The sequence below is a fragment of the Strix aluco genome, chromosome Z, assembly GCF_031877795.1.
Source record: "Strix aluco isolate bStrAlu1 chromosome Z, bStrAlu1.hap1, whole genome shotgun sequence".
Classification (NCBI taxonomy): domain Eukaryota; kingdom Metazoa; phylum Chordata; class Aves; order Strigiformes; family Strigidae; genus Strix; species Strix aluco.
Window position 1 is genome coordinate 4,692,842 of NC_133971.1, and position 144,179 is coordinate 4,837,020.

General features: G+C 39.4%; 2 protein-coding genes across 13 annotated transcripts; one reads left to right on the forward strand and one right to left on the reverse strand.

The window, feature by feature from the left end:
* Nucleotides 1-25,020: 25,020 nt before the first annotated feature.
* On the forward strand, nucleotides 25,021-46,164 carry CCNH (cyclin H). 12 transcript variants are annotated; one of them, XR_012621702.1, is made up of 11 exons: nucleotides 25,021-25,182; nucleotides 25,274-25,396; nucleotides 26,722-26,795; nucleotides 27,066-27,276; nucleotides 27,582-27,745; nucleotides 29,922-29,992; nucleotides 32,565-32,676; nucleotides 33,232-33,292; nucleotides 35,067-36,475; nucleotides 40,303-45,194; nucleotides 45,545-46,164. XR_012621702.1 is itself a non-coding variant. In XM_074813133.1 (10 exons), the coding sequence occupies exons 1-9, from the start codon at nucleotides 25,066-25,068 to the stop codon at nucleotides 45,182-45,184; spliced, it is 1,014 nt and encodes a 337-aa protein (XP_074669234.1). In that variant the 5' UTR covers nucleotides 25,021-25,065; the 3' UTR covers nucleotides 45,185-45,194; nucleotides 45,545-46,164. The 12 variants fall into 12 exon arrangements, 5 of the variants coding, with proteins under 5 accessions (XP_074669234.1, XP_074669236.1, XP_074669233.1 ...); XR_012621701.1 differs by having other exon boundaries at nucleotides 40,303-46,164; XR_012621706.1 differs by having other exon boundaries at nucleotides 35,663-36,475; nucleotides 40,303-46,164.
* Nucleotides 37,980-108,679, reverse strand: RASA1 (RAS p21 protein activator 1). The gene is made up of 25 exons (XM_074813131.1): nucleotides 108,216-108,679; nucleotides 92,165-92,314; nucleotides 88,449-88,584; nucleotides 87,565-87,635; nucleotides 84,457-84,574; nucleotides 83,420-83,451; nucleotides 81,797-81,849; nucleotides 80,945-81,095; nucleotides 73,906-73,984; nucleotides 70,855-70,975; nucleotides 68,415-68,571; nucleotides 66,403-66,490; nucleotides 63,936-64,013; nucleotides 62,488-62,645; nucleotides 62,123-62,199; nucleotides 57,557-57,729; nucleotides 57,188-57,347; nucleotides 56,857-56,999; nucleotides 56,002-56,117; nucleotides 54,738-54,824; nucleotides 51,866-51,933; nucleotides 48,955-49,043; nucleotides 47,240-47,317; nucleotides 39,825-39,959; nucleotides 37,980-38,848 (listed from the first exon to the last, which is right to left on the reverse strand). Exons 1-25 carry the CDS (start codon nucleotides 108,662-108,664, stop codon nucleotides 38,765-38,767), a joined length of 3,051 nt encoding a protein of 1,016 aa, XP_074669232.1. The 5' UTR covers nucleotides 108,665-108,679; the 3' UTR covers nucleotides 37,980-38,764.
* Nucleotides 108,680-144,179: the final 35,500 nt, after the last annotated feature.

Genomic DNA, 144,179 nt, shown 5'->3' on the forward strand with positions numbered 1-144,179 from the left:
GCAGCAAGTATATAAATACAAAACAAAGTATGTGAACCTTTCAGTCATTCAGAAAGGCACTGGGGAGATTTGGTAGCGCTACCTTTAGTCAAGTTATACATTTAAAACTACGGGAGAGATATTTGCTGGAGCAGTCACCTGAAAACTTACAAAAACAGAAAAAAATCTTAAACTTACTCTATCCAACAAAACCAGAACATTTCTAGGTCAAGGCTCCTCTTTCCACCTATTTACACTAGGTATTATCAAGGCACATATACTGTTTTCCAAAAGGAAGAATTTTAGAGAAGATCACATTCATTACACAAACACAGGCAAGGGTTACAGTGTTAATTTCATTCAGGCTTTAGGAGTGACAAGGAGGAGGAGGAGGAGGAGGAGCATTTATGTAAAAGAATTTTCTACCTCGAGGTCAACTCTGCAGCCCTCTACAGTTGAGTAGTACGCATAGCACAAATATACTGATTGTCCTTGGATTCATATATTTGCATACAAAAGTTACTAACTTCCTTCTAATGTGTTTAAATTTTGTGTTATATTACTTCAAAACATATTTATCATACATATATGCTGTATATTATACATGTTATACAATATTAATGCATATAACACATATTACATGAATGTTACATTGTGTGAAATCATTCTACTTTTCATTCTTTAAATAAAACTGCTGCTTGACCCTAAGCTCAAATCATAATTTATTGAGTGACAATGGCTGCATAATTACACTTTTAGTGTGACCAGGAACCTGTTTTCCTGTTCTGTATTGCAATTTTCCCGTAATGCATTATAACAAAACCAACACCTTTTGGAATACTGCAGATTTACAACTTGTACCTCAAATAAGCCATGCTCCTTTAGAAAATATGGGTATTTTGAGTAAATTCTGAGGTGTAGCATACAAACCAGAGGTAGAAACAAAGGGAACATAGGGTCAAGGTGGTTGATAGAAAATAAGGGTTTTGAAAGACATTTTTCCACTCTGTCACAGCACTGATTTTTGAGCAATTAACACCAGGATTGTAACATGAAAATATCTCAGAAACTCCATTGTTGAGCTGGTTTTAGGGTGTAGAAAATACTGTGGGGGCAGTTGGACCCATATTTCTACATGAACAAGCAACACACAATGAATAACTGACTTCTGACACCAAACGTTTCCCTCCAGAACACTGGCCCATACCTTATTTTTCCTACATGTACTTACAGATCAAGTACCTCTCCACCACTGTCTTCCTACATGTGTAGTACAGAGATCATTTTAGAATGTCCTTAATGAAACATGTAGGCAAGGGTTTGGGTTGTTGTATCTAAACAACGTTGCCGTGAATGTCAAAAATCCCTCAAGGCAAGGAGCTGAGGACCTATATTACTATGTCAATTCTCATCTCTCAGCAGTGAGAAATGTTCAATGTCATGAATTCTGAGAATAGAGCACTGTAATTAGTTTATGCTAGTACCCCAATGATAAGCAGGATACACTTGAAAGACTCTTCCAGAGAAAAACATTCTGCATTTAGACCCCTGAAAAAACTTTGTGTCTTTGAGGAATGTGTTGTACCAAACAAGTCTGGCAATCTCAGACACCAACTGTTTGATACAGGCATCTTACTATATTTCAGTGATATAGCACTCAACATTTCTGATACCATGGAATGGAATGTTTTGTTACAGATTTTTATCTGACATTTCCTGCACATATATATATATACACACACATATCAAATCTGTATCAGATAAATGTGTATTATCAGAAAGATTAACATATATACGTTTCTGATAATATTGTGACTGTGAAAGGACTGAGATACTATTATGTAGGGAGACCAAAATAACATTATGCAATTTTAGGAAGCAACATAGATATTTAATTCCCTGCTGAGGCTGAACTAAGGAAAAGAAGCACAGCAGAAGTTCTGTTTTGACTAGAGTGAGCATGGATTTTTTGAGAAAAACTATCCCTTAAGAGTTTTATAATCCAGGCTGATATCCTAGAGTCTTTCAGTATGTTTTTTTTCTCACTCAAGTGATTTAGTTGATGTCTGTGTTTCTTGTATGTTTCTGAAAATAATCCCTTGACCAGTAAATTTAGCATACTCGTTGTGGTTCAAGAAGGGCAGCTCTTGGTCTTCAAACATAACGCCTTTCCTAGTTCTGAATGTCACAGCTGAAAAGTAGCATGACCTGCCAAATTAGAAAGAGAAGTTCTGTTCTTTCAGAAAGGTGTCATTGGTATCCAATGTGTGGCTCTGGAAGGCTGCAATAGTAGACTACAAAGTCGGAACATTTAAACTAATGAGATTTAGTACACAAATACTTTAACACGTACTCTGCAATGGTCCTCTTTCAGCTGATGGTGAACAGAGTTACAGTGATACACTTCAGAGGCAGACATCTGACAGGATGGTTATTAGTACCAGGCAGACTCTGTGGGGCTGTATGGGGCTCAACAATTCTCCAATAAAATTACCTCTACCCTCACTAGGGAGTGATGTGATCTAAAAGTATCTGGGCAGGTAATATATGCACAATTTCACACCCTCATTTGCAAAAAGTCTGTAGAAGTACCAATCTTGGAGATTTTATTTAGACAACTCAAAGATATGCCTTCAGTGCAGAATGACTGTGGGGTCTCTAATGCTGCTCTTTCAGGAGTCCTGATGAGGTGGCAAAACAACATGCTGAAGATATACAAGTGCTAGACAACGGGAGAGCACTTGGTAGCTGTCACCTAAGACTCTCGACAACCCAGCCAGCTCAGGCGGAAAGGATTGCCACCTCTGAGAATCTTCTGTGTACAGACATAATCTGAATTAAGCACAAACCTTGCGTTATAACTTGAGCTAAAGTTGTGGTCAGTGAACACTTGGTGAGACAGCAGATGAAGAATGGATTTGGGTTCACATTCCAAGCCCTTCCATAAGACTTGGGAGGGTTAGATCCAAGTACTGTAGCTTAGCCAAAACTGGAGGATGTAGGTAGGTCAAACCACATGGGCAACGGCATTACAACAATGCATTCCACCTGCTACACGGTCATTGACTGAACAAACCTATGGAAAGGCATTTCTAAACATGAAGAAAGACAAAAATACCAAAAACTATCAGGGTGATTACAGAATATTTGTGGGATTTTTGTTTATGAAAACCTCTTTCTCAAATGTATACTAAGCTGTAACGTAAAATTGGAATCATTGCAAAATGCCAGCAATTATTCTGCAAATTGTGCTTCTTGCTGGCGTGAAGCTGCAGCTGATTTACATGCAGCATAGCTGGCAATGAAGCAATGTGACACATAGGACTTCACAAACATCAGACATTTCTGCTACGATTTCTACCAGCTCCAACAAATAAATACTGCCACTTATAGATCAAAGGCAGCGTTGCAACTGCTACATGTTCACTGTAAAATTCTAAAAATACTTGGTTTTCTTTAATAAGATAGGACTAGGAACTTCAAGATCACACCCTTTAAAGTTTATTATGGGAAGAAATCTATATTTTCAATCAGACTGCCAGAATTTTATGGAATGAGAAATGGTGCAGTGGAAGAATAAAAGTCTTCAGGGACTTGATACACTGAGCAAATAACACACACATGAAGCTTATTTTGTTATTTAAAAAACATTAACACAATAACAGCCTCTGCCTTCACCAAAACACTGTGAAGAAATTATTTCCATGTCTTTGTATAGAAATGTCCTGTTTGAAACGTGCCAACATTTTTATACAAAACACTGGCTATTTCAAATCATGTTTTAGGAAAGTGGTCAAATATCCTTGGATGCTGTAACACTGATGATGTATCAACAATAAAATTTACATCTTAAAGTATCAGAGTAAATCCATGGTAGATGCAAAAGTTACTCTATGATTTCTAAGAGGTAATTTCCAGGCACATAAACTAAATAAATGAAATGGGAGCGTGATCCTGGATTCCACGGCCACAGAAACCAGAGTTGCAATGTGTTATCTTGGCACTGGATGCTAGATGATATTTGTTGCTCTGTATTTGATAGCAAACAAGTGGTAACATGATTTCTTGTTTCATTAGCATATATAACTGAGACTACAGAGATCACTAATTCTGCTTCTAGCAATAGTCAAGAAGGATGGGAAAACTATGATTACAAAATAAATTTAAAACTTACTTCTAGATTTTGACAGTGCCAAATCTTCCTAATTTCCCAAGTAAATGAGCCAGGTCCACACTACTACTAAATCTTCACTGCCTCATGATGTATCAGGAGGCACAAAAGCAGTAAGGATGGAGTGAGAATAGTGCTTGTGGTCCTCTGAGAAGGAAGGACAAATGTGGCAAGCACGACCAAGCCCTTCTGGCTGCCACCACCATTGCTGCTGCTGCTGCTGAAAGAGGCAGTAATTTAGGCAATGGTGTAAGGTAGGAACATAGCAGAAATTAGGGAACACAGCCATTTTCAGCCTGAGGATCCCAACAGCACTTCAGGGACACTTGCTTCTTCCTCCAGGATAAATTCAACATAATTCTGATGGCTAAAGTTTATTCCTCCTCGATTATCCAGTGTACTACCTGCTTTGGCAATGAGTCTTCCCAGTTTCATGTTTCAAGGATTAATTTTGAATACAGAGATGGAAATGTGCAGCATCTATCACAGCTCTCTAACAAAGAATGCTATTCCCTACAGTATTACAGAATATTACTAACTGATTAACACACACTTAACTCTGCATTGAGGAGGGATGACCAATAACACTGGAGTCCTGTCTTTCAACATGTGAAAAGTAACCCTGTGCTTTCATTTCATGTAAGTCTGTTTTAATTTGGGGATAAAGAACAGTAGCTACATAAAAGCAGCCTCTAATGCCATAAATACAGTTCAGACACTGTCACTTCTATCCGAGGGGAAATAAGCTCTTCCTTTTTCTTGTTTTATGGATTTTGAAGGATGTTTTGTTTGTTTGATTTCAAACAGCATCTTAATAGAGGTGTGATCCTGATTAACAATATCAATACTCCTGACTCCAACCACTCCAAATGATGGCACCAGCATGGACTGGTGGGAGTGAAAGGAAGCCAGCGCATGTTAAAATTATGCAACCATGAAAGAATTGACAACAAAGACGGGATTCAGTTGAACTCTGCTGCACGTTGGTGTACAGTGCCGTTTAAGATGCTGCATGTTATCCCAGCTGGCTTCGGTTTGATGATCTGAAGCAGTGAATGTCTCCCATAGGTGCTATGTCCCATCCGCTAGTCTCGTCTGGAGGTATCGGCCAGCCAACACCACCCCAAATGTGGCCGGAGACCAACACAACTGTTGGTTCAGGGACCCGATCCAGAAGACTGGAATTGGTGGCAGGTGCTGGGGAAGCCCATTGCATCCCTCTTGTCTCTGGATGGGACGAAGGTGCTTCTGAGATCTCCTCCCCGGGGTGGGGACAGGGATAAAATCCGGTGATGTATAGCAAATCTGTACAGTTTTGGGAGTCTGGGATTAATTATTGCAGCCTGTGGTGTTGTAGAAATGCTCCTGGAAAGGGTTTCAGGCATGGCTAAACTGAGTTCATTGTATCAAAAGAAAGTGTAGCATACTTAATTACCAGAATGTTTACATCAGCAGTTGTATCAATCACTTAAAAATACAGAATGATAGCATGACAGCAGAAATCACAGCTTTTATTTGATTTGAAGTAGATTTGTATCAGGCTTAAAGTTTTGTTATACAGAACTTGAATTCCATTAAGTTATGCTTTACTCACAGGACCAGTAAAATATAAATTCCATAATAAAACCATTGCAAAACACAGCTTTTTAAAATCCTCTGTGTGACAGATACCTATATGTAAGGAACAGACTAGCTCGTTCACATTTTTCTTTTGAAAAGTTCATAAAAAGAGTGGAAGACAGTAGAATTTTAATCAAATGAGAAAACATGAAATTTTCTGAGTATCTGTGAATGGGCTACACCATATTTTGTAAAGTAACTGCCTCCTAACCTCGTTCTGTGGATTTTCAATAACATGCAGAGACTGAAATCTCCTCAGGTCTCTAACAGCTCAGATTTCTGCAGCAAGTCTATTTTGGAAAGTCAATTCAGTCTTTGAGAAAATCTTATCTCAGTGTTCTCTGGATGCACCAAAAGCTTTGCAGCAAGGACAGAAGATAGAAAGATTACTCCTAAGGCCATAGAATAATAGAATCATCTAGGTTGGAAAAGACCTCTAAGATCATCGAGTCCAACCATAAACCTAACACTGCCAAGTCCACCACTAAGTCTAAATCAATCAATCTAAAGTCCTTTTCCAAGACAATAAAAGGAGTGCACAACTTATGAAATTCCAGTGAAGAAAAAACTCACTCGTGTGCCAGTTTACCAATAACCCATACCCCAAATCACAGATATCTTCCCATATCATGGGTTTTGCAAGATGATATAACTTGATTAAAAGCAGAAAAAATAAACAGTTTTATGACTTCAGTCCCAGGTCTCTACATTTTTTTCTATTTTCTTTCTGCCTTTGTAATGAAGACAGCTGCCAAATAACTTTTATTACTTCAGCTGCCTAAAAATAGTGTGGCTGATTTTCAGTTACAACATGATGCTGTCATAAGAGTGAGTGGTGGCGTGGTAGCCGTGGCACATCTTGTGTTACAAGAAGACTGGCCTTATGGTTTTCTCCTTTTCCAGTAAAGACACATTTTGAGACTGTAAATCAATGTCCATGCAGAACCAAGAGAATGAATTATGCCCGTTTTAAGATCACATACAATAAGAGTGTTGTAAAGTAATTCTGATGGAAACCAGAAATCCAGAATTAATCTAAAGGAAGGGGAGACATGAGACATCTCCTCATACCTGGGAGAAAGATATGCAAATTTAATTTATATCTAAGCCTCCCAAAAGCTTCACATATCTTTTCAGGTAACAGTGTGGACAAGCAGTTGTGAGTTAGTGGTCTTTTTAAGGACTGCTGTTTCTACAGATTACATATTATTTCTGTAGATCTTTCACTAATTAAGTAAAGAGGGCACATGAGGCAGAAGACTGTATATATAGCAGTATACAATAGAAGACTAGATAAATCTGACAGAATAATATACTTGTAAAGCAATTTTATTCGTTTTTATGCATTTAAAAATTGCATAAGAAATATCACATTCTTAACAAGTACTATATGCTATCACATGCTAAGTATTTGAAGGGGAAATCCATGTTCCCAGGGCAAACAGGTAGAATCAAAAATGCGCTTGGAAAAGAGAATGTCAAATAGATGCTGATTATGGAGAAAGAAAATGAAATCCAAACAATCTTCTTCCCAGAATCAGGATATCATGCAAAGGCAAGCAAAACAAGTCCACCACCCCCTTCATACAGAACACTCACATAAAAAACCCAAAACCCAAAACAAAGTAAAAAAATAATAGTAGTATCTTTCCGCTTTCAAAATCTCATCTTAAAAGGTAGGTATGATACCAACAGAACCCTTACTGATTTTCATTTCTTTCTAAAAATCCTGTTTTGAAGAAAAAAGCTCTCTTTGAACAGTATCCTGTAAATTTTTGTCACTACATTTTGTCTGCTTCTCTTTTTCTCTGAAATTTAGTAGTTCACCCACAATTTTTCTGTCCAACTGACACAGTAAACAACAACAAAAAAAATACTCCATGTTGAAGTAATCAAAAGTAAATTTCAGCCAGAAAATAGTTTCCCTTCCTGCCACTACTTTCAGATTTTCTTTTCCCCCCAACCCTGTGACAAACCAGCCGGGCAGATGAACTCAGGGTTATAATGGAAACTATTAAACAGCTTTGGTTATGAAATCCCTCTCATGGCTCCAGAATACAATACTAAACCTTGGCTTCACCAATCTGCGTGCACCAGCAGCACATGTATCTGTAGCTAGTGCACCCTCCATAGAGTAGAGACCTCACAGCAACAGGCACTGACAGTCTTTTAAGTCCTTACAAAAAGTACTTTTCAGAAGACAGGGTGTGACAGTGATGAAATCCCATTTGGCTTCTATGGGGTCTTAACAGATTACACTTACATGTCCTTACAGACACAGAAATTTTCCAGAAGAAACATCTGGGAAGTAAGGTAAGTGGGATAAAGATTTAGGTAAGAAACCTTAATGTCAAACAAAATTACTTTAAAGCACTCTACTTCATTCTTCTTAACTTTCTTTGTATTGCCAATATTGCTGTATCTTAAATGAAGTTTTTCAGAGATCACACTTGCAGAAGGAGGTTCCTAAGACACGAGTGATGAGTGCCACCTATCTACATACAGTACCATCACCTTTCTCTCTATTCAAAGGCAAAAACCACTAGTGGTTGCTTTTAATTTTTTCTGCCCACTGACTTGTAGAGTGTAAAATAGAGAGTAGTCGTAGGACATTCAATAAAATAAAAAGGAATAAAATACTTGTGGAACTTACAAGGTTGCAGAGAGTTTTATATTACATACTGGTATTAACCTCTGTAGAATAAAACTGTCACCTAAGTTTTCAAGGGGAAAATACTCTTTTATTTGTCAAATAGTCTTCTATTTGTGAAATCTGCACACAGTTCGTAACAATCTGTCTTTCAAATATTCATTTGTAAACAATAGGCAAAGAGAAATACATTGAACAGTAGAAGGTTTTGCTACAATTATTCTTGAATTGGTGTCTTAATGTCCATGCATTAAAGGAGAAAATGTGATTTACGTCCTTGACCATCCAGAGGTTCCTGCATTGCCAGGGATGAGGTGTTGGGCAGACCTGCACCTAAGGAGTGTGGTGTGTCACTCTCCTGAGCAGAAAAGCATAAAGAATAATTCAGTGTTGGGAAGAGTTGGGTGTCCCCTGCTTCGGCATAGTTTGCATGTCCTCTGGTTAGCCTAGATACTGTCTGCATGGTTCCTGACAACTACACGAAGGGAAATAAACCCACCTGGATGAAATGTAAAAATTCAGTTGGCCAAAAACCAGCAGAAAGCACAAGAATGAAGTTGCAGCTTCAAATCTGCCTGCCTAGCTGCCAGGCCTGGGTTTTGGAGAGATCCTAATGTCACCATTCCACAGCGATTCCCTCGGGTAGGATTTGTGCTCAAGGCAACAAGAAATGTGCCAACAGAGGCATACTAATTCTTCATTGCTATCTAATACTAAAGAAACATAAGTGACTTTAGGAAAACATGTGAAAATGGTAAAAAGCACTGCTGTAAAATCTTAGGAAAATAAAAAATACAGTACTATCACTAAAGCTTTTCCTCCGTCTCAATGAATACCTCTTTCTCACTAGAATTTTGCGACCTGTTTACAGAAATGTTGTTAGTATCCTTAAGAAGCATTATTTCATCCAGCAATTGTTGTTTCCTTCCAACACCCTTGGTAATGAAGATTATTACCAAGAAAATCATAATCACCAAAAAAAAAAATTAACCATATCACAATGTATATACCTACACATTGGTCAGGAGATCTGCTGTGCCCAGAATGTTCTTAGTGTCTAAGAGGTCAGCCACAAGGACCAGTTAGTTGCCTGTTTGAAAGACAGAAATTGTGCAGCTGGTGGTTTGTTTTTGAGAACAGAAAAAACATTATCCTCTATATGAAAATATAGAGGATGTTATGGGAAACTAAAGTGGGAAAGGCATGCTATTTTTGAAGATGGAAAGGATGGATTTTGAAATAACTAGAGAGTACAGTGTTTTGAGTAATCCATTCTTTTACATACCATTTTTTTCCTAGCTATATAATGTCCCTCAAGGCCAGATGCAGTCTTTATCTAAATGATGGGGATATACATCTGCATTTCCACATGATGTGACTGGATGGGATTAGCCTTGCCTTCCTTACCTAGCTCTCCTGCCCCCACAACACATGGACGCTTTATCAGATAGTCTGTAAAACTCCTGAGACACAAACCCCTACTTTCTTACTGTATTTTTTCCTGTTGAAGTATTGTCCTTGTACAGCTGCACCATCCTATTTTTATGCCCCTTATGTAGAGACTTGGCCTTCAGAAAAGAAAAATTGTCAGACACAAAGCTGGATTTCAAAGTGAGTTATTTGTGGCCCTAGGTTTTAGCAATGGGAGTCCCAGTGATGTAGTGATGCAAACCTTTTTAGAATGAGAGTGCTCAGTACCAAGTGCAACTATGGCCTTTATTTAAAATTATTAATAACTGTTACTAAAACACAGTTCAGAGCAAGCTGAATAGCTCACCACCTCTCATTGTTTCTATAGATTGCTGCACTTGAATTATCATAGCTCAGTGTATTGTGTATGCTGGCAGTACTCTACTGAAATGTGTATTACTACAGAATAGTAATACCTGACTTACAAACATTATAATACACACTTTTAGTTGCTTGGTCCTAATTTTAAGCATCAATTGAAAATCAGCTCTGACAAACAGACATAAACAAAAATGTAGGAAATTGTGCTGGGTCTGTGTGGCGGGGTTTTTGGCAGCAGGGGAGGGGGCTACAGCGGTGGCCCCTGTGAGAAGCTTCTCGAAGCTCCCCCGGCTCCGAGTCGGAGCCGCCTCTGGCCAAGGCCGAGCCAATTAGTGATGGTGGCTGCACCTCCGGGATAACGTATTTAAGAAGGGGAACCTGGGAGGAGGGGTTGGAGCTGTGAGGGAGACACCTCTGTGAACACCGAGGTCAGTGGAAGAAAGGAGCAGGAGGAAAGGGGGGGAGGTTTTCCAGAGCAGAGACCCCCCTGTATCCCGTGGTGAGAGGGCTGGACCCCCCTGCCCCCATGGAGGTCACCGGTGGAGCAGATGCCGCCCTGCAGCCCGTGGAGGAGCCCACACCAGAGCAGGGGGCTGCGCCCGAAGGAGGCCGGGACTGTGAGGGGAGAAGCAGCCCCCACTGTTGTAGTTCAGCGCTGGGAGAGCTGCAGTGTGTGGGGGTGACCCACGTCAGAGCAGCTCGGGGAGAGCTGCAGCCTGTAGGAAGGACTCAGGTCAGAGAAGTTCATGGAGGACTGTCTGCTGTGAGAGGGGAATCACGCTGGAGCAGAAGAGAATGTGAGGAGTCCTCCCCCTCCTCGAGGAGGAAGAAGCAGCAGGACTGACTGCAGCCCCCATCCCCTGCCCCCTGCACTCCTGGAGGGAGGAGGAGGTAGAGAGATCAGGGGCAAAGCTGAGCCTGGGAAGAAGGGAGGGGTGGGGGAAGGTGGTAGTGGGGATAGATGTGGTAATGCTTCTCACTGCCCCACTCTGTTTGTTAAAGTGTTGTTGTTGTTAGTGTTTGAATTAAACTGATGTTCTTTTTCTTCCCCTAACAAGTCTGTCTTTTGCCCATGACCATAATGGGTGAATCATCCCTCTCTGTCCTTATCTTGATTCCCGAGCCTTTTGCTTTATATTCTCCTTCCCAGTTCTGAGGGAGAAGAGGTGAGTGAATATCTGTGTGGTGCTCAGTTGCTCTCTGGGCTCAAACCACATCAGAAATATGAGGTTACTCATTATCACTGTTGTCATATACATTAAAACATGTACATCTGTCAATAATAGTTTATTGTTAAGACCTCTGCCATGAGATTCAAACTCTCATTTAGCTCTGCCTGCTAAGAAAATACCGTAGAATGAAACTCATGTAAAACCTCAAGACAAATATATCAGCCAGAAACTGATCAAATGCTGCTGTAGAAATTGTAATGCTTCCTTGTTGCCTTGGTCAGTAGTTTTCAGATGGCACATGTTTTGCAGTCACTGACTACCTATTAAAAAACACCAGATCCATTTGTATAAGCTAGAAAAATACCATGGAATATTTATATTATTATACTTAATCATTCTTCTCAGACAAGTTTTTATCTGGTGCCACTTTGTAGGAGAAACAAAGAATAAGAATTTCTGCTTTCCCATACGTCCCCTCACCAAAGGGGGGAAATACCCCAAAATATTTATACAAACAATCAGAGTAGAATTGCATTTTACCATTTGTACACTTAGTCTATCTAAAGTCATGCCATCATTGGTTAGTTTTTAGAGGTTTATATTGTTTTTTGCTCTTTATCTATAACATCTTTAACACCTTTATTTCCCTATCATTTATGTAACTTTTTTTTAAATTTAGCAAATGCTGAAATGTCTGTGTCATTCCTTCTTATTCTATTTGTTTACTTACATTATGGAGCAAGTATTATCTATTGGTTAAAGCACTGGACTGTTTAAGGTCAATTCTTGAAACACCTATAGATTTTTACATGACCTTGGATAAGCCATTCAATGACCATTTTTTACTGCTTTAGTTCCTATCTTGAATACAGGAAGATGTAACGGATCCCAATTTTATTGCAATGTTCTGAAGATAAATTAATAAATACTTGTGAGTTTCTCAACTGTTGTTTGATCTGGGCATCCATAGAGACAGTCACTGCAAATTCCAAATGCAACTGCAAATGAAATAGCAAATGACCTGGCAATTACCTTCTTGACATTATCATTGCTAGCGATGCCATGCACTTCTGAAAAATAAAATTCTTAGGGATATAGTTCAATTCGTGGCACTATCTTCTCTAAGTAATTGCTAAACCTGTACTATAACATAGTTTTAGAAAGACATCACTCTACAGAAAGTTTTCTCTTATCAGGGAAGTAAACCAGATCTCGACAACCTAGATCTCGTGACTAGCATGATCTCATGCAGATCTATGTCCACCATTTTTCCTGTCCACTGAAATTTCTTAAAACTTCCTCTTTCTACATGAAGGTAAATACAAGTTTGAGATGGGAAACGAAACTGAAGGCAGTAAGTATGGCCCCAAACCTAAACGACCCTTGAGTTTTCAGTAAGATTGATGAGGTCTAGCATGAGAACAAAGACAGGAAAGTGGCTACTACGTATAGGGTAGACATAAAACTAAAATATCTTTACATGCTAAAATATGCATCCATCTCTTTCCCAAAATAACTGGTATATAAAACTTAAAGTTCAGTTGCAGGGATTTTTTTCAATGAGTCTATTGAGACAAGGACAGAAACCTGAAACTTCCTGAGAAGAGGAGAGAAAGGCTAGCACAAATACTTATGAAAATACATGTTGATTTATTATATCCTCAAGAAGTTAAGGGCCATATAGGATAAAATGCAACATAAGATTATTTAATATGTATTATGGTGAACTAACCTCTTTCCTTACTAATCAGTTACTCAGACAAAGGAATTGCAGTGGATCTCATTTCAGTATGGATCCCAGTGAAGCAACTCTTTCTTAGGAAAGCATTTGATATGATATCAAATGGAAGCTTAAAATGAAAAGGATGATGTTAAATACCAAGATAGTTAAGGAACAATAGATTAGTAACAAAAGGCTGTCAGAAAGGAATTTATTAGCAGACTTCATTTGGACTAATCTTTTCTAATATTTCCATTAGTGATTTAAAATCACAGCATGTCAAGGACACTTGCTAAGGACACGGGTTTAGAGCATGAAGAGGAATATTCACATCATTCGGCATAGGAATCACAATCACTTAACATCCCTTCATAGTCAATGGAGGGAATCAGAGAGGATTTTAAAAAAGATGGTCCAGAGTGGGATTACACCTTACATGTTCTTTAACATCTCTTGGAGAACATGATTTGTCTGAGGAAATGAAGCTTCTTAACCTAGCACCTAAGCTGGATGATGCTGCATCGTTGAGGCTGAAGAGGGTCAGAACATCATACAGGAATAACCAGGTGACCCTGGGAGAGACAATAAGAGAGGAAGGATGACATTTAATAGCTTGAAATACAAAATCATGTGTTCAGCTGTTAATCAGAATTTGCACTAGGCATTTTGAGTCAACACTGAAAATGGTAAGAAGCAAAAGCAGAGTCCAAAACCAGCACTTGAGCCCTTTGTTGATCATAGGATGACTGTGATATAATGAAGCCATGACAAAAAAAAACCCAACAAACAAACACCACCACCACAACCAAGAAGAACAGCAAAATCTAAATATGTATCAGGAAAACTTCCATCACAGACACAAAGTGTTAATGCCATTACCAGGGCAATGATAAGATGTTTACCAGGACATGCAGTTCCAATCAAAGGAAATTTGAACTGGACTCAGTGAAGAGAAAGTATATTTGCATGACCTGAGAAATAGAAAGTATGTCTAACAGGACATTAAAAATGTCGAGCCTGATAAACTGTGGGCTAAGGGTGAGGGAGAAGATATGCTTAAGCTAATGAACTGTGCTGCTACAAAACCCAACGTGCTTAACGTGGCCATGAATACATGTAGACTGAAAAGTATATTAATGACTTCTAGCACAATATATGCTATGACAACTTTCTATGCAGAATACTGGGTCCAAACAATCTACCAATTTTGAGATGGAGAAACTTATGAATGAGCTTTATGAAAGGTAACCATAAAGCTCCCAGGATATGGCTCAGGGCTGCAATGGAACCATAAATAATTTTTTGAGAGGCATTCTGAAATCATCAGATAAAAGCTGTTGCATAATGTGTAAAATACTCTTTATAAAAAAATATATCTATTCTTTCTTTATTAAAAAAAAATGCCAAGCAACCCTTACAGCTTAAGAGGAAAAATTAATATAGCATGACACTGTAAGAATCGGAATTGCTGTATGGATGGATACACACGGGTAGTAGAAGTCAGTTATAATCAGAGATTTTGGGTAGTCTCTGTAACAATATTCCATAGGATCTACATTACAGAAGTCTTAATTCTCTAACCTCCACAGTGGCACAGGAAGATGCCTGCCAGGCTACATTTAGACATTTTGTCACTGGGTGCTTTCAGTATGCACTGCACACAAACTGCACAGTATTTCAGTTAATAAAATAACTGTTCTTGATGGGATGTTGTGAGCAGTAAATGACAGCTATGGACAGAGAAGATGTTCCCGGCACTCAGAGACTAAGTATTTTTGTGGCATAATTGTATAGTCACCCCTGATAACAAGGTCCTGTTCTGCTTGCCAATGCTGTTTTACGTATGTGCAATGGCTGAGCAGCATTTTAAAAGGAAGAATTAGGATGGACTGGTTAGGGTTCCTGCCTCCCTGTTTGCTTTTCTTGATCTGTCTAATCCTTCTACACCATGGTCATTTAGAAAATACCTGAGTAACTAAACTACTCTACCTTGACTGGTTTGTATAGCTAACAGAAAGGTCCACATATTGCAGCCTTGGTCACAATTTTGTCACCATTTTGAATTTACAGATTTAAATCAGGAAGATGTGAGAGAAGGAAAATTAGTTAGTTGCCATTTCTCTGCTTTAATTATTGAATTCACTGTGTGATGGGAGGAAAAATAAACTGAAACATATCCCTGGACACACCCCAGAATAGCAAAGCATTTTTTTTCTTAAAAGAAAAAAAACTTGAAGAGGTATAACTTGGAGACCTGTATTTGCTCTGTGCTTGTAATTTCTAGTTGAGTCAACTTACAGCTGGTTTAATTGAAACACAGTACATAATAAGCTGAAAAGTATTTCTGAAAGATGAATCTTGAAGATAAGATCCAAAAGCAGTCAAGGAATAATGGGTTCAGAGGGGCTTCTCCAAGCATAAACTGATCTCCAAATCTTTTCTTATTGGATTTGATGACATTGCTCACCTCTCAGAAGTATTTATTACTTTAAAAGTAATACAGAAGGAGAATAAATTCAATAGGGTTTTATATTTAATTTATCAAAAATAATATACCTATCAGCAGATTGATAAATGATGGAATCTTGTGAATTATAAGATTTGTTTTCCTTCAGAGAAAAGAGCAACACATTGTGAGAATAAAAAGGTCTTCAACTGTGCAAGTTCTCTGTCATCATCATCTTCCTTTTACAGATGACTATATCACACTCCCACAAACCCGCCAAGGCAAGCACCATGTGCTTACAATGGTGGAAGCAACCCCCCATGGCTGGAAACATACCCCATGCCCCATGCCACCACCCGGCACATGACTCTGGGCCTTGAAAAGCAAGTCTTGTGGTGACATGGCACCCCAGTGTCATGGTTTGAGCCCAGAGGGCAGCACGCAGCCATTCACCGACCCCTTCTCCCTCAGGAATGGGAAGGACAATATAAAGCAAAAGGCTTGGGAATGAAGATAAGGGCAGTGAGGGATGACTCACCCATTATGGACAAAAGACAGACTCGTTAGGGGAATAAAAAGAACATCAAACACTAACAAAACACTTAACAGACAGAGTGGGACAGTGAGAAGCATTACATCTTAAAAACACCATGTCCTGCTGGTCCCTTCTTTCTGGGCTCAGCTTTGCTCCCAATATCTCTACCTCTTCCCTCTGGGCATAAACCATGACACCCAGAAAGAACTAAGTCAGAGAACGGGACTCATTTCTGAAACAACCTCATAGATACCTGGGCCAAGGGCACTGAGTGGGTGTATCACACCCCTTAACAAGCACCAGCCTCTGGGAAAAATCAAACAATACAATGGAGTGCTAAAGACTACAGAGAGCAATGGGGGGTGGGACCTTCAAACATTGGGATACACATTTAGACAGAGCCACCTGGTTAGTCAACACCAGAGGACCTGTCAGCCAAGCTGGCCCTGCCCAGTCAGAACTTTTACATATTGTAGAACGGAGTAAAGTTCCTGCAGTGCACATTAAAAATATGCTGGGGAAGACAGCCTGGGTTATTCCTGCCTCAGGCAAAGGCAAAGCCATTCATGGGATGGCTTTTGCTCTAGGACCCAGGTGCACTTGGTAGGTGATGTGGAAGGATGGGGAAGTCCGACGCGTGCCTCTGATTTTAGGTGAGAATAGCCAATGAATTAAACTGTGTGATGTTAATTGCTATATATAAACCTGCCACTCTATGTCATCATTAATATAACTGTCATATGCTCTATCAATGATATTACAAGAATCACCCAGATTAATGAAGGATGAACTCTGATAAACCCAAGCGAAGTGCAGCAGTGATGGAACCAGAACTGACTTCAGCATGCAACGATCCAACACTAGACACCATTCTCCTGCTGCGCCCAATATCCCCCACCCGCCGCACCGCACCAAAGCCCCAGACTACTCTGCTGACTTAGCGACTTTGCACCACCCCTCCTGCCCGGAATTGCTGTTGTGACAGATGGAGCCCAAAGGCATGGACTGAATGAACTCAATAGGGATGGCCCACGCGGGAATATCTGTGTGTATATATTAGGAAACAAGACAGGCAGTGGTAATTAATTGGGTTGTACTAAAAAGTGTGGGACCTGGGCATGACATAAATAGTATAGAATAAGGGGTGGATATTGTCCTGGTTTCAGCTGGGATAGAGTTAATTTTCTTCCTAGTAGCTGTACAGTGCTGTGTTTTAGATTTAGTGCGAGAATAATGTTGATACATGCTGATGTCTTAGTTTGGCTAAGTAGTGCTTATCCTAAGCATCAGTTTCCCATGCTCCACCAGAGAGGAGGTGCACAAGAAGCTGGGAGGAAGCATGGCCAGGACAGCTGACCCGAACTAGCCAAAGGGATATTCCATACCATAAGACATCATACCCAGTATAGAAACTGGGGGGAGTTGGCCAGGAGGGGCTGATCATGGCTCAGGAACTAGCCAGGCATTGGTCAGCAGGTGGTGAGCAATTGCACTGTCTTTTCTTGGGTTTTATTTCTCTCTCTCTCTTTTCACTACGTTAATTTTCATTACTATTACTATTATTTTATTTTATTTTAGTCATTAAACTGTTCTCATCTCAACCCACAAGTTTTCCTTTTTTTCCCCAGTTCTTCTTCTCATCCTACTGTGGGGGAGGAGTGAGTGAGCGGCTGCATGGTGCTTAGCTGCTGGCTGGGGTTAAACCACAACACAAGCACACTTGGTTCCAAAGAGATCTGTGACACATGCTACAACAGCGCTTTCTGAATACGAAGACAGTTGCAATGAATGACTCAGAGGTCCACATCCTCAGTTTCTTCTTAACTTCAGAGTACCGTCAGTCCAGAAATCCAGCAATGACTTTTCAGCATCAGTATCAATAATTTAAATATATTCATTTGAGATGACATATTGGGAGTGAACTGGGTTGGAAGAATGGACTTGTGAAGAAATTAAAAAAAACGGTCAAGAATATCAAGGCCAGGTCTGGAAAGGGAAGGGAGAAGTAGAGAAGGAAATGTAGGAAGGAAGGCATGGAAGCAACAGAACTTCCTCCATGAATGATTCAGGACATGTCAGTGAAGAATGGCAAACATAACCACTCTCCTCCATAAAAGTCAGTTTTGGCTCTTGGTCTTTAGGCAAATCTTCCACTGACTTCCACAGATATCCTGCACGGTATCAAAAGGAGCATACAATTCTGATTACCCAGAAGTAATTCTGCCCTCACTGCTGAATGAGTGTGATCCCGTAATTTAAGAATAAACAAACATGTCTGCCTCAGCATATTTAAGTTTTGCTCCCATGATCTGTGGTTTCTTTGAGATGGCACAGTTAATGTGCTTTTGAAGTTGTATATTACAAAATGCAAAGGTCAGGAATTCCAAACTGTTGTTTCTGGTCCTTTTTCTTATTTAAAGTCTGTGTTTATGCTGAGAATCCTGATGTTTATGTCTCTGTATTGCATAATCTATGTAAATGAATTATAGCTATATACATACAGATTTTTGTACTGGTTTGAATGACTAGTACATTTTGCTAATGCAGAATGATGCTCCTTTGACAAAATAATCTCACTGATATCAGTGAGACCAAATAAAAAAATAGAATACTACTTAGCAAAAGCAAGAAAGTTAAGAATCTCATTTTAACTGGTTTCAGTGTTAGGACAACTGGTAGTCAAACACTGCAAAGTCAAGTAGAAGTCCCTGTGATGTTATATTCATGTATTCAACAAAGTGAGGGCTAAAACATAGGATTTCAAACATTAAATTTAAGACTACCAACAAATTCTCAGTGGCATTAAATATACCAAATATTAAAATCATGTGGTAATAAATTGATGTGTTTTCCTCTCTAAGGCTTTTAATCTCCAGGATGATCAACAAGGTTAACTCTCTCTCTAAATGTATCAGAAGCATGTTCTTAGGTTAGCTAGTACCTGCAGTTAGGCATCATCATCATCATCATCATCATCATTATCATTAATAGGAAAATAATTATACTCAGTTGAATTATGGGAAAAATGAATTATATCTTTCTAAAATTACTAGGATTTTGGCCATTGATTTGAATGAAAACAGAAAGCCCCTTGGATTCAAAAAAACTGAGGCACCTGTAAAGAACCTGAGATGAGGAAAACACACATAGAATCATAGAATGGTTTGGGTAGGATCTTAAAGATCACCCAGTTCGAACCCCCATGCCACAGGCAGGGACATCTTCCACTAGACCAGGTTGCTCAAAGCTGTGGTGGTGCAATTCCTCCCCTCATCCCGGGCCACTCAGTGATTAGGGTGATTCTACGCCACTCCTGGGCCACATACCAGCCTGAGGAAATAAGCACTGATAATGACAGTAAACCAGAGCCTCAAGGCACCCCTTTGATGAGCCTGGCTCCTGTTCTCCCTATCAATTGAGGACAATAACAGAATTGCACACCTATCAAGTTCTTGTGCAACTGGTGGAAGACACCAGAATCATTGTTCCAGCTGGGCCAGAGTGAAAATTACCTGACAATTATCTTGGACGCTGGAAATAGGGACCCAAGTTAGACCCTTTGAGCTCTCCTGGACCTCACTGGGCCTGTGATCATCATCACCCTGGGCTGGGACACCTCTCAGGTATCAACTCCTCGAGGTGCAGTCTGCTGTCAGAGCTGACGGGAGGCCAGGGTGAAGTTGACTCAATTATCGCCCATTGAGGAATGCCGATGCATTGTGAGTATTTGAACTCCAGAAGAGAGAAATTTTTAACTTTGAGCTAGCTTCTCTTTCACCCACTCTCTCCCCACCTACTGATGTGTTTGGGTATACACAGTTATTTTCACGTGTGTGGGTGCATACTTATTCCACTGGATCCAAATACTTTTATCTGTGTGTTTGTACGTTTTGTGTTTGTGAGGGCACATGTATATATGTATTGATTTAAGGTACCATACAGTAAGTTAGTGTGAATGTTGTCATTTTCGAACCTGTAGTTAAGTCACTATAATTATATTTTACTGAATTGTGTTGTAAATCTTTAAATTAATGATTAAGAGCTGTTACACATTAATAAATCTTGATTTGCTGCTAAATCACTACTGTGTTAATATTTTCATCTATGGTAAAAACCCCGTCCAACCTGGCCTTGAACCCTTCCAGGGAGGGGGCAGCCACAGCTTCTCTGGGCAACCTGTGCCAGGGCCTCACCACCCTCATGGGGAAGAATTTCTGCCTTAGATCTAATCTAAATCCACCCTCTTTCAGTTTAAAACCGTTCCCCCTCATCCTATCCTTACACCCCCTGTTCAAGAGTCCCTCCCCCATTTCCTGTAGCCCCTTTAAATCCTGGGAGGCCACTCTAAGGTCTCCCCAGAGCCTTCTCTTCTCCAGCTGAACCCCCCCAACTCTCTCAGCCTGTCCTCACAGGGGGGTGCTCCAGCCCCCAAGCATCTTCGTGGCCTCCTCTGGACCCACTCGAGCAGGTCCGTGTCCTTCTGATGTTGGTGCCGCCAGAGCTGGACCCAGGACTGCAGGGGGGGTCTCACGAGAGCAGAGCAGAGGGGAAGAATCCCCTCCCTCAACCTGTTGCCCACAATTCTCTGGATGCACCCCAGGAGACAGCTGGCTTTCTGGGCTGTGAGTGCACATTGCTGGCTCACAGTCACTTTTCCATCAATTCACACACCCAAGTCCTTCTCTATCCACTCATCGCCCAGCCTGTATTTGTGCTTGGGATTGCCTCGACCCACGTGCAGGACCTTGCACTTGGCCTTGTTGAACTCCATGAGGTTTGTGTGGGCCCCCGTCTCCAGCCTGTCCAGGTCCCTCTGGTATAGTAAGTACTGTTTGTATGTCCCCTAATGTACCAGCATAATTATTTAATGTTCAGAGGCCACTGCAGAAGACATTTCATTTATAGTTGCTAAAAAAACCCCCACAAGGTTAATTAGCATTAACATTACAGGAATATGGGAAAACTGAAGATAAATGGTGTTTTCCATGTAAGATGGTGGGTCAGCAATACAGGTCCTTACTCCTAATTCCAGGTCTATCTGATAGTACTTCAGGAAATTTTAATTATTCCTTCATGGAAGCTGACAGGAACAAAATTCTGGGTAATTTTCAGGTTTAACTTCTACCTCTTCTTGTGCTGTTGCATATATGGTATGCTTTGAACAGATAAACTAAATTTTTAGGCAAATAAACTGAGATCAAAGTTACAGTTAATGAATTGCTACTTCAGAACTTTTCCCACAGTCACATTTACAAAGGACAGGCTCCACTTAGCAGGCAATTAGTTTCTATGATGGAGGTTAATGGGCAAGCCTCCACACACCCACTGGTCAGGGCTAAATTAATCCTATTGCAATGGGCCGACACTCTGCCTGACACCTACTTCTAGGTCCCCACAATATATTGGAAACCTTCTGTTGAAGGCTCAGTCATGGGGGGATTTGTGGGGAAAACAGGATAGGTATCACTTTACAGAGAACTGCAGCATCCCGTGGCTTCTGGATATCAGAGTGTGGTGAGTTGATCCTGGCTGGACACCAGGTGCCCACCAAAGCCACTCCACCATTCACCTCCACATTGGACAGGGGAGAGAAAATACAATAAAAGGCTCCTGGGTCGAGATAAGGACAGGGAGAGATCACTCACCAATTATCATCATGGGCAAAACAGACTCAACTTCGAGAAATTAATTTAATTTATTGTTAATCAAAATCAGACTGGATAATGAGAAATATAATCAAATTTTAAAACACCTCCCCCCACCGTTTCCTTCTTCCTGGTCTCAGCTTCACTCCTAATTTTCTCCACTTGCATAATTCTGAACAAATATCCCTGCACATGTCATATTGTCCTGGTTTGAGCCCAGAGGGAAACTGAGCACCACAGAACTTCACTCACCCCTTCCCCCTCAGGAATGGGGGGGTGAAAATAAAGCAAAAGGCTCAGAAATTGTGATAAGGACAGGGAGGGGTGGCTAACCCATGGGCAAAAGACAGGCTCAAGACTCATTAGGGGAAGAAAAAGAACATCAATTTAATTCAGACACTAACAACAACACTTAGCAGACAGAGTAGGATAGTGAGAAGCATTACCACATGGGGAAGCAAGACAGTATTGAATGGGGGGAGCAAGACACTACTAAAGAAATCAAGGGGAGTACTATGAACCTGCAGGTTTACATGGATAAAACTGAAACAGAGAGTGTTGCTATTTCACAAAAGTTTATCACATGCTTTTTGCCAGGGTTGTTATTATTCCTTGAGGAACTTTTCAGACAGACTTGAATTTTTTAACTTCTAATCTTGGCTCGAGATCATCCTACCTGCACGTACTGGGTCTGGCTGGGATGAAGTTAACTTTCTTCATGGCAGACCGCATGGCGCTGTGTTTTGCATTTGTGACTAAAACGGTGTTCATAAGTGTTTTGGCTCATGCTGGGCAGAGCATGCACAGCGTCTGGGCTTTCCTCCTTCCCCTCAGCCCTGTCCTCCCCCTCGACTCCGTTCTGCACCTGAGGGGAAGGAGGACAGAGAGAGACAGTGCAGGGTTCTTTCTGCATCTCCATAGGAAAGGCACAACAATGAACAGCTTAATAAAAGAGTTATTTTAATAAGATAGAATAAAAAGTATGTAAATAGTGATTAAATCTTAACGTCCCTTCAGCCACGGGGAACCCCGAGTCTGCGCAGCACTGGACAGACCCCAGATGGATTCTCCTGCAGCACACTGTTCCTCCTCCCTCCCACACCCTGGTGCCTTTCATTTTGTGTAGCAAACTCACATATCTTCTGCTGACAGGCTGGGATGTTATCTCTGTCATCATCTTCCGCAAGGCTCCCAGTACACACTCCCCCACCAGTAGGCTGCCAATGGGAAGAGTGAATAAATTAATTTTTTTGCTTCGCTGATATGTGCAGCTTTTGCTTTCGTTATTAATTCGTCACTATCTAAATCCATGAGCCTTCTCGCTTCCCTTCTTTTTCCTCTCCATCCCACAAGAAAGGGTAGTGAGGGAATTTGGCTGTTAGCTGGAGTCAACCCACACTGTAGCAGGAGCAGAATGTGTGGCCAGAACCATGGGAATTTTGTAACTCATTTTCTAACTCTTTTAAACAATAGTGAAAAAAAAATGTGAGAAATACGAATGGCAAAAGGCCAGTGTAAAGAAAGTTCTGACAACTGTGTATATGCTGTCTAGAGAAAGAGATTGAAAAGAAACTCAAGTGTCTGTATCTAAATGTCGATGCTATTGGCCTGTCTATATAAAAGAAGCTGGTTAATTATTAAAAATGACAGCAGCAACAGAGAAAACATGCAATATACTGGAGAGAACCATACAATTGATGAAGCGATGGGACAACCTACCGTGATGAGTTGTTAAATCACCTTCATAGTGATATTTATGGAAACAATACATCAATTTATGGGATAACAATAGCAAAATCAACCCTGACATGAGATAGGACTACAGACTAGAAGAACTGCTAGAGGACTGTTTCTTCTCACGTATTTCTTTGAAAACTCACCAAGATTGATTTCATTTTGTACATATGGATTTGTACATAAAGGACTCCCTGTTTTCTTTTTTTCCTAACAGTGTTATTATTGTTGATAAATTACAGGGTTTCATAGCTACATGGATGGAAACCGACCAGTGAATTTCTTTTTTGATGTCAGCATGCTACACGGTATTTTTAAAAAGCCTGAAAAAACATGAAGCTGCATTTTATTGCCATGCTTTATGGCAACCTGATGTAAGTAGGATCGCTGTTAGCTCAAACCCCTGCACCATCCATGGACACACCAGGCCGTGGCACACCCTGTAAGATTTTTAAGGATGTTGAGAAATTCTTTCCTCAAACAATGTTTAACTTTGTATTTAACAAGACCTGAGTGATTAAAGTGTACAGAGAAGGTATCCTAACCTTGAGAATAGATACATCCTGGCAGAATTGCTCAAACAAGGCAGAGAAGAAAGAACAGCTTGGCCAGACAAGAGTTGGGAAGCATGCAAGGAGAAGAAATTGTCCTCAAAAGACTCGTGACCATAAAAGGGAAAAAGGGGTAGGGGGGTAACTCCTCAAACAACCATCCCTGTGCGTTCCTGCGTTCGTAGTGTAGTTTTGCCACGCCAGCATTATGTAAATGTAGTAGATAGGTAGAAAGGCGGAGGCTTCTTGGAAAATGTATTAATATTTATGTCTTTAAGGTATATAAAGGGTGAACTTTTCAATGTACACACGTTAGGTGGAGTGATCCCCTGAGCATCCAGCGCTGCAATAGAGAACGCCTGCTTCTTAGTGCTAGATTGGTGTGAAGAGGTTTATTCCCTATGTCGGTGAGAAGACTGTCTAAGTGGAGCAGACGTTTTGCTGGCACCATAGTGCTATGGCTTCAGGCTCTCCACGCCACGTGTAGCTTTCATGCTGGGCAACGTGTCGGCTTGCTATACCATTTTCACAAGAAAAAAGAAAAAAAAAAAAAGAGTATTGCTCATTTTCAGGATTTTCTACACACACCATGGGCTCCCTCTGGGCCCGATCCCAGTCTCCTCACCCGTACAAACTAGTTTTTTATTCCATGAAAAGCCCCAGTGACAGATTGGGGGTGGTTTTGTGTGGTGGTTATCAGCTAAGCGCAGCTTCCCTGCTCCAAGGAGAAGTAGCTCAGTCTGACCTACACCAGACCCCGCTGCCCGCGGGGCCTTTCCCGCGCCCTCCCGCCGGGCTCGTTACCTCCCGCCGACCCCCACAAGCTGTCTGCAGCCCCCCAGCTCCCTCAGCCCAAGGCTGCCGGCCCGTAGAGCGGACACCCCCCACCTCCGCCATCGCCGCTGACCCCCCGCCCCGCGGCAGCGCCCTTCCCGCCAAACTACACCTCCCGGCATGCCCCGCGCCCGCTGTAAAGTACGCCGCCGTAAAGCGCGCCCGGCGGGGAGCGTGTGCCGCTGCCGCCGCCGCCATCACCGCCCGTCCCGGCAGCATGTACTACAGCAGCACGCAGTGGCGGCACTGGACCTTCCGCAGCGAGGAGGAGCTGGCGCGGCGACGGGCCGAGGCCAACCGCAAGTTTCTCGGGAAGGCGGTGGCGAGCGGGAAGGTGCGGGGGGGGGGGCGGTGGGGAAAGGCAGCAGCGGGCGGGTGTGCTGGAACGCAGTCCCTGAGCCAGTCTCGTCTTTGTTCCCCTCAAGGTTCAGCAGAGCGACCAAGTCCTCCTGGAGCCCCACGAGGAGCTGGCGATATGCAAGTACTACGAAAAGCGGCTGCTGGACTTCTGCGCTGTCTTCAAGCCTGCCATGCCGAGATCTGTGGTGGTAAGCCGTAGTGCCAGCTCGGGGTGGCTTGGGCGGCGTTCTGAGGGCTAGCGGCAGGCTTTGCCCTCTCCCTGCCTCTTGTTCCCTCGCTTTTTTGGCTTGTTCTGGAGAGCACGGATGTCTTTTTGAGTTTTTTGTCCTCCGATGGTGCAGTCTGTGCTTCAGACCGCTTTTTATCTTTTCCTTTTTTTCTGGACAGCGCAGCCATTTCAAAAAAAAAAGAGAGTTATTTCTCAACTGCATCCGTTTCTTGCGGCCGTTACGCATGCATGGATGACTTAACTGCTTTCTTTCCTCTCCCTTAAGCAAAGTAAAGCAAGTAAGCAAGTAGAAACAAACCTAGCGATATGGATTGATAATACAATAAAATGACCCCACTAGCTAAAGGAGGCAGTCCCAAAGTTGAGCTGTCATCCAGTTGTTTCTCAAGCACTGATGCATGTCTGACCACAAAGCAAGCTGGTTTAAGCATCCATACTGGCAGTAAACTAACCTACAAAGAAAAAAATAAAATTGTACTTGAATTGACTTATCTTGAACGAAGAAGAGTGCATTTCAGAAGAGAGTGAGGACTTACAGCTGAAGCAGGGAATGAAATTGCGCTTTTTTGTCACCTAGCCATTAAGATGTATAACCTGTATTGTCCCCTGTCAGTCCTCTCTGTCTCTGGCAGGTGTGGTGAGTAACAAAGATGAAGAGTGTCTTGTCTGAAGATGTGTTTGAAACGTAGCAGTAGGCAGCCGTTACATGCTCTCTGGAGCCAGACCTTATATTTCAGAAGTGGGCCCTGTACAGTGTGTGTGCTGGATCAGACTCACCAGGTAGTGGATTTGGAAAAATGGCGTTCAGATCAGCTTGGAAATCTGGCATTGTCAGCAGTACTTCCAGACACACAGAGAAGCATCAGTGTTAAATGTGTTGGGAAACTGACTGATCCCAGAAGTCAGATGTCGTGGCTGGGATTACTCACAATTTTCAGGCTAATTTTTTCAGTCTTTGGTTTTTAAACTTCATTTAAATGTCATATTTTTCTCACAAAGATATTGTAGGCTTTTTGAGCCTTGTCTTGCTAAATATGTCTCAAAATGGAGGAAAAGATAACCAAGCTGCCATTTTGTAAGGCTCCTGCAGGCATAAATGTATTAGACTTGGAAATATTTAGTGACATGGCATTGTGTGCGTCTTGGTGCTGTAGTGTATCCTTTATGTCTAGTATATATTCAAACTTGCCTGTTCTGTTTTGTGATTTGGTTATTTATTTTTCTTCTTTTGTAATCAATTTTTGCTCTGTACTTAGTTTTCCTTCCCCTTTTATTTTATTTTAGGGAACAGCTTGCATGTATTTCAAACGCTTTTACCTCAATAACTCGGTGATGGAGTATCATCCTCGGATAATAATGTGAGTTATCAATGCGTCTTGAGTTATTCTATCAAGCAGAACATTGGAGGAACAATCTTTGTATCTGTGACGACCTGAAAAAATGAGAAGGGAAATCTGAGAGCTTAAATATGGGTAAAGACAAAAGTACAGTCGCTTTCAGTTTCCATTTGGAAAAGTATGCTGTGTTCAGAACGTGGTGTTTTGAAGATTATAAATTTTCTGAATAGAACTCTTGATAAAAGATGGATGCTGCATATGTTAATTTTTTGCTTTTTTCCCCTCCTCAAGGCTAACATGTGCATTTTTGGCCTGTAAAGTAGATGAATTTAATGTGTCCAGTACACAGTTTGTTGGTAATCTTCGAGAAAGTCCCCTTGGACAGGAAAAAGCTCTTGAACAAATACTGGAATATGAACTGCTCCTTATTCAGCAACTGAACTTCCATCTTATCGTCCACAACCCATACAGGCCGTTTGAGGGTTTTCTAATCGATTTGAAGGTAGTATTGTTTTATATGCTACGTACTCTCTATACTAACATAATACAAATCTGTAGTGGGTTATATTAGAAAATTTTATTTCTTTTTGCGCCAGTGATCTCGTTTCTAGTTTCTAAAGTGATAGGCAAATATCTGCAGGAAGTTGTTTTAGTTGTGGTCTTTAAGCACCTTTGATTATTTTCGGAATAAGAAGATGGCCTGCTACTTTTTAGCTTTACAAAATATTGTTGAATTGTGTGTTCTGAGCTCATGAGCCAGAAGACGAGGAACAGCTACTTACTTTATCCTAAATACTTACTTTTTAGACTCGCTATCCAAGGCTGGAGAATCCTGAAGTTTTGAGGAAAACAGCTGATGACTTCCTCAATCGAGTGGCTCTGACAGATGCGTATCTTCTCTTTACTCCCTCACAGATAGCTCTCACTGCCATATTATCTAGTGGTTCAAGAGCAGGAATTAGTATGGAAAGGTAGTGTTTTATTTTTTGTTATGGGTATGATTTAAACAGTTATTTTGCTTCTTGTATACATTTTTTTTTGCTCCGGACATTCTTAACTAGTAGAAATGTATATTACTGATTAACACTGATACGTTCTTTATGTTTCAAAACTGAAGTGGTACTTTTTTTTTTTTAATTTCCGTTTTCAAAAAGTAGTCGATAAATGCAATTAGTTGGTGTCAGGTTTTTATATTTCTTTGGAAGAAGGAAAAAAAAAATTCAAACTGATGACTGTCCTAATTAGAACAGCACAGGATTTTCAGACTTATCTTGAAGATTAGAGTGAAAAAAGTGGAAATGCTGTAGAAACTGAGAGTATGAAACACATAAAGAATCACTTAAAGTAAGATTTTTAAGATTTTTTCAGATTCAAATGAAATAACATTGAACTGACAGCTACTAGTCATGTGGAAACTAGGTGCTGTATTTGGCTGGTACGACTTCAGTTTCCATGGAAACGGACTAACGGTGAGGTGCTGTTTTAAGTCAGTCTCTTCTTTCCTTTTTGTGGTTTATCCCCTGGTGTTTGCAAAGGCATTATCAAACACTTTGGTATCATTACTGAAATGCATGGTTTGTTTGAGTTCGTTTAAAGGACAAAACATACTCTTTTCTCCAGAAAAAAGGAAGTAGTTGCTGTCAGTAGCTGTATCTGGAGCATTTTAATCACGTGTGAGCGTTTTGCATCTGGAGTGTAATGCCTGCAGGCACAAGGGGTGATGCTAAATGCAAGCAGTTCTTTTTAAAGCTTTCCTTCCGCCTGCTCAGAATGAAGCTCCTATCTCGAGACAGTGAAGGGGTATCCTCTACGGAGTTCACTGTCCTCACAAAAGAGGGTAAAAACATTCAGGTGCTTACTATAACTTGAAACTTGTTGATCTCATTCCCAGATCTGCATTCTGTACTGCTTGTGCCAAAATTTGGAAAAGCATGCTTACAAAAAGAAATACGAAAAGGTTTGCAGGTGGCATGTGAAAGAAGGGATATGAACTTTATCTTTGCATATTCATCAAGAATGCAAGTCTTTGTCACCTGTCTGCACCATAGAGTTGCTATAACCTTATAACTTAATTGTTTTACGTGAGTTTGAGCTGCTGGATGTGGGAGAAGCAACTGTTGCAGCTCAGGTCTTGTGGACCTGTGAGTAGGTCTGACTGCAGAGGTGGGACAGAACATGGAAGGTTTGAAAACCTGTCACTCCCACGATATCAGTGTATAGGTCAGTCTTGAAAAAATCAGAGCTTCAGGAAGAAACAGGTGCCACTGTGCTCTGGCTAATAGGTGGCTCCAAATTAATCTTCAGTTTTGGTATCAGCATGAGGTTAAATAATGCTCTTAAATTTGAGCTGAACAAGTGCAGCGATGCTACCAGTCAGCTTGTAGTAACTACCATCATCATCATGGTGGCTGTGCCTCAGCCTGGCAGCTGCAGCTGATAGAGCTGTGTATGTCTGTGAGTTCAGTGTGACACTAACGCAACCTGGACAGATAGAAACACTTTGGAGTCTTTGGACTTTTGTAATTTATCCAGAAGCGCACTTCCTGGGAAGGGGTGATAGTTGTGGGTCTTGGTGAGGGTTGTTGCTCACAGGTGTTCAGGTTTTACCCAGGTAGTAGGTGTATGTGTTAATGTTCTTACTGGAAGGAGGTCTGAATCACTGAGGGAAGAGGAAGGGACCCACAGACTCGTACAGTATTTAGGATTTGCTTTCAGCTGCCAAAAAAAAGCAGTCCTGTCTTGCAAGCTTTGCTGCCTGTTGGCCTCTCTGACAACTGCTCTTCTGTAGTAGTTGCTTTTCCTGCAGTGATACTGTGTGATGTTAATGTGATACTTCACAGAACCTTAAATGTAAGATGACTTAAGTCAGTGAGGGTCACTTAGAAATGTTTAATTCTGCAGTGTTGGAACTTTGGTTCTTTATGTGGCCAGGGGATACTTATGTCATGTTCTTCCAGAAGAAGAATGTTGCAAGTGACAGATTAGGTTTTTTATCACTTTATAGCATTTATGTAGTCAAAGTGTTTCTGCTAAGTCTAATCATAAAGCTGTAGCAGATGTAAATAATAAATAACACACATTTTATTAACTAATGGTAATTAAATAATTACGACACTTAAGAACTTACTTTTCCGTATCTCTTTGCAGTTATTTATCAGAAAATCTTACACTGAAAGAAAACAGAACATCCTTAGCCAAGCTACTGGATGACTTGAAATGTAAGTAAACACTGGAAAAATATGATAAACAGTATCTCTAAAGGAGGAAAACAATCTTTTTACAAACAACAAAAACTTGAAGCAGAGAAGGTGTGCTTCAGGTGGTTTTCTTCATCTCGGGGCGTGCACAAGGCAAGTAGAATGATGTGGATGCAAAGGTTGTAAACACTGAGCCTTTCCAGTGAGATTAAAAGGCAAAGGGCCTGATGCTTCTCAGAACATTAGGTGCTATAGTCAGTTTAGTGCTAGCAGCTGACTCCAAAGTGGGAAATATATTTTGGGAACTAAATAATGTTTTTTGTAAGTCAGGATGAAATGACTCTTCAGTCACTGGGTCTTAAAAATTGCAGCTTCGGGCAAAAGCCTGCACATAACTACTTTTACCACCAGAGGGTACATTTTCTAAGCTAAATGTTTAACGTTAAGTTACGTGACAGGATTTATACTACACTTCTGTTTTGCATCCATAAAGATGTTTCAAAAGTTGTTTGATATAAAATATCAAGAATGCTATCGTAGTTTAGCTAAGGGGAATGTATTACACTGATTATTACTGTTTTTTAGTTAATTGAAAAGGCTGGGATATGCAATTTCCAGCAAGTAATCAGTTGTTTAATGCTTTAAGCTAATGCATGCATTTAAAATGGCAGAGTGGTAGCATTAAAAATGCAGTCCTTTGACTAAGCTGACCTTAGTGGTGAATGCACCATACAAGTCATTGGGGTCTACAAATTCAATTTAAATTGGATTTATAAAACTTGGGATGCTCTTCCCTTTCTCTCCCTGCGAACAAATCTAGTCTTCAGATTTCCATTGATGAGATGCGGAGGGAATGCTGGGATCCCTTATTCTTCGCTTGCATTATTCTGGAAGGTAGCTTTAGCCCAGAGGTGGTAGCTCTGTGAACATATGATGGCTGGGAGGAAATTTTGAAGCATCTGTAAATGACTGGTTATGTAGAACTGATGGTACAGGAAAAAAATCTTGATTCTTGCAGGGTAGCTGTAAATTTAATTTGCATTCTTAACAAGACTGCAATCAGTCTTCTTGGGTTTTTTAAGACTGAGGTACAATGCTGAATGTAAAAAATACTTGTATATTTTGAAGCTTGTTAGGAGAGTAATGTGAACTCTACATTATTATAATTTACTTTGAGGAAATCCAGAACTGGTGATGCTGACAGCCTGTTTCAGTGTAGTTCTTTGTGCTCAGCTTTGGCTGTACCTTGATATTATTCAGAATTAATCCTTGGATGGAAGATAACAGTTAAGTCTTACATACGTAATCTTTGATCCTCTGAAGTTTGAGTGCTATGTGGGACAGGAAGTTTTGTAAGCAAGCAGTTTGGGAGGAGTTCATACTTTGAATGTCTAATACTTGCTTTAAGTAGACACAAATACAAGGATTTTATTCAGTAAGCTTTCTGTCTGAACTGTTAACAATATGTTGTGTGTTGCCTTGTAGTGTCTTTTGAGTCTGAAAACTAGATATGATGCTTTCAAAACCTTAGAGGTGTGGACTTCTTAGATTCTGTTTTTTCCTCTGTGTACCATTCTGATTTTTTTTGGTGTAGGTTTTTTTTCGCTGGTAGAAGCTGCTTGAAAATGTACCCTGTGCTCATGTTAGAGGGAGGGGAGGGCAAACTGTTGGCTCAAGATTAACTGCGAGGGATAAGCAGTAAAAGTAGCCATACTACTGATCGATAAGCTTGTGGAATTCATGAGGGTGGTGGGCTGACCCTGGCTGGATGCCAGGTGCTCCCCAGAACTGCTCCATCAATCCCCTCCTCAGCTGGACAGGGCACAGAAAATAGTAGGAAAGGCTCATGGGTCGAGATCAGGACAGGGAGGGATCGCTCACCAGTAACTGTCACAGGCAAAACAGACTCAACTTTGGGGAAATTAGTTTAATTTATTATCAGTTAAATCAGAGTAGGGTAATGAGAAATGCAACCAAATCTTAAAACACCTTCCCCCCTCCCTCCCTTCTTCCCAGGTTTAGCTTTGCTCCCTATTTCTCTACCTCCTCCTCCTTGTCCTCCTCAGCAGTGCAGTCTACACGTCCTGCCAGGACCCTGCTCCAGCGTGGGCTTCCCATGGGGTCACAGCCTCCTTCGGGCACATCCCCTTGCTCCTGCGTGGGGTCCTCCCCGGGCTGCAGGTGGATTCTGCTCCCCTGTGGACCTCCCTGGGTGCAGGGCACATCTGTCTCTCCATGGGCTGCAGGGAATGGAGCACCTCCCCCCGCTTCTGCTTCACTGCCCTTGGGGTCTGCAGGGTTGTTTCTCTCACATGTTCTCACTCCTCTCTTCAGCTGCACTTGTGCATGTTTTTTCCTCCCTTCTTAAATACGTTATCCCAGAGGTGCTACCACTGTCACCTTGGCCAGTGGCGGGTCTCTCTTGCATCCAGCTGGTGTTGACTCTGTCGGACATAGGGGAAGCTTCTGGCAGCTTCTCACAGGAGCCACCCCTGTAGCCCCTTCCCGCTAACAAAACCTTGCCACACAAACCCAATACAAGGTAGAGAAGAAATTACATAATGTGCTTAGACCTGTGTTGTTGCCACTGTAGGCATGAAAAATCTCATAAAGAAGTATGAACTGCCAAGGCCTGAAGAGGTTGCTGCTCTAAAACAGAAATTAGAGAAGTGTCACAGCTTGGAGCTTTCACTTAATGCAAACTTGTAAGTAGATACTTAGTCTTTGATGTGTTAAACTTCTGCCTTTTTGCTATAGAAACAATTTGTGTGAGTGATTGAAAATGGAAACATTTAAACATACACAAAAGGATTTCTGTTCATGTGCTTACTATTATGAGTGTCTGCTGGAAGCTGAGAACCAAGAGTCGGAGTAGTGCTTTCAGTAATATGTAAATACATTCTTTTGTGCTGATTTGCAGTGCAAGCTGTAAGACTGATTATTTTGTAACAGAACTGGAATCTGGGGTAGCTCCTAAGGTCTTGCCCATGTAATGAGAATCAAAGGCTTTAAAATCACATGATTAGAATTGTGTAAAGGGTTAATGTTTTCTTAAGAGTCATGTGGATGACAAAGGACTTCCTGATTTTTCTTTTTTGCTATTTTCACTTTTGTACCCACTGTGAACTTCCAGCAAACTGCTAGCTTAAAGTCTTCGGTAGTTTTTTATGTGACAAGCAGTCTAATCTTGTGGTCAAATAAGGAGACTCTGACTTATAAAAATACCTAAACATTTCACTTTTTTCCCTGGGTGGGGTTAGGAAGAAGAGGAAAGGTTATGAAGATGATGATTATCTCACAAAGAAATCTAAAGTGGATGAGGTCAGTAAACCTATTGTACAAGTACTTCCACTCTAACTGCCGAGACAAAAGTGACACAGCTACTGAGACAAACTTCTGCATCTGTTAATATTCTTTTATGTGTTGCTCAGACAGAATCTTTTTCAACTTTTTTTGAAAAATGAGCCAGAGTTCATACTAGCTGGTGCTTGGGAGTGTTCTTAAATACTCCAGTCTTTTGTGGGGAGGAGGAAGAACACACAGGCCATCCTTTCCTTGGGAAGTCTTTTGACAAACCATAGAACAACCATAGAACAACATCAAGTTTAGTACTTCCAGCACGTGAAACTTCATGATGCCAGTGAGGGGAAGTAGCTGTGAAACTGAGATTTGGAATATTGTCATGAAAGGAGGTTTTGGAAGTCCAGGAACTGAACACTTCAGGAGAAATCCTGGCTCTACAGGTGGAATCTCAGGCCTCAGAATGCGGATGAAATAAATGAGTATATGCTGAAATATATACTCAAGCAGGCTTTTTTCACAGAAGTTTTATGTGGCGATTTTTCTGCTGACCAGTGTTTCTGAAACTGTTTACGTTTACTTTATTTGGCTTCTTGAACAAAGCAGAAGTCAGCTGCTGGACTAAATTTCTCCGTCAGCCGATTTGCTCGCCAGGCTTGCATAAACTACAGATGGGTAGCAAGGACCTCAGGTTATAAGACCAAGTATAAATAAGGTGGAGATAGACTGAGAAGGGCGACTGAACAAGTGAAAACAGAATTAAGGTCTAATCTGAACACCTTTCAGAGCTTTCATTTGTAACATTGACTGGAAGTTGCAGAGAATACATTCTGGTGGAGGAGTAGCTTTGTGAAGAACCCTTTTTAACTGGACTTCTCTTGATACTGAAGATATTGTACATCCTGATAGCCTAAGACAACTTCAGTATGATGTTTAGAAAGACTTGCTAACAGCTGAAGAGGGTCATCTGTCAGAATCTTAAGATAAAAAAAACACACATCCTGCATTTTGTAATTCAATGAGTCTTGCTATCAAGTAGGTTGATAATATGATGTTGAACTAGAATCTAAAAAATTATTTGAACGATATTGTAATACAGTCAGCACTGAAAGTATGTTTTAACAAAATGTGCAACCTCAGGCATATTTTATGATAATGATTTAATGCTGTAAAAACTTTGACTAGTGTTTACTCCAAATGCCACTTTTAAAAAGCATATTGGAACTGGCAGCTCCATAAAACTAGCACTTTCATAACTTTGAGAACATGACTTAGAGAACAGCTCCAGCTAAACTCTGGAGACTCACTTCTTCCTGGCCCTGGTTTAATTTCAAGGGGATCTTATTTTAGTTATGGTGCTGTGGTTTGAGGTAGTTCTGATTTTTGGGTTTCTTATTAATTTATATTCACAGTTCTTCCAGAGCAATAAATGGATTGGATAAATTTACATAGTGTGCAGCGTTTCATGATAAGCTCTTGCACTGATTTAACAGCTCCTGAAATACAGGATTTTAAAATATTGAGTATCTGAAGTGCCAAGGGTTTGTGTTTGTGTAGTTTAATTTCTGAGTTAATTACCACATGCAAAAGCAGATCTGAGCTGGGCAGGACATAAAGGAGACTGCTTAGCTTTTTGAAAGCTTATAGCCTGTGTGTACTGCTCAAACCTTGAGACTTCTCTAACCCTGTAGTTAGTTACCTGCTGTTATCGGTGTTTGTTAGTAAGTAGGCTGAAGTATACAAGTGCAAAATCAGTTCTAATCTATTTGTAACATTTTGTTTCATGATTTAATAGTTTACAGCTGAAGTTAATAGCAAGGCCGTAACTGATATGGAGAGCTCATCAATTTGAAATAATAGAAGAAACACACAGAGTACTGTTTGAGCACAGATGACTCGGCTGCCAAAGCGATGAAGCCATAAAAAGCACAAGATATTAGTAAAAGGTTGCAATATGAGCTTTTGTGGAAATTTCTACATAGTTGTCCATAATGAAGAAGCATGAGCTAAACCTCAAACAGGTGCTGAAAAGGGGCTGCTAAAATGACCATGTCTCCGTGACTTCCAAGAGTAGGCATGGATAACCAGCTTTAAGGTTAAACGGCTTAGTCACCACTAGTTAAAATATTTCTTAGTCTTCCTTCTGTTCACGGAATACTTCTGTTAGGTAGTAAATGCTGCCTGTCAAGAGTGTAGCTGGTTTTGGCGGGGGAGGATGGTACTGGTTTTGATAACCACTGGGGCTTGCTGGCAGAAGCAATAGGGCTTAGTCCGAGGAGCCTGTCAAGCCTGTATTCTGGGATTAGCCACTCTTGGCTAAAATAAATATAAAAAATAAAATCTTCCCTTTGATACTTCCCAAGTTTTTTTTCTGTTTTATTCCCTGCACAGGAGCACACTGAGTAATACTGCTTGAGAGGGGTGTGCAAGAAACATTTCCAAGGAACCCTGGAATCAAAACTTAATTTGGGAGTTTTGCAATAGATTAGGGCATACTTGAAACTCCCTTAACTGTGCTTATGTTTAGTGGGAGTAAGTCTGAGCAGAAATGCAGGTGGTGGGGACTCTAAGGAAAGGAAATACCCTTTTAAGTTGTTGAGTGGTTCTTGGCCATGAACTTAGGTCAGGCATGTCATGAGAATGTGAAGGGAAACAAAAACCAGGCATATTGTTAAGTAACTTCTGTGTAGGCCTTGCCTGAATTCTTTCCAGTTGGAGCTGGCCTTGTTAAGTTAACCAGGACTGAGAGATTGCTGCCTGGTTGTCAGAAATGGAGCGTGCAAGATAAGAACAGTCAAGCGTCCTGGCAGAAACGCTCATCTGACAAGTGCTGTGTTTAAAAATCAGTTTAAACTTGCTATTTAAGTGAGTCTGTTCCCGATAGCAGGCAGCAGAGTTCAGAGATGTGAAAAGTTAGGTGTTATTCTCTGTAACGTGTAGTGGAAGTTACTGTGACAGCACGTGCAGTAGTACCACGTACCTACAAGTTGGGTGTGGCCTGGCCCACCTGACTGTAAAACCCACCCAATTAACACCTTGCTCAAGGCGTTGCTTTCTCCCCTTCCATTAGGAAGAGTGGACTGATGATGATGTTGTGGACTTAGTGTAACCTTGAAGGAAGATGGAATCCTACCACTGCAGAAACTACTGTGTGGTGTCACGTGTGAACCTGTCTGCCACAGGTTCCTTACACTGTGCCATGAGGTATTTATTCTGTCACTAATATCTTTGCAATAAAGCATATCACTTTGCTAAAATAATTGTAGTGCCGTTAAACGCTCCCCTCCTCCTGAGCTTGTCACTGGAGCAGCTAAAAGAATACAGCCGAGCCCCTAACACTTGGCACTTTTGGAAGGTTCTTCTCAAACGTACCAAGGAGGCTGCAGCAACACATTTTACAATATGGAAAGTAATAATCACACTGTTGTGACATGCTCTGCAGCTGCAATCTCCTATTAGGTTGTTGTGACTGACTTAACCTGGGGGCAACTGAGAAGAGTGTTTTTTAAATCTTCCTAAGTAGTCTGATGTCTTCCAAACCTAGAGCAAAGTCTGTTTCCTTTTCATCTGCTGTTTTAGAACATAAGCAGCTCTACAATACACGCACCTAAATGTCACTTGGGGAGTTTCCTAGTTCTGTTCTCATCACTGCATGGAGTTGGTAAATAGCCAGCCAAATCTGTCCTAAAGTTCATATTTTTACCATGTTACGCTACCTACACCCAGCCACCTAAATCTACAGAATAAACCACTTTATGCACTGTTTCTGACAAGTCCTATACCAGGGTCATCAGCTGACTAGTTGGGGAAGAAAATCAGCTATTGCCATTTCAGTGCAGAAAGCCTGGCACCATTTACACACACCCCCTTCCTAATCGGAGTGAAGGGAGCGTGACTAAACACTTTAAGTCGTGTGCTTGGGTTCTGAACTGGTTGGAAGCTGCAAGCTGAGCATTCACACAAAAAAAATGTTGCCAGCTAGGACTGTGACTTGTGTGACCTTAGGACTGTGACTTGTGTGACCTAACGGTACGCAGAGAGAGAACTAAGCAGGGCAGGAAAAAAGATTCTTAATTACCTTTTTCCTCCGAGACGCAGTTGGACAGTGGTTTGGCAATAGAGGCTTGACCGTGGCAGGTCAAGCAGTGGTTTTATGGGACCATCTAAAAATAATTCAGCAGTCCCAAGGTCTAGCAACCAGGTGTGTCTTCCCTAGGCTGCGTTAAGAGCGTGACCCTGGTCTGCCAAGCGCAGAACCACTGTGCTGCGCACCCGCCGTCAAGAAAGTCATTTATGACATGATCTCATTAGCCCTGTCAGTGAGTCTCCGCATCCTGTTACTCCTCATTAGATCACTGCCTAGAAAAGTTACAGCTGGCAATGCTGAAATACCCTCTGAATCAACTACGTGTTTTTAATTCTTTTTAACAGTTTTAACATCTACTTTCTCACCCCATGACATACGTACAGATTAAGGCAAGCGGACAAGGTAATGCTCTTCTGAGGATTCATGCTAAAAAAGGGACACTGCATGGACATTTTGAAGTACATCATGTGTGCAGACACTGTAAAAGACTTCCACAGCAGCCAGTTAGCCAGTTTCCATAATGAGTTGATCTGCAGCTTGATTTATTTTAAAAACTTACTTTTCACTTATAAAAATAATATTTATGCTAGACTTACAGTGCACAAAAGACCAACCAATACATATTTTATAAAATGGTTTAATGAATGCATGCATGTCTGATACAATGATCAATAAATTTACTGAATTCAAATTATTTGCCATTGTAAACATTTTACAAAAGCATTGTGATTTATCTGGATATACAGTTTTGATGGACGAACTATTCAGACTGAATCAGTGGCACATCAAAAAATAAAGCTGACAAGACCCATTCTGCATATTCTCTTTCAACATGATTCCAGCAAGAGAAACAGCATGGTATAAAAAGTGTACAGTAAAGATTGTTCCTACCATAACATCAAATTCTGGAAACTGTAAATACAAGTTAAAAGTGGTTGAAACAGTCAAAAGTCATAATTATTGTAACCAGTCAGAAATTACAGTAAGAAATGTTATCCAGTTATATGTGGCTGTCAAAACAACACATTTCTTCTCATGTCAGTTGATAATTCTTTTCCAACAAGATAGCAAAACTTTGGCAATCAGAGGTGCTGAAAATAATTTTCAAAGTTCAAGACACAGTCACAGCATTTTCTTTGCGGAAGGTGGACTGTACACCAAGGCTCAGAGGTTGTGAAAACTGTTTCCAAGTGGAAAAAAAGTGCAAGTGTCCTGCACAGATAGCTTAAAAAGCTGCTGGTACAATCATTCACCAACAGAATCTTTGTTTTCTTTTTGCATAGTTCACACATCACTGGGAATGTGACAGGGTGTGCTATTTTTGGCAAGAGCAAGAAGAAAGTGATACTGGTGTGAGTTGCCATGTTGGGCATGCTGGATCCATGCAGAATTCAGGTACAGGGCTGCTACCTGATGTTATTAGACACTGAATACTGATTTTGTTTTTGTTGGAGCAGTTCAGTAATAGCCAAAAGCTTCTTCAGAACATGCTGCAGAAAGAGAGCCAGTAAAACCACACGTTAGTTGGAAACAGAAGAGTCTTGCCTGAGAAGCAGTTTCAGCATTAGCCTATCAGACCTGCTACGAGGTAGTTTAGAATCACAGAATCATCTAGGTTGGAAAGGACCTTGAAGATCATCTAGTCCAACCGTTAACCTGGCACTGACAGTTCTCAACTCCACCAGATCCCTCAGCGCTGGGTCAACCGGTCTCTTCAACCCCTCCAGGGATGGGGACTCCACCACCTCCCTGGGCAGCCCATTCCAACGCCCAACAACCCCTTCTGCAAAGAAATACTTCCTAATATCTAGTCTAAACCTTCCCTGGCGCAAGTTGAGGCCATTACCTCTTGTCCTATCACTTGTTACTTGGTTGTAATGTATTAAAAAAAAGGGAAACAGCTGATTTCCTTGTCAATAAGACATTACCTTCGAAAGGAAGTCTAAAACAGTGTTACGAACTTTGCCTCTCCGCCCATGGATCTTTTTGCTGCTTTGTGGTTTAACAGGGAGGTTTAACAGAAAGTCTACAGCTAACACACTGTTGGGGTTTGCTAGAAGTCTGCCATGTTTGTTTACAAATGTACTGGCAAAGTAGGAAGCAGAAATGAGGCATTGATAGAAAGCTAAGGAAAGTAAATTTAGTTTTCAACTGAAAAAAACCAAGATCCTAAAACTAATGACCCAGAGAGCCTGGCAGGAGACAGTAATTTTGTGGGTTTAGGCTTCCTCTAGAAACTAAAACTTCCTCTGGAAACTTTAAAAAAACCTCTCTGGTTTTGTTGCACAAAGAAACAAAACTACGGACTAAGTATTTACAGCTAATAACCTCCTGGTGAAATGCACCTATTTTAAAACATTTATCAGTTATTCTGCTAGCCAGAAATATGAAAGAATCCTGATAATAAGGAGTAACTGAAGACACACACTGTCTGTGCCTGTGATTTGTTTAACCCTTCTCGCTTACCTGCATTACACCTCGCTCGTTACTGAGCGTCCGGAGTTCAGCTGAGTGTGCCACACAGATCTCGTGTAAGGCCGCCAGATCACGAGACAGGTCAGTTCTAGAGTGCTCTGTAGTGTCTGGAAGCTCAGGAACATTCTTCAACAACAACAAAAAAAAAAAAAAGCAGATTTAGGATGCTGAATACGGGGGCATACAGGGAGATAAATTGCAGCTCCACAGCTCTGCCGACACGATTGTTTTATACCACAAGCAAGTTCTGCAGTGTTTGTCTTCCCACCCAAGTCTCCAATCCATCTTTCTTTTATGAATTAGGGATTTCCTCCTCTCCACAAGCATGCGTTTTGTGAGTATACTGCAATTTCCACACCTGCTAGAAGGGCTCTGGTGTTGCTACTGTGGCAGGTGCACCCACCCGACGACAGTGGGGCTTCTTGGCTGCTGAAATATAGTGGCCATTGATGTTTTTTTTTTTTCTCAGCTTTCTTCTCAGGGTTTTACAGTGATTGGGGGCCTCGGTCAATAAAGACTGATGCTGACCACAGATCACATCCAGCTCGGGTACAAACGGAGTCCCCTGGGGGAGCCATTTTGAGCCAGTCCCCTCTGGAGCAGCACACACGGCTGCAGTCGAGGACTCATCCCTTGGCTCGGGACATCGCCCAAGGAAACTCCTTGAGGTTCCCCCCTTGGGTTGGGACACTGCCCAAAGAAATTCCTTGAGGTTGAGCACCCTCACTTTTGAGGTGAATGACTGAGCATTATGGATTGTTGTTAATCCTAGGAGTTTGTGCAGTAATAGTTTTCTCCTCTCAGGGACATTCAGATCAGTCATTTGTGAATGATTGCGGGAGTGCCAATTGATTGTATTAAAATAAATGTAATTTTAACTATTGTCTGTTTATCTTGAGAGCCTCCACAACATTTTAACTGGTGTAGTTAGCAGGATGTCGACAGAACTATTACGGAGGCACAGTTGTGTCCCTTCTCCCCCAGATGTACAATGGGTGAAGGAGAAGTGGTTTGACCCGGTGGCAGTTGTGGAAAAGTTGGAACAGAGCCATGGAAGTTTTTGGGATGGCAGAGGTATAGGGAATATGTGCGCCATCTTAGGCCTGTTTGATTCAGGTGCAAGATTACTTTGGAATAGTGGAGAAAGGTTATTTAAAGAAACTACCAGAAATTGATTGTTTAATGAAAGAAGTGTTATGAGAGTGAGCGTGGTTATTGGAACAAAAAATTGAAATTATGTTGGCACAGGCAAAAAAAACCCCCTAGTATTGTCCAGATCCAAAAGTTAATTATGAATGTGGACCTTGAGGAGTGGGATGGGGACATATGGGGAGAGTCTGATGAAAGAAATTTGAAGGAAATGGAGGAACTGAAGGAAAGTAATGTGCGACCTCTCAACAAAACAGAAAGGCACACGGGTCTGCAGGGTGGGAACCCCTGAACCACCATCCATGTGACCCCCTGGGCAGGATCTGAGCTTAGTGAACTCCTAAGTTTTCATGTAAACCAGGCAAAACTGAAACCAACTGTCTGTGGACAAGGCAGGGGATCAAATCCTGTCAAGTGATGATGAGGCAGGAGGGTTCTTGGTTCCTGGAGTGTTTTTAAGTGCCAGGCTGGCAGGTAACCAGTCAATAACATCTCGACTGGCTTACTGGGCTGGGGGTGTGGACCCCAAGGAGAGGGGGAACCTGTTACTATCCAGGTGAAGAGATTATTGGAACTGGCAGGAGTACAAAAGGCAGCTTCCCTTCAGGTGGTGTATGAGAAAGGGCTCATACAGCCCCTTTTGACAAGATCTGGGGCTGATGGGAGCGAGATGGGATGGACTGACCCGAGCGGTGGCGTGGACAGAAATCGGAAGGTCGGGAAAGTCAGCCAAAAACTGCACCCTGAGCAGCCTCCTTGCTGGGAATTCGAATTGCCCCAGGGCAGGCCAGATCAACCTTAGGATCCAGGAAGGAGCGATCTTTGGATCTTTGTTGGCATTTCGGGTACCCCAAGTAATGTTACATGCGCAAGACACCCACCGACCACATCCCTATCCACATCCTGAAGTTGGTGGAACTGCTGGAGGGGAAGACCCCAGAGCAAAGGGAAATGCAGGCAACCGCACTCCCTCAGGCAGGGGAATTTAACCCTTCTGCGACATTGAGAAGGGAATTGAGAGTCAAAACACTAGAAGCTGTTGTTTGGGGGCTGGCCTGCCCACTCCACATGGTGAATTCCTACCAATAGTCTGCTGACAAGGAGCCCTATATACATATCCCTGTGGGTCCTAGGCAGATAAATCCAGAATTTTTGATTGATACAGGGGCCCAAATTAGTGTCTTAGACAACAAACCCATGAGTTAGGACTTAGGCCATCAAGAAAGATTATAAACATAATAGGTGTGACAGAGGTGGTAGAAAAAGGTCCTATAGGCCAAACGCAATTTGGTTACCAGGGAAAAAGAGGATGTAGAGGTGATTTTGAGGCCTTATAAGGGAAATATATTGGGGTTTGATCTGCTGGCAGGTAAGCAATGGTATTTACTAGATGGCAGAGCGTGGAGTTTTGGAGGTAGAGGGACAATGTAAGAATTTTGCAGGTTGCTCCTTTACTGCTGCAATTTAGAGTAACCTGTGTCTCTCAGTATTCATTGCTGACTGCTGCCAAACAGGGTATTTTACAAGTAGTTAACGATCTTGAGAAAAGAGAGGTTCTAAGTCACACATATTCCCCTTATAATTCTCCGGTTTGGTCAGTCCATAAATCAGATGGGTGGTGGCTATGGTCAGCTAATGACTACTATCAGAGATAGAATAATAACACCCCACGTTTAGCAGTTTCTGTCCCAAATGTATCATCAATAGTAACAGCAACACTGCTCACCCATGGATGGCTGCTTTAGATGTTAAAGAGATGTTTTTTATGATTCCCCTAAGGGTCGAGGATAAGCCTCAGTTTGCCTGGGCTTGGGAAAGGATGCAGTACACCTTTAAGTGACTCCCACAAGGACATAAATATCTCACTGTTGCTCATAATGCTTTGGCCAAACTTCTCAGCACAGCAGAGGTGCCGTCAGGTGTCCATAGATATTAGCATATGGATGGTATTTTGGTTGGTGCAGATACTAGAGAAGAGGTAGGGCAAGTGGCTGAAACCGTTTGGGACACGTTAACTAAGAATGGGCAAGACATTCCGCCCTCTAAATGTCAAGGTCCTGGGCAAGAAATGACATTTTTAGGAGCTTGGTGGGTGGCTGGAGCAGTTGCAGTACCTGATGATACTCTATCAGTTATTGAAAGGGGGCAAATTCCAGGTAATAAGGCAGAAGTACAGCACCTGCTAGGTACATGGGGTTACTGGAGGAAGCATTACCAGGGTTTTTGGTGATTGCTCATCCTTTATATGATCTGCTTTGAAACAATAGGGAGTGGGACTGGACTTTACAGCATAGAGAGGCCCTGAATATTCTAAAGGATGAACTTAAGACCTATCAGAGGTTGGGGCCCTTACACCCACAGGACCTGCAGAGGGTAGAGCGGGGATTTGCAAAACATGGCTCCTATTCTGGTGTGCTTCAGATTGGACAGGGGGGGACCAGCTAGATCTTTCCTGTTTTCTTCCACTTCATTTAAGGAAACTCAACAGCGGTATTCAGAGTGGAAGGGGCTTCTCTCACTTACTAGGGCAGTTAAGGAAGCAGAGAGGTTATATACCATACAGAATAGCGTACTGCAAGGCCGTTTTCTTCTTTCAAATTTGATTCTTCAGGGGTCACTTCCCCCTGAAGGGGTAGTCCAGAAGGCCATGGTATCTAAGTGGTATGCTTATTTAGAGGGAGTTAGTCAAAATCTCCAAGCTCCAACTGCCTGTAAATCCAGATCTGGTTTTCTCAGGCCAACCCTATAAACCTTCCCCAGTCAAGGAGGCACCCGAATTGACAGGTTCAGACACGAGGAGTGTGGTTTACTGATGCATCCACTGGCCGAGTAGGATTAAAATGCCAATATAAAGCAGCAGCCTTGGAAACTGGTAACAGTAAAATGATTATAGGGGAGGAAGAAGGTAGCGCACAGATGGGAGAGTTGCATGCCCCCTTGTTGCAGCAGAGAAGGGCATCACTGACTTACACTGGCTTATAAGGGTGCTAGAGTGGATACGCCAGTGGGCATCTGATCAGTGGGAAGTGGGCCATACAAAGGCTTGGAGAGCTGAGGACTGGCAACAATTGTTAGAAATAGGTAGATCACAACCCCTGAAGGTGGGGGTGGGTAAAGGGCCATGCAAGAGACAGGACCCCTGCTGCGAGATGGAGTCAGCAAGTAGATCCCCTGGCCCAAATTAGGGTAGTTGACAGTGATGAAGAAGATGGCGATCGGTTGGCTGAGTGGCTACACATGAAGTAAGGCCACTGAGGGAAAACAGATCTCTATTACGAGTGTTGGTCCTGGGGATAGCCCATGTCTATGAAAACATCTGAAGCAGTTCTTACGGCTTGTCCACAGTGTTGAATGAGGCTTAAGGTTAACCATCCAATTCAAGCCCGAGCCCAGCATATCAAACAAGGTAAAGCTCTCTGGAGCACCTGGAAGTTGATTATATTGGTCCCTGGAAGCCATTCTCATGGGAGGAGATACATTATGGTAGGAGCAGAGGTGGTGTCAGGATTAACTACAGCTACAGCTGTTAAAACAGCTACTGGAGACCAAACAGTCTGAGTTCTGCAAGGATGGTTTAGTACCTTCTCCATCCCTGAAAGTGTTCAAGGTGACAATGGATCACATTTCACGGTCACAGTGGTGCAAAATGGCACAAGGAGAAGGTATGAAGTGGGTGTTTCATACACTGTACTATCCTCAGGCCAATGGCATAATAGAGCAGACCACTGGTTTCATTAAGAGACAAGTCAAGGTCTCACAACACAACTGTGACATACGGTTATCACAAGTGTTTTTTATTGTTAATAACCACAGGGGAAATTATGGGAACATGCAGATAGCAGCATTTTACCCTAAGGTTTATTGGCTGGTGACACTCCTATATTTAACAATAATAAGGGCCAGTTCCCCTCGAAAATATATGTGGGCCAACCTGTCATGATAAAGTTGCCTTTGACTGGCATTGTGCCTATGACCTTAGTAAAACCTTGGGGGTTTACATGCCTGGGAGGCATTAGATAAAGGTGGAAAAACTCACCTTTATCTAAGGCTGAATGGATAATTCCTGACTTTTAACTTGATGCTCGGGCTTTAATCCGAGGCCTAGTTCTGTTTTCTTTCAGGATCCTGGAAAAACAGGTGGCTTCGGCACCCCTACTGGCAATGGTGATGGTGACTCTCACGGACAATCAAGACTTGGATGACAACATGGTGGTGAATGAATTTTTTTTGAACTTGGCATCTTTTAGAAGAATGTGATTGAAATTGGTGTTATTAAGGAAGGTGTTTCTATGTCCCAGATGTGTTAATGCTACTTCATGAATCTTTCTTCACAAATGAAGAAAGTGGCAAGAGACTCAAAGGCAATTGTTCCTGTATTAACTGGTTGGCTGGATATGTCTGAATTTTCCTTGTCAGAACGCTTAGTTTCCTTCAATTTTGATAATGATTGTAGTTGTGTTTATTATGGTTTGTATTATATTATGTTATAATAGTGTATAGGTTGTGAAGTCCATGTTAACAGTAGAGTATGTCTTCTAAAATTTTTTTGTGTAATTATCTAGGAATGACAATCCACAACAAGCATTAAAGCTCACTGGGACTGCGCTCCCTTTTAACCTTGGAGGCAAGAGGTGACCGTGCCACCACTCCAAGGAGACCAGCTGAATCGTGACTGTGGTCACGGGGTGGACTGTGGGGTAGGTGCACCCACCCCGACAGAGATGGGGCTTCCTGGCTGTTGAGACACAGCAGCTGCTGATTCTTTCTTTTGCATCCTTGTTCTCAGGGTTTAACAGTAATTGGGGCCCTCAGCCAACAAGGCTGATGCTGACCACAGATCACATCCAGCTCGGGTACAAATGGAGTCCCCTGGGGGAGCCATTTTGAGCCAGTCCCCTCTGGAGCACCACACACGGCTGCAGTCGAGGACTCATCCCTTGGCTCGGGACATCGCCCAAGGAAACTCCTTGAGGTTCCCCCCTTGGGTTGGGACACTGCCCAAAGAAATTCCTTGAGGTTGAGCACCCTCACTTTTTAGGTGACTGAGCATTTTAGCTTGTTGTTAAATCCTAGGAGTTTGTGCAGCAATAGTTTTCTCCTCTCAGGGACATTCAGATCAGTCATTTGTGAATGATTGCGGGAGTGCCAATTGATTGTATTAAAATAAATGTAATTTTAACTATTGTCTGTTTATCTTGAGAGCCTCCACAACAGCTAGACTACCACTGAGCTGACCAGAACGCTGAATATAGAGACTCATAACCTTCCCCTAAATGAGGGGGAATCCATCCATTACGTGTTTTTTTTTTTTTTTTTTCCCCCCCAATCTGGATGATAGAACAGCATCACAAAAATGCAGCAAAATCTGTAACTATTAAGTAACTCATTAAACTAGTCATAAAACAATAATGTAATTAAACCCGTAGATTAATCCAACAGCTATTTCCAAGCCAACAGTTTTCAGAGACCTCATGCAAAATCTGTCATTTAAAGAAAAGTGACATATTATATGCAGAAGTTGTAATTTAAGCAGAAAAAGATGACATATGGCAACCTACCTGAATGCCATACTCATTTTTACATCTTATCAAAATATTCTGAGATGTCTTCTAGGTCACTTTTAAGGGATCAGTTGTGGAAGCTTGGCACATTTTTTTAATCTCATTTTTTAAAATGAATTCTTGGTTTAAAAATACATGTATATAACATGAGGACCTAACTCCTGTTACTGCTATCATACACAAAACAGTAACAGTTTAATATACAGTTCAACATGCAGTTATACAGTAACTGCCATTCACTTTAAAACTACAATATCTAGAATGAATGCAGTGACACGTTTGGTAAAGCATAACTGAAATTCAACCTAATGTTTTTTAAAGCAAAAAATAATTTCAATCTCTGGTCAAAACCATATGACAAGTTATATATATGAATTTTTGTTTTATAATATATTTTTAAAGATTTGTATTTTTGGCCAAGATTTCTAATCCCCATAACTATAAAAATCTATTTGAGCTTCTTATATCTACAGAGGCATTAAATGCATAAAGCTTAAGGTGACATTTGGTGGTTTGAATTCTGTATGACAGGCCAGCAATGTTCAGTTTCTAAACATGCGTAAGAAAAATTTATTCAGTTACAAGCATTCAAAACTGCGTGGGAGCTGATGCCTTTTTCAGTTAGTTCATCATGTAAAGAATTTTCATTTACAATGTTGCTATGTAACTTCCAGTAAAGATTTTTTTACCACTTACCCCCAGTTCATCCAAGAACATGATCATGCGATGTTTGTTGCTCTTGATGAATGGATTTACCCCTTCCATATATGGCTCCTGGTAATTTTAAAAAGTTAGAAAAGTTACTAATTTAAAAATTTACTAATTCTAATTTAAAAATTAGAACAAATCAGTGCCAAGATAACTGTCATACCTGAAGTGAACACAGTACAGCCAGACAAATGACATTGAAAAGTATGTCATCTGGAGTGATTTTATTTTTTCAAGTGAATTTCTGATGTTCTGAAGACAGTCAGAAGACTATCTTCTTGTATTCAGAAGATTCAGAATCTCTGATTCAAAAATTTTCTTATGCATGCGTAAGACATGAATTTGCATTAAGATGAATGTCTCTCGATACCTAGCTGCAATGAACAAATTTTCCTTCTTGTTCTTCCATTAACACTTACATTCCAAGTTACGTGCGTCAGAGAAATAACTTTATAATGCCAGCCTGCAGTCACTTTCATTATGCTTAAGTCAACAGACTTATTTTTCCACCATGTTTTGGCCTGGGAACCAAGACAGACCAGTTGTTGCTGGCATTCCCTTAGTGTTATAATAGAAACTTTATTGAAATCTGGGGTTTTTTAGTGCAATATGTACAGCTGATTAACAACATTAATTACGCCCCGCAGTAGGAAAGTGAGTACAAATAGAGGGGGTGCTCTGAAGTGCTCCAACACAGAAAACACCAGTCTAAGGAGTAATGCATGGTGAAGGTAGGGGAGGGGGAAGAGTCAGAGGCTGGCAGTTCTTCATTTCTTTCAAAATTGGATAATCTGTACCAAGCTGAGAATTTAGGCCTGATTAGCCTCACTCTGAACGTTAATTACTATATACAGATAGAAGATGTGTGCACAATGTATTTCAAGGTTGTGTACAAAAGCACGCCAATGTTACTGGAAGATGTCTCCCCTTTGCCATCAAATAATCAATGGAACTGCAGAAAAAGTTCCCATCACCTATTTAAGGCAGAATATTTATCCTCCAGATTCTTTCCCATCACAGATTCCTGCCCTAGCAATTTTTAGTTGTCTTTTTTGATATGGATATTCCAAAAGAAGATGTGGCCGTTTTAGCATCATGGACGCTCCTGTTGCGGTGGGATGGCTGCCTGCCTTTCCTCTCCCACTTCTCCCCTCTAATGCAGGAACTACTGGAGCATGACTACTACCCTTCCTGTTCCAAACGGAAAAAAAAAAAACATTCCACATACTTCCACTGCTGTCTTTTGATCAAAAGCCTGCTGAGTTTATCTGTCTTCTCACAGCATCAATATATGGTTGCATCACACTCTGGTAACACCTACTGATATGGCCATTCATTCACCAGTTATTTTCACAGACCAGTGCTGGTGTTCCTACCACCAGGTTCAAAGTCTTCATGGGATGTACCAAGTCATCAGTGTGAGTTTCTAGCTCACTTCCTCTCAAATGGTTAGGGTTCCTCTTCCCAATTCGACCAGGCTTTATGCTACTGCTCTAGTTCAGATCAAAACCCTGTTTAGTTCTAAATGAAGAGGACAGAGAAAGTGCAGTAACGAGGCCTCCTTGCTGATGAGGACAAAGCAGCCATGTGTCAGGCTTCGTATGAGAAAATGGCAACAGATTTTTGCATGTATTACAGAGGAACATTGAAACGTACTGAAAACACAGTTCTAGTCTGTTCTGTGTGCATAAAATTATATTCACCTTAGCTCCAAATTCAACCAGATTTGCTAAATTCTGCACAGACTTGGCGACCAGCGTCAGTGTTCTTGCAGCAGTGGGGGAAGGAGAATCTGGCAGGAATACAAAGTAGAGAGTTACTGGCCATTCCATTTAAAACTAACAGCAGTCACTTGAAAGTAAAGCTCTTCCCCAATTCACATTTTTTCACGGAACAAAGTATTTTTAATATTATAACAGAACTGCATGTGGAAGATGTCACTTGGCAAAGTAAAACTTCTGTTGCTTTAGTGATGTCCACAGAAATATATTAATATGAACATCTGATTTTCTCTAATAGTTGTATACAGAACAACTATGCAAAATAAAGTGGTGTTAAGAGTCAGGTGAAGTAGAGAACCATTTTCACATGAATGAAACAGTTCTGTTGAAAGGAAGATTATGTGTTGTTAGAATAAAAAAAAATTTACCTATAGAATTAAAAAAAAGCAAGTTTACCTTTTTCCTTATTTGTGTATACCCACATAAGTGGGCTCTGACAGGTTATACAAAGTATACTTTAAGTTACTGGCATCAGGAAAGCAGAGCAAACATTACATGCAATTGTGGCTTCTGTTTCCATGAAATCATAGTCACTTGCTGTATTTAACATTACATTTAACACTCTACATTAACTACTTAGTTAAAAACCCCTTTTCCAATTAAGTGATATTATCCAGTAGTATCACACAAAATTATTTTCCCCTCCAGTTACAGTAAATGGCCTGGTTGAAAGCCAGGTTTGAAGTGTTCCAAAATTGACCCAGTTATTATATAAGCTCTAAATTTTATAATTCTTCATAAGAATGCTATATGCTCTTCATTGTGTACCTGCATCTTTTGTTGTTCTTTCTTCCCTTCCCCTTTCAAAATCCATTGAGAAATAAGTTGTAATTTTTCTTGCATAGCTGGAGCTATGCAACTAATGTCAGTTCTTCATTGTGTTCTTCATCTAGTGCTTGGTACAATACAAGCCTTTGAAACAGCAATGCTGGAAAACACTACTAGCCTTGGAATCTAGAACTTCGGCTTAGGGGAACTGATTTAAGGAAGTGAATTACTTTAAAAAACTCAAAAAGATGCTTGAAACAAAGGATTTAACTTTTAATATTTTTGTTCAAGCACAGTTGTCAAGGTGATAGGACTGCTACTGATACTGAGCTGTACCTAGACACCCTGACTTCAGAATACTTTTTCCCTGCTATGGGAAGAAGGTATGTTGGAAGCTTTGCTCCAAAAGGACTGCCTCATCCCTTTTCTCAGCAGCTCTGAATGCCCTACACGGAGTCTGTAAGTTTACCTTAGCAGTAGTCAAGAATATTAGCTGGATGTACATGAGAGCAGGACTTTAGCAGACAAGCTTAAAAGGGATTACTCAAATTTACAGGTAACTTTTTACACCTGCAGACACAGTGCAACCCAAGTTAAGAGGCACCCAACTTGCAAATTACCTGAAGATAATAAAATCCTAAAGAAAGGATCACTGTGTACCAGGCCATGTTTCTCCACTGCCTTCTCCAAAGCATGTATGGAAATGATTAGTGGGTGAAAGGAACTTTCTGTTCAACACAGCCCTTCTCATTTAGTATAGCTTAAAGAGAGATGATAGAAAACATGCTACATTGTCCTAAAAACTGTCTCTGAATAAAGAAAAAAAGCTTTTCTGAATCAGATTTCTGATTTCCTCCTATTTCCAAATCAGCATTTTACTGGTGAAATTCAAGAAACTGCTAGGGAGGGAAGGAGGAAGAACAAAGGCTAGTGCTAACTAAATGCCCTCTAGCTTGCGTTGATCTTTGCCAAGGAAAAAATCCAGAAAAAAAAAAGATGCAATATAACATATGCAAAATTTACAACTAAGCAACTCAGATGTACAACCATAATAGAGTTTTCAGTAGTTTATGCCTTTCCTTTTTTCCTCCCACAGAAGTTAAAAATGCCCACAAGCATTTCCAGGTGCTTAAGGCAACTGCTGTGGGATAATCCATGTCCTCACCATTAGAGCTTCACAACAGGAAAGCCCCCTGCCAACAGCATGTCAGAGGTGGTCCCTGATGTGTGCCACCATCCCAGTCGCCCCTACCAGCTGTTGGGGAGAATAATACCTGATACTGGCCCGTGCTGTGCCACAGGCCAGAACAGCAGTTCTCCAACACTGGTCTTGCAAACAGGAATGTTCCCTGCTGCTGTTTTAGTTAACTATGAGAGATGCACTCTACCAAGAGAGCATCAAAAAACAGGGTAAGATTTTATGTGGTGAGAACATTCACTTAGGCAAGCCCATGGGAACCCTCCTACATATGGCCTGTAAGTCCATGAAGATGACATCTCAAGTCTGCACAACCTACCCTTTCTATAGGCCACTGCCCCCCATCTTTAAGATTCCATATTTGAGATTGACTGTACTTAATGAGTCAAAGACAAGACTTCTCCAATGGCTGGAAGTTAAGCAGGAAGTTCAAAAACAAGTTACTCAAGCATAATTTTCTAGGTGCACAAACGTATTCCAAGCTCTGCAGTCTTGTTCATATAAGAGATACCATTGAATTTCAGCCATTAACTTTGGCACTGCATTATATTCAAAGTGACATTTGAAGATCACACACATTTTTCACACTGCTAGAATATATTCCACATTGCTAGACTTTAAATCAAAACTGTTATTAAACGACTCATGTTTTTCTGGACTTTAAAATGGCATTGGGATAACCACAATCTAACATTTAAGGGTGAAAAGCATACGCTGGCTGCCTTATGAAGTCAGTCAAGTGACGTGGATAACATGACTTTGGACACAGCATTCAAAAAAATTTCCTATTTTGCTATGTTAGACACTATAGTAATTTCATGTCTACTACCGTATGAAGTATGAGTTCAATCGAAAGCATATAGTCACCTGAGATGATATTAAACATCCTTGGGTTCAGGATAGCAGGACAAATCAGTCGAAGAAAAACAAAGCCACTGAAATGGGAAGAAAATTGTATTTTGTTCAATTAAGTTAGAGAATTAACGTAAAATTGTGTATGTAGTTTTTAAGGATTCAAGTTAGCGTAGAATCTTTGAGACACACCAACCAACCAGACTGCACTCTGAATACATTAACAAATTATCATGCTATGACTTCAACTATGATAAAAGCTGAAAGAATAGGCAAACTGATTTCCCAATTAAGGTGAACTGTTGAAACCACGTGGTAAAGTCATACTGAAGCCAATCTCAGACCACGCCAGCTTCAAAAAGGAGAAGCCCCTTGTCTCTGACCTCCCAAAGGTTTTCCATTGTCCGCTACTGCAAGGCACCCATCCTTGCAGCCACCCACTCCCCCAGGCCAAAGTAAGGAGGAGTGCAGGAGTGGGTGGGCAAAGGGAATCCGTCTTTTGGCGGCGAGAAAGCCTTAGCTCAGCTTAAGCTGGTCCATATCCTGGTAACAGTACGCTACAGTAGAAAAATAATAAGGGATCTGCTGCTTTCCTCCACAAAGTAATTCTTGCCACCTAGAAAGCTGGGAGAAAAGCGCTCTGTTTTGATCATATAATTAGGAACTCATTCAACAGAAACCCAGGATAGCCTCCAGTAGCATGAGAAAAATGTAACTTTCTGTTAACAGCAGAAATAAAAGCATCCACCTCAGGTTAACCTCAATTCCGGCTAATTGCTATACAGTGAAGTGACATATAGACCAACCAAAGCAATCTAAATCATCTTTTAATTTTTTTTTGAGTGCTTGGACACTACCAGCAGACTGGTTTTCACTACAACAATACCAAAGCCTGACCACTTATAAAAGAAGAAGAGGACCTTACACTACCTTGCCTGTTGACAAGTGCACAGTGACGGTAATGTCCGTATTACTTGAAAATGACACACAAAGTAGAGAGGTTCACACACCTTCCATATGACCAGGACACCTAATATATACTGTTAGAGAAGCTTCTTACTTCTCTAAGAACCATGAATTATGGGCTGGTAAGACAACAGTTCTTGGCTATATGTGAAGCTATAATATTTTCTATGGTTGAATTTAAAGCTATGAGGAAGTGATTTATTTTGAAGTCATGGCACATACACCAATTCCTCTTTTAAAAGTGCACAAAGTTGAAAGCCAATGAGGTACGAATCTAGCATGGACCTTGCTGATAGTGAAGATGTAGAGCTTCTTACTCTGGTCAACCTGCCTAAATTAAGAATAAGTCAGTATCTACATGGGGGCTTTACAATCAGAGAGAAATGGCAGCATCTTCTGACTGATATAGTAGGGAAGATACCCAGACATCTAAAAACCGTCCACCTGCCGCTGAATATTCAATCCTTCTTGGATCAAAAATAGTGCAATAAAAGATAATCATCATCACTCAAGGCTGCGAAACCGTACTCTACAGACAAATCACTAGTGTTCACTTGTGAAGACCAACATCACAAGAGCAAGGGATCCGGTATTTATAGCATCCAAGGGAGACCTCTAGAAAACCCTGAATGCGAGCTGTGTCCACTAAGGAAAACCACCTGGTTCTCTCTGGAGCTGGGTGGGAACAGAGAGAGAGATGGTACTCGCTGCTGAGCTCTACAGCCTTCCAGTAGGTTAGCCCCTCAAACTAAGAGGAGCTCTCACAGTAAGAGCAGCCTCCATTTGAAGACAACACCCCTGCATGGTACCCGGGATGACATAAGGCTTCTTGGTGTCAAAATGATAAATGCAAGCCAAAGACAAATCCTCTGAAAGACTCCCTCCACGGGAGATTAACCTCAGCAAATCCTATGACCGCCAGACACCACAAAAAAGGGAAGATGTGGCTCTGAGACCATTAAAACCTCCAGTAGTTGGAAAAACAGTGTGAAAAGGATATCTTTGTCGAAATTTTTTGTTTGATATGTAGTGGCAACAGGCAGCGTTTAGAGGAAGAACTTGTGTATTACATTGGTTTATGAATGTACACTGGAGTTTCTGTGGCTGGTGCTAGTTCAGAGCAGTTCAGTTCAGTAACATGCAACATTTCTGAAGGAGCTCTGGAATGTTTGAACACGATTGGGCTGGAGCAGACAAATGAAACAAAACTGGGACAGCATGGAATTATGGGTTTTTGGAAACCAACAAAGAGCGTTGGTTCAGAGCGATGAAAACCAGCAGCCCAAAACCAGCAACTGTGAGCCTTCTCTGATGCAGAAAACTATATATCCCAACACAGACAGTACATTGGAGAAATCTAACATTGGACATAAATTGGACAATTGGAGAAGTCCAATTATCTTTATGAGAAGGTATTAAACTCCTTACAGGGCTGGGTCTGCATTTTGAGGGGCATGGATCTTAAACCATGTAAGATTTCTCCAGCAATTAACAGACACTACGTGTAAGGCACAGTCCTCCCAGATGACGTATGACAGGAACATGATCTTCGGAGGTCACTGCTCTCTACAGGTATCACAAAGGTTAACTATTGCTTTGAAAGTAGTTTTTCTTTCCCAGCATGAAAAATGAAATTGCCGTTTTAGATTACTTTGTAAAACTTGACAAAACACAAGTAAATTTGAAGTTAAAACTGTCAAGTGAAGCTATACTGCCCTCTATACTACACTGTCTTATTCTGGCAAGGCTCTAAGAACATGACTAAGACTTTAGTAAGCTCATAATCCTTAATTGGGATATCATGCCTCAGCATTGTAAATATCTTAAATACTGCTATATGGAAGAAACATAAACACACTGAGGCATGTCTTTAACAAGACATGAAAAGATTATTTTCAGAATGAAGCGACAAGTAACTTACCTAACAACTCTTGTTCTCATGGTGGTATTAGCTGGCCACTTGTTTTGAACAGACTTCTGTAGGCACCCATAAATATACCTCAGTGTCCTGCAGAAACAATAGCGAATCACTCATTCCATTAAACACAACATCAAAAAAGCTGGTCAGAAGGGATCTAGACCAACCTCCTACTTGATGCAGAACTATTACGAATTTACACATAACCTTTAAATTAACTTTAACTAAGAGTTAATTTATAAGTTAATAAATTTATAAATTTATATTAAAAAGTAAATTTATAAATGGCAAGGAAAAACCTTCATTAATACTCAGTTCTATATGCAATTCAGTGATTATTAATGATGTGCACTAAATGTTTTGTAACTGTTTCCTGTTACTTAAGTAGTATTTCCTAAAACACAATTTTTTTAAAAAAAATTTTTCTGTTCTTAACTAAACAGCTATTCTTTCCATAAATGAGGGTCAGGTAGTTAAGCAACCACAGCAATAGTCCTCTCCCATAAAAAATGGGAAATTGTGGTGCATTTCAGAAAATGTTGAGAGCTGCATCATATACTTAAAAGGAGTGCAACTTTTAATGCTGAGCTTGCCAACACTAACACAAAAGAAACACTTCTGTGCTACTCTGTCATCTCAAAATTGAGGACTTTGTATACTTTAAAAGTTAATGACACAGTGAAAGAAAACTGATAGTACTATCCACTTTTTATTTCATGGTTCAAATCTGAACTATGAAAACAAGTTATTTTAGCAATTAAAGGTAAAAAAAAAAACCACCTCTGCATTTCCCTAGCAGACAGAAGCAATCATAGCACAGTATCATTCTACTGCTACCTGACTGTATTTTTAATATGCTGTTAATAATTCCACATCTTTCTCAGGAGGAGGAGGACTGGAAAGAATTTGTAATCACTTAAATACATGTAATTGTCTGCTCATTACTACTGTCTTCTACCTTTTTGTGGAAGTATGAGATTGATTATTTTTATTATTCTTCTCTCCCTGACCTCCTGGACCTAGTAGCTTCTCCTTCAAAGAAAAGCATGTGTGCTAGCCAGAGACTTTCCCAAAAAGCACTATTAATTGCTAAAAGTGTTATTTTTTCCCCATCTATTTTCTTCTGTGTGCATACAGCAACCCTAAAGACATTAGTCTTATGAGTGATTAGCAAATGAACCAGTAATAACATCATTTTAAGGTGCAATGTAATTCACACAAATAGGAATTTTGAAATACAAATCTGAACAGAAATGTACAAACTTACGGAGGCAGTATCTCTGCAGCCATGAATATTTTCTCCACCAATTCTGAAAGTATACTGAGTAGATGTGCCAAATTAGTGTTGACATCTTCATTTTTTTCTAACTTTGAGGGATTTAACTAAAACAGAAGAAGAAAAAGATTATATTTCTTCTTCTAACTAGAAACTACATATACAGTTTCATAATATTCCACACTGAATACCAGTTCAAAGTAAATTAAATGTTCTGCTGCTGTACAAGTTTCTTACAGAACTTCCAAGTCTGTTTCAACGGCTAGTCAGGAAATGTGAAGAAGCAATGGTTTTAAGTTCCAATACACTAGGCTTTTAACACCTCAGATATTCACCACTGTGTACACAACCTTTTTGTCTCTCTCAATCCAAATTTCTGAGGACTCCCATCCTTTCCACAAGTAAGGTAAAGTGAAACACAGAAGTTAGGAGGGTCATTTTAAAAACAGTTTCAGGATTAATAACATCAGGAAGTGTTAAATTAAAACTAAAGTCCAGACATTGACTTCTATGATATCTTGAATTTACTAGTAGTTACTTAGGTCAGGACATTCAGTAACTGCTATGTAACAGCTTACAATTGCTAAAAAATAAATAGATAATTTAAAGAAATTTTAATTAAAAACCTTAAAAAGTTCTACTATGTATATTATTCAAAGCCAAAATCTAGGAAAATAAAAATCTCTTAATGAATTCAGTTCTTGTATTTCTCATGTAAACAAATTTTAGTTGTGAGAGATTGATAAATGTCTCTGAAGCTAATACTTAATGCAAACATAAAACCTAACAACCAATAGGTAGTTGTGTCAAACCAAAAATGTTTAAAAACATAGTTCAAGGTATCACCTCACAGGACTGCTTGCTCTCCATTATCTTTAATATAGAGTCTTTCAGTGCGTGGTGAACAAAACTTGTTGCTGTGGCTTTCATATACTGCTCCATCAGTGTACTTGCTAAAGTGGTGGCACGAAACAAGGTAGTAGCTTCATCTGAAAAAAAGACAGCAAAGTGAAAAGTTGAGAAAAGGAGACAACAAAAAGCAGAAGGAAAGTGTGCTGTGTAAACACTTTAATATATGTTGTAACTAAAGGAGAAGGAAAAAAAAGGAATGTGACAGAGCCCTTCCCTCCCCACCCGCCCAGAGTTCCAGTAAACTTTAGCACAGTTTGGTCAGTACCTTCCATGCTTATCTCCCTGTCATTTAGTGTTCGTAGCAACAAGGACTCAAGCTTTTCATGAAGAAAAATCTTCAGTAAAATGCCAGCCAACAGTGTTCTATCCTGTCCACAAACGTGTGACAAGGCATAGACTACATGAAGTTCTTTCTGGAGTATAAGCTGAAAGAAAAACAGAATTTTAAAATATTCAGAAGCTTCTCCTAACATACAACAGCTTTGGAAAAACTGCTGTCACACATCTGTATTGATATATATAGATCTCACTATAAATATTATTGAGTGATGTCAAGCACTGTTATTGAGATCTCAAACCACACAAAAAAAAAAACTTTGACAGACAAGCCAAGGGAAGTTAAACAACTTCATACCTCTTTAAACTCATTGTACTCCTCTTCTGGCATGATCTTCTCCATAGAGTAACGTGCTCGAACACGCAAAGATCCTGGCTCAATACCCTTTAATGGTACATTGGAGCTGAGCTGAAACCACTCATCTGTTGCATGTCCTTTCTGTAACCGGCTTAACTGGCAACGCATAAACACTTAAGGAAAAAAAGCATTGTTCAAGTAAGTTATCTCCAGCAAAACAAGGCTACTATTGAATAAAAAACCAGTTTATTTTCAGCACATTATCTTGTTTCAGCAAAAGAGCACTAATAAGAGTAATCAAGATTTTTGCCATCAATATATTAACAGATTCTCTCTTCAATAGTTTAAGACTCTTGCAAACTGAAGAAGAAATATAAAGCATTCTGTAAAGAATGTATTCATATACATTCAAAAACACTGCATGGATATTGACAGAGTTTTCTTTGTAACACCCAAGTACTGAATAAAAAAGTGCTACACTGTAAATCCAGTCAAAAACTAAAAACAGATGAAGTGTTCAGAATTCACTGTCAACTTTCCAGCCTTGGGCAGATACCACCATCAGGTGTGCTCCCTGACCACTTTGTTACTTCTTACTATCTATTATTACAGTTACTTCTTACTATTTATTAAGTATACAAAAGCTATGGCTTTTCCAAACACTGGCATATCTATTTCTTTTATACTCACTCCCAGGTTAAGGCTGTAACAGTTTATGCAGATCACATAAAAAAGTATTCTCAAGCAACTTGCTGCCTAAATAATGACGAAAGTGAACTCAAGAACAGCCAAATCATTAAGTAACCTTTCAGTGGTGTTGGTACCTTGAAACTGCCAAGTAATGACCTAGACTACCCCTCAAGTCTGGCCTAGCAGCTGCCTAGCAGGCTGCAGCAGCGAGAGCACAGACCCATCTGGTGCAGGCACAGGCACTCCTAAACAGAATTATTTCACACAGAAAGGGCCCAGGCACTTGCAGAAGCAACACTGTGCCTGTGAAACACCCACCGTGCTTCAAGAGGGGTCCACAGTTCAAGTTTCATGTTGAGCTTGTCAGTCAAATCTTTCAAGCAAACATCCTCTCTTTCCATGCCTCTCCATGAGATCTGCTTTTAAGACCCTCACATTAAAAAAAAAAAAAAAACCAACAAACCAACAACAAACCAGGAGCTTTGGTTTGTTTTTTTTCCCACATTTCTGCAAAGCTCATACACCACACTGCCTTGCAGAAATTGTCAACAGTTCCAGTAGACCTCCCATTGCCCCTGTGTTGCAATACATAGCAGGATATTATTTTGATACTGCAATAGAAAAACATCACGTTTACAATGCTCACTTCAGGACATTCCCATTGCCTAGTTCCTATTTTTTGGAGTTGATACTGACAAAAGTGAATGCTTTCAAATCAGTCAAGTAGTGTGAAAAACAATTCATTATCACCTGCTACTTATCACCAGCATGGATGGGAGACTATGTCTTTAGACCAGATAAACAATTGACTCTCCTAGAACATTTCTCCCCAGCATCAAAGCTCCTGTACCCACAACTAAGCAATGTGGTTTTCTTATTATTTTGCTTGCATGTGTAAGGCACCTATATCTCAGCGAGATGAATGGTCAATGAAATACAGGATCTAGAATAAACTCATGATTTAATTTTGCCCTGTGGTTATAGTAGCAGTTCATAGCTATTATATAAATAATATAATCTTGTTTTGATTTAAAAAAAAATGGTCAGAAGAGAAATATCTGTACAAGGACTGCAGAACAGTTGCTATCATAATTTATATTCAATAACTTTAAAGGAACAAGACTTCTTCCCATTTAGCAACTTACACTGAATAGGATACCTTCAGTACGAGACTGCTATTAGTTGAAAAATTCAGGGTAATTACACTTTGCAGTCTAGCACATTTTAAACAGAAACAAATATACAGAGAATCATCAACGCAAACAACAGTTGATCTCTCTCCAAACATAGGTAAGAATTCTCTCAACAATGATCTTGATTCAAAAAGAATCACAATATTTTAAAGACATTGGCTCATTCTCTATGGACTTGCCTGCATGAGGTGACTGCCTCCATTATAAAAATGTTTCTTTTCCAACAAGAATTAATTTGAAATGAACCAACTATTATGGTGCAAAACCAACCCAAAACTTCTACTCCAGTTCAACACTGAGTGGTACTGCCCTGAGATATTTACTAGTTCAACTATCTAATCACACCTGAGCATCCCAGCTTGCAGTAGCAGCAGTTGAAGTCTACTAATACATTCTAGGGCTCTATTTTTTCCAAGACATATTATATTTATTTGAATAAATCCTCATGCAGTTTACAGTTGGATAAACAAAGAAAAATTTAAATAGAATTGCTACTGAACTGTTCAGTATCATTTCTGACTATTTGTATTTGAAATACTTCTTAAGAACAAAAATACTAAAATAATTATGGAATACACATAATAGGCAAACTTCAGGCAAAGACTTGAAAACTCAGGAAATATTTTAAAATATTGAAAAAAGAGCCTTCATGCTGGTATCATTTTGGTATTTAACTCCTGTGTGTTATGATGAAAGATATAAAGCAGTGAGACCATTAACAGTTTGGGACTTCAATCTACATTAGATGGTGGGAAAAGCAAGCAGAAAGGCTGACTTAACTCAATTAACTGTGAAGTTGAATAGTACCACCTTCACATGACTCCCACTTCATAGCAGTTCACATTTAACAGTTGTGGCTGAAAAAGGGAATATTCAGGAAAGGAACAAATTCTCTTGCTTTTGAAGAGTTCAACACAGCACATAGATATGTTAGATAAGGTCTGGTTTAGCTCATGTTTTCCCCCTGCACTTTACACACTTAATAGGGCTGGGGATGTAAGCAGAAATATGTGTTCATTCAAGCTGACTTAGTCTAATCCTTACCCCAGAATGAAAGGACTGTTGGGTTATGCTGTAAGAGTGTACCTAACTGTAATCAAGAAACTCAGCCAATCCTGCTCCTGACCTAGATGAAGAAACCTTCTACCACTTCCCATCAGCTGGATGCATTCAAAGCCAACACAACCTCCTTAACCTTGGACAGAGAGGAGGAAACTACAAAAACACTTTTAAAGAAGTTACTGAAGTATCCCATTCAAGAATTATCCTTGCAGATTCTTTTGCTAACCAGAACTCTCACGCAGATAAATAATGAGTTTTCCAGCTCAAATGAATAAAAACACTGCAAGAACATGGTCACAACTGCAATTACAGCTGTTTTGTCTTTCAGAAGGAATGTACCTTTTTTCCTCTTACTATGCAGAAAGTTTTCTAGTCAAAGGAAGGAGAAAGAGGTTTGAAATTGAAGTAGGTTCTGCAAGAGCATTCAAAATGAGTAGTAAGTCTACTTTGGTCAAGGTTTCCGTACAAATCTCAAAAAAAAAAAAGATTATCAAGAAATTAGCACTGAGGCATATATAACAAGCCAGTAACAGAATATATGCAAACTGAAAATAACTGCAATGGACAGGCTTTGGAACAGACAGCTCTGAACACAATGGAAAACAAATCTTGGAAAAGAAACAAATCTTGGAAAAGAAACAAATCTTGGAAAAGAAACAAATCTTGGAAAAAAATTGAAGGGGGCAGGGAGAGTGTCCTGCCCTGCAGGCAGCAAAGAGAAGGAGGGGGCTGAAGCTGCTCCAGAACAAGCATGGTGGGAAACAAGATACCTTCAGTAAGGGGAAAAAACCCCTAAAACACACTGGTGGGAAGAGAACTAAATAAAAGAAATTCTCTTTTTCTATTTAAAAGCTCAGAAGCCATGTTTTTCAAACCTTTTATTTTCTAGAAAGCTGATAGATCTTACCAGCCTGCTATTTGATGGAACACAAACAAAACCACAGCTGAAGAAGCAGCTGTCTGGGTAACACGAGAAAAATAATTTCTTGGGAACTGCTGTAAAAGGCAGCAGAAAATATGAATCCTTTCCCGTTCAAAGTCATACTTTGGATACAAAGGTACCCAAAAGTGGTGCAAGAAAAGTAGACAGATGAGGTAAAATGAAAAGAAAACAAGGTAAATTTTGTTCAGAGACTGCTATGATTTTTTTTTTTTTTTTTTTTTAAAAAATGATGGAAGTACTACACCTTTCTTCCCTTTCTCTTTCTCACTGGAAGCAACAAAAAACCTGAAAAGGAATTCCATGCAATCAGTCTTAAAATTCCGTGGAACTTGGCATTTTATGGAGCAGACTAATACTGACAACTTCTCTTTCCTCTTGCTTTTTGGTAAGTGCAGCCATTGTATAACACAATGGGTACGCTAGAGTAGAGCTAGGAAAACCATCAGATACACAGGACTGGATTACTGTGTGTTTTACTACTAAAAAACATGCAGGTTCTCATTGTAAAAACATTAATGGAAAGCCAGTACCAGACATCCAATACATACAAACACAGCAGTATGGTGAGCACAAAAATATACTTATTTCTCTTGTGACAAAGTTTGGCAAGAGTAACGAAAACCACACAAAGTATTCATTGCTGCAATATATATTCATCTTTTACAGAAAAATACTTACATATATCTGGATCTTTACTTTTCTTTGTTTTGTTACTAAGACTTATCTCAAATCTATTAATATCAGATGAAAGATCACTAGGAGAAAAGACAGAAAGCCTCAATTAATACTATACTTGGCTGGCATTTAAGCTTATTCTAAACTCATTTCAATCCTGAGTTCTCATTATCAGCCAAAGACACTTCTATTAACAAAGATACGTAGGTGCTTCTGCCCATGCAGAATTTGGCTGAAAGGTTCCTGCTGCATAAACACACATACAGTATTTTTAGAAAGCATATGCAAAACAGTACACAGTGTTAAGAATCTTAAATGCAATGCAACTTATGAGTGAAATTCAGTAATTCAAGAAGATTAAGACTTACTCAAAGACAAATTCTTCTGACCACACAGGGTTCTGGCCTTCCCTGATGTGTGTTTTTGCTACCTGGACACTGTTCAGGTAGATGTTACAATACGGATTAGTAAAATGCTTTACTGGGAGCGTATGAGCTTCTTCTACATGCAAAATAAGACTGCTGACCTAAAAAGAAGAAATACACAAAATTTACTTTTTGTTGCTAAAAGAGAAATACAAAACCACACGAATTAATTATTTTTTATCCTCTGTGCAGAAGCTTAATGTTAATACATGCATACTGAATACAAACTAAAATTTCCTGATAAGAAGAGCAAGGAACAGAAGTAATGGAACAACATTTTAAGAGGCACCAGTGGCAAAGTAAGAGTAACTCAAATAATTACTGAAAACGAACCTCCAGCCCCATGTTTTTAAGACATCTTGTTTTCTTCTTTTAAAATTACCTTTGAGGCATTAGGATTCGCAAATACAAACTTTTCTATGCACAGAAAATTTTACTGAAATCAAAGACTGGCACCTTGAATAAGAGCCATGGACAATTCCAAACACAACGGCTTATTTGGTGTTTTCCTAACAGATTCCATAAAATTCCCTTGTGCAACAAGTTACATTCTATTCCTTTATGTAGACGAGCATTTTCTTCACTTTTTGAAGAATTATTTCAGATTGCCACTCTTTTTGCTTTATTTTTGCAGATTGAAGCCCCCAATTCCACCTGCCACTTTATCTGTGAATTCACCTAATTTAGTTCATTTATTCAGAAGTATCCAAACATCTTTAATGTTAACTACAGAACAGTTTCAGTGTCCTGAAAAACATCCAATTTTATTCCTTTCTCCACTGTCTGCTAAAACAACTGCAGTCAAAGTTCCTAACATTCAAAAATATCAGGGATTCTTGAAGTATTTTCCTGTTATTCTCCAATCATTAGAAACTTACCCATTTACGACTATCTGTCCTCTATCTCTGAGGAAATTCTGGCAAACACAGCACTTTCAAGAGGCCAAGAGAAATTAAGCCACAAGCATGGTTCAGCACACATTTGTTAGTGAAAATGAATAATATTAAATGCATATTTTGTTCACATGTCACACAAGTCTGTCAAATTTTTGAAGTTTCCCATATGTGGTAAATTTTAAAAGTTAGGATGATACAAACACTGACTTCTTTAAACTTTTACTCAAACGTAGCCAAAAAATAATACCTAGCAAAGCACGTGCAGATTGCCTAAAGCCATTTTGCTTTTAATGTATGTAGACATGTATAATAAAGTGTAAGTCATTCTGGTTGGTTTCACAAGGGTCCTGTGTGACTCCAAAAAAGAAGGTAAGTATATGCATGATTTACTATTGTTGAAAGGAAAATTCTGAGATTTATCAGTATCATTTTCATGCAATGAAAAAACAAATCATTCCTTCACATGCGCCGCCAACCCCATAATATCAGCTTCACCTGACGTAGACGTTTATTTGATGTTCCTGGACTGGTTTTTCTTAAACTGCAAAACATCTGCAGTGCTTTCATCCAGTCCTAAGAGAGAAGGATGCAGAACAGTGTAATAAAACAGCCAGACACAGCTTCTTGCAGTGGAACAGGCATATCTAAAAAGAGTATCTGAAGTTCTCCCTTTAGTTTGGCAAAAAAGTTTTCTGTAATTACGAAGTATGCAAGTTTGAGTATTAAAACAAAATTCTTATCTTTACTGAGCAAAACCTAATAAAGAATTTGCAAATCTGAACAATTTTGTCTTTTAGAAACACCAAGCATTACTAATGAATATATGGTGTGAACTTTACCAATTTTCCAGTCTAGTAATATTAAATGAAATTACAAATAGTATATAAAATGAAGCAAAACTTGTTTGCTTCTGAGAAAATTACAGTTAACAAGCCAAACTGTCCTGATTTTTCTTTCCAGTACTTCTGTATGGCAGCTGTAATATTGTGTACAAATCAAACAAAAACTAAAACAGCATTAACAGCAAAACACAGAGCATATATCTATCATTCCCCATTTTGTCTGCTCAAAAACGCATACAGCAGAGTGGATGGTGGATTCCTTTTTGATCAAGGAAATAAACAGGTTGTCTAACACCAAAATGACTGTAGAACCTTTGTGTGTATTTTTTTTTTTAAACAAATAAGCTAAGAGGCACTGCCAACTTGCCAGACCACCTCTGAAAAAATCACTGCAGCGTGAGAAAGTTGCGAATAGAGGAGCTTTGCAAGGGGCCTTTGGAAGGTGAAAGATGTGTTATAACCTCATTCCCAACCACTGAATTTCGTATAGCTCTTGCAAAGCACAAAAATTAGGTTTTGACCAACAGCCTTCTTAAGTCGGTAACTCAAAGATCCACCATCTAAAGTACAATGGAGAAATGTCATTAAAAATCTCTTAACACAAATGAGTATGCCTCTATACTCTCTCATAGCATCTCATTCCCCTTAAATGCCGAAGCTCACAACAGTGAGAATGAACAATGTGCCACAGTAAGCACAGTGACACTAGTACGTAAGGCTACATTTTCCATTCGCTTTTGTTTTGTACAAACCATAAATTCCATAGGATGGCACTGCTTTGATATTTATTTACCACATTATGAGAGCGTCTTAATATACAAATAAAGCTATTCTTCTACGAAATGCTACAGAGTAAGAAAGCTGAACTTTCTCAAAAGAGAAATATCTATAAACTTTCCAGGGTCAAAGCCACATTATAAAAAAAAGCCCAACTCCATTCTGTATAAATGCAGTGAACAGTCTGTTAAGCAGATCAAAACCAAAAGCAGATTATACCAAATGTTCAGGGAACAAGACAGGATATTCTGTCTTCTACACATTCTTAATTCTTTTCATTTCTAGAACACAAAAGACATTGCAGATGTGACAAAAATGAATGTACAGAGTAATGAATGTGTAAATTAATGTATATATTCTCAATTAGTATACAGCACGCTGCTTCTCAAAGACAGTACATTAAGAGTTGTGTGACAAATGCACTACATTATTCTGATGTCATCTCAGCTACTTTAACAAATTTGTATTAACTTAACAAGAAAATTTGTGCTTTCCTTTATATACAGCACAAAAAGAATACTAAATTTATACAGCCTTCGTGCTCGGGTCAATAGCAGTCTATTATAAGTGCTCTAAACAGCTTTAATTCCATTTAAATAAAATCAAATACAAAGCTTAACTTCTGATGCAACACATTTCAGAGCTGTAAACTTAATAAATAAGGACATTGCCTTCTCTTAGATATGTTCTCCTGCTGGTGAGTGAATTTCAGAAAATTTGGCTCCTATCCTACAATTCTTAATCAGCAAACATAACTGCTAGAGAGCTAGTAACTAAAGGACACCCACTAAAACCAGAAACCCTTGCTTTTTGTACATGATCAGGGCCCAAGACTATGAACTACCACCAATTTATGGACAGGACAAGTAACTGCAAACGGCAGCTGTTCAATGCACTTTGGTCACTGGGCACACACACAAGCATTAGCGTTTTAGTTCATATCAGGAATATGCCTTTGAAGGAAAACTCTCACTTACCATGTTCTGGTTTATGACATGAAAAGTCCTAGACAGTAAATTGTTCTTCTGAATTGAACTACATCAAAAAAAATAAGTTCTACAGAAACATACAGTGGAAAATAATGGAAGTTCAGTCCATGGGACCCGATTGGAACTTCTCCAAAGTAAAACCCCCAAGTGCAGTTAATATAGGTGCTGGATTCTCAGCACCAACCATTCCGCTTACAGATCTGCCACTACTCCATTATAACACCTGCTAATATTGACACAGCCACTAACTATTTGTGATACACTTGCCTCCTGTTTCAAAAGAGCAGTATCGTTAAACAACACAGGACAAAAAAAATTCATTCTTAAATTGTATTTACAAACAAAAGTTCTCACCTGTGCTTGTTCTGGAGTTTCGCCTGCAAAGTAAAAGATGTAATGCTCTTCACTAAAGTGCTGAACTACTATCTGAAAACAGTTTGGCCTTAAAAATAAACAAAACAAAAAATATAAGTTTTATTAATCTTTGTAATATTAACGGACACCTTTGCTTGTTGATCTGTGCCAAAACAAAGTTTACACTGAACTAATACATTTCTGCTGTTTGTCTGTAAAAAGTACTGAACATTGAACACTGCATCAATTTTTTTTTGTCTACACGTAGCATCATCATACATGGAAAGAGGAAGAACTCCAGCTAGAAAATTTCTCAGGTCCTTCAAAACTGCATTTTGGTTTGAATGTATTATGTCATTTTAATAAAACCACACTTTAGTACAGCTAATTTGTTTCAGAATATTGAGAAACTTTTAGAGTGGTCTGTGCTGAATAGGCATGAATGCTGACTTAAGGCAAAAAAAAGCCATCCGGTAACGGAAAAGATTTGTCAATGAGGACTATTCCTAAAGATTTTAAAAGCAGCAGAGGTTCAGCATTAGTCCCTGATCAATTAATGATACATTAAGGATTTGTTTTCTCACGAGTTCGGGAAACAATATGAACATAAGGAATCCCCTATCTGAACGTGTCCCACTGCTCTTGCGACCAATAAAATACGTATTGTACCGCATGTTAACCACTGATGTACACGACAAACCTCTACCACCTTAAATGCAAATATAGTGTCTTTGCCATTTTGTGTACCTCCACTCATTTGCCAAAAAGTCAAAGATACTTTGCTTTGTCAAATTACAAGCTATTTAAGTGCACACTTTATTCATGACCTTCCACACTGTGCTCAAGAAAGTTTAGCTCTCCCAAAATGTTTACAATATACACCAAAGCTTCCTGCAGAATTGCCAACTTACACAAGGAACATTTCAATAATATTTTTATTACTGTTCTGGTACTCCTTATCTACATCTATGCCCGTCAACCCAATTAGTTTAGCGGATTTTTTCAAAATTATTGAAAAGATCAAGTAAAACCCCCAACAGATCAAACAAAAGCACCGGTCTTTGCAGCTTAAGAAATGCCACTAATTTTAAGCATTTGTCTTGAAGTTTTTTCACCAAAAAACCCTAGAAGTTGACTATATATCAATTTTTAATAAATATTAAGATCCATGGAATAACCAGAAGTTCTATCTAACACTTGTAGGATTAAGTGTATTTATTTCTTCTCTATGACATAATACAGGCCGTGGAGGGGTTTTTTTGTAACCACAAATGAAAAAGTATGTAAACGCTTTCTTGTTAATTACTAATGATACTCAAAAGACTTTTGATTCCAGCTTCTTTGCTGATAATCACATCCCTTGCAGTTGGCATATTTTGAATATCAAAATATTACAGTAAATAAGATTTGATGCAAAAATTATATGAGTATAGTAATTACGCAAAAACAATTTCTGAAGATGTTGACTTATATGAACTAGTTTACTACTAAGTTGGTCTAATCTAACAAAAGCACTTGTTCAACAGAAAAGCACTTACAGACTCTGTCTAATCAAGTTAGCTTTCAAATACCTATCCAAAAAAAATGTAGATCTTCTGGAACTGACTTAATTCTTTATTTTGTCAATTCTTGGTTCAAAAGGATTAAAACCCTTGGTTCATAATCTCTAGTGTCTGTAAAATGAAATGTAGAACATTAATACACTCAATATTCAAGAATGACAATGCAAAAAAAGCTCAAATCATCACATTGTAACTTCAGTACTAAATTCTAAAATTTTTAACTTGAAGTTGTTTGCGTACAGCTGCTAGCAATTGAGTTGCCATGGCTCAACAAGTTACTATTCACCAATTACATCTGTCTGCATGTGCCCTTGCAATCACACCAATGACGCAAGCCAGGGCTACTTGTTCACTAGTCCCCGTGAACACATTGCCCATGTCTTGCACATGCCTCAAACCAGCAGCCAACTCTCCTGCTGCACATACGAGAATTAAAAGCCGGTGTCCTACCTGCCAAACAAACTGTCATGTACTCCGTAGACGGAACACACACTAAGGTCTATTAGTCCTTTGGGTTTTGTGGCTCGTTTCTCACTTTCAAAATAAATAAGCTGGGCATCATTTCCCTCTAATATAAAGTACAAGTTTTTCCATCTTTTTCCTTTACCTGTAAAAGAGTCAAGCAAAAAGTTACGATAGTGTTTAAAATAAAGTGTAAATTTTGTAAATGAAGAAAACAAAAGAGGGCAGTAAAGTTTTTGTCAAATTGCAAACAGAAGAACTATGTACAGGTAATCACACCTACATTATTCTATCAGTATACATAATTTTACGCAACATTTGGCTAAAACTAGACCCTCTTCAGAGATGCAGGTAGAGATGCAAAAGGTTCTCTTAAACATTTTCACTAATTTCAACAACATTAGGCAAGTGCATATGAGCTGCCTGGACACTGAGTTCCTGTCAGTGTTAAGACTGTATCTACACAGTTCACAAATAATGATGCTGTGGATCCCATTTGTTACAATTTTAATTAAGAAATAGACTCTTGACATGAGAAAGTTACTCGTGAACTGACCGATGTTTAACAGATTGCATTACAGTATCTTAAAATAGTATGGCTGAATAACAGAAATGGGAATATGTTATATGCAAACTTAGAACCATGCCCCAAACACAACCATATCTAAGGATTTGGCCGGTTCCACTTGTTTCAGAGAAGACATTCTCTGAACTACCATGGATTAGGAACTTTCTGCAACTAATTAATGCATAAGTCACAGTACCATTTAGAAAAAACTTTCAGCCTTAATTTTATACTTTGATCATCATAAATCCACCATGGGCCTCAATAAATGAGTACCAGCACTGTTTTGAAAAGACAAATCTAACATCCACTTATGACACTCTGTCTCCTAGATGGAAGCGTGATTTCACTGAATTTGTTCCATATGCAGCTGTGTGCATCTCTCTACGCCTATTTAGTACTCCAGTTAGCACATTTAAATTATCTCATTACATCTTTTAGCTAAAGGTTTTAAATTCATTCTCAATTCCTCACTCTATGACATCCTTCTACACGTTCTCTCAGAAGAACCAGCCTACTCAATAAAAGTGATGCTTTCCTTGTTCTGTTTGGAGGGTCTACAGTTTAGGTGGTTTATTTTTTTAAATGTCTCATATTCGGCTACATGTAAAATCATACCTTCTTTCTCACTTTTGGTCGCTATCCAGATTATTATCTGTAATTTATCCCTCTAGTTCTGGTCTTTGTCATTTGCAGAAATTTTCTTATTGATTATTATATATTATTGATATTTTATATTATTGGTATTATTGATATTAATATATTTATATGGTATATTATTGATAAGTTTTTCTGCTTCCATTAATGTTGATTTTTTAAAAAAGTGGAAATATAACACTTGGTAAGGGACTAGCTTCCTCAGAACTTCAGAGACTCGCTCAATGGCAATTCTTCAAGGTCATATTGAGTCAAGCAGTCATCAACATTTTATGTTCTATTGACTGTGTCAGTGTTAGAACCCTAAAAAAGTCACTATGTATCTTGTACAGCAGAAAATACATTTTAACATTTAAAACATACAACCTAACATGGAATAACAAAATTAAACCAGCTGTGCTCTCCAACAAATGTGCCAGATTTATACTATTCTAGCTCTAACCTACTCTTGTCAGCTAGAATTTAATGAATTCCATATCAAATACTAACACTTTTTATGAGCATACACTTCATTTAATGAGTCTGAATGGTAACTGACAAGGATGCCTAGTTTTTGCACTGCACTCTTGATTTTTTTCAGAACAACTGCCAATTGACATTTTCATACTGCATGTGATTTTATGTATCATGTTGTTCTATTCATGTACTATTTAAGGAAAGAGATCTTTGATACTCTTCACACCCTTTCTAGAACCTTTTGCCCACTTGAATTTTGTCCTTTCCAGTACCACTTCTATGCTAAATTCACTAAGTATCCATGACACTTATGATAAATTCACTAAGTATCCACGATACAGATATCTGTATCTCCAGCTTGGACGAGAGAAGGCTGAGGGGTGACCACATCACAATCTACACCTTCCTCAAGGGGGGCAGCAGAGGGGAAGGTGCTGATCTCCTCTCTCTGGTGACCAGAGATAGGACACGAGGAAATGGAATGAAGCTGCGTCAGAAGATCAGGTTGCACATTAGGAAAAGGCTCTTCATTGAGAGGGTGGTTGGTCAGTGGAACAGGCTCCTCTGGGACGTGGCCACAGCACCAAGCCTGGCAGAGTTCAAGGAGCATCTAGACAACACTCTTAGTCATTTGGTTTAGTTTTAGGTGGACTTGATGATCCTTATGGGTCCCTTCCAACTTGCGATATTCTATGATCCGTATCTGCATTTCTTTTAGAAAAAAATTTTATAGAAGTAAACATAACTCACTTTTTTTCAGAAGATAACCTTTTTTGACAATATTTTTATAAAAAGCATCCTTTGTTTTCCGACGAATTGTATTGTAGATTTCTTTTCCATCCACTGTATCATTAAGCACTTGTTCTTGGTGCTGGTAAACATGTAAGAAAAATGTATTTTAAGCTCAGAAATCACCATTAAAAAAGTGAAGCTGCAACCAGGATCATCTTACTGAATACTACCAACTCCCTATTATTGTTCTCTCATGCATTTTAATAAAGTAATATAATTTTTCATACAATACCTTTGATAGAAAATGTAACTATTTCCATATTTCCAGAATTATGACAGAAGAAAAAAGTTTTCAATACAGACCAACTTCTACCAAATAACATTGTATCTTTTCATAGTAAATAAAAAGCAGCATCTTTCACTGAGATTTCTGTTAAATTTATACAAGTGTTTACAGATTTATCTAGCTTCTCTCTTCTACCAAATCTTTTGAGTCTGAGTAATAATGAATAAACTCTGAAGTAGCAAGAATGGTGCAGATCACAATTAAAACCGACTCACTCAAACTTGCACAGTTCCTCATTAACCTCATTAGAACTCACATGTCCTAACCAAGTAGAACTCAAGACAAGAGAAGAAAGCAGAAACAGGAAACAGAAAAAGGATAAATTCACACAGAAAACTGTAGGACCTGGAAATGCAAGTAACAAAAGGAGAATGGCCAAAAGCCAAGCCAAGTTTGACCTTACCAAGTAAGCTGATCAGCAGAAGTTCTTTAGCCAAAGAAAACATGAAAAGCAAGACTGCCAAGCAGTGAGAACAGCATTGAGATGACAAGCAACATATGAACTGGCTCATGCTAAATATTCTACTTTGCTTCCTGCCCATGTATCTACAAGAATTATGATTTTGAACATGACAAAAGCAAGATGAAAAACACTTTGGTAATACTAACAGGAATTACAGGACCTACAGTAGAAGCAACATCCAGATGTTTATGAGCTCAAGATAATCTCCATAACATAAGTAGGCAGGGAACAGCACACAAAACAACATATCTAGTGACAAATATTTTTAAGTAAATTTCGTATTAGACACAGGAAATCAATCTGACCCTAAATGGATGCAAAACTTTAGGATTATTTTTCCCCTCAAAAACACAGAAGAGAGGTAACACAAAGCTGAACATAAATTGCACCATTGACCACAACAAAAATTTTTAAGCAAAGTCACAAATATATCTGAATAGGTTAAAAGAATCTGAAGTAGTCTTGCATGGAAAATTGGTCAATGCAGAGAGGGTTATTAATACAGGAATTTTAAGTGTGTATGCAAAAAGCTAAAATTAAGAAAATTACTGCCATGATTCAAGAGGAATAATGGAGCATGAGGAAAGTAATTAGTGAAGCCTTTCAAGGAGCAGGCTCAGGATTCCTATTTTCTTTTTGTCCCAATTACATTATCAAGCACCAGTTAACAGCAGCAACAACCGAGAAGCACTGATGACACAACACAATTAGCAGTACAGGAAAGATCAGAATAACAAGGTGTAAGTCTGCTAGTACAATGCAAAAGTTACACTTGTTGATACCTACCCCTAGAAAACAGAAAATGAGAAACTTGAACAGCTGAGTTGTTCACAAGAGGAGTGAGCTGTGCTGTAACATGGCTGTGACAACATACTGGGTCTGGCAGGGATGGAGTTAACCTCTGTCACAGCAGCCCCTGTGGTACTGTGTTTTGGTTTTGTGACTAAAACAGTGTTGGTAACACACCAGTGATTTTGGCTTTTACTGATCGGTGCGTGCACAAGACCTTCTCCGTTCCCCACTCTGCCCCCTCCTCAGCCTTGAGTGGACAAGATGCTGGGACCAGAGAAGAGCTGGGACAGCTGACGCCAGCTGATGGAAGGGATATTCCCTGCCATATAACATCATGGTCAGCAATAAAACTGTGTGTTTGTGTGGGGGTTGTCTTCCTGGGTGACCACTGCTCAGAGAATGGGTGGGCATCAGTCTGCTTGTGGGAAGTGGTGAGTGATTGCCTTTGCATCACCACCATCACCCCTTCCTTACTTATTAAACTGTATTTATCTCAACCCAGGAGGTTGGGGTTTTTTTTGCCTTTGTCCCCATTCTGCAGGAGAGGGGAGTGAGCAAACAAAGGTGTGGGTCCTTATCTGCTTGCCACTGTCAACTCCCCACAGAAAATGACACCTATTCTAGGTTATTTCTGTAAAGTATTATCCAGAGAAAAAGGCAATTACTCATGACGTGGTACTCTAAACCGTTCTGGTCTACCACATTCAAGAAAGGTGAGCTCACACCAAAACTGCTGGCAGCAGAGCAACCATGAGAACATTACAAAGGGACACAATCAGCTTTGGTACGCTTAGCTTAGTGAGCTGACCAAGAGAAAATACAAGAAATGTTCTTGTATTAATAGGATAGATCTCACAAAGGGATATGAATTGACCATAACTCTATTTAGGGAGGAAATTAAAGGCAAATTTCTAACCATTGAAACATGAAAGTTTGGAAGCAGAGGGAACAAAATATACATGTATACTTTTTAACTAGCTATAAGCTTATGAAAACCTAGATGATGTGGTGTGTGTATTACTGGTGGTCTCTTAGGGTGAACATCTGCTCGGGCACAAGACCTGCAATCCCAGCCCTACAATCAACCCCAAAGCTTTTCTGTGCACACAGGTTTCCTCTGGCAGAAGAAAAGCCCCAGACACAGAAGACAGGAGGGCAGACTGGTTCCCCCTAACGTGGGACTAAGGCACAGCATGGTTGAGCCACAGGTCAGAGCTAAGGGCACACAGCAGAGGATGAACACCTCAGAGGACAGAGAGCTTACCACATTTTCTGTTGACTACAAGCCAACCTTTGGTAAGTGAATGTGTTTGAGGTTGAAACAAAAGGAACACACAAGCTGAAAACATTAAAAATGGAGACGATGCTGTGTAACTACCGTTGGTATCTCTGGTGTAATTCAGTTCATAAACCGATTTATGATTAGATCTGTGTCTTCAACAACAAGCTTTCAGAGATTAAATCTTACCTGCATTGGAACAGGATCTTTAAGGTAATATCCTTCAACAATCTGTTCTTTCCGATAGTGCTCAATGATGTCAGCAATACTGTTACAATGAGAAAAAGAGCATTCAAGTGTTAGACATGTTAGATTTTCCTCTGTTTGAGAATTTGCTTTTCTACACAACCACAGAAAACTGTCTCACAAAGTTCTAACAAATCAAGTGTTAAACATCATAATCTCATTTGTAGCAACGAGAATTTACTAATATACTGAAGTCAAGAAAGTTCACAAAACTGTATTCAGAATGTATTCATTCTAAACTCTACAAAATATTGTAATTAATTGTTTAAAACGCCAAATGATGACACTGCTATTTCCACATTCAAGCAGCACATGTGCATTACCAGCTCTCCAATCAGGCTGAAAATTGCTATTTCGTTGGCAATAATTTTAAAAGTCCTAGAGTAACCAGGGAAGGGGAATGGGAGATACCGCAAGTGCAGAGTAATTTCCTTCTAGGAGGACAGGACTAGCAAACAGAAATCAGGGCTTATACAGGTTATACTTGGATATCACTGAGCTATCCTGGTAAATTAAATACTCAATTGGTAGCACTCCTCTACAGGGAAGCATTCATGCTAATCACCAGATTCAGATTGCAGTTGTGTTTGGAAGACTCAGGAGAGAAGTAGTAGCAGATAAAACCTGAAATTCAAGGCATCTGAGTTGCTCTAACTTATTTTTGCAGTTACTGAAATTCACACTGTAACAAAGAACAGTAACATGAACATCAATAGAAATGAATAATTTGTATGCGAAATAGCAACCTAAAAAAAGAACTAAATAATTAAGTAGAAAACAAAAATATACTGAGTGTGTCTTCTCACTTCATGCATACTTAGCTCTGTGTGCAAAGATAATCAAGAAGGCATGCGGCAGTGAAATCTTTGACCTGTTACCATTGGATACAGTTGTGTCCAACACAGGAACAATATCTGATACTGTAAAAATAATCTCAGAAACTTTTGAATAAAGTTACAGCAAGACATCTTACCTCACTTTTCTCTCTCATTCTACAGCTGTGAATGAGTGCACACTTGATAAAATAATCTTCCCACACACGTTTTTGTTTTTCAGGTATGAAGAATGACATAAACTTCTCTTTCAGTATTACTGAAAGCAATTATTTCAAGTTTTCCTGAGATGCAATGTGAATATGCCATTTTCTGCATAAAAATTTAAGCTTTGCCACACTACAGGAAATAATAACTCAGTCATCATATTTTACATGTTGAATAGCTACTGCCAACTTCCTGTAATAAGTAGAAGAGCATTATATAATTTTCCTCACTCAACAAATCAAGAATACCTTGACTGTCAACTCCTCTCCCTCCTTGGTTAAAGATGCCAGCAGGAGTTCCTCAATATAAGGACCAGGTGCCTAATTTCTTCCAATTTCATAAACAGGCTGAAGAATAAATTCTGTTTTATTTGAAAACTACTTTGTAGTTAGAGTACCATACAGACTAGGACTTATGCCTTGACGGAGAGACTAATGGCTTGACTTTGTAGCCCTCTCCTCCCGCAAGTGAACTCAATTCAGGTGGTCACCCTTCCACATTGCCTTAGCACTATGACAGCTACGCCTGAACTGAACACTGCAGGCAGAAAGATACCAGATATCTTCAGACAAGTACACTACAGAACGCACAGCTGTGATCGGAGTTATCTAATGTGTGTAACGTTGAGCATGAAATCAGACTGACCACAAAACTTAATTAGGAGACAGGAAAATGAATCATAGCCTTCTTCAATGTATGAGAGCCACAAAAATCCTACTTACACAAAATGCATCAAGGAACGTATAAATAAGCATGGATTTAAAAAAAAGAGGTTAAACTTGGTTTGATATACAGAAATAAAGATAGGTCTCAATATTACATTACAGTTACTTTAGTAATTTTAACAAGCCTTATGCTGAGCATTTTAGGTTCCCCAGGTCTCGGCTACTTGGATGATTTTAAAAGTACTTCACCATCATAAGCAGTATAATTTTTTTAAGACTTAAAGAGTGAATCGAGACTTATTCCAACAGCTGACATTTCAAAATTTGTAATGAAGAATCCAGAAAGCAGAACTAAGCAACACCATTCTATACACTGTTAAATTATAAAAGCAAAGAACTAACATTAAACCCATATTGTTGGCCTGTCACAATATAGATTAATCTACCAGCTGAAACAAAATTATCTTCCAATTGTCTACTAAATTTTCAAATTGTGCTGTCTCAAATTCAAGGTAACTCGAAAGCTTGTTCACTGTTTAAACTATTGGGCCAATGTTTCTTATCTTCTTCTTTGGCATTGAATCAACAGAAACAAAGAAGAACCCCTAATTTTAAAGGTTTTTTTGAATGCTGTTATGCAGGTTGAATTTTGGAAAGACGGCAGATAGAAGAAAAGGACAGAAACGGCCTGGTATGCTATTCCACCACGTGTTCTAAAAACAGAGTCGAAACAATAAACGCTATCTTACATAAAACCAGTATGAAACACATATGGAAGTTATTCACAGAACAGTTGAGCACTTCTGGAGACCACCTAGTCGAAGCCCTCCACTCAAAGCAGGGTCAATAGCAGCAGGTTGCTCTGCTCTGGCCCTTGTCCAGTCACATTCTGAGCGTCTCCGAGGATGGAGACTCTACCTTTCTGGGTAACTTGTGTCATTGTTCAATACTCTCACAGTAAAAGCCGTACACCAGTAATTGCACATCTTCAGAGTGTGATCTCATGACACAGTTACTAAAATCATGATGGCACAAGGTCTGCCTAGGATGGAGTTAATTTTCTTCACAGCAGCCCATGCAGTGCTGTGTTTTAAACACATGACTGAAATGCTGTGTTGATAGCACACTTTTGACTACTGCTGAGCTATACTTGCAGTGTTGGGGCTTTCCTTTTGCTCCCCATGCTGCTCCCCTGCACCCATCCCATGGGTAGGACGGGGTGGTCAAGGAGCTGGGAGTGGACACAGCAGGTTAGGGTTAGCCAAAGGGATATTCCCTGCCATATAACATCATGATCAGCAATAAAAGCTCAAGAAAAGGAGAAAGAAGAGGGGGATGTTAAAGGGTCTGCGGAGGGGTGACCCCAGCCAGCAGCTGAACACCCCACAGTGCTTGCTCATCCCTTGCCCTCAGGACAGTGGAGAAAACAGGTAAAGCAAATGCAACAAAACTTATGGGTCAGGATAATGACAGTTTAGTAAGTGAAGAGGGACAAGGACACCAGTGCTGCAAAAGCAATCACCTGCCACCTCTCACAAGCAGACTGATGCACAGGCAGTCTGAGCAACACCCACCTCAGACAACAAAACATCCCCTCCTGTTTCTATTCCTATGCATACCTCTTTGGCCAATTTGGTTCTCTGGAAAACAGAGAAAACCTCAATACTGTGCAAGCATGGCTCACAGCAAGAGGCAAAACACTGGTGTGTTATCAACACTGTTTTAGTCACAAATCTGAATCATGGTACCACACTGGCTGCTGAAAAGAAAATTAACATCACTCCAGCCAGACTTGGTACAACCATAATGAAATGGCTTTGCCAAATTTTCCATGAAAGTGTAGAAAGATGATTAATGGAGTAATTTGTTATCCATGGAACAAACAGAAAGATCACAGAAGTTAAGTGCTTTACTAAAGTCCATGGGAAAATACTCCTTCGTTACACAGTCCAAATAATTCCCCCAGTACGTATGCAGTATAGGTGCTATATATTCAGACCTTCACGTGGACAGCTCAAAGACTACAGGTAGGCTGTTCTGCAGAGCTGATACAAGGGAATGAAATAATGAAAGCAGACCACTGTACGACAGACTGCAAACACAGTCGGTCAGTCATACTCACCAACAGAAATTTTAAGCAATTTACATACAGAGTGGTGGGAGCACATGCAAAAGGAACAGGTTGGTGGGAAAAATAAGTCTTCCCACACAACACAGAATATGAGATTCCTGAGATGTACCCAGGATCTCTTTTCCTATGATCACCCAGAATAACTTCTGGAATACAAGCAGACATACTGTTGCTTATGTAGGTTATCATGATTCCAGTCCAACGTCTGGATATTCAAAATATCCAAGAAATAAAAGAAACTTCTTTTAATTTGTGTTTCCTTACTATTCTTCAACTTCCTACTTTTGTATGGAAAATCGTGGTCTACAATTTATTTAGATAACTGTAATCAATACTCCGCAAACAAAAAGCAGATTGCTTTCATCTTATCTTCTACCCCAATTACAATCACAAAAACTGTAAGAAAGTATTAAAAATACTCTACTAGCAAGGACAATTTTGTAAAGAACTAGCCTAATACTAGTATCAGATTTCAAAGGAGATACCTTGAGAGCGTTTATGGAAACAGCTTAATACAACAAAAAGCTTATAGTTAATGGAAACCGTCAAACAGATGCATTTAAACAATGCACTTCTTAAATCTGACGTTTTCACCTTGCAGACAAACACTACGTTTTTAGACAAGCCACAAAGAACTCCGTACCAAGAAATGCTTGTAGTTTCATTATCTTGAATAAAACCATGCTTAGTATATCTCTATTCTGCATTCAACACCGTTTGTTGCTTTTCAGCCACTTCTGATTATTCCACATGACAAAACCACTTTAGTTTTCACATATTTAAAGATTTCTTTCTTACAGCGTCCCCATTAAATGAACTAATGTAAGAATTAAAAAGCCAAAAAAGTTATTCCCTCTTTCCTGCTCCTTATTTATTGCCCTATGCAGTAGATCTCTGTCCTGGTGGATGGAGCTAATTTTCCTCCTTATTAGATAGAATAGTGCTGTGTTTTGGGTTCAGTATGGGATTTCATATGATAGGAATGTTGATAATACGCTGATGGTTTTAGTTGTTGCTAGAAAAATCAGGGACTTTTCAACTCCCCATGTCCTGCTAGTGTGCAGGTGTACAAGAAGCTGGGAGGGAACACAGCCAGAGCACCAGACCCAAACTTGCCAGTGGAATATTCCATATCATGTAACATCATGATCAGTATAAAGATGAAGGCTGGCTAGGAAGCTGTCTGTCTCTCTTCCAGGATTGCAGTTCTGGGATTTTCTCTCCTCTGGGATTGCTAACCAGGAACGGGCTGGGCATCGGTTGGCAGGTGGTGAGCAATCGCATGGTGCACAGTTGTTTGTACATTCTATTATTACTATTATTATCATCATCATCATTATTATGTTAATTTTATTTCAGTTCAATTACTAAATTGTTTTTATTCTCAACCTATGAGTCTCCTTACCTTTATCCCTCCAATTCTCTCCCCCATTCCCTGGGGCAGGGGGAGGGTGAGTGAGTGGCTGCGTGGTGTTTGACTGCCAGCTGGGTTTAAACCACCCCAATTTTACATCACAGAATTTGGGCAGTTAGCATCTTTATTTTGAGGCCTTATTATCTTGCATTGCATACTTCATTATGTGTTTGAACTTCCGGGAAGTTTACCAACCGAAGTCGGACTGAATGTGAGCCTAGAAGTATAGTAGTAATTCTCCAAAACATGCATCAAAAATGAAGCCCTTTAAAGCTATGCAGATTCTCTTTCACACAGAGGAAGATCTCTGCAAACTAGGTACCAAAATATTAAAAAAAAAAAAAACTAAAAGCATTTTGTCATAACTTAGTGCTACTTAACTTTACAAGCTTTTCTGTTCAACATCATAGAAAGAATCTGCTTCAGATAAATGTAATTTGTATACATGCCTCAAGTGAATCCAGCCCTGTATTCTAAAGTAACCCAAAGTAATAACGTAGTAACTTTCTGAAGATATACTATTTAATGCTGCAAACCCATGTGAGGCTAGTAAGAGTTTCACTCATTTGCTAATTAGTTTGACATCACCTAGGGTGAGGGCTCCTAGCCTGTCATCCTCCTAATAAACCATGTTAACTAGAGAATGGGTAAAAGAGTATCTACCTTCATGAACGGCTGACACTGCAGCTAGCTTGGTTTTCAATAAGGATGTCTGGAGACCAGACTGATTAGTGTGGAAGGTATTCAAGCTGCCTGGGTGTGGGATATGCACAGGTTCATAAGGGTCCAAGTGTTTAGCCTCACACCATTGTCTATTTGAAGTCATATGAAAAAGTCCACTGAAGTTCTTAGTTAGGAGACCTCGACATTTTCTCAGACACACCAGCTGCTGGATCTCTACCCACTCAGAAGCCAAGCTGGAAGTAAGAGAAATGCTCTATTGGGATGAAGAATGCTCTGGTTCTAGGTGAGCAATTCAGGAAAAGTGCCGATTTTGTGAGGCAGGCAACAGCCTCCATTAAAAAGAGGGAGGCGAGTTTGCACTACTGAGAAGTCTTGCATCTCTGACAACACTAAAAGCAAGATTATCAAGGATGGAGCTGTACTGATAGCTTCTCTCACAAAAGGGGAAATATATCTCTCGATATTTATTATTCTTTCTGTACAAATTACTAATTTTTTTGCACCAATGGCAAAACAAATGCATACCAACTTTGCTCACTCTAGATGAAGTGATCTGTACTTCTGACCCAAGTATCACGCACATATTACAATGAAATTTAATGACTTTTTCCAACAATTAAGGTATTTTTTCCCATTCCTGTAAATACCCATTTCTATTATCTGAAAACCCTATTGAATGTCTCAGATAACATTTTTATCTTCCCTTTTCAAATATTCAGGAATACAGATAGTAGCTTCCAATACAACACAGCATTCTCTTAACTACCGATCCACATACGATCCATACAATCCACCATTTATAGTGTGAAGAAACTGGTTTGCAGAAGAACTATACTTTGAAAGAAACAAGCTAAGCTTAGGCGTCTGCAAGCTTTAAGAACTTGCTCAGTTACAAGTAACTAAGCAAACCAGGGAAAATGGTTAGTATACTATTAAGAAAACTACAGTCTTTCATCATAGCAGTAAATAATTACCAGGAGCAAGTTAAACAAATTCTTTACACAAACATAAAATACATACAATTCCTTCTACCATAAAAAGAACTTACCTATTGTAGTATCTGCCTCCCATCATAAACTGATTGTTTGACGTTGGACATATTTTAAAACGCTGAATATTTTCACTGGTCCGAAAATAAAGTGAATAATCACCAGGTGTATTATCTGAGGGCCTCACAAGAAAACTGCACACCTGACCAACTGAAAGGATATTGTAATAGTGTTACTTTTCTTAGTGTTATGTATGAGCCCTTATCAAATCTACTTCCACTTAAATTAGCAAGAATTGCACACTTGAAATAGAAAATCTACAAGGTAAGTCCCAACACTGATCTCAAACTACATGAATAGGTATTAAACTACCAAAATTAATGCAAAACAGTTTAGCTGAAGCTGGCAACCTAGTCACATCTTTGCCACCTCTTTACAAGAGCATGCAAAAAAATTCGACATGTTTTCAAAACCCAACAATTTCTGTTCTAATAGTTAAAGTATGCTATTTAACAATATATGTCAGAAATCTTGATGTTTTAATTTTAAAAATTTTTTAGCCCTCTATGAAAGGGCTAAAAAGTTTGCAGTATATTTTCCTTCAGGTATAAAAAGTGTATTCTTCACAGCATTTTGATGAAGACATCAATAAGTGAAATATGACACATTAATTTAAAAAATTATTTCAGTCAAAAATTATTAAATTAATTGTACTCGAGAATATAACACTCATAGCCACAATAGTTTTCTTTCAATATAGTATTCTACCAAAGTAACAACCACAGGAGCTGGTCAGACTAAGACAGTCACATACATTCACACATAAAAGGAAGTTCTGCCACAGTTTAATACGAATAGGATCACTTTGTGCCATTTCACTTCCACTGTATTTCAATCAGAAATAGAAGTACCTGTCATCAGCAAATTGTAAGCCTCTTGTTTGGAGATCTTCCCATGGAACCATCTTAACAAAGATGAAGAGAAAAATTAGAAAGCAAGACTACCAGCTCTCTTTTTTGGCTGTGGTGACATCCAAGGCTCTGGCACCTATGAATTGATCTTTATTTAAAAAGACCTAATACATATAGATGAGATAATCAATGATTATGCTACTTAACGATTCTGTTCTACCAACAGCATGAAAAAACTAACATTAACCGGTATATAAATTAATTTCAATAAAAATGCCCAACACTTGGGAGTTGACGTTCAAATCCAACTGTGTTCAGAGATGAAAATGAATTATGTAATTGATAGATAGTCCAAAGCTCAAACAAGGAGGTTAAACACTGTACAGAAAAATTCAAACTGAACTTTGGCAGAAGCTGTGGAAATAAAACCTAGCTTTGTTAGACTATTTAATACAAACTGCTTTGCTCTCACACCTTGTACCTTCCCAGAGTCGTGTGTCAGAGCAGTGTCCTAAAAAAGTTCAGCAGCCTCTGTCCAGCCTGATACTGACGACTACGCAGACCAGCCTGACATGCTACAACTTAATAGCTTATTCTGCCCTTTAAAGGAAAGCTAAAAATATGGCCTTTTTATGTATCAGAAAAGAACTCTAGTTCTAACTATCTTTCTATACTACCTTCAGAAGATAACTTCTGGTTACTGGAACATTTGAAGGAATCACTGGTCCCCCGAGGACTCCTCTGGGTGGCACAAATAACTGGACAGACAGTATCACAGCTCCAAGCATCTGCTACAAACTACTTTGCAAATAAACAAATAAAAGAAATCCTACACTTGAAGGCATCCCTACTGCTAAATTGACTAGCAGAACACTAGCAGACAGTAAACAAACTACAAATACACAGTGGTTTTCCTTCTTCTATTAAGATAACAATAAATGCCTCCTTCAGCTGCTGGTCTCTTGGAGACCGCTAAGTGGGCAACAGAGAAAAAGCAGCGGGTGCAAATACGGCAAGCAAATGGAGGGCAGATGAAATAATCAAGCCACTAGAAAGTTTTTTGAACTTTGTTTTGCCACTCATCGTTACTACTGAAAATAATCTACCAACAGCTTGACATGTTGATTCTAAGTTGTAATCAATCTTTAAAAAATGTTAAGTATTTAAGCAAATGGAACAAATTTTAGTCCTCTGGCTTTCTCTTTAAAGCTTAAGTGTTATTGCATGAAGCTAACAGAGACAAGCTGTAATTATCACATTATAATTTTTCTAATGGTACTTTGCTCTCTCTCCAGTATTTAGAGTTGTGCAGAGCTGAAAAAAGATTACCTCTAAGGGAAACACTATATTCAAGAAATACTTCATTGTGCATATTTTGGCTGAAAGTGATCATACAGGGACTCATCTAAGATCTTAACACTGCAAAACCCATTAGCAATAGGCACACATATTACAGGACTCTCATGATAATTATCCATGCATCTTCAGCAGCTAGTATAGAAAAAAAGTCTTGAGATGAAAAAATAAATCTCTTTGGTTCACCTTCCCAAAAGTTGGGAAATGTCATAGCTGAAGTTTAAAAACAGTTATGATTGCTTTTAATAACAAAACAAAAATCCTTACATTTTGCCTTCATGTGGATCTTCTTCTCTTCCCTAATGAGAAAATTAACATATTAAGTGCATGACAACAATACAGCTCAGTTTAAAAAAAAAAAAAAAAAATAAACTTCATAGGTTAAGACCTTCTGTAGAAAAAAACATTAAGAAGTCTGAGATACTTTTGAACTAAAGGGCTTATTGCAGTTCTATGAAAAGAAGTTTTCCTCTTCATTGACTAAGTGGAAATTCAGCCAAAATATGTTATCTCAGAGGATTGCTTCTGCCATGTTTCAAGTCCTTCTTTAGAGATGGTAACTTTTTAAAATCTCACCTTTCCTAAGGTTAACTTAACCACTGATATATCAGCCTACAGTTCGATAGCCTAGTACTGCCACTTCAATTCAGACAGTCACATCCTGACACAGATCTGTGAGAAGCGTCTGCAGGTAACACTGCTATTAGCAGTGCTATTAACACGTACCGTGCAGGAAAATATTTGATAATATTTGACTCCAAATCAATGCCAAGTTTGTTGAAAATAAATAAATAGATATTCCCCCCCCCCCTTTTTTTTTTCCTTCTGAAGTGTATTAAAACTGAATTATCTGAAGGTCACCTGGTTAGCTTCCTGAGCCCACACAAGCCCTTCTAGGTATAGATAACTCATCAATACATCTTTAACCTACACTTCATCCTTAAAAGAAAGAGAAAGATCTACTGCAATGCAAAATTACATTCTGTACAGTTTGTGAACGTTTCATGGCAAATATAAAAAAGAAATGCAATTAAATGAGTAGCAGATAGGAAACTGACCAGTAAATTTACAGTGCCATTCAGGTGTATTTCTCTTTGGACAATACATGAATAAGCACTTTTCTGATACTGAATTAGGCTTAAAGGTTTGTTATATTATTTTAAAACAAGTAGATACAGTTACTAGGTTTAGAAAAGTACGTAACTAGAAAACAGGCAATGAAATGTCACTAGTTTTGATTTATTTCAGTATTATTTTACAAAAGAAAATCTCATTCAAGAAATCTGAATATAAAAATTACTTACCACTTCTTCCACCAGATCGTCTACAATAAGACCTTGTTCATCTGTCCGTAGGTTTGTAACCCACATCCAGCCATCTTCCAATTCATTATGGACAATAAACATGTCTCCTTTAAGGAAACTGAAGAGAGTTACAGCAAGATTTAAATCAGAGATACAATCATAATATGAAGTTTAATGAACACAATGAATTCTTGAGTATAATTTCTGCAAGATATTTGAGAAAACCTGTTTGTGAAAAATGCATAAATCGATACCCCAAACACACCATGTGTATTTTTCCTAACAGTGAAATGGCAACTATATACGAGTATTTATACTTTTGATTTACATTTAATATCTTAATACATACTTCAGTTCTGTCAACTTCAAAGTGTGCTGAGGATGTATAAACCAAAAATAACACCACAGTATTAAAATATAGTAATATTGTTCTTTTGTCAAGAGGGATCAAATACTAAACACAAGTAAAATAACCAGAGATATCCTTAATAATCTATAAGAAAATAATACTCCTTTTATCAAAAACTAATCTAATAGAAGCCTGTGGAATACCTACTCTTTATGTTCTCACATAGAAAGCCAAGTGCTACAAAGAGAGTACAGAACCAGAGAAGCCATGCAATTAGCAACAAGAAAAGCGTAAGTAAGAAGCATTAACATGTCTAAAGGGAGTTTCATTTCTGGAAGGTTAGTGTAAGTTACTCCTTAAGTGTTATGCCGAACTCGGGTTGTTCACTGTAGAACAGCAAGACTTCTCAGTCAAGTCTGATGATGTATCAGGCTACAGGAAATAGCAATAAAGTATTGAAGCTCATTAACTACTATTTCAGGCCAAAATTACATAGCAAATTTCTATGGTGTTTCTCTCATTTGAAGTAGGCTAACAGAAAAGGCATTAACTTGAGCACAAAGCAAACAGCAAGAATTATAGAACAAAAAGCAACAAATCACTATTGAAAAGAGAATAAATTCGCCTGCTAATAAACATAAATCCTAAGAATAGGTGACAGACAGCAAAAGCACCCTCCATCAGCTCTGTGACAAAGAACTATACATTAAGTTACTGCACGGAACACAGGCTGAAATTAACCCTGTAATACTTCAAACTTTTAAAATATTAACTATGATGTTAAAATTTTAAGCCAAGATTCTCTGACAAGCATAAAGTCTTCAACAGTGTATTAATTTGACCTAGAACAAACCGAGAACTTTGGTCCCAGCTCTGCCATGAACTATTTTAGCCATGTGGATCTCAAAACCCAAGCACACAACTCTGTATTTTAGCTGTATCCTAATAAAGGGAAAAAACCTATAATTTTCTAAAATCTTTGTTATGATAGCAAAGTAATAAAATGCTTTTTCCTCTTAAGTTGGCAGGTGCAATAAGGCACTTAATGGACTCAATCTATCTTTTTATTCTTACACATAATAGGCAGCCTTACTTGCAATATGCAGTTAGAGAGAGTTCCTTCCCTGTCTTACCTCTTTCTTCTTACCTGCTTGGAAAAACATAACCTCAAAGTCAAATATCCTCACAAGGTTCTTTAAAGAGGTCAGATAGGACTGGACTGTGAGCCTTGGGATAAATTTCCATCCCAATAACAATATAAATCTCTCATATGCCTTTCTCTGTATCTTAGGCTACTACTCCCCAAAACAAGGCAATTTCCAATTCAATGGGTGTGTTAAATCAACTTATGAAAACCCACACTGTCTCATTAGAGAGATCAGAAATCACTACAAATCTCTTTAAAACCTCATACTCTTCCATCTGAAAAAAAGTAATTCTGACATGTCAAGAAAGCAGTATCAATTCCAAGTAACCAGCACATTTTTCCTAACAGTGAAATGGCAACTATATATGAGTATTTATACTTTTGATTTACATTTAATATCTTAATACATACTTCGGTTCTGTCAACTTCAAAGTGTGCTGAGGATGTATAAACCAAAAATAACACCACAGTATTAAAATATAGTAATATTGTTCTTTTGTCAAGAGGGATCAAATACTAAACACAAGTAAAATAACCAGAGATATCCTTAATAATCTATAAGAAAATAATACTCCTTTTATCAAAAACTAATCTAATAGAAGCCTGTGGAATATCTACTCTTTATGTTCTCACATAGAAAGCCAAGTGCTACAAAGAGAGTATATGGGATATGGTGCTACAAAGAGAGGATACTGGATATGCGACTGTTGGCTTTGCTTCCTTTCCACACAGCATCTCATGAAAATGCAAGAAGGGTGGGGAGTACAGACAATCCCTAAGAAATTATTGAGGTACCAGTGGTAGAAAGGAAGTGAGTAACAGTTAACAGAGACGTATGAGAACATGAGAGATAGGCCTGTAATTCAGTAATTTAAGATCTTAAAATTGTGGAAGATTACACATTTAAAATTATCGTTTGTTCAATACAGTCTCTTTCCAAAAGGAGGAAGGGAAGGGAGAATCATTCTTGATAAGGAGGAAGGGGAGAATCATTCTTGATCCATTTTATGGACAGAGAAGGAAAGAGAACTTATAAAAAAATAGTTGCAAGTTTCTAAGCACAGGTAAGAAAATGAATACCAGAACATTAAAGGCAAAGCTTTTTCAACATTCTCCTTTTTTCTTATTTCAAAGAAGGCATTACATACTCTCTTCTTCCATTTATGAGCAGTCAATGCACTCTCTTTCTAGTGGTCAGAATTGTTTTGGTTTGTATCTGCTATTAGTTCTGTGGCAGTTCAGGAAAAAAAGCCTAACATTTATTTCACACACTTACCAGGGGCATTTCTGCACAGAATTCTTTCATACATAAATTTATCCTCTTGAAGTAAAATGTAGGGCTCCACAAAACTTACTTCGAAACTGTAAGACTACTAATTTTACTTCTATAAAATTAGTAAACCTAATGTAACTTCCCTTACTATTAATACAAACAAATGGACTGAGAGTAAGAAGCCTTATTGCTATTTCCAACAAAAAAAAAATCAGACGGGCATCATCCTTTAACCTAACTGTGCAACCAGACAGTATTTGCATACGAACACATAGTTAAATCATTAGCATTTATAAATACTCTTGAGAATTCACAACTGCTACTATTATTAAAACATACCTTATTTCATCAGTTTCTGGCACTTTGGTGTAAGGCAGAATTGCTCGAACTCTCCTTCTGTCCTCTACAGGCTACAATTTAAGAGAAGACAGCAAAGCTAGTACTTGTTGCTCTTTCTTGTGTGGAATCCTTCTCCCCAGTGCTACGCTATCCTGAGGCAAAGGACTGGTAACAGTCACTTATATCCCCCTTGACAGTTTCAAGTTTTCAAAGCTCAAAACCACTGAGAGCTGGAAAAGCGTAATCCATACAGTTAGCTACAATAACTCTCATTCTGTTTCGTCTTCTAGCATGACAGATAATGTGTGTTTACTATCTTCAAAATACATTACCAATAAGGTAATTCCCACCAAAGCATATATTAAGTTTAACATTCAGTAACATCTTTATTTAGGCTTTGGGGGAGGGCGGGGCAGCGGCGCATTATGCGTTGTTTTGTTTCATTTTAGTTACTTATATTAAGCATGGGCATGTGAAAGAAGCCCCATTTTCAGAAACCTTGGTTATTTCCAGTATGCGTATTTTGAAATTGTTGTTAGATATACAAAATACCACAAAACAGTAGAGGTTACATTACAACGGTGCTCTTTACAAGAATTACACACTTCCTTGTTTGTCTACTCACAATGCTATAACTACATCTGGAGATAACTGCAAGACCTGACCTCTAGCTTTCTCATTACACATTTTCATTACGTAGCTTTTTTTGTTTAATCATTACTTTGTATTAAGAATACATTTTTATATTCCCTATACTTCGATATATGCTCAGCCTGTGTAGAACTACAGGAAACTTTCTACAATGGTTTTTCCGAAGAAAACCGTGAATGGTGATTAAGTTACTAACATTTAAGTAAATGACACTTAAAAATTTCACTACTTGCCTCTGGAGGTGCTACTGGAAATAAGAGCTTTTCCCCTTTCAGCAAACAGGACACATGACTGTAATAACCAATTAGGTCTGAGAGCGAAGCAAAACGACGTCCACCAATGTAATAGTCTCCACACATGGCAATAATCCTGTTAATAAAAAGAAGCTTGACTTAGGAAAATTTTTTGCTACCTTTTTTACTTTAAGGAAAAGGAAATTAGGATAATGTTTAATTTTTAAAGCAGTGTCTACATTCAGCAAAATGCAGTACTACAAGCTCTCTACAAACACTAAGTAAATCTTAGCTAATGAATATTTCATCAAAAATTGCAGATATATATCACATGATACACCAGTATTTTAAGACTCTAAAGGAAGTGATAATTCACAAAAAAAGCCCATGCATTTGTCAGAACTAAGTGAAACTGAACAGAAAAATGTAATTTTGAGTGTCATGGAAAACAAAAATAACACACTAGTAGACACAGCAGCATTATTACTTGTATCATGCAGAACATACACGTTCTGTGACAGGCTTATATAAATTTAACAAAGTATTAGAATATTTTAACAACAAATAATTGCACTTGATTATACAATGAGAAAACAAAAACCTTCCAAAATTAAACACTTTCTTACAGTGAGTTTAGCATCCATATTAAAAGTTAAGAAATTACTCTGAAATATTCAAAGTACTTCCTTAAATTCAGTTTAAAAATTTGCTAATGGTAAAAAAGCTTACAAAACCATTTCACAATCAAGAAGTTTTAAAAAAACCCTGTTCATTTTACAAAACTGTTCATTTTCAAGGGTTATGTTTTTCTGAAAGTACAGAGATTTGTTAATGCACTGTCATATCAAAAATGCCTAGTACCATGTCTGCTCACATTGCTAGTCAATACAAATTCTAAAAGCAGTCAGAAATTATTTGTTTAGGTAAAAGAGTTAACAGTATTTAAAACACTCCTGTTACACTCAAGAGTCATTTGCAAAAGCTAAGTAGTACTTAATCCGAAACAACTCTAGTATTTTGACCAGACAATCCAAAGAAATGATCACATTATTTAAATTGATGGCATCCAGCACATCTGAACTTTTCCAGCAACACAGAGATCAGACAGAAGTCCTGAGGAGCAGCTCACCTGCATTCTTACAAAAATGTAACAAATTGTTACCAAGCTAAGAAAATTTTGCTGTTAAAAAAAAATAAATAAAAATCTAAGAGCTCATGTTAATTCTGCCTTCAGTTTCCAGAAGAGAGACAAGTTACCTTAAGGATATTTCAAAATAAATTACAGTACTGAAAATAAATATATTTGAATCTTCTTAGTGTTCTACTTCATGTTTGACCTCTTCACAAAGCTTGTGAACAACTCAAGAACAAAAGGGGAAGGGGAAAAAAAAACCCCAAACGTTCAATTGCCAGGAAAGTTATCCATCCCAAATGAGTACACTATTTATTGGTTTCGTCCATTTTTACTCTTTTTCTTTAGCAAGTCAGTATTCTGATACGTTTCTACCCAACAATATTGCCTCTCAGTCAGTTCCTCAAAGTAAATTATTTTTTCTAAACAGTGATGTAACATGTACACAAAGATGGATCTTCAGAGATGAAATCTAAAGTTTTTACGCATGTAGCACTGTAAGGGGAGTCAGAAAACAATATAACTTAAAGGACATAGGCTAGATCTTTCGGCATATTTCCTGTAAGATTCCTTGGTAAATTATTCAATAGAGATTAGGTTCTAAACGAAATTTAGTGTTTCAGACTACTATGTCATCAAGCTTAAATCAAACCTTTATTCAGAACTGAGCTAGCAAACACAGAAGGACTTCTGTAATCACAGAAAATGCTGAAGGATGAGATTGAAAGGTAAACATTTTCCTTCAAAATATTTTGTATCACTCTGACTTGCCAAAAACAGGCAACACCACTGTCGCGTCCGGGACGTGACAACTACCGTGAAAAAAGGTTTAGTTCTGATAGATTCATAAGCTACAAATGAATCCTATGTTGTATGAACATGTATGTCTGTATGCAACTCTCAAGTGGCACCAGAAGAATTTAAAGAGTTGAAGAAATTTTCATCTAAAACTTTGGGATTTCAGTTGCACATAAATCTAAGTAAAGTTTAATGTGAAAAATAATACTTTTAGAAAACAAAATACGAGGGACAATTTTTAGCAAGGGAAGTTTCACCCAGTCCTGGTAGGCTGCAACTGGCAAAGATCAAGCTTTGGTGGACACAGCACTGCTACTCTGTATGACATAGGAGATCCATCTCCGCATTTTCTTGAAATTACGTTAAGGTTGCCATGAGGTAGACAATGTTCTTGAGTGTAACGCTTGCCTACCCAATAACAAACAAAAATAGACGCTTGGCAGCCAAAGAATGAAACTGAAAACATGTCCAAATTCTGAAGAACAGTATTAACCAAAAAATTAATTCCCTTTGGATATTTATCTCTGTGTTTTATGGATCATAGACCAAAGGATTCTGTAAGTTTTGAAAATATTTTAAGGACCCTTTCCTTAGGGAATCAGAAATCCTTAGACTGTTTTCTACCTGAGATGCCAGGAACACTTTTATGGTGGGCATGAACCAATAGTCAATTGCCTGACCCTGGCTTCAAAAGGAGAAGTTATTAAAAATAATACAAAACAGCACTAGAAAGCAAGTACTGGCACAGTTCACTTTTCTGCTACTGCTACACAGTAACCAGTTTCCAAAGGAGTATCAGTATAGCTGAGAGGCTGAAACTGGTAACTCAGAAGGCAAGATGCTAACATGAGATACTACTTGTGTGCTCCATTGTCTGCACTTCAGAGAATTATGCCTTCATGTCAATGGTAGGTCAGGACCTCTGAACTACACTTCATCACACAGCAGATGCAACCAAAAACTCCCTACATTTGCAAGTCATGCACATAGTGGCTCATATGTTGGTATTCTGGATAATTCCTGCTTTCAGAAGTAGAAGAATTTGTTTTGAATATGTTTGCTGCTATCAAGACAACTGACAAAGATTTCTTTTACTCCTGATGAAACATTTGCTTTCCTATGTTGTAAAGATGAACATTATACTGCAGCGCACCACTTGCTGACTAACCTTCAAGCTCTTCTCAGAATATGTCTCATTTACACTGAAGAATAAATGAATTTACTGATGCACACAGTTTGGTAACGGTAAAATAATCCTAGTTACAACTTTGGATGAAGAGCTACTTGTATTTGGAACAACTAATTCTAACACACACTGCAAGCTAAGTAAACCTTCACATTATTAAACACATAATCGCTTTGTTCCTTCTTGGTTTTTTTTGGTTTTGGGGGTTTCTTCCCTCTAAAGTAAGGAAGCAACCAGATGTGCTAGCACTTTAAGTATGTCCTGTGAGCTACAATGGCTACTACAGAACGGGCTCAAAATAATGTCCTTGACTAACTAATGAAACCTGCATGTTGCTTTAGGTTTATTCACAACTGCTTTAGACAGGCTTCTCTATCCAGATGTCGTTGGTTTCCTCACATTTTTGTTCTTTTGCCTATAAAGTAATTTTTAAGCAGCATATTTTAAAACAATTAAACACAAGCAAAAAGCTATACCACACAAGAAGAGTCAAAAATATTCAATTATAATACAGTGATTGTTTTCTGTTTGGACTCTATTGTGTCCTAAAACAAAAAATAAACAGATTACAGTATTTAAAATAAAACATTTAATTCTCACCTAAAATGATTGACATTTGTTTTACTAAGGAATGAAAGCACAAATGAACCTGGTCTCCGATCACTCTCTCGAATAAGATAACTTCCAGGTTTGCCTGCTTGTCGAAGACGTTCTTCCGCAATTGTTCTGTCAAGTTTTCCATGATACCACCTGAAAAAAGAGTAACAATGGGTGTCCTTAGAACTTATGGCTTTCGTTTATTCTCACAGAATAGACCTATGAAACTAACAAAAGCTTTCAGTCAAAACTGGTAACTCCAAACCTTTGTTTCAAAGTTATCACATCTTTACATATGTTCAACATCTCAGTCTACTTATTTCCAATAAACAGTATTTTTAAGACAGCATAGTTTTTCAGATAAGCTGTTTCTCCCAACAAACCATCCCAAGGGATGGAGGCTCCATATGTATCATCAGCTTTTCTCTCCCCCCTAATTTGCTTATTTTACATAAACAGAACCAGAGGCAACTAATCTGACTTGGAAGACTCTTGCATTTTAAGCCTACATGGACTTTAGTTCAGGCTGGAATTTCCAAAAGGATAAACTGGGAAGTGAATTGTAACAATCTGTTTCTCAGCTGACACTGATACTGCTGTAGCAAAGCCTGCACTGAATCCCAGTAGCAGCAGTCACCAGACCACCATCCAGGCCCAAAACAGTCCTTCCTAATCACAGTGTGTACCTATCCATTAAAACCAAGTACAGATGCCTGGCAAATCACAGACTGAAAAATATGACAAAGGAACACTTCAGTCTAAAGTAAAGGTTAGACTGTTACCATTCAAGCATTCATTCGCCTTACCTCAGTTTATTTACACAGCTTTTGTCAGAACACTTGTTCCACTCCAAATGATCAAGTATTAGGTTCTTTTTTTAAAAAAACAAAAAGGCAGCAATGTAGAGTGCCATTCAAATATAAAGCCAAGCATTGTTCTCATCATACTCACAAAGCCACAACATGTTCCAGAGCTACATACTGTAATAATTTATTAGCTCTGCATCCATCAACTAACTATGCTTAATTCAACCTTCAATTTCTACACTCAAGAAAACATCAGCTTCCATACAGCCACTCTTTTAGGCAATTAAAATTCTTTACCACTTCAGACCATTCGCCTTTTAGTTCTAGCAGTTCACATGTCTTGCAAGAGTACAAAAATGCATTTTGGAATAGATATGTAAATGACCTTTTGAAATAATACATGCGAGAAAACAAAAAATTGCACAAATTACTGTTCAAAAAAAAAAAAAGAATAGCTGGGCTGTTGATAAAATCTGACCAGAAACATTATTTTCTATGAAATGGAAGCAAAAGTTTTGAGGGCTTTTATCGGAATGAAAATCAGATAGACTAAACCGATAAACATCATGTATACCAGCAGAAGCAGCACCCGCATAGACACTGTTTACCCTGGCAAAGCCGCATGCTTGCTAGTATAGTTCTCCTTTGCTTCTCTTCTCATCCTGATCAAAACAAGTTAAACCAGAAAAAGCGCTGTTGTGTCTGTACAACGTGCAGCACTTGAGGCAGCTGCAGGCCGAGGAGTGACATTAGCGAGGTCCTGTCTCATCCCACCCCAGAGCAACGTGGCCTCGCGGACAGAGGCCTGTCGCTTAAAGACGGTCTGCAAAAAAGTGGATCTCACTATCCCTCCCAGTGGGGTCCTTTAGGAAATGAAACAAAATCAAGACCATCTATTTTGAAGTACCTAGGACGAAATATGCTGCTTCTCTGTGTACAGCATGGCTGAAACGCGAGTGTGTTCATTCCCAGCTATGCTGGATAGACCAACTTTCACAAAGTAAGAAACTCTCCAGAGACCCAAGAAACTTTCCTGATCAAGAAATTCTTTGAAACCAACATTCCATGAAGCCTATTTTAAACTAACAATAGGTTCACTAAGCTTTTATTTGTTCCTATTTATCACCCACTTGAGAAAAATAATCCTAACTCTATTGAGAGACACATTGCCTTACAATGCTAGACTTAAAGGCACACTTTCGAAATGTGGAAGGTGGGAGTGTTAATAAGAATGCAAATTACTAATAAAAAATACACTAGGAAAACAAAAACGCAGCGTTACTTGACAACAAAATATTCAACTTTTCTGTAAGGGACCAGGATTTCTTACAACAGTAGCACAAACGTGGGTGCTCCAGTTTTAATACCAGAAGCTTTGAACAAAGAGGACACTCTCCTTGCTGGTGACAGCAATATACATACATTGGTATATCCCACCTACTGGAGATCAATTCCTCCAACGCTGAACAGGCTGGATTCTCTCATTCAACAGTTTTATATCAAGCTAAACAGAAGACATTTATTACCTGCTAAAGTAGAAGCAGAGTTAAAAATTATTTGCTCCCCAATCTCAGAAAAGGTTTGTTTTCCAAAACAAAAGTATCTAGTTAACTTCTGAGAGCAATTAAATTCCATGTCACTGAGCACATATTTGAAATATAAACAGCCGAGAGAATACACTGTATTTTAGAGCTCGCTGTGCGTTAGTGTAATGCACAAATTACTATATACCACCAGTTCCAGAAATAAATATTAACATTGAATTTAATTACCAACTGGTACAAAGATACACATGGCAGTAAAGCAGTCAATATTGAGCAATGATAGCAGAAAACAGCTCAAGTGGTATCATCAGGAAGTCTCTGTAGATAGCACACATCTTTAAAAAAAACAGGATACATACTTAAGTACAAGCTCTTACGATACCATTAGAGTATACAAAATACTTGTCGAGAAAAAGCTGCATTTTGCCAGAGAGCAGTTTCATCACTAGGCAGTACCACTTTATACAAGCAATATACAGCATAAGAGTGTTGAAAGACTTCATTTTCAGAAGTGCACGTCCTGTTTTTCATCCAGGTATCACCTGTTTTCATTATTATATGAAGATGCACTCTGCAACTTTGCAACATTATCTTCAAGTAGTTTGATAGCAAATAGTAAAGACTATTTTACAAAATTGCAGTACTCGACCTGATTTAATGATACCAAGTGCTCAATTAAGGACTGGCATTATCTTTTTTTTAATACTTCTGTTAAAAGGTTGTGGGATTTTTTTTGCTTTGAAATACATCCATACACCATTTTTTCTGGGAATATTAGCTAATGTACTGAGCAAATTCACACTAGTGAAAAATGTTAATAAGATCACTTATGTTGTAGTATCAGTTATAAAGAAGAGCCATTAAACACTCAATGCTATCTAAAGAAAGTACGACAGAAGTAACTAAATTACAGAACCTGCCCTACTTCTTGTAATTTCATCAGAGAACAGAGAGTGCAGAACACTGAAGTACTGGAGTGGGCTATCATAAATTCTGAAATAAAATAAATCCCAGATCCTCTGGCTTTAACCCTCAAACAGGTATCTCAATGAAGTTTGAGTTCAGTGTTTCTGCAAAAATACATACAAGAAACTACTTTTCCATCTTCGGAGGCTCTGCATAATTTTGAGTTTTACAGGTCAAGATCAACTTCAGCATTTTGCAATCGTTAACAGCTTCAAGTTTAATGTGCTCACAGTCAGAAGCAACACTCACCCAGATCTCTTGATTTACACCAAATACAGCTTCTGAACAGATGTAAAAAGGAGGCCTATGTACAGTGCACTACACGTCTCATGAAAGGAATTAAGGTTTGGATAGGAAGGTCTCAAATACAAAACCTGCCTTGCTGTTAGTAAATGTAAAATTACTCCTGTGGCTGTGACTTGATCAAATGCATGCACTCAAAACCTAACCCACCACTGCTTAGATGTATATCCTCCATCACTGCCAGACACAAGATCCCTATCATTTCTAGTCAGTCACCTCTGCTTGGCTGCCTAGTCCCTACACAGGAACACTTTTTTATTTCTGACATTAACTTCGCAAATTTTTAAATGCTGACAATCCACTACTTTCACAGTGTTTTGAGCAAACATAATCAAACGACATTCTGAATCACAGCTAGTGCCCTGACAATACAATAGCTATTATGAGATGCATTAAAAGGGAAAACACAAGTAGCCTTGTAACAGAATGTTAGGGAGTGATTCAACTATAAAATGTCTTACCAGCTATAGATCACAGTTTAGATGGTTGTTTCCATGACCACCCATTTAACTGCTGTCACAAACTTGTAAAATTGTTACCTAAATTGCAACCTTTATTTTGCTTCTAAGAGAATACCAGTAACAGGCTCCCATGTTTCACAAGCCAGACAGAAGCTGTGCAAGAAAATGCTCCTGTCTGCCAGTTTAAATCAAAAGCAGCATGTTCAAAACTCTAACCCTATGCATCACAATCTTAACTAGAGAAAACAGACAGAACACAGACACAACCTCAGAAACAGCTTCTAAATCCACACAAGCACCATACAGCTGTGCAGGAGAGGGGTCCCTACACTACAGCCACAGCCATATGGTGTGGCTGGGAGCCATAAACCAAGTCGTGAACCTCATGAAAGGAGTTGCACTGCAGTTAGAGCTGTTACCTCTGGCTGTGAGCGAGAGCTCCTTAATCCTCCTCTGCTCCATGGAAGATGGTGAGTACCAGCTTCCAGCCACACTACCTTCGTGAGGCCCAGACAGCACTTTCTGCTGTGAGCAGGAATGCAACTACACTCCATCCCTTCAGCAAGCTCACGGTAGAGTGACAGGACTTCTGGCCCCCAATGTGGACACACCACAAGGTCCATGCAAGGCACAGGCTGTTCATAGAGAAGTTGCAGATGGTGAATTTACCATCTGGAAGGAGGCAGCTGCTGTTATGTGTGGAAGCACGTCACATTGTTCAGCCAAATCCTTTTATTTACATATTTCCTCTTTACATGTGGGAAAAGCAAACATTACGAAGCTTTGCTGTTCCACTGAAGGATTCTGCTGTTACAGTACACCAATTTTTACTTAGAAACACAGTAGGTTAGGGAGGAGGGAATGCAGGAGAAAGTGCTGAAGGGGAGTAAAAGTGTTTTTCAGCAACTTAAGTACAAATGTAGACGTTGATAATAGCTGCAGACCTCTCTATTTCCGTCTAGAAAGTTACGGTGCACAGGAAAAACAGTCATCAAATGCCATATCCACTTCACTCAAACCTCTTCTCAGCCATATCCTGCTGCTTCAATAAAACCCATAATAGGGAACTTCTAGGAGTCACGGTCAGAGCTCCCCTCCTATCAGTTCAGTCAATCCCTTAGTACCTTTCACACATTACAGATCCTTGTTATCACCTCCTGAGACTACATGAGCTCTGTTCCCATTAGAAGCAAAAGAGAGCAGAGATGATTCCCTTGAACTGGGAGAATCCTCAATTTCAAGTGACACACAGAAACCTCAAGTACAGTTTCATGAAGACAGAGAGGAAAAAAAAAAATCACAATATCCTGTGTTCTTATTTGTTTCTTCTTACCCTGTTAACACCAACCATCACCCCTCAAGCTTTCCGTCTGAGGACCTGATGCTGCTATTGACTGTTCAAGTTGCATTTCAGTCTTACAGTTTCTCTCAACCTGAAAAGCATTCTTAGTGTTACCATTTTTATCCAGACTCTGCCTTTTAACATTTTATCCCTCACCTCTGCCAGATTTGTAAGGCTGCACTAGTTCTTTTATACACATTATTTGCAGAGATTAAGATAAGTTTCACTCAGACTACTAAATTCACATCCTTTTTCTGTTTTGTTACTTACTATCCAGTAGTTAGTTGAAATTAACTTGAAGTCAAGTAAGGGTTCTTTAGATTACCGTGAGCGAAATTGAGTGTTACACACTCTTCTAGGAAAAGGAGGAAAGGGTTTTTTTTATCCCTTTTGCACCCCTATGCATTTTTCCAAGAGGCAGTACAATGCATGCAAGCATACCCCTGTAAGCCTAATGAAGAATAATTCTGCTTTTCTCATTTGACTGTTCCAAACCTCCTTAGAAACAGCATGTGGGAAACTGAACTGTGCTGCACTTCAAGACTAGGAACCAGTCAACTAACGTGGAAACTCACTACCACAGGCACTCCTCATTACACCAGCTGTGGCAACCTGTTAACTGTGGGACATACACACCCCTCCAAAAGCAGCCATTAAAACACTTTCAGCAGAGTTTACATCAACTCTGGGCTTAGAGCAAAACAGACCAACCAAAAAACCTCAGTACATCTTAACAAAGAGACTATGCAATGATGAAGGAGGAAGATAAGCATACAGTCAAAATGGAATACATTTAAATAACTTCACTAAGGAAAGAAAGGTTCTGAAAGTTTCAGTTGCTGTAATAAACAATGTTAAAAAGAGACAGATGTGACAGCAACATAATATCCAACATAGCCAAAGATTTCTTCCAATCCTACATGATACATATTTACTGAAAAGAACACTGATTGCCTATTTCATTTTTGCAAGAGCCACAAATAAGCAGGAGAAATATAGCTAAGCTGGCTGAAAAATAGGTCTTGAAACACCTTGCATTTTCTTACTGAAGGATCAGATTAGGAAGCAAATTCTGGAACTCATTAAAGTTTTTAGCAAGAAACTTTCCATTTTTACATGCCTTCTACTTGTGCTCTCAGGTCAAAAATGTGCCTTTTCTGTTTGAACTAAGAGTAACTACTATAGAAACAATTTTAATACTGCTACACAAATCAGCAGATACTCCTTAGCAATAATTAAGGAATTTCTAACATGTTGTTCATCTTGTCTGCCATTAACTTCATTAAATGTACCAGAGGGTCCTTCACCTTCCTCCTCCTCCCTGCACCTCACCCTCTCTAGCAGAGCACAGGTTTTTGTTTTGTGCTCCTCTTTCAATCTGGAATGCCTCTCTAGGGCGGTGCACTGTGCCCATGGATAGATACGTACTTCTACAACAAGAAAACCTTGACAGTTACACACTAGAAATCAAAGCTAGGTACAATGCCTAAATTAAAAGATATCCAATGCCTCCCACATGCACTTAGAAACAACAGTGGGGGAATATAACCCAGAGAAAACAATCCATACACAACAAATCCAACAGCATGATGTAAAAGAACTGTGTGTACAGTTAAGGAAAAAGCCAAATCCTGTTTCTAGATTTGAATATAGAACAAGACGATTACTACAGAGGCTTGGTAACATTTTGGTTTTGCGGAATAAAGACATTTCTCTAGCATCCCTTTTATTGCCAAGTAGTGGAAAGAACAAAAAAAACCCCTCTCCACAGATGCTTAGAAAGCACAAAAACCTATGCAAGAAAAAGTCTGGGGAAAAGGTATGGTTTGAACAAAATAATCCAAGCAATTCCTTACTTTCCTGGATTAAGCTAGTATTCAAGCTTGAATCTTGTAACGTTCAATGTTACTCTACTAACAGATGGCAATACAAAAAAGGAATTGATTGATTTATGGTTACTCTAAAATTTTATATGTAGAAAAAGATGATGCAATTTATCTACAACATAACCATCCAAAACCCAGTGAGTAAGCCACAGACACAGTATCCTTTTGTGTATGTCCTACATAAGGGTGAACAATCACACACATAATTTTACAGAAAGCAAGAGGTGGACTTGAAATAATAACAATTAAAGAGACCAAAATTTTACAAAATCCTCTTACACAAGTCTACACAGAATTACCATAAGATTCCTGAGCTGATTATCAAAGGTTGGCTAAACCTAGATGGTTTCTGGAAACTACCCTGGAAAAGAAAGCAGTGTCTGCAAGGGGAAGTTCATATAAGAAACCCTTGTCCAAATATCTATAAGTAACTATTAATAAGAAAATCATATACCCACCCCTGCTGAGCCAATGACAGTAATCCATAACAGAAAACTGTAATGTTTTAAGTATTCCCACGTAGTTACATACTCAACTTCTTCAAATGTAATTACATAGAGCTAACATCAAAACACTTAACATTAACTGGACAAACTGGCGAGATGCAGACTGGATGGGAGCTCTGCAAGACGGGTAGAGAATTGGCTCACGGGCCACATCCAGAGTGTGGCCACCAGTGGTCTGTACTCTGGTTATCAGCCTGTCACAAATGGGGTCACCCAGGGATTGATACTGGGCCTCACACTGTTCAGTATATTCATAAATGAGCTGGGCAATGGGATTGAGAGCACCTGCACCGAGTTTGTTGATGACACTGAACTGGGTGGTGAGGTGGACACGTTGGAAGGGTGGTCCATCTGACAGAGACACCTGGGCAGGCTGGAAGAGTGGGCTAGACAGAACAGTGTGAAGTTTAACAAGGACAAGTGCAAGGTCCTGCACCTGGGCCAGACTAACCAAAGAGCCCAGCCCAGGCTGGGATCTGTGTGGCTGGGAGCAGCCTTGCTGAGAGGGACCTGGGACAAGCAGCTGAATCCGAGCCAGCAGTGCACTGCTGCAGCAAGGAAGGCAGATCAGATCCCGGGCTGCATCTGCAGGGGCAGCGCTAGCAGAGATAGAGACGTGATCATCCCACTCTGCCCAGCTGTCAGGCTGCACCTGGAGAACTGTGCCCAGGTCTGGTCCACACAGTTCAGGAAAGATGTAGACAGACAGGAAAGGATGCAACGAAGGGCCACAGGATGATCAAAGGGCTGGAGAACTTGCCCTATGAGGAAAGGCTGAGTTAGGCCTTTTCCCCCTGAAGAAGAGAAGGCTCAGAGGGGCCTCATCACAGTATTCCAGTAGTTAAATTTTTTTTACAGTGAGAACAATCATTCACTGGAACAACCTCCCCAGGGAGGGAGGTAAACCTCACTGGAGGTTTTCAAGATGTGATTGGACAGGGTGTTAGATAACCTCAGCTATGCTCCCTTTCCACAAAAGGCTGGGCCAGATGATCTTTCAAAGGTCCCTCCCAACCTGGGCTGTTTTATGAGTCTGTATATTCCAACCCTGATGAAACTATATTCAGAAAAAAAAACAATTAGCACTTGAGGATGAACAACTATTACTATTTCAGTTTAACAAAAAAGGAAACCCTAACAAAAAGAATTTGTTTGGTATGAAGTTGGCCTGAGCAGCAGCTGAAAATACTGAAATTTGAAGATGAAAATGACTTTTTTAAGGCCTGATCATCACAACAATCAGACTGCTAACTTACCAGAACACTGACTGCGTACACTGAGTGACCTGGAGACCTCGACACTCCGTTCTTGAAATATGACTGGAGCTTTCAAGTTAATTTAGCAACATTGTACACACTGATAACGGTAATAAAAACATACCTTAGAAGGAAAAGGTAGATATTAAATATTTAAGCAGTACTGTTAGCTACCTTAGAAAGACTTCTTTTTTTTTTTTTTTAAAGGCAAATTCTTGAGCTTTTACAGCAAAAATTATGAGATCTGCCGACATGGAAATTAATGAAATATTCTGTTTACCAACCTAAGGATTTCTTCTACTTTCCTTTAAAGTCTTCCCTATTAGCTACTGCCTCTGATATTATTCCTGTCTACTTCAAGTAACAATTTTCAGCAAATACGTCCTGTAACACTGATCCTCAACTATAAACAGTATGTTTATGCATATACAGAATCACTTAAGTTGGAAGTGACCACAGGGGATCATCTAGTTCAACCTTCCCCCCTTTTTTTTGGTATTCAGATGGAATTTCATGTTTTTAAATTTGTTTCCATTGCCTCTTGCCCTGCCACCAGGTATCAGTAAGGATAGTCTGGCTCCCTCACCTTCACTACCTCCCATCAGTTATTTTATACACATGGATAACACCCACCCGAGCCTCTTCTTGTCCAGTCCCAGCTTCCTCAGCCTCTCCTTGTCTGACAGACGATCCCGTCCCCTCACCATCTTGGTGGCCCAGCAGCGGGCCCGCTTCAGTAAGTCCATGTCTCTCCTGTAGTGGCGAGCCCAGCACTGGACCCAGCACACCCAGACGTGTCTCAGTAGTGCTGAGCAGAGGGGAAGGAAGGATCACCTCCCTCAAGCTGCTTGGCAATGCTCCTCCCAAGGCAGCCCAAGGTACTGTTAGCCTCCTTTGCCAGGAGGGTGCCTTGCTGGCTCTGCCCACCGGGACGCCCACATCCTTCTCTGCAGAGCTTCTTTCCAGCTGGTCAGCCGCCAGCATGTGCTTGGGGTTATTCCTCCCTGGTGTCAGGGCTTTGTATTTCCTTTGTTGAACTTCACGAGGTCCCTTGTAGCCCAATCCTCCAGCCTGTCCAGGTCACTCTGGATGGCAGCACACCCACCTGGTGTTTCAGCCACTCCTCTCAGTTTTGCATTGTCTGCGAACTTGCTAAAGGTGCACTCTGTCCCAGCATCCAGGTCATTAATCAAAATATTAAACAGTATTGCCCCCTGGGTACACCCTGGGGAACACCACCAGTCACTTGCTTCCACCTGGACTTTGTGCTGCTGATCACCACCCGCTGGGCCCGGCCGTTCAGCCGGTTTTCAATACACCTCACTGTCCATTTATCTAACCTGTACGCTGTCAGCTTGCCTCCGAGAAGACTATGGAAGACGGTGTCAAAAGCCTTACTAAAGCTGAGGTAAACTCTTCTCCTTTCTGCCCAAGCCAATGATCTCATCGTAGAAGGCTTTTGGGTTGGTTAAGCATGATTTCCCCCTCATAAATCCATGCTGACTACTGCTCACCACCTTGAACACAAAACATAATTTAGAGACAGACTCATGTAAGAACAGAAACTTTTTTCTGCTCCAGAGCGATAGAGCAGATATTTTACATAAAAATAGAAAATACTAGAGACTGCCTGCAGTCTTTATATAGTATATAAAAGTACATAAAAGAGGACAAGTATATAAAACTTGTCAAGCACCAGTAACATTTTATTGGTACTAACCATACTGCAGAGGGACACAGAGGAACACATAATCGTTTCACTGCAATACTTGCAAGACAATGTTAAAGCAAGATGCCTTCTCCTCCCTTCTACTGTGCCTTCCAGTGAGGCAAATACCAAGGGTTTTTTTTTGTTTTGTTTTTTTAAAGGAGAAAGTTATGTGAGAAACTGGAAAAGTACTATGGGAGTCCTAGAAATTTATGGCTCAATGAACAGATAGGGTCCTACACTGAAGAGACCCATACCCACACTGGTAAAATTTGTGTTCCTCCCCACTCCCCGGGCACAAAACCTTGAGACAAGAAAAGGTGAAGAAATATGGCACAATATTGTGCTTCTCAATAAGGCAGGCCCGTAGATGAAGTGTGTAAGTCCCACACTGAAGTTCTGGGAGTCAATATACGACACAAAATAAAAACTAAAGTGCAGGTCAAGAGACTCTACTCACTGTATAAACAAAATGACATCATCAGATGTTAGCTAGAAATATTGACTAAACTACTGAAAAATCCCCCTCAAACCTTTTTCTGGCATTAAATGCTGTTGTACTTCTGGTTTTCTTCCTCTGAAGCTTTAATTTATGTAGGTACCTAACATACTCAGTTTACTTACTGCTTCACTTCCTATATATGGTTAGGTACAATTATGCTCTGCTGCTTATAACCATTCATTGAAGACAGCACTTCTAACACCACGCATTCAGCCAGAACTAAAACCAGATTTATACTCAGGCCTATTTTCTAAGTGGCCAAATCAGTACACTACCCATAAACTTTAGAAAAATAAGGTGTTTCCCTTCTGTAGAGAACAGGAATTAATAAAGAAATTCATTATCTAAAAAAAGAAGTGTTTACCTACTAACCACATTAACTGCTAAGCAGAAACCTCATACACTAAAATCAAGTTATATCACATTTCATTTTTTGTTTATACAGTACCTAACTGAACATGCCAATATTATTTCCCCTCAGTTTTCAGCGCAACAGATTCACTCATCAGTATGGAAAAGGGCCTTCGGCCATTATTCAGAAAATAATCCCTTTTTAGTAGTTACTGAAATAAAAAAAATGCTGCAGAACTCTGGATTTGCCACTTCAACACTCGTGAAGAAACTAGAACTTCACACTACAATCAGGTAGAAAAATGTTCTACTTTCATGCAATCCAAGCTTATTTAAGATTTCAGTATCCATCTCTCTATCTTCAGCTCTTTTTCTCACTATTATGCTGTCTCAACAGGCACCAAGAGTGACTGTAAGAATACATCTGCCTTGAGTAAGGTTTGTTTTAAGCAGACGGTATTTTGACAGCCTATTTCATTTTGTATGGTTGATAGGTTTCGATTTCAGCTGATTTCCATTTCAAACAGATAACCACTGCTCAAAAAAATTATGCGTGAAAATGTCGGTTTTGCTGGAATACACTGGAACTGCTTCTGCCACCTTAATGCAACACGAGGATCTAAAATAATCTTGTCAGCTAAGATTTTTAATCAAATATATAAATAACTGACCTATTCCACATACTGCCGGTTTACAACCAAATTAAATAGCGCTCATTCATTAAATCGAAAGGCATTTCCTTACACTATTTCAGCCTGTCAGCAAGCTTTGCAAACAGGGTAGAAAGCACGGAAAAAAATAAGCAAAACAAACACAGGGTTGCCCACTTTATTCCCCAGCATCCTGTGCCTCCCATCTAGCACTAAGCTACAACATAAACATGCTACTGCTGTGCTCCAGAAAAAATGAAAAACCACACACACACACTGAAGAGACAAGCCTTAAATCAGTTTTGCTCCAGATCAAAGATGATAAAAATCAACCCTACTTGGGGATTTTGAGTTGGTGAATAAAGAGAACCTGTTACATGCTAACAATCTCCTCCCATTGCTAGAAAATTAAAGAAAACACACTAAGAGATGTTCCCCTTTTCCTTAGGTACGTGGAAAAGAGAAGAGGAAATTAAGTGTATTAGGTGCTTGCTAGCAAAAGACGAACACATCCTGACTACCCTGAACAAACTGTATTTACAGCATCCTGATGGGAAGTGCAGAATATGCATCTGCTTCACTTCCCAACTCTTCAGGTTAGCTACTGTGAAAGCCAGAATGTCAGCTACACGGTATTAAAACAAACTGACTAATTTTTTTAAAAAGTTCATTCTGTTAACAACTTTACAGCCTAACACTTGCAAACTGGGAACTCAGATTTTGTTTTGTTTTTTTAATTTGCAAAACAAGTGAGGAGATTAAAAAGTAATAAAGTTATCTCTAAGTTTACGCAGAAAGCTTTATTTTGTACTTAAACGTCTAATCTAAGATTAGAGTATGAACTTGGAAACACCAACAGCCACTTTTATCAGGTACTTTTGTCTGGAGTCAGTAACCAACCACTCAGTAAATGCGATGCATGTCTATGGGAAGGCAAAGAAGCCTCAGTGAGTCGTTACTGTTATGAAAGAAATAATGCCTTTTCATTCTTATACTGGAGAATAGTAATTTTATATCACATAAAGCAAGGCCAGGAGTGAAGAGCACTCTCAATTTTCTGATGCACACATAATATATTGTAAGCAATTAAGACAAAGAAACAGAATCATGGAATTATCCACCAAGGCAACCCCGCATGCCTCCTATAAAAACTGAATGAATTAGGAGGAAGTGGGAAAGGGTGGAGCTGGCAGTCATTATTTAAACAAATGGAACAGCAGTTTTGTAATCGCATTCAACTGGAGAAATTTAATCCAAGTTTAAATGACAAGATCAATTACCACTCTTAAAGACTTATATTGGACCTTTCCTTATGTAAGATGATAGATAATATTGATCTTTGTTTTCGGTAATAAATCAGGAGTTCAACTCCATAGAAGCAGATGGTATGACTACAAAGAAAGGGCACTTCCAAAATAAAACAGCAGGACTGAAAGGATACAATTTACTATCGACATATGGCCAATTTAAATGACTTAACCGAGAATGGTAAAAACTGATGCTGTAAAAAAGAGATGAATGAAAGGAAAAAAGGCTTCTAATTATTTTAATCAGCCAACTTAAATTTTTTTTTTAATGGAAAAGTCACACACCAAGGATAAAATTACAAAGAAAAAGGTTAAGTATATGGAAGCATGAACTTCTGAATCAACTTTTTAGATGTATTTTATTTCTTGGATGTTTCTGTATTAAAGAATCTTCAAGAGAGGAACATTTAACTATAGAGCTATGCCCTGGTCCTGCAGAAGCTTCAATGTCCCCTTTGTCTCAATAAGGTTAAGTAGCCTTGTCAACCAAAACAAAAATCAGAGCCTCTGCAGTCTTCCCCTCACATGTACTCTGTGTCAGAAATCTAACATCCTCTTTCATGAAAGTTAACCATCACGCACATAACTCACAAGACAGTATTCTGACTGCAAAACCCACTCAGAATTGTAGATGTGGTGACAATTATTTAGTATCAAACAGGTGATTATTCATAAATAATTACCCCACTTTCTGAAAAGTATTTCAAAAAAGCTTGCTCTTTGGCTTTTTCCTCAGTTCTCTGAGGAATTTAGGCGGCTCTAACAGAAGCAGCAATCTGATCTTTCAGAGACAAAACCAGAAGAGCAGAATTCTGTATCTCACTGGCTTGGCACACAATACTGAAGAAGTCACTTCGCTTTTTTTATGTGCTTCTATTTCCCTCTTTATCCTTTGTCAAATCTGCCTAATCCTATTTCTAGCTCGTTAGGGAATTCTACAAGTTTAAGACTATTCAAACACTATCTTTGCAAAAGGAGGCCTTAATGTTTACGAACTTCCACAAGCACTCCAGAAATTACAAGAATACATGATTACTAGGAAGCCTGTCAAGGTTAGAGAGATTAATTTGAAAGAAATCCTATAATGTTACATTTTGTGCCCTCCTAACAACTGCCATGGCTCCCAAAATCTTGGAAGTACGTGAAAGAGTGCAGAAGTTAACTCCGACAGCGGAGTTAGAGAGAATGTAAAAACGAAGCCAAACTCAGATGGGTTTTCAGATTAACTTTCTGACCTGTATCTTGAATACATCTGCCACCCTGTACCTCAAAACCCTAAATTATCAACTATACTCGCTGTAACTTCAGGAACAGCACATTTCTAGATACTGACAAAAGCAATGCAAGCCTTTGAAGAAGTTTAATTTTGGGGAGAATACTGTACCTGCTCGAGGGCTATTTTCTGTTCTAATACAAGCGAGGGCTTTATGTAAACCTGCAGACTTTCTACGGTTAAATCCAAAGGCTACGTTTAAAGTACTTACTAATTACACGAACTCTATATAACACTATCTGATCTTATATTTCATACAACATAAACAGAGAACTGGTCTGCCTCTAGTGCAAGATTCTATTACCAGCACTGCCGGTATCCCGATTAACTTAATGGATGGAGAAGTATAATAAAACCTAACTGCAGGTTTACAGTTTCTTTTTCTTCGACTGCCTCCTCTCTTCAAACATAACCCAATTAAAAATTTTTTTTTTCAATTAGTTGAGCAGCAAAGCCGTTAGACATTATTTATAAAAATAGCCTCTCTGCTAGCACTTTAAAATATAGAATTTTAATTAATTTTAAATCCACGTTTCAAGACTGCCTGAATTTAGAAAAAGACCAAACACGTGCGCATTGCTTTAGCTATGTTTGTGTATGAAATGGAAAAGCTAAACGTTACTTTTCTAAGTAGAAAGCAATGAAATACAAAATAATGACACGGTATATGAATTATTTTATGCCACGGATAGCCTCTTGTTAAGCTTTATTTTAAAAAATAAGGTTTATGGCTCTGCTGAGAAAGAATACGGCGCTACCGGAGATTGGAAAAGTCTCCCCAACAGGTAGTTAAACCACAACCGGAATAGCTCACTCTTCCTGGCAGCCTGCAGTATCGCTATGAAAACTTGTAAAAACTAACTCGGCTCGACCGGAGCGCCTTTTTTTTTTTTCTTTTTCCAGCAGCCCACCCCCAGTTATTACCGGGGTACCACCGCGGCACAGGGCTGCAGAGCGGGCAGGCGGAGGTGGGCACTCTCCCTGCTTTGGAACGGAACCGGGGGCGGTGGGGGGTGTGTTGGGGGCAGCAAAACTTCTGCGGGACTTCCACGGGAGCTTCACAGACGCTGCCCACCGGGAAAGGGGGGGGGGGCTCCGGCGCCCCCACCTCTGAGAGCCGGGGGGGAAAGGCGGGGGAAAGGGGGAAGGGGGAGGCGGGCGTGGCGGGCCCCGGCGGGGCGGCGGCTACTCACTGGTTGGTGGGGGGCGCGTTGAGCGGGATGGCCACCTCCTCCTCTTCGTACTCCGGCCCGTCCAGCGAGTCGCCTTCGTCCACAGTCCCCAGCCCCCCAGCCGAGGGGGGCGGCGGCAGCGGCGGGAAGGCGACGGCGGTGCCGGGATCGATCGCCCGCGCCGCCTCCGGTGCCTGCCCCGGGCCGGCCGCTGCCGAGGCGCCGCCGGCCGCCGGCGGGGCAGGCCCCGCGCCCAGCTCCAGGAGCCCCAGCACCGAGCACAAAGCCGGGCCACCGGGGGGGCCGGCGCCCGGGCTGCCGCCGCTGGAGCCGACCGTGAAGGGGCCCTGCGGCCCCGGCCCCTTGCGGGGGTAGTATCCCGGCTCCACGCCGGCGGCGGCGGCAGCTCCCGCCGTGCCGGCTGAGGGAACCGAGCCGCCCTCCTCACCCCCGGCCTCAGCCGCCATCATGTTGAGCCTCGCCGCCGCCGCCCCCCCCACCCCCTCCCCTCCCTCCTTCCCTCTCCCTCCTCCTCCTCCTCCTCCTCCGCCGTCCCCCCTCCGCCGGCCGCCGCACGCCGGGGAGGTGGCGACAAAGGGGCCCCCCGCCCCGCCCCGCCCCGCCCCGGCGGGGAGCGGAGCCGGGACGAGGGCAAAACTTCCCCGGCGGAGACGGGCTGGGAACAATACCCGGCTGGGCGGGGGCTGGGCGCGCAGGGCAGCTCCGCAGGGCCCCGGCGCGGCCCCGCGCTCTCACCCCGCCTCCCGCCGGCCGGCAGGGCCGCGCCACACCGCGCCTGCGCGCCGCACAAAAAAAGAAAAAAAAAAAAAAAAAAAACCAAAAAAAGACATAAAAAGGGCTAAATGGGGCCTTGCTGGAGGGAGGCGTTGCGGGCGAGGCGCGGCGGGGGGGTTGGGGCAGGGAGAAGCTGGGGGCCGGCCCTCGGTGGAGGCGGTGGCTGCCGCGCTCGTCCCGCGGCCCGTCTGGGGCCTCCGGGCAGAAACCCGCGGGTGCGGGAAGATCCGCCGTCAGTTCTGAGCCTTCGGGCCTGGCTGCCCTCGGACGGCGGGTGGCCAAGCTGCTCGCTGGTGTTGGTTTTCTCAGAGGAGTCGGCTTGAAAGGGACCCTTTGCTTTGCGTATTACCGCAAAGACATGGTAGTCTAGCAATAAATTAAAAAATGCATCCTAGAGTCAACAATCGTAGAGTTTCGGGTTGGAAAGGACCTCAAGGATCATCTTGGCACAAGCACAGTCTAGACAAGATGGCCCAGCACCCTATGCAGCTGAATCTTAAAAGTGTCCAGTGTTGGGGAACCCACCACTTCCCTGGGGAGATCACTCCAGTGGCTGATTGCTCTCATTGTGAAAAATTTTCCTCGTGTCCAACCAGAATCTCCCTAGGAGTAACCCACACCCATTACCCCTCATCTTCTCCATGTGGCTCCTTGTAAGAAGAGAGTCTCCATCTCCTTTGTAGCCACCCTTTAAGTACTGGAACATGGTGACAAGGTCTCCCCTAAGCCTTCTCTCCTCCAGGCTGAACAAACCCAGTTCTCTCAGCCTTTCCTCACAGGACAGGCTGCCCAGTCCCTTGATCAGCTTTGTGGCCCTTCTCTGGACCCTCTCCAGCCTGGCCACATCTTTTTGGTATAGTGGGGACCAAAACTGAACACAGTATTCCAGGTGTGGCCTGAGATACTGTTTATCTTCTAAGAGTTGCAACTCCATTGCTACTAAAAGGTATTTACTCTGCACTTTAGTGAAATCATACTTTTCTTTTTTTCTTGTTACTCAAGCCTGCTAGCCCTCACACCCCCAAACCTATCTTCGTCATTAATAATTTTGCTAACTTAAGTGGGTTTACTTGGCACATCAGCTTCACCTCACACACAAGTACCTCTGCGATCAAGAAGACACTGTGTGACAAACATTACCAGGCAATATAATATGTAGATCTCTTTTGATTTTTTTTTTTTCCGGTGCTAGGAAAAGAGCTGACAAATAGCAGCACGTTGACACTTGTACGTCTCTCAAGAGTTCTCAGAAGGCATCTAAACATTCAGGTTTTCAAAGCTTTGCATTACCCAAAAGTATTAAGTGAATTTTTCCTGAGGCCACTAAAACAAACTACTACTCCCACTTTCATGGCTCTCCAGCCAACCTCTTTTTATCTACTGAAATGAAGTTTCATATCTTGCCTTCTAAAGGCAAAATTTGCTTCCAGTAACACCACTAAGATCCGTGGAATTATGCTGGGTTTGTGCCCAGTGTCAGTGAAAGGAGAAGCTGGCTCTAGCCCTCAGTTTAGAGCACTGTAACACATTCATTCCCTGCCATTTTTCTGTTTAAGAAATTATAGTTTCAACAGCACTCTCTTACAACTTTGATTTTGCATTACCACGTTTCAGTATTATAAATGTAATTCGAAATAATGTTGTAGCCTGCTGTTTCTGTAGGCTTCTATTTACTGCTGTTTGCTTTCCCTCACAGATCTCTAAATAAAATGATTTTAACACAGCCTTGTTGCTATTGTAGTAGTGATATGCCTAAATATAGAAATGCAGTGTAAATATTTCTAAGATTCCCTTTATGAGGCAGGCTTTTCTAAGTGCCTTCCAGGGCAGGAGCATGTGTATGGGTGTGTGGGGACTGGAAGGACAGCTGTGCTAAGAATTTCCTGCAGGAGCGGGTAATGTGGCTGCAGCACTCCTTCAGGAGATTTATTTTGGGGAGAGCAGTTTTAAATTTGGCAGGGATTCCACAGAAAGAGAGCTTCTAGTAAGATCAGCTGAGTTGTTGCATCACTGCCCCTGACAACACCATTTCTGTTCAGTTTGCGGGCAAAACTATCTGTCCCAGGTCGCTTGGCGCTGCAGGTAACACACATTGCCCTGCATTTCCTCTTTCTTAAGGCTTGCAAGTTGACTCCTGTTACACGAGCCTTCGTGGGGCTTTGTTTATGTGTATATATTTGGATGAAGGAACAAGAGTAATGATAATTTTATTGATACTTCTTGTGCATTTGCAAGGAGGTCTTTTTCTGAAATCCCTGGTATGAATGATGTTAGTCCTTTATCCTTGCTGCATGGATTCTGTCAGTGTAGATTCCCTGAAAAGTCTATTTGCATGTCTCCTAGAGTCAGTTTGCAGGATGGTGAATCTGGGAATACACATGGTTTCTTCTCTGCTGGCTATTGGGTTTGTTATCCCTTACCCTTGGTCTAGTATTGAAATGTCAGAGCACGGGTAGATTATGTTTTTTCTGACCTAATTTAAAGACCAGTCTGTAGAAAGGCCAAAACTGAGCCTGACACCTAAAAGCACATTGTTACACGTTTGTTAATGCTGCCATTAAAACTACCTGTTTGTTTCTTGATTTATAGTAAATAAAATTCTTAGCACAGGATTCTGCCTGTGGAGGACTAACACAGTCTGTGCCCATGCTTGTAGATAAAACTGAGTGTTCCCAGGTTCTTGAATACGATTGTCTGCAGCCTAGGGCGTAGCGACCTTTTCTGCCGTGCCTTCACACGTGGCACCGGCCCAGTGTGGCCGTCACCCTTCCCGGCTGGCAGTCTGTGTGCGGAGACCAGGAGAGCTCCCACGTGGAGCCGCGTGCTGGCCTCTGCCAGCTGGCTTGAGACCCTGTGCTTGTTCACAGGACGCTTAGTTCACTGGTGTGGAGTAGATGCAGCCATAATTGCTGTTATTTTGTTAATACTGACAGGTGTCCTTCATAGATCCAGCTCACGCCAGCTCACGGTGGCACTGAGGGCTTTGAACTACATTACGAAATCGTAGACCCTGGTTTATGTAGGATACTTGTGCCGTACCACTCATACACAGTTGTGACTCATACAATAGTACATACCGTAAGAATGGTGGCAGTGGTGAGATGTTCCAGGCAGCTGAATACGTACGTGATTAAGAATCTGAGTTTTCAGGCTGGGTTTGTCACTGACCTGCGTGACCTTGGGCGAGTCATTTGAACAAGGTTACACTTTCTCCATCAGTAAATTAAGAAGCTATTTCAGATGTGTCAGAGGTTTAATTAGTTTTTTTACAACATTTGAAAGCTGTTAAACATGACTGCTTATTAGGATGAAAAGCCATGCAGAGTGAATGCCCCACTATTTCAGTTATTTATAGAGAAGGTGTTGTTTGGATCATGGATACAAACAGCACATAAGCTTCACTTTCACTTGTTTCAGCACAAAACCTGCTTTTCTCCTCTACTTGAGCGAAGTTTATTTCCACTTTTCCAAAGGTGTTACCCTGTCTCAGAAATAGGTAGCAACAGGGGAATTTTTAATCTTTCTGTTGCAGGATGGAGTGATAAGAAAGCAGCCTTCCTGTAATGAAGAACCCGGAATGCTCAGACTATTCCAGTTCTTCCCCTTGTACTCCCGCAGCTGTATGACAAACAGTTACAGAGTGAGTGCTAATTCTTCCTACCTGCATACCTGTTATAACCCCATGGGAGACCCCATGTATTGCTGGAGAGCTGGGCAGAATCTGGGCAAGAACTCGAATACTGATATTTTTATTTCCTGTAACTTAAATTCTCTGCTTCCGTCATGTTTATGGTTTCTTTTATTTTTATTGAATAAAGCTGACTGTGTTCCCAGACTGATGATCATAAGGTAATCACTGAACAGTCATCATCACTGTCTGCATATTTAATTTTGGGTCTGTGCTGTCAGTTCTCCCATGTTCATGGTACAAATGAGAAACTTTTGTTTGCACTGAATATTTTGTTTGTACTGAATCTCTGAATAGCTCATTAATGATAAGCTATTTTTAAAATCTTTCTCTTAATTTTAAAAGATCAACAGTTTTCAAGTGTTATTTTTGTTTAATGACTTCCTGATTATTATTGATTTTCAAAAAGATTTTTGTCACATGAGAAATTATCTCTCTCCAACTCCAAACTCTCCATAATCTTTTCTCCCTAGTCATTTTGTTCTTGTGTAGTTTGATATCCTTTCTAATAAATGTTTAAACTGAAGGTGATTTAAGCCCAGATAAAAGACTATAATCATATTACTAATTGAAATTGTAACCTATATTAAGAGTCAGTACATATATGATTTAAAATTCATTAAGAAATTACTTCTGGATCAGTACTTTTGTCTCTTGAGTGGATGTAAAAACATCTGTGAACAACTACTTTGAGGTAATAATTTTTTATTAATACGTGATACTGTTCTTTTGGTTTCTTTTGTCTGCCTTCCAAAATGGCTTAAAAAGGTTTTGTATCGTTGTCTGTAATTGTTCGCTTTCTCTTTTCATTTTCAGAACAGCACCATACATAGAGGCATAGGTTTTTGCTTGTCTCACTTCACTTCAGGCTGCATCTGGAAAAGAAGTCTCTTTTCTTCCCCTCTGATTTTGCATATTTTGTGGGTTTGCTGGTGTGAATAGACATGTGGTCTTTCAGTCCCTTTTCATGAGCCCTCAGTGCACACAGCTAATGTTTTTCCTTTCAGAAGCAAATTGATGTTACAGTTCAATACTCAGCCTCAGCACAACACGTCTTTGAGTCTGAAGCCTTGTATTAGTTAAAACATTGAGGCTCAAAATCTTTTCTTCCTGGCAAATCTTGTCCTTGCTGGTTGGATTCTGGCCATGCTTCGACCCAGTCATTCCACTTGTGAACACTGATGGAAATACTTTTCCTGCCGTTATGATTTGTACATCCTGGTGGATTTGCTCAGAACTTGTTGCATTGCAGTTTTCTTGAGAATTAGAAAGCGCAGTTGCTATGCCCTACCATTTAAATGTTGTGCGGAGCTGACTAGTTTAATCAAAGAGTAATTATTTTACTGTTGACTTTTAAAAAATCCATTTTTTTCTAGTGCAGTACACTGATGTCAGTATACATTTTAGTCTAATTATTACCACATTACCAAGGAATTTTCAAAATACTGTGTATTTTGTACTGTATTTTTCAGTTTGAAACATTTCTAGTTTTAGATCATTTGTTGTCTTCCTGAAATGTAACACGGTATTTTGTGACATGTTCATGGAAACATACTGTATTCATCTGAATGAATATTCATCTTAGGTCATACAGTACATCAGCAAGCGAATTATTCAGAAACAACCGTTTTAAGGAAGAGTAATGGCATTCAGTAGCACTGTTTGGAGGCATGGCACAGCCTCCCGGCCACATCTTGGCCTGTACTAGCAGTCAGAAGCTTTGTTTGCTGCTGCCTTTTGCCTGGTAAGTCAGTGCCCAATTTTTTTACTTTCAGACCTACAGCAATGAAGCAGACAGTGGCTTTTTTCCACGAATTCTATCCAAGTGCTATAAAAATGTGCCTGTAAAGGCTAATACCATTCAAAGTACACATAAGAGAATGAAAAATAAAAGAAACTGTGTAGAGCAAAACTAATGAAGTAGTGCATCAGAATGCTCAAGTTGTTCTACTTACTGCATTTTCCTGTGGACAAATGCTTTTCTATCACTTCTGCATGGGTCTGAGAAAATGCATATTCACTGATGCCCCTTGCTACTGCTTTTTATGATGTTGCAGGATTTTGTTTTTTGGAAAAGCCACTGTGGTTTGACTGTTGGATCCATGTTAACTGCTAAGCTTAGACTGATGTCCTAGCACTCCACATAAACCTTGTGCAGTAGATGTTTTAAAAATAGGCACAGATAATGAAAATTTTACTGGTTCTTACATTTAGATTTTCTAGTTGTAATTGTTACTTCTCAACAACGATCAGCTCGTACCTGGCAAAATACATTGACAAAGCAGTGTTTCAGAGATCAGGCTTGTTATTTCAGGCATAGCACATTCAAATCCAGGTGCACCTGTGCTGGCTTGTTTTCAGAGCATTGTACTGTACAGTATGGTCTTACACAGCCCTGGGTCGGCACTCACCTGGAATTGTCAGTGCTGTGTTTTAATTTACAGACAAACCTGAAAATTCAAGAACTGGTCTAGAGACTGGATGAAACTGATCAGTAAGTGGAACCCAAACCGCAGGTCATATATCTGGCATTTCCGAGGAAGGCTGTTGTTAGGTAATTGTCATCTTTAAACTTTAAGTGTGTTATAGGTGAAAAATCTATAAAGAGGTAAGTTTCAGTCCCAGAGGTGGTGACATATTATCTTAGCACACAGAAGGCAAGTGGGAGCGTGCTTTTCAAAAATGCTGTGTGGCAGCTGTAGCGGCCACGATGCATGTTCTACCTGAAATAGAGCAGCAACTGCAAGGGTGTAAGTGGACACGGGGCCCAGAAAATAGACCAGCCATGCAAATGGTGTGTTTTTCCGAAGGAAATGTTGCAAGAGTCAGTGATAAACTGGAAAAAAAAACAAAACAAAACAGAACCACCACAGCTAAGAATAATTAATTTGCTTTGAAAAACTGCTTGTGATTTTTCCATATGTGATTTTTTCATACATGTCTTTGTCTCTATCAGTATCATCTCTGACAGAGTGGCTATCTTTTTTAGTATATAAGTAAGCAGCACCAACATTTTTCCTCTTTTCTGAGAGCTGAAGTTTATGTCCCTTAAAGGCCATGGCTAAACACCCCTTTAACTTCAGGAGCATAGGAACAAGTGCTACATGAATGCTCTGTCACTTTTACTTAAAGACTGTGGTCCTTTAATTTGCATTCCACATTATTGCCTATATTTAAACCCATCTATTTATACTTATCTATATTTATAATTTATGCCTTCACATAAAGCACAGATGGATTCTCTCCTGAGCCTGTAAGTATTGAGTCCATTTATAGATATACTGAACAGTTAACGTTATTTTTTTAAGCAATGCTAAAAGTATCCTCATTTTTGGAAGCTGATGTGTTAGTTTTTAAGTTTTTTCTGTAAGAAGAGACGAAAAACTGAGTTACAAAGGACAAACAACATTTTTTTCCATTTTGAATTTGAAAATATTTTGCATGTAATCATTTTCCCTGCTTCATTAATTACAGCTACCTTCCATAAGGATTCTCAGTAATGAATGGCCTTAGGTTTGTGCAGCATATATCTGACTGTGGGTGGACAAAAATTTGCATGCTGACAAATGTCTTTGTATTTTTGCAGCTGTTTAGGTATCCTTTGGATGTTTGTATAGGTGCTTTTACAGGAGCTAGGGAATGGAAAAAAGCCTCATAAGAATGAACAAACAGGAAAATATGATTACCCTCGTAATACCTACAGAGTTTCCTCTGAGACCCGTGGTGTAACCTGTGCAGGATAATCCCAGCTGTTGTGTGGAGCACTGTCTTTCATTTCAAGCTCAGGCAATTTTTCATGCTGATTACCTTGGCACTTTTAAACAAACAGTTAATCACACTATTGAGGAATATACCATTCTCATTAGTTTTAATAAAATAATTTCTCAGTTTGTGGTTATTAGTTACAATGATTTAAAGTAAGCCGCCTACCTATATCTTGTATTTAAATAAGGGATATTTCTGTCAGGCATAGCTAACAGGTGTTCCTGGAAATTAAATTCTATGCATAACCTATAAAAATCAACAAAAGACTATAATGCATATATTATGAGCAGCAGGCTCATATTCTGCATTGATAGTAGAAACTAATATTGTTGCTTAGAACATTTCAAGAGCAAAATTTAAATAGAGTGTTTCTAGATGTAGTTGTAATATAGGTAACAAATAGCATATATTGGTCTTTTCAAGGAATATTTGTATAGTGGAGCTCATAAATTAATAACAATGTAAATGATTTAATTTTTAATTTTAAAATTTCACTTAAGTTTCCAGTTACCAGAGACTAAGAATCAACTGGTTTTGACCTGTATTTTTAAATTAACATCTTCATGAACAGTATCATTGAAAAATCAGGAAAGGAAATACACATGTAACAGATGTGAGTTTAGCTAAGATGTGGCTAGATCTAATTTCATGGACATCAGATCTGCGTAAAGCCAGTAATTTTTAAAAAAGGCTGCTCACGCAATGCCAAGACAATTTGTGTATATGCTTACTGACTGTACAGAAACCAGTATTTGCGTGTGAGGCATATAAAATATATTTGCAAAATTGGTACCTGCGTCTGAGGTCATATTTACCCATTTAAGTATCCATTCTGTATATGAAGATTCCTATTTCCTTATGTATATTCTCCCATGGAACAAGTTCCTTCAAGTACTACACTGGGATAGTTTAGGTGTCCTGCTCTTCTATTTACAGGTTAGTTCCTATATGTCCTCCATCCTAGGATGAATTTTTCAATTAAGAAATGTTTCTCAATTAGAAGGAAGAAACAAAATGTTAAAATCCAAATGCTAAAAACAATTCTTAGCTATTTTTGTTATAGGATACAAGGACTTAATTAAGACACAGCGTATTAATCTAATTGCAAAAATAGGTGAAGTGCTGTGGTTTATATTATGTAATTGCCCAGACTTCTTAACTTCTTGACCTTACGTGTTAATCTAAATGTATACTTTTCAAATAGTCCTCTTATTACTCTTTCCATTACTATTCTATTTATTGCTTATGGTAGTATTTACTTGTATGAAATCAATTTAAGCTAGTTGTATTTCTGTTGTTGACTTTGAAGTCAGTTCCAAAGTAAGAAGCTGCTAGGAATAGGGGCACAAACAGTCCATAGATTTAAGGTATGGTATAGTTCATTCCAGAGTAACCTCAACGAAATCACACAGTGATTACTCTAGTCGATTTTAACTAATTGTGGATAAATGCTAAGAGGTATTAAACAAGAAATTAATAGCTGTCATCCCACTATTCTGTTTGATTTTAAGTCAGAGATACCTGAGGATCTAACGGTGATCCTCACTGCTGAACCTAATTACTGTAAGTGGGTAGAAGTCTGATATATATGCTTCAAAATGACATTCTTGATGCTTAGGAAGATGAGAGGTTCAATCAAACCTTGCATCTGACGTATGGCATCTGCTACATGAGGACAATTACTGTAGCAGCAGTTATCAGCTATAAATAATATTAGTTACATTTGACATTTAAATGATAATTTATACACTCTTTACATTTAATCTAAGATTTTTCAGGATGTGCTGGTGTATAGTTAGTTCATTGATATAGTGCAATCTGCAAGGATATCCATTTCTTCCTACTGATTTTTTCTATTTGTATGTATGTATAATGGTGAAAGGTGCAACTCTTTAGAGAAATATGTCAATTACAGAGTATATAATAAGAATACACAAACCTTTGGCTCTATTCTAAAAATTTTACCATGTAAACAGCAGTATACCCATAGCATTTATAACAGGAGCAGAGTCTAGCACAGTAAATAGAAAATTAGGGAAGGCTAAATACTAGTCTCCTTCTATTCTAAGTGATGAGAAATTGCAGCGTACATGGTTGGAAGGAGTTTGTGAAACAAGGAGCTGCCTTGGCATACACAAAGAATGAGCACGTCCAGTCTCCCTGCACCAGGGGAGCGTAGAGGCGATGTGATGGAATGTTCCACTGTCAGTAACACTAAGAGAAAAAGCAGTTTAATAGTACTTCAAGAAGAAGAGGAAGCAGATGAACTCGATATAGTCCAGTTGCTTTCCTGAGAGGCTTTGCTTCCTAAGAAAAGCAGCTTGCAGCTGACAGAGTGCTGTGAGCTACAGGTACCTCTGCATTTGGTGTTAGCGGTAGTCGGTAAAGCTTGCAGTGGACACTCACCATCTCTCTGATACGGAACGTTAGAGATGGAAGGTTTTCCTCCCAGGCTTCTGAGACAAGCTCCGGCCTGTTTTCAACAGAGCTGCAGTAAATCAGAAGCTGTTTTCTCTCTACAGAGCAAAGGGTTCTGGCTTCTGGCTAAGTTCATGCAAGATGATGGTCAGAAATTCCAAGAGGAGCAGAGTCGGACTGGCAGATTTGAAACAAGGTTAAAGTCACCTTTCTGATGGAATTAGAGCTGGTGGTGGGAGTCGGTCTTCACTGGTGCATATCTATATATGCACCTTATCTATAGGATTTTTGATGGAGCCTGCTGCTTCGTCATTTAAAATCTGTTTTTCTCTATAGGAAGACATCTCTCTTTAGTGGCAGATTAGCTCATGTTAAGTCTGCACAAGAAAATAAAGTGTCCCTTCTCACTGATAAAGGATGCTTCTTGTGCTTCTGAGTTTTTGTGTATGAGTAGGGGAAGTGTTGACTGACTGATCACCTCCTGCGATTACCTCCTACCCTCAACTGTCTTGCCTTTCAATGTCTGGCAATTCCATGCGTCAAGTTAAAGCAGATGCTAATTTGAAAAGTTATGGGCTTGTGTATGTGAGAGATTTACAGCAGTGCGCATGATACTGTTCCAGTCTACAACTTAAGTATAACTCACAATTCTGTAACTCAAATTTCCTCTGGAGAATTTATTCTTGTGGGAATGAAAAGTAATTTGCATTGACATAAATTTGTTTAGTTACATCTGTGCCAAACTTTCTAGCAATTCTGCATTTGCCTTCCTGCTCTGCTTTCTCACCCTGCCAACCACTTTACTGTCCTAACCAGCCAATCCACCTATTGGTATCACCTCTGTTTCCCAGGGAATAGAGTACCCAGACAACATGAATGCCTGACATGACCTCCTTGTCTGAGTGCCAGGGTTTGGCCATATTCTGCCTTTTTCTATCCCACAGTTTTGGCATCAGCATAGCTAGAAAATACACTGTTTTAGATAGACCTTTACCACATCTCTTCACCTAAGCTAAGATCATGGATCATACCAGAGTCTAGGAAGAAGTGAAAGCAAATCCTACCTATCAAGCACAGAAAATATGGTATATTTGAGAGCAGTACCGTGACAGAGGAGAAGCAAGGTCTCAGATGAATTGCTATGCAGTACTATAGTGAAAGTAGGATGCTAGCAAGAAAGTTAAAAACAACTAAGCAATTCCATAAGCAGCAATTTCTTATGAATCTATGCTGTACATTTTTATGCATCTGTGCTTTCTGCATCTTCCCACATCATCACTGTCTCTTCCTTTCTTCTTTAAATACTGCCTGAGGAGGAGAAAGTATAAGATGCAGCTGGTTCCGAACCACTTGTGGACTATTTGATTGAAAGCTACATGCAGACTTGAGCCCTTTCTCTCGAGGAGGAGGGAGGAGAGGGGGCTTTTGGGATCCTTTTCACCTTACCTTAATTTTCCTAAAACTTGTGGAAGAGTAATTACTTCCTGGTAAAGACTGGATCAACATTCGGCCATTAAGTTCAAAGGCTATTGGAGGAGTCAGACGTTTTCACACACACTTACAGCATGATCACATATTCTTAGAAAGCAAGGCTAAAAAAGATTGCCTTAGAAATTATGTTTATCAAATGCTACAGGTACTATTATTTGCCTCTGCAGCACATGCATGTTTTTAATCATGGAAGGAATTACTTCAGTTAATTGCTGTAACTTATAAAAAAATTTTATCACTTAGTAAAATCTTAGTAAGTTACTTTTTATTAACATCAAATTTAAGTTATTTTAATCAGCAGAAATTCCCATCTGTGTATCTTCAGCTTACTAAAAAACTATTGCAGCAATATGAAAACTTCGTACTGAAGTTGTGTCACATGGAGTATTTTACAATTGCCAACTGCTTAATCTCATTGAAAAGCAACAGTAATGGTACCATAAACTTTAAGCCAGCCATAAGGTATAAGAAATCATATTTTAGATAGAAAAAATGACATATTAGAGCTGTAGGAACTTCCTGTCTCCATCTCCCTTTACTAAATATATGAGCATGTCTTCCAGCTACTCAGAACATCAGCATTCTGTGTGCTAGCGATAGTTGGGTGGTAGCAATTCGTATGAAGGGCCAAGATAGACCCACGCCTGGGAGGAGAGTTGCTCAGCTGTGTCATGAAACCCATTAACACTTTGGTCAATGCCAACAGAAGGTGAAGAACGGAGATGGGAACTGTTGTCCTCTTAGTTTTATTTTTGTATATTTGCTTGTACTTTTTGTCATGTCTTCCTTAACCTTCATAAAAAGTTCCTTGTTTTCTTTGCTGTTTCATTGCATGGATTAGCAAAATATCTTCCAGCATTTAGAATTGAGTAGAATGATGAATTAAACCAGCCTCAAAACTACCCTCCAGCAGCAGTTCGGTTCCAAGTCCTCCCTTGGGACTTGTAACAGGTAGATTTTATGGGTGGTGCCCTGTGCTGTCACGCTTCCCTCCCTGTGCTGGGGCCATCACCACCACCGAGGGCTGGCCTGGTGCCTGGGACCTTCAAGGCTGGTGAGGAAGGGAGTAACTGGTGCCCAGGAACCCTGAGGGAGGGGAAGAAGAAATCTGTTTGGTTTGTCTGCTTGCTGCACAGGACCTTCAGGGCTTGATAGTGAAGGAAAGGAAACAAATACGTCACCCTCTCGGTCACAGGGAATAGCTGCTTGCCTTATAAGGTGGCATTATTGTTGGTACTTATGGTCCATATGGTCACTTTCCACCATTTTCCTCACTGGAATCTGGCTTCAGTCACAGCAGCCTGTTAGACATGCTAACTCTACAGAAAAACTCAGTAGAAAATAAGTGCCATAAATGCTCATCACGGTGTAACTTTGTGAAAATGTACGAAACATGCGCATTTTTCAAGGCAGGTACACAGACATGCCCCTGGCAGGCCAAGAGAGCTCTTCCACATAAAGCATATTCCCAGAGCTGCAAAATTTTCTCCTTTGTTTCTCAGATGTCATGTGAGACTGAGCATGCACATGCTTGTAATTCAGGGCAGATATTGCTTGCTGCCTCAAGACTCCTGATTACACTTAATGTTTACCCATCAGTTTCCCAAGAGTATACCCCTCTATCATCCTGCACCCCCTTTTGTGACAGTTAATTCGTTTTTAATCTGATAAAAGGTCTCATCAGCCATGCTGCTAGAGGACAGGCAGTCTTCTGGAATAGTGGAGGGATGCCAACACCATTCATTTCCAAAGCACAACTTTCTCTAACAAGCCAGTCTTTTTCCATTACAATGAACAGGTGAGAATGCCTGGAAATTTCAGATTGCAGGGTTTTTGGGCTAACCTTCAATAATGCAAATGGAACTTATAAAAGCAATCAGACTTTAGAACACATTGAAGAAGTGCACCTTAGTATATATGAGCTCTTATTTGAACTCCTAAAGGAACTCCTAGTGTATATGAGCTCTATATAAATACGCCTGAGTTTATATGAGGATTTGAATATATTGTAACTAGAGTGTGGGTTCTGTTAATTGCATGAATGTGACTGGAGGACTGTATATTTGCAAATTATTTTTGACAGCTAGAGATTGTTAAAAGCCTTGCAACACAAAACTGCCTCTTTAGTGGCTGCACAGTAGCTCAGCAGTCACAGAGGCAGAACTGTCCATGTCAAATCGGTCAGTACCTGTTGGGTAGCAGCAGTGATCACGGGCTGAGCACTAACAGTCTTGAATCAATAACTGACTCACATCGGCTTCTTATCTGGACTAAAATTTATGCAGGTCTTTGGGAAAATAGTTTTTGTAATGATTTTAGATTTTGACACGCAATTATAGAATAAATAAACTGCTGGCTAGATTGTGCTAGATATTCCCACACATGTAGTAGAAGCAATCATCATGAAATACCCACTCATGATATTTTTGTGTATTTAGGGGAAAAGCCCTGCTTGTGGAAGCAATGACTCTTAGCAGCTGTTTGCTTGAACTGAGCCAGCTAGGATTAAATGCTGACATTAATACATTTTTAAATACTATTCCAAGTATAGTAAGACCATCAGTTGAAGAAACAATGGAGAGAAAAAGAAAGAAGGGGAAAAAAAGATTGACATTTTTATTGCATAGAAATACTATAAAAGTTTTGCTTCAGTTAATAGTGTAATTGAGTATAATAACATATCTGATACATATCTGTAATCTCTCTCCAATTGTCAGATTGAAAAATAGACAATTAGAGTAATTTCACTCAGTCTTTAATGCATTTGGATAGAGTATTAAGATTTCTTCACCCTGGATTATCTGGTATAATGCTGAATACGTAGGCAGAATTCACACAGTTACTTAAAAATCCATTCAGTGCTTCAGGTTTATGAACAGTGCATTCAGTAAAGCTCTTTCAGTGTGCAAAGGAACTGATCCAAATAATGCACAGACCACAAGCCTCAACTGTTTCTCCAAGTTCTCGGAAGTACAGAAAACATGTACAAAACCAATCTTCAGTTATCTTCTTGGGTCACATGTAATTCCACATAACTCCGATAGCAGCAGGAGAAGCAATCACTGTCAGAGAACTATAGCACAATTCTTAGAATATCTAATTTAGAATTTAGTATATAAATTACTTAATGATCAAAAGATAATTCTTGTAATACTATATATAATATTTCTCAGAAGTTAATACACAGCAAACTGGAATATATGAATTTTAAACATGAACTAATACAAAGTGATATGAGCATAATAATCACCTTTAAAAGCTACTTGCAGTTTTCAAGTCTTATTTTTCACATACTGTTTAATTTTTCACTGATATAACCAATACTTTATTTACACATATGCAAACCAATGAAGAGTATATAGTGTTGCCTTAGTTCTGTCAGCTTTAAATGTCACCACATTTTGTATATGTGCCATTCAGTGTCAAAGATAAAAGATAAAAATCATGGTAACGTATGTAAGAGACTCATATGGGATAACACCAAATCAGCTATGAGAAAACAGCTCACCTCGATCAAGTACTTGATGTGGGATTAAAACATAGATGTTTCCATTTAAACAAGTTTCTAGACTGTCTCAGCATTTTTAAGATGTAATTTTTTTGGACGTATTCTAAGTGATCTTTTTTAGAATCTCTAAAATGCTCCACTCATGGAAATGGGAGATGAAGAGTGACCATCTAAGAGATACAGGTGGGATGTGTCGTTCCTTAACACCTAGTTAGATAAGGAACAAAGTCTGCTAAGGATGTTCCATTATGGATCCATTCGATTTAAAAGAGTCATTTCAGAGGCACATCAGAGTTAAGCAAAATGGTCAATACTGAACCATTTTAAGAGCTTCTGGGAGCACTTTCATGTCTTTATGTATTCTTCTGTATTCTCATGTCTTCTGTAAAGGACTTTGTCCTGGGTTTGACTGCTCAAGATTCTGTTGCTTTTGGAAAGAAATGTTTGTATTAATTTGCAATACTTTGGCTCTGTTTTGATTTTCATATTGCGTAGCAAATGCAATATGTTGTCAGAACAAAATGGTTTGATCAGTCCCAAGCTTTTTCTCCTTGGATTTTCTTTCTCAGAGAATTTGAAAAAAACAGGTTTTCATTCTGACTCAGTGAAGCAAAATGTCAAAGCCTCTAGGTGTTTTAGGAAACATTTCCAACCTTTGCAAATTTCCACTCAATATAGATAAAAATGGTATTATAGCCCCACCCTTACATAAGCTGCTTTCAGAATTGTGTGTTCAAATGGGGTCTGATCCACTACATGCTTTCCTGTCTGCTGTAGTGAAAGACATATATAATTTGGCTCATAATTACAGAGAATGTGTGTTACACAATTGCTCATGCCCTCTGAATGTATAATTATGCAGTTGTGTTTTGGTTTTTTTTTTTTTTTTAAATGAAGATCAGTGTGCCTTTCATTCACAGAATACAAACTGCTTGGTAATATGCCATGAATATTTCTTCACACATGTCAAATTGGCTGACATTTACATAGAAACAAGAGAAGGTTGTGAGAGCATACGTTGAAACAACCCAAAATACTGTCTGAAAGAAAAAGTGTATCAATGCTCCATCTGAACTACCATATCAGAGTCTTTCCTTCAAAAAACAAGTCTTTGAGTGCGAACACCTGTACGTCTGTAGTCACTTATTGGATAGAGGTATATCTGAACTACAAAAAAATAGCAAAACAGCTTCCGTCAACACACTCAAATCCTACGCAGTGAAACACAACACTGAAGTCTATCGAAATGTGCATCTAAGGGCAGGTCAGATTTCCTAAGATCAATAATGTGAGAAGACTTGAATAATGATGGTTTTAGATGTAGCAGAAAAGGAAAGAAACCCAAGTGTCCTGGAGTTGTGGAGAAACTACTATGAAGAATATCCAGTTCCTTTTGAATCTTACTAGCCAGCTCAGAAGAAAAGAATTAAACTTCCATTCATCAGGTATTTCTTATAATGATGCCAGGAATTCTAACAGTAGCCTACAAAATTAAAGTATTTGATATTTTGGGGTTCCAGATTAGCTGACATGAATTTGGAAAGAATAAGCAATGAGTACATTTTGAGCACAGGGGATGAGAAAGCACATAAGAAGGAGATAACTGATGAGTAGAAAGAGGAGATAAACTACTTTAAATCTGTGTGCTACTATTAGCACAAAAAAATTTGATTTTATATATCTTGGCTGATTAATGTCAAAATAATTTTCTGGTTTTGGCCATTAAAACTTCATTCTGGTTTTATAAAAGAAACAATATTTCATGTTTTATCTATGTGAAAAGTGGGAATAATTTTTTAAATGAATAAATGTTGCTGAAATTATTTAATATACATTATAACAGGCACCTGAAATGTATTTTTAAGTATGCTCATTCAGGGAAAATCACACTGCACCAAAGGAAGAGGAACATTCTGTATATGTTTCTCTTTAGATCTGGCTACTATGAATAGGTTTCACTACAGCTGCCCCATTGGCTGCAGAGTATTTGTACTTTTACTGCAGTGAAACTCTGCTGAGGAAACTAGCTCCCATGCAAAGTGGAGTTGCCACACCGAGAAACCTGAGTTAGTTCTGAACAATCTGCTTCTGCTTGTGTGGTACAACTCAGCACTGTCGGAAAACACAAGCTCCAATCCTGGTGTCTACTGAGCTCCATCCTACCTCTGTCCCAGTATGTGTAAACTCACCGAGAGAGACTGAATCAGGAATAAAAATGGGTGAGGCACATGAAGCTTTCTTGTTTAGAAGGTGGGTTGTCTGATGATGAAAAATGGCAGAGGGCCGTGTAAAGGTATTTGTACTAAGATTTTTTTTTCTGCTGTCCTTCTGACACTTGTCTGACAGAACCTTATCCCATGCTCTCCATCTATGTTTTAGAGGAAGCTGTCACTGAAGCTACTGTATTAGCCCATTCCTCTATTTGGGAACGCTCTTAAGTCAGCTTTGTAATTCTCAGTAAAACCTCAAAGCCTTGATGATGTAGTACATAGCCTTCATTTATCAGCTGTTATGCCATTGAACACATGTTATTTTCCCTTGAAAACCTCAATTTTATATTTTTGTTTTGCTTATCTTCCAGAAGAATGCCACCGTGTCTCACTGATGAAAGGATCAGTGTTCTTTGTATTCACGACATGCTAAAAGTTTTCTCTCCAACTCAGGCTTAGATGTGGAGTCATTCACGCAGTTTTAAAGGTAACTGTAGAGGTTTTACATTTATGGGTGAGAGACTGTAGCTTTTGCACTTTCATTTGTTTATATACATCATGTTTACTACAGTACTGGATTGCTGTCATTATTTACTCTTCCATTTGTCCAATAAGATCTAGTACTATAGCAAAGGTTTGCTCAGACACATCCTTCTTAAAATAACTGATTGCTAATCAAACAAAATAGTGATTTTTCTTTCCACTCTTTGTGTTTCATGGGTTTGGTTTGGTCTATCTTGTTGCTTTTTAAAGGAAAATCATAAAAGAAGGGAAAAAAGTGTCCTCTCATCCCCCTTTCAGTTCTTTATGATGTGGGTAACTTTTATTTTCCCAATATGTGTTTTAACCTTGAGTTTTATTTTACAATATCAGATTGAAATATCCGTTCCTACACAGAAGAGCAAATATAGCCATTGAGAGAGTGAACAAACAAATGCAAGGGAAAACCTAATGCTTCCAGTGGAAAACAGAAAGAACCCAGTTCTCCGGCTATTTTGGGAGATGAAGCTGAAAGGAAAAAAGCTGACAAGGTAATAAAAAATCTACATGCGCTATAGCATTTAAGGAGGTTATGTTTATTCTGTTTACAAGACCAGTTCTACAATTTCTTGTGATCTGAGCTATGTATTTATAATTATTCATTGAAAGCATTTCCTTGTTTAGAATTTTACCAGCAGATTTTACAAGTTAGAGCAAAATGCTCCAGTGTAATTTTCATATATAAAGTCCCAGAGGGAGCGGGGAAGAAACTGATGTATTCAGTAACCAGCCTCATAATATATACACACACACCAAAAAAAAAAAAAAAAAAGTTTGGACCTTTTATCTTAATTCTGCCATTTTATGACTCCTGAGTGCTTACTTTAACAACCTTACTGTCCTCTTGCTGTATGTTCCATATGTGATATGAAGAGAAGAATAATAGTCAGTAATTTCTGGTGGTTTTTCATCTACATCTGTGTGCAAATATCTCACCCATAATCCTTCATTAGCATATCCAGAGTGTTAGAGTCCTTTGTCACATGCATTCACAGAATGACAGAATGGCTGAGGTAGGAAGGGCCCTCTGGAGGTCATCTTGTCCAACCCCCCTGCTCAAGCAGGGACACCCAGACCCAGCAGCCCAGGACCACGTCCAGATGACTTTTGAATATCTCTGAGGATGGAGACTCCACAATTTCTCTGGGCAACCTGTGCTAGTGCTTGGTCACCCTCAGAGTGAAAAAGTGTTCCATGGCACCCAGTTGGAGCCTCCTGTGTTCCGTTTGTGCACATTGCCTCTGGCCCTGTCCCTGGGCACTGCTGAAAAGAGCCTGATCCTGTCCTCTTCGCACCCTCCCTACATGTATTTATATACATTGATAAGATCTGCCCCCCCCCCCGCCTTCTCTTCTGCAGGCTGAACAGTCCCAGCTCTCAGCCTTTCCTCCGGAGAGGTGCTCCAGCCCCTCCACCATCTCAGTGACCCTTGGCTGGACTCTCCCCAGTATGTCCCTGTCTCCCTTGCATTGGGGAATGTGATTCTGTGATTCTGGGGAGCCCAGAACTGGACAAAGAACTCCAGGTGTGACCTCACTAGTGCTGGGTAGGGATGAAGGATCACCTCCCTTGACCTCTTGGCCACACTTCTCCCAGTGCAGCCCAGGATACCATTCACAATCCTTTGCTGCAAGACCGTGTTGCTGGCTGATGTTCAACTTCTAGTCCACAAACATCCCTAGGTCCTTTACTGCAGAGCTGCTTTCCAGCTGGGTGGCCCCCAGCATATACTGGTGCCTGGGGTTGTTGTTCCTGGGTGCAGGACTTTGCACTTGTTGAACTGCATGCTCTTCCTGTCAGCCCAATCCTCCAGCCTGTTGAGGCTCCCTCTGGATGACAGCACAACCCTCTGGCACATCAGCCACTCCTCCCAGTATCAGTCACTCCCCCCCGGTTTGGTATCTTCAGCAAATTGAGGGTGCACTCTGCCCCACCATCCAGATGATTTATGAAAATGTTAACTCCATTCATGTGACTTGAGAGTGGACAAGCACAGAATTAATGAGTTATTACTTGTTCTTATAAGAAATCGGGTATAAAAATACAATCTCACAAGACCAATAAAAAATGGCTGGCTTGACATTTGACTTTGAGGTTAAAGCAAGATGTTTGTATCAATTCTATAATAAAGTTGGCCTACTGTGGTCTTCCTTCAGAGTCCAGTGCATCTCTAAATGACGGAGAATGGATGCATGACTTTCCTTCTCCAAATCTGTGTGCAAGAGAGACTTTAGCAAGTCCTCCATCCATATCAAAGCTATGAGCTCTAACACTTGAAACCTACAAGGCTGGATGTTCGACTAAAGAAGGTAAACTCTGTCCCATTGCTATTTCCATTGATTCTGTTTCTGTTGAAATAAACGAATAGTTAGAGGGAAGAATCATCTCTCATCATAAGAGCCTGGTACTTCCCCTTTAAAGTAAGAACTTTCTCACTTTAAGGGCTAATGCCAGATGAACAAGGGAAGACATAACTTTTTGTTGCAGGAGAACTTTTTGTGGCAGGGTTAAGTTTAGGTTTAGGAGGATTTGGGTAGGAATGAGAAAGACACACCTTCAGTTGTGTCAAATTCCTGGTTGATGCAACTGCTGACGGTTAACAAAACCACAAATGCTGGACAACCAAACTGGTTACCAGCGTGCCTTGACTTACATTGAATATGACAGTTCACGTCTATTGGCAGTGTGCATCTCACTTCCCTTCTCATCCTTGGGCAGCTCTGTCTTTTGTCTGTCTGTACTCTGGTGGTTCCACTGCTGGAAGGAAACACTGAAAACCAGCCTCTGCCTGTGTGACACGAGTGTGGGGTCTGTTCTCCTCCTCCTGGGATGTGGGAGAGATCTGTAAAGTACCTTTTGCATTTGTTTGGCAGTAATAGGTGACTTCAGTAGAGCCCTGAGTGCGAATATAGTGAAGAGTCATGTGACAGTTGATATCCTTTCCCCCCATACAGAAATAACCACTTCCTTTTGAAAAGTAATTCAGAATATCTGAGTCATTAAGCGTCTGTCTCAGAATGTGATTTCCCTCACGTTGCTGTTTTTGCTGTCTGCTTACCATGTTAGTTATCTACACCAGCCTTATTTTGTGTTTCAGATTCATGCCCTTGCCATCTCTAGGGAAAAAAAAAAAAGATAAAATTTTGAAGCAAAATATGGTATTTTATGAATTATTGTAGATTTTTGTTGTCTTTTTTTTCCTCTCAGTATTGTTGTCTGACTTACTGGAGTTAGTGATGGAATTGTCAGTTTGACAGGAGGAGGCTGTTGCCTATAGCAGTAATAAAACTCATCTTAAATAAGCCAAGAAACCTGTTGAGTAAGTCAAGTAGGGTATTTTCAGGTTAAATAGATTTAACTAGCACTACTAGTTAAACTTCACTACGAATACTGCCACTATTAATAATAATAATAGTAAAAGAAACTGAAAATGGCAGGAGTGATAGTAGTACTGAACTTTTCATCTCCTCCAGTGTCCCTTCTCTCCCTTCTCTTGTAGTGTTTTCAATGTCATAGCTGTCTTTTTATATCAAAGGCCCAATACAGTTCAACAAACAAGTAGTGCAGTCTTTGAGTCCTCTCTCTGTGTAACTTCCTGCCCAACCTTCCATTTAGATATATAATTTCATCTTCTAGGAAAGTGTTTCATGCTTTCTTACCTACCTCAACTGCTTAACATCTGATCCTTATCTTGTATTTTACTTAAACTTTTGCCCGTCTTCCAGTTAAGAGGTGTTAAAGCTGATTCCTTTCCCTTTGTTATTTCAGAATTAATGCAAATATACTTATATTGCCATAGTTTCTGTGCAAGATAACATTACAAGAGATTTTTGAAAGCATAAAATGTCAGGTAATTATAGTATTATTTTAAATATTGTGGCCTGCGGGTATAAAAAGTATGAGTAGAGACTCACCTGTCAATTGAGGTACATATGCCATGAGTATGCGCTCAGTTTACAGATTTGGGACAGGTATTCTGCAGATAAACCTAGAAACTTGAGTCAGGATCTGGAGGCTTGACTGACACAGTTTTTCAGATGTGAAAATAATTTTCCAGGTTTCTGGGGTTTTCAATGCCATAGTTCTTACTTCGGAATAGGTAATTTTGTAACTTTTGTTTTACATATTAAAAAGATTTTTCTGCCAGACAGAGATCAATATCCTACCCGACCATGCAGTTTCTTGATAACTGAATTGAAAGAAGGAAGAAAGGAAGTGGAGGCAGTGTTCAGTTTCTGAAGTAACTGTCTTTTCAAAGAGTCCCGGTGGCAACGGGCTCAGCGATACTCTGCATTAAATAGCAGAATTATAATTTCATTGTGAAACAAACAAGGTATTAGAGTTCCATTCAGGGGAAAGGTGCATCAGTAAATGAAGGTGCATTCCCTGCTTCTCATCTCACTTTCTCCACAGATAATACTGTATCCCTTAACACAAGGAGTTAAGCTTAGAGTTTGTGTGTTTTTACGTGCTTCAAAACCTGCAGAATTGTGAAAGGGAAGGACTGGATATTTCCTAGTAGCTTTTTTTTTTTTTTTTTTTTAAGTATGCTACTTATGTCACTGTTAATCTCACTGCTGTTTTCTTGCAACTGAAGACTGTTTGGATCACTGAAGGGATCATTACACCACTTAACAGTGACATGGTCCCTCTGCTGAAAAGCTGTGGAAGCAATTTTCAGAGGTGCATGTCCCCCAAAACAGACACCAGGAACAATCCAGAAGAGTTAAATAGAACGGCTCATTTCTTTGTGAGTGAGACTCATTTATGAACATTGCACTCTGCTTACTTCTTCATTACTGCTTTTAATTACAAGCCTCAAATGTAGAAACAGCAGACCAAAAGGAGCCATGAAAGCACAGACAAAGAACCGATACAGCTGCTGCACAATGAAAGCGTATTTGAATCTCTATGCATGACACTCAAAGAGAAGAAAAAAAATGGCTTGCATAGATTTTAATTACATTGGGTAAAATTAATCTCTGCAGTAACTCTCTGAAATTAATAGAGTACTTTTTATTTTTGATCCAAAGGAGCATTATTTTTAGATTTTAGTAAATACAAAATTAGTCATTGGTGCAATGTGAAGTCTAAGATTTTATATCAATATAAGTTAAGGCATCCATATTTAGCCTTTGCTACAAAGCTACTTTATTAATGGGACCAAATATACCCCATAAACAAAAAGTAATTATTGTGTAGACCTTTTTCTTTAAGTTTGTTTAATTGTTCCCCTTCTTGCCACTGTCAGGTCAAGATTTGTAACAGTAACATGCACCTGGCTGTTTTAATTTTTTTTAAATTATCCATTGATCTGAGATTTTTTTCTTACAACTAATGAATTAGAGTTTAAGGCCTGAAGAGCTGTATCTCAGTTTAATTAGTATTTCTGAAACTGAGAAAAGAAAAGATAAAGGAAGAACAAAGAAAATAAAGTTCTTCCTGCCCCTTGTGCTGAAATGAAGTTACTGCTTACCCTTTTCCTCTGTATTAAATAATCTAGAAATTCTGTTCTTTTTGTATTTAGTTATTCCAGGGCTGTATGTAGCATCACATATCTTAACATGACACCCCACTCCCCCACCCCCTTTTTTCTCATATATTTGAGTGATGGTATCTCTCTCTTTGTCCCAGATGAAAGGAAGTTTTGCTGCTTTTATTCAAATCCTAGTGAGCTGGGCAGCCACCTGAGATTCCATCAGATGCCTTCAGATCTTTACCAGCTATTCTTAGCTCATTTGGAGCTTCAGTTTTAATTTGACACATGGAACAAAAATATTTTACTAACTCAAACCTTCAAGTTTTTACAATGCATGACATTAGTAATCATTAGCATCTCCTGGACAGTAGTTCATGTGTTTTGAGTCCATAGTGGAAAACAGTAAGGCAATTAGATATGTCCCCAGGCAACATGAAAAAAGTATAATAATAGGTGTTTTTACTATTATTCTTTTTACAGACATAGTATTTTGCATCAGTAGTGTATTCACATATAGCAGTGCTCTAGAAAGGCTGATACACATTAAAAGGCTGGTAGAGGTTATTATTTAAAAATGTGCTGAGGACAATAAGAACTAGTTCTTATTAGTATTACTTGTCCATTTCATTTTTAGGTCTTCAAGAAGCTACTCAGAATGAGTACAGGGAAAAAAATGAGTGAACCCATGTAGAAAAAAACCGTGTGCTTTCTTATCTAAGCCTAAGAATCAAGGTAATATATTAACCCTGTCACAGACCAGTAGATACATGGCTCAATAATACCCAGTGTTTAATTGCTGTGTAAGGATCAAGGTAGATCTGAGAGAAATGGATGTTCATAACTAAGAATATTGTCTGGAAGAGGATAAAGATTGGGACAGTCCTGTACTTAAAGATACTCTTTTATGTGAAAAGATTCCACTAACAGCAGGACCAAGAAGATTTTTTTTTCCCCTGGAATATCAGAGCTGCTGCACTGTATTTTGTTTGTTCTCTTGCTTTTTCATAGCTCTTACAGCATCTGCAATGCATTGTACCTAAAGGTGTACTTCTCCGATGTCTTCCTTCCCCTCTTGCTGTCTTTTATGTAGAAATCAATGTAAAAGGCGTACAGTACAAGCACTGTGATGAAGTCATGTGCTCAACAAAAAGGCATTAACTCTGTAGATGGGAAGGAGACCTTAGTGTGTTCTTGCTTACCTGCTTTGTGACCTTCATTCAGTCACTTCATCTGCTGGGACTCTTTGAACTCTTCAAAGCTCTGATTCTCCTTCCATCTCTTGATTATCTGGACTGAATTTCTTACATAGGGGGCCGCCCCTCTTGCTGCCCTTGTGCAGTGTCTCACACAATGCAGATCGACCTTGGTTCTGTCACAATGCAAGGTTAGAATAGTGCCACCTTCTCTGTCATCTGAAGGTGATTCCTCCTTGTGGAGAACTGTTTGCTATGCAAGCATCCTTCTTTGGCATACGTATGGCGACCACAACCAAACTCTGTTTATTGTCATCGATTCTTTTCTACTTTGTAACAGTCTTTTCTTATCTCTCATCCAATTACATTAGTATCTGTAGTCTCACGCTGTAATTTGGGCTTCAGTGACTTAAAATATGTAAATAGAAACAGCTGCATAAAGGACATCAGAGAAACATCAACCATGAGAACTTTGCTGCATAAAAATGAAGTATACTAAGGACACAGATTTTTCTATTATTAATAAAATCGATTGCTTTGAACAAACGCAAGTAGACGAGAGTAATAACAGTCATGAATTAAATAGTGGCTTAAAAGTCACATAGCACTACTGCACGTGACACCTTTCCACTAAAGTTGATTCAGTTGGGAACTAAAAGAGGATGATCCCAGTTTGGAAGAGAATAAATCATGAATGGCCTAAAAAAGTTACTTCATTCTTTTAATAAAGGAAAGTGACATCATGCACATATTGCTTCAGTCTTCGGATATTTTCTTCCCAGAAGAATTTGGTTATATTTTCTTGCACTGATATAATAGCACCTGATTTACTCAGAAATTCTTCTTCTTAATTTATAAATCATAGATGGGTGGATCATAACAAGCCCATTTCAGATGAATACATGATCATGCTTATAAGTGGTTGCTATTATTCACAGAAAATCTCTGTGAGTGCTAATGCCATAATGAATAGGAAGAAGCCATAAAAATAAATTAATGCAGTCTTTGTGCTGAAAATGGCACGAATCTAAGGAGTCTGTCAGCAAATCTGGTCTCCCAGTAACGCCTGTGAGGGCAGGTGAGGACAGAGACCATCCTTCCGTCAGGACTGTCTGAACCGGCTGGCGTACGGGGAATCAGAAGCTGAATGGGACACTAGCTTGAAGTTTGTATGTATCTGGCATGGGAAGAACTCCACTGCTGAAAGCTGCTCAAATAGATTCCTAGATTCAGACAAAAGGACTTCCCTTTGAGGTCTATTAGGTATGGTTGGGCTCAATGATATGTCATGATACGTGTACATATGCTATGTATACAGACTATACAGACATGTACACATGTGTATACATATATATATTATCTATGTGTATGTAATGTATATACACACACACATAGAGTAGGATTCATCTTATTTAGCAGTAGCTGTTTATCATAGGTATCCTGTCCACTGCAGCTAAGTGAACTTTTTATAACCAATGAAGGCACATAAGGACCTCAGTGTGTCATGAGACAGATGTTAAAGAGGGGGTGAACCACACTTTGGAGATTATCTGTTGTCAGTACAGGGCACCCACCCTGATATAAACTAAACATTCAACTTCTGGCCAGCTAAAACAAGGTGAAGTGATTCTCACCTACTGTTCCCCCCCCAATTCCAGCTAGGCTGTCCTCACTGTTAAAAAAAATTATGCTTTTTTCCTGTGGCTCTGCCTTCAATTTCCAGTCATGGGGTCATGTTATACTATTGTGTGCTATGTGGAAGATCTCTCTTCTACCAAATTGCAGATCAGTAGATTATGGTGAAAATCTCACTTGGATAAATTAGGTGGATTGTAGCCCTGTAATTAGCCACCTGACTTCTCTTAGAGATCTCTTGCTTTTTTCATACCATGCACCAGTGCCACCACCACCAAATACAGTACTGCCACAATCTTCCTAGTTTATATTTTCTTCTTTAAACACCCAGGAATCACAGCACATTTTTCATTTTATACCAACATCCTGGAAATTCCTCTCTGGATTATTTATCTGTTGTGTCCAGCAAGTCTGGCTGCTGAAGGCTGGGGATGGCAGCTCCCAGCAACACTGCCCACAGCAGCAAAATCTGGCTGTTGGGTCAGGAGGGTGGCAGCTGGTAGCCTTATTTTCCACCCACACAGATGTGTGGTAACAACCCAGCACTCTGTGGCGAATACAGGATGATGAGTTTGGCTTTTGCTGAAGTCTGGGGAAGCATGCCTGGGTGTTTGCCCACATTCACATGAGGGTTGGGGTGGACTGTTTCTGTACTGGGAGGAAGAAGAAGTTGCCTGACACCTGGGTATGGCCACAGTGATTGCCACACTTGAATCCCCCTCGTGGGTATTATCAGAGGAGGCAGAATTCATGGTAAAGGAACAAAACCTAGTTAAATAGAGAAAGAAATGCATCTAAAACTTAAGACTGGGTTTCAGCTGAGTGATACAGTATAGGTTTTTAGTTAAGAGGTGCCAGCTATCTCTTAGTAACTTCAAAAAATACCTAGTTTTTCCTCAGATTGTGATACATTCTAATGATAATGTTTTGGGCCTCCACCTAATAGAGAGACATTATAATTGATGTATTATTTGCGCCAGTTTTACAAAATCTCATAAGAGAGTTCATAATTATTTTTCACACATTCAGACTCACCATGCTGGCAGAAATCAGATTTTCGTCTGATACAGCTACATGTTAGAATTGCCCTTTCACCGATGTAGTGACAAATGCGTTTTATCTCATTCCCTGAAGACCACATGGAAGTGATGTTAAAAATAAAATCTGTTGTTTGATCTAATATGAACATTATTTCTTTTCTTCCAGAGGCACTGAACTGCCTGTTGTCATGATGCTTTGATGATAGGAAAAGAGAGAAAGCAACTCTCTTTTCTTTCAACAAAGTCTGAGTTGGGATTTTATAGCTGCAACAAAATGCAGAGCACTAAGCAATACAAGTGTAAGTGAAACTTGGCCAACAAAGTGGTTAGTCTGCACAGAAAGTAGCATCAGTATTACTTTCATCTTTCCATGAAGGTTCTGGGTTTCAGATTGTGTTTCAAGGTGCATGTTTTGTGCAGTAATCCAAGCTGAATCGCTGAATTTAAATCTGGGTTTGACACGACTTGTAAATAATGTTTGTTGAAGCAGTATAGGTCATCTCCACACATCAACTGTAACCTTCCAGAACCTGATGCAGATGTTGTTGAAATTACTTAAGAGCTGTTCATTGACTTCAGTAGGCTTTGGATCTTGCCTTCAGATGTTAGCAAGAGTCAGTTTACCACCTAGATAGATTTATCTATCAGTGTCAAGTACTAGTACTCTCTGTGGCTTCGTAAGATCATTTTCTTTGAAACTTTATGTTTTGGGGATTGTGAGCTTGCTTGAACATTAGAATGTCATATTCCAGCGAATGAGAAAATATTCCTGTGGGTGAGGGTGAATCAACTCATGTGTCTGTGTTAGTCACCGAGGAGCTGTCTGAGTACAATACAGTCAGTTCTTTGCATTTAGAAAAGAAACCAGTAGTGAATGTAAAGCAGGTTATCCTTCCCCCATTTGCTTTGTAAAGATAGCAGAAATACTTATATTTTAAAGAGAACTGAAGCCAAGAAGCAGAAGTTAGCATCCCCATACAAATGCAGGCCATTTTCTTCAGATTTGTTTTATCTTCTAAAACTGAAGTGCTTTTGTTATCTCCAAGAATGACATGCAGCCTTAGCTACATTTTAGTTTCCATCTATTGTATTCAGTGTCTTCTACAATGTAGAATTGTGATCTGCTCCTTTTAATTTTTTTGTTCTATACTTACTGAAAGTCTGTCTTTGTTTTCTTGCACATTTGTAACATATATACACATTGCCTTCAACTTGTTTACCCCTTTGTTTCTTCAGCCTGGGGGAACCAGATACTGGCTTAATACCTGTGTTAATTGTAACTCTTCTGATTCACAATTATCTGCCAATCCTGTAAACCTTGTGTTATTTTTTTTTTCTGTAGAAGTATCAGGAATATTTTCTAGACTAGCTCTGTTAGAAGAATGGTAATGAAAAAAAACCCCAAATTCTTTCTCCTCTGTGATGCTGTTCTTGTAAAATTGGTTTACCAATCATTTACCACCTACTTGTCAACCACGCTCTGAATTTTGTAAGATATTTATCTGGATTAGGGCTGTGGGGTAGCTGGTTTAGATCCTGACCTTTGTTTTTGTGGCACTTGATCAGCTGTCTCTGTGGCAAAGATTGCCCATTGGGCTTATTAGCAGTGCTTCTGGAGTTAGCAGGAAGTCTCAGCTCTTGTTGCTCCTCACAGTTCTGCTGTTTGGGTTCTGTCTTTGAAACAATATATAAAAGCTTGAGTTGGAAAGTAATGGACGTTCACATGGCTGTATATTCTTTAGTTCCTGTCAGCTGTGCAGCAAATCTTCATTTTTCCACCTTGTTCCATAAAGCAATAAGAGGAAGAGACGGAGAGTAGAGGCAAGACCCTGATGTTGATTTACAATACCATTGGTTTTCAACAACTGGCATCAAGTAACTTCTTGGCATTTAAATTCCCTGCCTGAGTGCAGCTATGCCAAAACAAGTCACAGATTTATTTAGTTTTTTTGCTTTCAAAGACAAATGCCTCTGGAATTATCTGCTGTAATCAGCTAGGAAAAAACTTCCACAAGCTCTTCAGATGGTGGCTGACCTTTTAGGCATTTTCTTCACTGTTAAGTGTTATTTAGCAGTTATTGAGATGAAGTGTTCTTTCTTTAGGCACTCTTTGCTTTCCTTGTTATTTCAGCTATCATTTTCTCTCAGGCTTTGGCTTCAACTTTTTATTTATTAACCTCAGGTAATATCTGGCTCTGATAGTGGTTTCTCTGACATGACACTTGTCCTCTAGGGATGCCACTGAAAACATTCCTGAGGATGTCAAACAGCCACCAGCTAAAATTGAATTCTTGCAGCTAACATGGTGTTATTCTTCTTAATAGGAGACCTGCAATGCTGAACGATGGACATTATCACCTGCATCTTAACAGTTTCCAGTGTAATAGCTCTGTCTTTCTTTAGCTTCTTTCCTTTTATATTTCTTCAGTATAGCATAGTCATGAGAATATTAAGAAAAACAAATCAGTGAAATAACGACTTGATAGATCCAAGTGTTTGTTAACCCCCTGTCTTCTCTTCTACAAAATGTTTGCTTCAAGGGGTTCAGTAGGACTAACTGGTCATTGCAATTGGTCATTAGTCTTTTCAGAGATGCAGCCATCTTACAAAGTATTCTTTCTTTCCCAAATAAAATCTATTGACCTTTGTTTTACAGAAGCTTTTCTAGCAACCACAGAATTTGGTTGTGAAGGTGAAAAAGAAGTGAACTATCAAAACCAACACAAACCTTTATCTAAGCAAAATGTCATTTGTTGCACTGTAGCCGTTACATTGCTGCTGCTTAGTTGGAAAGTACCCAGAGGCACCCATTAGAGGAATCTGCTATTATGACATAGTGATTTGAGACTCAGTTGGAATAGCCCATCCCACCCACACTTCTCAATGTCTGCTGCTCAGAATTGAACTAAAAATGCAAGTATCTGTTGCAGTATTCAGGGCCTGCTGCCTGTTCTTATGGTATCAGAAATCAAGTTTCTAATGAAAATAGTTCATGTCAAGTGCTAAAACCACTAGTGTGTTCAGTGTGGTGGCCCAGCAGCTAAGCACCACACAGCTGCTTGCTCACTGTACCCCACAGGGGATGGGGGAGAGAATAGGAAGAGCAAAAGCAAGAAAACTCATGAATTCAAATAGTTTAATTAGTGAAGGAAAGAAGATGAAAAAGGCCTGACAATACAGATGGTGCAAAGGCAATCACTCAGCACCTCCCATGAGCAGACTGATGCCCAGACAGTGTCCAAGCAATGGCTACCTCCCCAACATCCCCCTTCGCTCAGTTTTTAATGCGGTGGTGGTGTCATATGGCAGGGGATGTCCCTTTGGTCAGTTTGGGTCAGCTGTCCTGGCTGTATCCCCTCCCAGCTTGCTTGCTGCGGGGGCAGAGTGGGAAACAGAGAAAGCCTGGCTGCTGGGCAATCACGGCTCAAAAGCCTGGCCTGCTACCAATGCTGCTTTAGCCCCAAATCCAAAACACAGCACATTACGGGCTGCGGTGAGGATAATGATCTCCACCCCAGCCAGACCCAGTCCAATCAGTAATAACTGAAAAATCACTTACGGTGAGGGGAGAAGAGGAAAGCCTATGCAGAGCCATACAATGTCTTTTTTAGCAATGTGCAATTTTAAAATTTCATCTTTCTTTTTTTTTTAAATAGCCATAACGCTTCAATCAAGTTTGTGTTGAACAACTGCCAGCAGTATTTCTTTGTGGAAGATGTTCTCAGCAAATCTGCAAATATGAATTCATTTTCTTAGCATTGTTTGAGTGGAAATAAATTGCAAAGCAAGTTCGTTAATTTTACAAGAGGATACTTGCAAAATTACTTGTCTTAGATTCAAGGTGAGCTAGAAGCAATGTAGTCTTTTAAAGAGAACAGCTCTAAGCAAAAATGCATCTCAAGCACTGTACAAATAGGTAGAGGGGAAGAGTTTAGGTTGAGGTCTAATTTATTCAGAGTAACATTAAATCATAGCTTTATGATGTAACCAAATCTAAATTTTGTGCAAGGTCAGCATGTGGCTGAAGTCAGAGTTGGAGGATGTTACAACAACATACTGATTGCTGACCTAGGGACAATTTATAACTTAAAATCTTAAGCTTTTGTTAAAAGCCATCTGATTTGCCTTTACTAATGTTATATTTACTTAAGTTTATACCAGCTAGTGGTATTATGGCTACTCAGTGGAAGGTAAGCACATTTGAGTGCTGAATGTAAGAAATTTGAAGAATTAGGTTCAAGGAGATAGAAAATACAGAAAAATGTAAGTCTAAGAGCTGAAAGCCACTTCAAATGCCCTATGTACAATGTGGTATTTCATGTACCAGCACTAGTTCAATATAGATGGATCTCATAAGAAAATTCTGAAAATAACTGTTTTCTAAAATGAGTTTGCTTTTCCCATTGGCACAAATGTTGGAGGAAAAATAAGCATACAGGATACTAATGGGAAAAATCCATGTCAACAGAAGAATGGATGTTGAATATATTTTCAAGTCAGGAAAAGGAAATGTGGAATAATTTGAACAAATTACCACAGAACAGTGCTGCTCAAACACCAGATACTGTTAGTTACTGTTAATTTAACCTGTAGATTTTCAAATCTGAACCTAGAGTTTCCCTTGCTTGAAACAGTTGGATATTCTAAATCTGTAGTATTTCTCATCCCCCCCCCCTTTTTTTTTTTTTCTTCTGTCTGGAGCCTTGTGAAAACCTCAGGAAAAAATTGAGAGATTTTTCTGCTGTTTCTGTTGTCCTAGTTTCTGCTGATACTGAGGGTGAGGTCAATATGGCCTTTAAAATAAGGAAAGTTATAACTGCTTTTTATTTACTCTAAGAATTGACAAAGCTATCATCTATGAAAGATTATTACAGCATTATATATCCTTGTTTGTTACCCAAATAAGAGCATGGCTGTTTGCTCTGCTAGTAAATTGCAAATAAAATGGAATTTTCAAGTTACATACATTCACATATATATGTAAGTATTCATAACCTTATTTCTTGCTGTTACACAAATTGCAATCATTGAGAAAGAATTTTTTTTTTTTTTAAATGTGTGGGCATAAAGAGCCTATCTTTCCCCAATTTACAAAGCTGTCTTTAACAGGGGTGAAGAACTGAAATCTGAATGCAGCATAGAGAACTCTGAGTCTGTTTGGAAACATTTGAATTCAAATTCTGTAACAGAATGAAAAAAAAAAAAAAGAGTTCATTCTGTTCAGGTCTTTACGTAAGAGGTGAAAATAATGTGGTTTCTGATGCTAGACTGAGTGTTACAATTCAACTGTGCAGTAGGATTTACTCTCAGAGTTATGTGAACACAGCAATGCTAATGTAAGTATTGAATCCATCCATGTGATGAGAGCTGGATTAGCAAAGTAATCTGCAAGGAATGCATAAATATCTGCTTAGTTTTTTAAAAAATGGGATGTGAATGTTTTATCTTCTGCACACAGCTTTGAAACGCATTCCTTCATTTTCCCTTGTGCTGTTCTGAAACCTCTACCAGTTGGTAGGTAGCATGTGCCTACATTGTTAAAAGTTACTGCTCAACAAATTCGCACTGAAGATTTGCAGCCCGTGAACATCCATACACTGAACAGAATCTCTACAGCCATGTGCTAACAATTCTGGAAATGTATTTTGAGGGGAAAAGCAAAGACTTCAGAGCTGTCCATACAGGTTGTCTCAGTAATTTTACAGGCAACGAAAGGTGGCAGTTTACTTACATTTACTTTTCAAAGATTTATATCTCAGTTGATGCAACATCTATGATGACAGCCATCTTAATGCCCAGGTTTGCACCCAGTGATGATATCTGTGTTGCTGGCAGAACTCTTTCTTTCACCCACACTGATAACATGTGCTAAGCTTGCCTTTACTGTGTTTCTTGGTGCATACAAGCTAAGCTTTGGTGTATCAAAGGGCTGGAGAAGCTGTCCTGTGAGGAAAGACTGGAGAGTCCCCTTCACTGGAGGCTCTCAAGACACGGTTGGACAGCATGCTAGATAATCTCATCTAGGCTGCCTTTCCCATGGAAGGTTGGACCAGGTGGTCCTTTGAGGTCCCCTCCAACCCAGGCTGTTCTGGGATTCTGTGATCCTTCATGACATGGAGAGTGGAGCAGTGTTAAGGCTAGACTGCAACCACCTTCCTTCTTTCCAGTGACCTTATTGAAAGGTGGAAATGATTACAGAGCAGCCTCTTATGGGGCCTTGAAGGTAAAAGTCATTGTTCTCTGTTTAATTCTATTAAATATCACATAATCTCTAGTGAGATATTGCAATATTTATGGCTCAGTTGCTTGTGTTTCAGAACAGATTGTTGGAGGTTGATTTGGGAATTTCTGTGTTCACAGTGTTCAGATTTAGAAGAATATAAACCTGATGTGCCTGGCACAGTGCATTCCACCACTGACTGTAATGCACCTGCTGTACACACGATATTTGAGGAGAAGGACATCCAGTATACAGATATCAGATGGCAATAACAATTCACAGACTTTCACTTGAGGAGGCAGATGGTCTTGGACTTATATAAGAAGCACAACCACCCTTGCTTTAGGATTCATAAACTGTTAAACTTAGTGTGGTTTTGGTTCATAACTAGCCATTTGGATGTGGTCATATCATTTGTTAGGATCATTGTGGTGGAGGCTTGGGGTGCCATTAAATGTTTATCTGCAGACTGTGGTCATTGGAAACGTTCCTGAAATAATAACTTCCTTTTTTATTTTTTTTTTTTTCCTAAAGAATGTGTATCTAGACTGGATTGGGCATACATGGAGGCAACAGAAGGTCACAGGATGATAAATAATACTATTTAAATTAAAAATAGTTTGTAAGCTTGAATGGGCAACAATTTTACATCAATGCTGCATGGGGTTGAAGGGTTACATACAATTACCAACGAAAGCTTTATATCCATCCTCAGGTTATATAACTCATTTCAGAAAAAAATGTCTCTTAAAATTCCTGAGTGGGAAATTGTTTTCAAGCCTTTGATGATGTCTCTCAAAGTGTACGCTGAGAATTACACTAAGTAATGTTTTCACTTAGGTTCTTCCCTAAACCTCCCAGAAGCAAAAGTTCTCTCAGCTTCACACCTACTGGTATTCAAATTCCCTTTACTTTAAATATTTTCTGTAGATGTAACAGCAACAGGCTGCCCTTTCTTTCCTGGGGCTTTGGCTCCAAGGCTTCTACCATTATGGGTGACCTTTCAACACATCTTCAGGATAAAGTGGCTTGAAAAGAACTTCCCACTTCTTCCCCATGGCTTCCCTGTGGGAGTATCACTGCATTTAATGCAGTAGCCTGGGCCGTTGGTATAGTATAATGGCGCAATGACAGATCTTTTTCTGTGTTTGAGCTGCTGCTTGACAAAGTCAAGTGAAGTTAAGTCAAGGACAGTCATTAATTCACCCTGACTCCATTCCTAGCCACTCACATTTAGCATGGACAGTGCCTACTACCGTCATACGTCTTTGTGGAGCATACGGATCACTGAATTAGAACAAGTAAATGATTAGTTCAACCTCTATCATCCTCTAACTTGACAGCAGAACTGTGACCCAAAAGAAGCAGCTAGTAATTCACTTCCTCCAGCTGCAGGCAACATTTTTTCCATGTCAATTTTATCTCATCTTAGCTCCACCTTATCTCCAGTGGAGTCAGAGAAACAGTAGAGCACAAGATGTTTGCTGAGCTGGAGGTTTTGGTTTGTTGTTTCAAAGGGATTCAGACCCTTGCATTAGCACACTGATTTCTGCTGTCTTCTGTATCTCAAGGGCCAGGATTAATTTTAGTTCTCCAAAGAGTATTTATTCTACCCTTTTTTAATGGCCTTTGGTAGGATTTGAATATCTTCTTTTTAGGAGAACCAGACGATTTTCATTGTGGTTGAATGTCTGGATCGAAAACTCTACAACCACCATAGGCAACAGATAAACATTATGTTTTGGTTTTTGCCTGAAAAGGAATACCATTTGAATGGCTCTTCATCTGTGGCCCTCAGTTATTCTTCTAGCATGAAATGAAAACTCAGTAATATGAAAAGAACAGAAAAGACATTGAAGACATCAGTGCTTAGTATTCTAAGTTCTGATGTTTCATTTGGGTGTGATGCAAACACAAAGGGCTTTTTGGAGAAATAATAATTGTAAATGTGTCTCTTGCAGATAAGACAGAGGTTTATGGGATTTACTCCTATTCGTGGGATT

Coding starts and splice junctions, on each gene's coding strand:
- CCNH (XM_074813132.1), top strand. CDS start 25,066: ATGTACTACAGCAGCACGCAGTGGCGGCACTGGACCTTCCGCAGCGAG. Junction 26,796..27,065: donor TATCATCCTCGGATAATAAT/GTGAGTTATCAA, acceptor CCCCTCCTCAAG/GCTAACATGTGCATTTTTGG. Junction 27,746..29,921: donor GCAGGAATTAGTATGGAAAG/GTAGTGTTTTAT, acceptor ATCTCTTTGCAG/TTATTTATCAGAAAATCTTA.
- RASA1 (XM_074813131.1), bottom strand. CDS start 108,664: ATGATGGCGGCTGAGGCCGGGGGTGAGGAGGGCGGCTCGGTTCCCTCA. Junction 81,850..83,419: donor GATCCACATGAAGGCAAAAT/GTAAGGATTTTT, acceptor ATCTTTGTTAAG/ATGGTTCCATGGGAAGATCT. Junction 64,014..66,402: donor AAACTCCAGAACAAGCACAG/GTGAGAACTTTT, acceptor CTTCTCTCTTAG/GACTGGATGAAAGCACTGCA.